The 135,001-nt window shown below is 45.6% G+C and overlaps 5 protein-coding genes and 1 long non-coding RNA gene across 13 annotated transcripts; 2 read left to right on the top strand and 4 right to left on the bottom strand.

The window, feature by feature from the left end:
* Positions 1–8,728: 8,728 nt before the first annotated feature.
* PIP4P1 (phosphatidylinositol-4,5-bisphosphate 4-phosphatase 1) lies at positions 8,729–18,132 on the bottom strand. The gene is made up of 7 exons (XM_066603726.1): positions 17,890–18,132; positions 14,416–14,603; positions 14,187–14,293; positions 13,754–13,859; positions 10,605–10,657; positions 10,415–10,505; positions 8,729–10,332 (listed from the first exon to the last, which is right to left on the bottom strand). Exons 1-7 carry the CDS (start codon positions 18,044–18,046, stop codon positions 10,189–10,191), a joined length of 846 nt encoding a protein of 281 aa, XP_066459823.1. The 5' UTR covers positions 18,047–18,132; the 3' UTR covers positions 8,729–10,188.
* A 7,748-nt stretch (positions 18,133–25,880) lies between these two features.
* Positions 25,881–38,653, top strand: EMC4 (ER membrane protein complex subunit 4). Of its 3 annotated transcripts, XM_066603724.1 has the most exons (6): positions 25,881–25,969; positions 29,603–29,691; positions 33,935–34,046; positions 36,982–37,135; positions 37,531–37,691; positions 38,440–38,653. In XM_066603724.1, the coding sequence occupies exons 2-6, from the start codon at positions 29,612–29,614 to the stop codon at positions 38,473–38,475; spliced, it is 543 nt and encodes a 180-aa protein (XP_066459821.1). In that variant the 5' UTR covers positions 25,881–25,969; positions 29,603–29,611; the 3' UTR covers positions 38,476–38,653. The 3 variants fall into 3 exon arrangements, with proteins under 3 accessions (XP_066459821.1, XP_066459820.1, XP_066459822.1); XM_066603723.1 differs by lacking the exon at positions 25,881–25,969 and having other exon boundaries at positions 29,555–29,691; XM_066603725.1 differs by lacking the exons at positions 25,881–25,969; positions 33,935–34,046 and having other exon boundaries at positions 29,602–29,691.
* On the bottom strand, positions 38,643–70,474 carry SLC12A6 (solute carrier family 12 member 6). 6 transcript variants are annotated; one of them, XM_066603720.1, is made up of 26 exons: positions 70,457–70,474; positions 69,518–69,790; positions 62,005–62,049; positions 61,834–61,922; positions 60,508–60,630; positions 60,249–60,395; positions 60,098–60,152; positions 59,776–59,906; positions 57,726–57,967; positions 57,094–57,308; positions 56,845–57,003; positions 55,706–55,804; positions 53,305–53,362; positions 53,059–53,233; positions 52,768–52,886; positions 49,849–49,947; positions 48,500–48,619; positions 48,309–48,413; positions 48,053–48,221; positions 46,930–47,125; positions 43,464–43,633; positions 43,130–43,261; positions 42,676–42,783; positions 42,009–42,193; positions 41,798–41,931; positions 38,643–39,750 (listed from the first exon to the last, which is right to left on the bottom strand). In XM_066603720.1, exons 2-26 carry the CDS (start codon positions 69,750–69,752, stop codon positions 39,659–39,661), a joined length of 3,402 nt encoding a protein of 1,133 aa, XP_066459817.1. In that variant the 5' UTR covers positions 69,753–69,790; positions 70,457–70,474; the 3' UTR covers positions 38,643–39,658. The 6 variants fall into 6 exon arrangements, with proteins under 6 accessions (XP_066459817.1, XP_066459815.1, XP_066459816.1 ...); XM_066603718.1 differs by lacking the exon at positions 70,457–70,474 and adding an exon at positions 70,231–70,360; XM_066603719.1 differs by lacking the exon at positions 70,457–70,474 and adding an exon at positions 70,016–70,158.
* An 11,032-nt stretch (positions 70,475–81,506) lies between these two features.
* NOP10 (NOP10 ribonucleoprotein) lies at positions 81,507–83,177 on the bottom strand. Its single transcript, XM_066603716.1, has 2 exons — positions 83,023–83,177; positions 81,507–81,821 (listed from the first exon to the last, which is right to left on the bottom strand). Exons 1-2 carry the CDS (start codon positions 83,074–83,076, stop codon positions 81,681–81,683), a joined length of 195 nt encoding a protein of 64 aa, XP_066459813.1. The 5' UTR covers positions 83,077–83,177; the 3' UTR covers positions 81,507–81,680.
* A 9-nt stretch (positions 83,178–83,186) lies between these two features.
* LOC136628091 (uncharacterized) lies at positions 83,187–97,486 on the top strand. The gene is made up of 2 exons (XR_010792850.1): positions 83,187–83,386; positions 97,255–97,486. It is a non-coding gene; the product is annotated as an uncharacterized lncRNA (long non-coding RNA).
* On the bottom strand, positions 90,942–127,390 carry LPCAT4 (lysophosphatidylcholine acyltransferase 4). Its single transcript, XM_066603715.1, has 14 exons — positions 127,200–127,390; positions 107,033–107,175; positions 105,351–105,568; positions 103,710–103,822; positions 103,409–103,469; positions 103,261–103,319; positions 103,074–103,108; positions 101,024–101,078; positions 98,325–98,407; positions 98,086–98,211; positions 97,281–97,422; positions 95,239–95,337; positions 93,421–93,571; positions 90,942–91,663 (listed from the first exon to the last, which is right to left on the bottom strand). The coding sequence occupies exons 1-14, from the start codon at positions 127,311–127,313 to the stop codon at positions 91,503–91,505; spliced, it is 1,560 nt and encodes a 519-aa protein (XP_066459812.1). The 5' UTR covers positions 127,314–127,390; the 3' UTR covers positions 90,942–91,502.
* Positions 127,391–135,001: the final 7,611 nt, after the last annotated feature.

The raw sequence follows: 135,001 nt of genomic DNA, 5'->3' as shown, positions 1-135,001 counted from the left end.
AACAGGCAGCAGCTTAACATGAAGCCAAAAGTCTACCTTCACATTGCCTGGGGCCATTCACATCCTTTCCTCACTTTACATTTTTGATCTTTGGTAGTAGAGGAGCTCGTTATCAGATACTTAGAGGAACCGTTACCACACCTCATATATCTACTTTAGTGAATACATGTGTTCTTCACAAAATAACAATTCTGCAGCATCCATTATTACAACTTTGCGTTGTATCGGTCCTCTGTTATTCCTTTTAAAAATCTTTACATAAAAATGAGTTTTTGTGGTCTGTTTTTTTATGCATGGACAAACAACTTGACCAATCTGCTCCAACTTTGCCACATAGGTAAATCAGAAGCATCCGAAGGTTTTAGACCAGATTTTAGCTTTCTAGGATCTATCGTTCTCGACATCTTCACGCTCTCTGTATACTGTAGTAATAACTCGATGCTGGTTGCTTGGTAACTGCTCAGACCCTGCTGTCCTCCTAACCAGGACACATAGAGGGGCTCTGTGTACTGCAGGAAACCAACACATCTAAATATACACCTCACACATATGTATTTAAGTATTCTTTGAAGAGAATATACCTCACATATACGAGGGGCGTTCATTAAAGGTTTCCCCTGACTCACTTCCTGTGGACTGAAAGCACCACCACTTGGCACAGTTATTAGTCATTCTCTGCGTAGCTGCCACCTAAGGACACACACTTCTCCCATCTCTTTATACAGCTGTAAACACTTCGCTTGTAGAGGTCGACAGGTTGCTCCAAAAGCCACATTGTGACTTTGGAAATCAGAGTCACCTCATCTGGAAAATGCTTGCTCTTCAAATGATTTTACTGTTGGAAAGAGGTGGAAGTCTAATGGGGCAAGGTCAGGCGAATAAGGGGGATGCGGAAGAATTTCATACCCGCAGCAGCACGCTTTCATCTGGGCAACATGCGAGTTGCGAACTGGGACATTGTCTTGAAGAAGGCGGACACCTTTGGTGAGCATGGCACATCTCTTTGTTTTCAAGGCCTCCCGCAATTTCCGCAGCAGTGAAGCATAGTATGCCCCAAAAATCGTGGTACCCTTTGCTAGAAAATTCATCAAGACTTCTCTGTGCTGGTCCCAAAAGACTGTGAGCATGACCTTGTCTGCCGAGGGTTTGGGCACGTGCTTTCTGTCGAGGCGGTGAGTCTGGATGCTTCCATTGCATCGACTGGACTTTAGTCTCCGGATCATAGTGGTGGACCTAGCTTTTATTCTGTGTGATCAGTCTGTTAAAGACCTCCTGGTTTCCATGGTACATCGTCAAAAGAGCCTGGGAGCATTTGACTCATTCCTGCTTCTGGAAAGGTGTGAGCAGCCGGGAAACCCAGCTAGCAGATACCTTATGCATATGAAGATGGTCTTTGATGACTTTTTCAATGGATCCAAATTCTAATCTTGACATTTTGGGCTAGGTTACAAATAGTTATGCAGCAATTTTCCAAAATGGCAGCCTCCACTTGATGGATGATGTGTTCATTGATAGCGGATTGGGGTCACCCTGGAATTGGAGCCATTTCCACCAAAGTCTGACCGCATTTGAACTGACAATGCCAGTTCTTGACTACATCATATGACGGGGAATGCTCCACATAAACCTCTTTCATCTCAGTGAACGTCTCCCTTCGTGTGCGGCCTCTCAAATAAAGGAACTTGATCATGGCTCTTTATTCCACTGGGTCCATTATCAGACCTGGCACCACTTAATCACATGTAAAAGAAAGACCAATATCAGTCCAGAGCTGCAAATTGGCACATAAACTATAAAGTTTTATATCATTACACGCATGCATTTTCAGCATCCTGCGATAAATGGAAATAGTCAGGGGAAATCTTTGATGAACGCCCCTTGTATGTATGTATATATACTAAAGAGAGACTGTATTTCATATATCTGACCTCCAGTGTCACAGAGTCCAACCCCCTGCTCAAGGCAGGATTCACTAAATCATCCCCCAAAAAAATTCTGTCCTCCCTCTGTTTGAAGATTTCCATTGATGGGTAATTCAGCACCTGCCATGGCAACCTGTTCTGCTCACTGATCACCCTCACGGTCAGATTTTTTTTCTAATATCTAATCTTTGTCTCCTCCCCTTCCGTTTCATCCTATTGCTTCTAGTCTTCCCTTGTGCAAATAAGAATAGGGCTGTTCCCTCTGCACTGTGACAGCCATTTAGATATTTGTAGACAGCTATTATGTCTCCTCTTAGCCTCCTTTTTGCAAGCTATACATTCCTAGATCCTTTAACTGTTCTGTTTTGGATGCTAATTTCTCGAGCAGGTTCTGCGGTATTCTGTAGCTTCCTAATTATGTAGTATGGCATGCACACGCCTTGTAATAACCAGTCAGACACAAGCTACTAGTCTCGGATCTAAACTGGATCTGGGCGTACAATGCTTAGACCCTCAGCTCTATTAAAACACATAATACCTGTCCTTTATGACCATATAACCTATTACATCGATAACATATATAGGTTTTCATTCGTTGGGCCATATAGAATACCCCACCCCTCCCCACACCCCTCTCTGGTCCAGTGTACAAGTCAACCTTCGTCTCCTCAACATGTGGTCAGGCAAAAAGCAGCTTCTTTGTCTCAGAAGTTGAAAGTGGGGGTAGGGGGCTGGGGAAACATCCAAAATTCACTTTCAGGGTGCGTTCCCACGAACGTATATCGGCTCGGTTTTCACGCCGAGCCGATATACGTTGTCTTCATGTGCAGGGGGGGTAGGCTGGAAGAGCCCAGGAGCAGAAACTCAGCTCCCGCCCCCTCTCTGCCTCCTCTCCGCCCCTCTGCACTATTTGCAATAGGGAGAGGCGGAACGGGGGCGGGGCTAATTCCCGGAACTTAGCCCCGCCCCCTTCCACCTCCTCTCATTGCAAATAGTGCAGAGGGGCGGAGAGGAGGCAGAGAGGGGGCGGGAGCTGAGTTTCTGCTCCTGGGCTCTTCCAGCCTCCCCCCTCTGCACACGAGGACAACGTATATCGGCTCGGCGTGAAAACCGAGCCGATATACGTTCGTGGGAACGCACCCTGCGTCTTACAGTATAGCAATGTAATTTTAACCCTTAAGAGGCTGCAGAGGAGCTTTACATTAGGCTAACGTTATACCACACATCTTTCACCATGCCATTGTCCAGCAATTACCATAATGAAATTGTGTGGCCATTAGCCTCCACAGAGTTAAATCACTACAGCTGCGTAATACATCTAGTTTATACAAATCAATAGACATTTTACGCTAACTAATCATCATGTCTACTACAGTTCTTCACAAAACATGGCTTGTAGACCACTCACGATCCTGGTAATTCTTCTTTGAATTTGCTCTAGTTTGTTGATGTAAGGAAGAGTAGGAGGGAATAAATTACCTCACATGATCTAGCCTCTATGCTTCTCTTAATTCATCCAAGAATTGTGTTTGCCTTTTTTGCCACTGCATCATACTGTTCTAGTCACCGAAGGGAGCCACTAAATGTAAAACTTAGCTTTTAATAGAAGTAATTAAAATTTAAATTGCGTGATTTGATGATATCTATGCATAAAGGGACAAATCCAGATCTTGCCTCTTTGCTGTACTTACTCAGTTGTATTGTCCCTATGGCTCTGTTATTAATTTACCATAGGACTGAGTTCACACTATTTTAGATTGGTAGTTTATAAATAAACAACCAGAGAGTACCTCTATGAATATCCTCTATTTACTCACATACGATAATGTCTCATGCTCAAATGATCCCAGCCGTCAGAGCTGGTATACCTGTCACCATTATATTCCATCCTGATGACGCAGTATCAGTAATCTAACTGCAGAAACGCGTTGATGGTGAAAGGAGGGAACTGAACAAAAATAAAAATGCAATCCAGTTCCCTAGAGCTTTCAGGGGTAGCTATTTATGACCATACAAGTTAGTATAGGTTAGCTGACCTGATGAGACAGTAAAACTGCTGAATCAAGAGCAGTAAAGAAAGGGATCTAACTGAGTTGGAGTTAAGATTATAGAATTATATGCCTCTCTGCTACCATTTCTATGGAAAAGAATGCAATAAAAAAAAAAAAAAATCAAACGCTTATCATTTCTATAGTATATTTCAATTTAACACATCTCTGAGGAGCGTGCATAAATTTGATGTATCTACCTGTGTGGTCCACAGTAGATGAATTCATGCACGTCTATTTAATTTACTCTGTTGAATATAACCTCTACTTATCTTGAGACATTATCGTATGTGAGTAAATAGAGGATATTCATAGAGGTACTCTCTGGTTGTTTATTTATAAACTACCAATCTAAAATAGTGTGAACTCAGTCCTATGGTAAATTAATAACAGAGCCATAGGGACAATACAACTGAGTAAGTACAGCAAAGAGGCAAGATCCGGATTTGTCCCTTTATGCATAGAGATCATCAAATCACGCAATTTAAATTTTAATTACTTCTAATAAAAGCTAAGTTGTACATTTAGTGGTTCCCTTCGGTGACTAGAATAACTCCCAATAGAGGGAACTTATCTGCCGCGGTGACAATATGCATCATACTATTGACTCATGTTCAGTCTGTGATATTATAGCCATCTTTTTGCACATGTGCTGTTTAGCTCAATTCCTCCCATTCTGTATGTGCTTTTTTCATGCCCAGATGTAGATCTTTGCATTTCTCCTTGTTAGATACTAGTCTATTAGTCACCACCTACTGTTTTAGTTTGTGTGGATCTTTTTTTTTTTTTTTAATCCTCTTTTTAATCCTCTCTTCTCTAGTGTTAGGTTTGTGTCATCTGCAAATGGGATCAGCTTCCCCTCAATTACCTAATCTAGATAATTTATAAAAATGTTGAACACTGGGTGCAGGACAGAGCCTTGTGGTACCCCACTTAAGACATTCTTCCAGTTGGATGTGTAGCCATTTATGACCATTCTTTAAGTACAATCACTCAGCCAGTGGTGAATCCACCTAACAGTTGTCTTGTCAATCCCATATTTGGTCATTTTTTTCAATAAGGATGGTATGAAATGACTTTAGTAAAGCTTTTTATAAAGTAAGATATACTATACTGCATTTCCCTGATCAACCCAGTCCATGATTCTGTCATAGAAGGAAATTCGTCTGGCATGACTTGTTTGTTACAAGCCCATGTTGGCTCTGGTTACTTTATCCATTCTTATTCAAGTACTCGCATACATGCTGTTTACGAATTTGTTCATACTTCTTTCCTAGTATAGAAGTTAGGCTCCCAGGGCTATAGTTCCATGGATCCACCTCTTCCCTTTTTTTGAAGATAGGGACTACATTTGCTCTTCTCCAATCTTCTGGGACTTCTGTTTTCCAGGAATTTTCAAAGATTACAGAGTGGTTCAGCAATTACCTCTGCTGCTTCCTTTAGTATCCTAGGATATAATTCATCTTAACTTGGAGACTTGAATTCATTTAAGTTAGACAAGTGTTCCCTCACCATATATCTGCTTATAGATAACATGCATTTTTTTATTCCCCCAATAGCACAGGGAAGATAGCTGATGTTACATCTAATTTCTGAGAGAAAACATACAAAATAGGAATTTAAAAGTTCAGCCTTCAACAACATTTTTAACCAATTCACTATTTTCATCCTGTAACTTACAACAAGCCTAAATTCATTATTAGCTTTGGCTATTCTGACACTTGCGCTGCACTTGCTACAGACTGCATATTTTTTTTAATCCTCACCCCCATAAACATATTTTTCTTCCTTTTCTAGCATGTGTGTAAGTTCAGCATTCATTCATCCTGATCTCTTTAAAAGCTTCCCATTCTTCCTTTTAAGGATTAGGGATTAACAATTGTGCCTTGAGCATCTCATTTCGCAAAATTTCCCATCCTCCTTGAACATTCCTGTCATTAAGAACATCCAGCCATTGGATCCTTCCTACCCTCTTGGTGTTCATTAAAACCTGCCTTTCTGAAATCCAACCTTGAGGTCTGAGTCCTCTCAGGTCTTCCTCCCCTTGTTGTCCAAAATTAAAGCATGATCACTGCCTCCTAATCTCTCAGCCACTCTTACTTCCTCAACCATTTCCTCCCTATTGGTAAGAATTAGGTCCAAGATGGCAAATCCCCTTGTTTTCTCTTATACCTTTTGGAAGATAAAGTTGTCAGCAAGAGCGGATAAGAATTTGTTGGACCAATTACTTTTACCTGAGAGAGATTCCCAACAAATGTCTAGTTAATATCTCCCAGAACCACTATGTTATAGATTTTGGGGAACTTGGCCATCTGATGTAGAAAGAGTTCATCCATATCTTCTGCTTGTCCAGACGTCTTCTAGTAAACGTCTACAATGGTGTTTTTTCTGTTCTCTGCTCGTATTCCTAACCAGTTTCTAGAGAACTACCATTCTATGCCGTTTGCATCTCTATGGAGCTGTATGCTTCCCTAACATAAGTCTGTTTCTTTTAACTAAGTTATAGGCTTCAATCCCTGTATTCCAATCATGTGCATCATCCCACCAAGGTTCTGTGATCCCTATGACATATTTGTCTTCCTGTGTTAGGTGCGCTAATTTTCCTTGTTTTGTGGCCCATGCTCTGTGCATTTGTGTAGAAACATTTTTGTTTGTAAGCGGTTTCTTCTGCTCATCTACTTCTGAATTTTTGTCCTTTTTTTCTACTTCCAATAGCAAGGTTCTCATTTGCTTTCATTAGCTGTATATTTTTGCCTGGCCTTTTTTCCTTTTCCACATTCTAGTTTAAAGCTCTTCTTGTTTGCTAAGAACTCTGATGGTTGCTTGGTAACTGTTCAGACCCTGCTGTCCTCCTCCTAACCATGACACATACAGGGCCTCAGTAGCCTGCAGTAAACCAACATATCTAAATATACACCTCTTTATATTCATTTTATGTATTTGTTCTTTATGCGTAGCCAGTTGCCTGGAGCAATCGGCACCAAGTTTGCCACGTCGCTAAATCGGGTGCTTCAAAAAGTGTTCAACATAGTTTCAGCTCTCTAGGACCTACTACTTGCAAGATAGTCACAAAAAAAGCAAAATACAAGCTTAAACCCGGTCCAAAACCTTCTGAAGCACCCAATTTGGTGCTGTAAAGACGTTGGCTTCACATCAGCAGCAAACAAAGTTTTTAACCACACACACACAAAAGTTATACGAAATAGACTTGTGCAAAGCCAGGTAATTCTGCTAGTTTACAATTGACAACAGGGTGTTACGAGCTGGTGATGCCCAATCAGTGCTCACATCATACACAAGGGGAAGGTTAACACCCAGTTGTTAATTTATTCAAAAACATTCAGGAATGACAATGCAGAGTAAAGATAAAAAGGTGCTCCAGAATTCTTAGTAAACAGCTTTATTCACCATGAACTTAAATGAACATGTCAGGAGTCGTGACCGCTCCCTTTTGAGGATATACACACACTGGATAATATATTAAGATGCTTAACCTTTTCCCATCATCTCCCTATGGGTGTATTCAAATAGAGAATCTAGGGCTCTTCCAACTTCATTTACCATCTGTAGGCTAAGGGGGTCTATCTAAAGGGTGATTTCATATATAGTGGAATTGCAGCAAATTACAGTCTGTGAATATGGGGATTTAAACCCCATTTACTCACAGTGGAAGAAATTCACAGCAGAAAATGGTCATGCTGTGGATTTTTATTCATTGCAATGTAAATTCTGTGGTGCAAATTCACACCAAAATTTGCAGCAAAGGCACAAAATTTCCACTATATGTGCTCATACCATAAGGGCATTCACCATTAAAAGGGATCCTGTTTGAACCACATGCATCATGAACCTGGGACCAGCTATGCTCTTTACCGCTCTGTGACATTGAGGCGTTTCAGAATAAACACACTTAGAAATTCAACTCATAGTTGAGCTCCGAGTCAAAGAGGCAGGGCTGCACAGCCTCTCCCCACCCCCATCAAGGGAGAAAGCTGTCAATCTACATGCTGCAGGTGGGAAGAAGCAGGCAAGGCCCACCTTTTCTTAATTTAGAACACAACTAACTTTAGTGTTTTTATTCTGGAAAAGACAACTTTTAGAATAAAACATAGATTTGGGTAATGAGCATACCTGTTACGGGTTCATGCTGCCTGTGGTTGGGGGAAGCATAAACCTGGTGACAGAATCCCTTTAAGTGGGTAGGTTGGCATATAAACTGCACTAAAACGTGGCCAAACAGATAAAAGGACTGTCCGCCAACAGACATTTCTGCCAATTTCACCATAAATAGTACAATGGGGGAAGCAGTGTAGCTGCTGTCAGAACTTTATGGCAATGACATTCTCTATGGGAACAAAGAACTGAGCATATTGAAATACATGTGCAGTCCTTCTCGTTATCAGAGGGGGGTCTCCTGACTCTCCCCTGCATTAGATCATCAGCCAATACGCTGCAATCAGCTGATTCATGTCTAATGTGTATGGGCAACAAGTAGGGTTTGGCTTGTTGCCTCATATTTCTGCCAGACCGAGAGCAGCCCCATTATATACAAGGGCCTGGGTCCTCTTTCCCATTTTTACTTGAAATATAAAGTACAACAAGGACTTAAAATATGACTAACGGGAACGTGTCCTAACTTCAGGTCTACTTGGCACTTAAGACCTGTCGAAACTTGACCTACTGTAGCTTGAAGGTACCTGCCAGTAATAGGTCTTCTCCCATGCTCGGATCATACTAATTATCAAGAAAAGCCCTACAAAATGTGTCAGTTTGTTCTTTAATGTTTTAGGAACAACGCTCAGCACAATTCTGGAAATAAGCCAAGACAATTTAAAAAGGAAGAAAAAAAAACAAAAACATTTATATTTTCAAGTGAAATAAAATTTGCAGGAAGCACAGCAGCAACAGAGGGAGAGAATAAAATTATTTACAACTCAGCTGCACAATCATAAAAAACTGGTTGGACCCTACAGACATCACAATGGACTTCATCCTCCTCAGTAAGTTGCACTTCCTTTGTTTCCTACCCATATGCCACCATGTAAATGATCACTCCCCTTTACAAAAAGAAAAGAATGCCCTTAATACAGAGCAGGATCATAAAACCACAAGAGGAGACGTCTGAAGCGCCACGTCTACCGGGGTCCGGAGGTGGCTCTATGTAGTGTCCTAGAGGTAGCAACAAAAAACGTCTAGCCGTGTAAGGCTTTATCTTGGTTTAAAACATAGGGCTGCAAGGTTTAAAAATTCCAGTGTTCTAAGATTTGGCCTAACGATGATTAACAGGTAAAACATGATTAATGTGACAAATCATACGAGGGACATTATATTTGGATTTCATACATAGCCTGCAACAAGGTTGGATTCTATTTTACTAGCTGCTGCCAGTGACTTATGCAACGGAATGGATTCATAGCAGGAAAAAGGACCAGGGGCTTTTTTTTTCTTTTTTACCTTTGTAGATATACCTAAAAATGATAGAAGGATTTCCATTGGTCTGGATTACTCATGCAGCTATGCTACTGGCTGTTTGAAGCAAATAGAAAAGGCCCCCCTTCGTAGTGATATAGTGTTCTGAAGGCCGCTCTGGAAAGGCTAAATGTGAAATGATGTTCCACAGGTAAGTTAAAGCCTTTCTGCTACTTATCCAAATGCATAATTAACCCCCTCCCTCCTGAAAAAGGAAAAAAAAAAAAATTTAAGGTGCAACAAATAGGCTATGACACAATGTGGAGAAACACCCTTCCACGAGGATGCTATCCGGGCCTTACTTTTCATCATGCCATTACTTTTAATAGAGTAACCCTAACTAGTGCTCTTTTCCAGAAGGCCCTGCTCCTCCTTAATGTAAACATTACCCTGCATCTGCTGCTGCAAAAATAAAATGTAGCTTGCAGCCCTTCCCTGTCTCTATATTGCCCCCCTACACTCCTAAGTTTACAGGATTGTTGAAAAGCAAATCAACCCCTTAGCAGCTACAGGGTCCTGCGATATTTAGCAGCCCCTGGCGGATAAGAGGTTAACATTGGGCAGCAGTAAACATTAGCAGGTGGTTTGAAATTAATGGAATCATCATATTCAGTACTGCTTCATAAGGCAGCAAGGATTTCTTCCTTTGATTGATGGCCGTAGCAATGACTCCGTCCTGTGCCTTTAAAAAGGTTACTTGTCATTCTGGCCACCAAGGAGGAAGCTGGAGGAGGCAAGTCTAGGTGGGCTCACGAGAAGCTCTGGATGGGATGACTGACTCGCATACATGCCCAGTAAATGGCCCGGCCTAAACAGATCAGTGCCAACAAAAGCAGCGCTGCCCATGAGGCATAGATTCCACCATATTGATGTGCCAGTGCCCACGTGCCTGCCTGCAAGACACAACATAGTTATGTGAATATACATGCCTTGTTATTGAAGTTTTTAAGATTGTAATGTACTGTATGTACTCACCACAAGTCCTGCTGTAGCTACAGCAAATATAAAGCCCATCAGAAAGCAGCATACACATCTCTTTCTTGGGTACCTCAGCCCAATAGAGGAGCTGTACATGAATAAAAGTCAAAAATGGTGAAAAAAAAAAAAAAAATACAAATACCGGCATCCATCATTCCCCCTTAACTATTTCTCCTCTCACACTTACACTTTTCGGCAGTGCGGGCAGCGTGCCAAGGTCCGGTCGGAAAAATCTGTCCACTATGGAAGAGAAATAAATGTGAGCAGTCATTATCAAAGTTTACCAAACACCATTTTTTCCACCAAATTGGTATAACCGCAGATAACCCAAGATGGAATAAAGGCAAACTGCATTCTTCCCCCCCGATATCAAAGACTTCAGATAATAATTAGGGATGAGCGAGCGTACTCGGAAAAGCACTACTCGCTCGAGTAATTTGCTTTATCCGAGTATCGCTCTGCTCATCCCTGAAGATTCGGGTGCCGGCACGGAGCGGGGAGCTGCAGGGGAGAGCGGGGAGGAACGGAGGTAAGATCTTTTCTCTCCTTCTCTCCCGCCCGCTCTCCCCTGCTCCCCGCTGCGACTCACCTGTCAGCCGCAGCGGCACCCGAATCTTCAGGGACGAGCACAGCGATACTCGGATAAAGCCAATTACTCGAGCGAGTAGTGCTTTTCCGAGTACGCTCACTCATCTCTAATAATAATCCTTCAACTCTATATTCATCATTGGCAAACCTATATATACACCCACATTAGGGAAAGGTATATGACAGGGCAGCCATTAAATTGAATGGCCGTCCATGTATTGGTTGAATTATATCTGCAAGAGCTGCCGCCAATGGGGTCCCCCAACTAAAACATGCGTATTAACATTGAATATGGTCAAGAAATGTTGTCATAGAACAAACTTAAGTAAGGCCACTTTACACGGGCGTATATGTGTGAACAATACGTGGAGAATAGAACCCATCTAATAATTAAAAAAGAAAAAAGCCTACAGGCTTTTTTTTTGCACCACACTTTGACCCTTTGTCCAAACAAAGTAAAGTATGAACAGCACAATTTGGGTGCAGTAATAAAAGTCTACATCCCCACGGATGTCACTTTATTTTTCCATAGGCATAAAAACAGGCGACGTTTCAACTGCACAGCCGCAGCCTTTGTCAAGCTCACATTAATGGTGTACCATCTGCCCTTTTAACATAATCCTCCACCAATCACATAATATCCCATACAAATCATAAATTAAGAACGTGTGTACACCTACCTCCACCATGCAATACTCCAGAATTGCTCTCGCTCCCCCTCCTCCATCTTACCAGCGTCTACTATGTGACACTGCGCATGTGTGGGGATCCCAAGCATCGCGAGGAATCGCCCTGCATCTCACTCCGTGCTCACAGCCCTCACCGTTGTGGTCTCCCTACTGTGCATGCGCGAGGGTACACCAGTGGGGGCTGTGAGCACGGAGTGAGATGGGATCCCCCACACATGCGCCGTGTCACATAGTAGACGCTGGTAAGATGGAGGAGGGGGAGCGAGAGCAATCCTGGAGTATTGCATGGTGGAGGTAGGTGTACACACGTTCTTAATTTATGATTTGTATGGGATATTATGTGATTGGTGGAGGATTATGTTAAAAGGGCAGATGGTACACCATTAATGTGAGCTTGACAAAGGCTGCGGCTGTGCAGTCGAAACGTCGCCTGTTTTTATGCCTATGGAAAAATAAAGTGACATCCGTGGGGATGTAAACTTTTATAACTGCACCCAAATTGTGCTGTTCATACTTTACTTTGTTTGGACTGTTGGTTGGGGGGGTCTGGATCCAACCCCGTTTTGTGAACGCGCACACGATTTGCCGCTATTGGCATATTTTGCCTGAAAATAGCTGCTGTTGAACTCTTTTTCTACACTTTGACCCCTTGGGTTGATGACTTTGGGGGGGGGGGGGTCATTAGATTTGGGACATCCTTGAGTGAACCGTCAGGCAAAGTCAAAGTTCCTATGTTAAATCTAGCGGCGTTGTTGTGCTTCAGCCAACAGTGCCGCTAGGGAGAGTCAAGTGTTGCTAACCGAAGTACATATCAGGCGCTTCCCAGTTAGACTGTAGCCATGTCCCCAAAATGTGAAAAACCAAGCCGCGGATGGCGAACACTTAAAGCAGAATCATTGACTTGACTGTTTAACATTTACGACAATTTTTCCCGAACATTTTTTATGTTCGCATAGCGAACATCGGGTCAATCTAATTAATTTCAATGGGTTTGTGCGCATTTTGGATGCGGGTAAAAAAATTTTTTTTTTAAAGTACCCACATCAAAGGTCCACATAGAAATCATTGGGGGGAGGGGGAATGCGCAAATAAATACACAAAGATGCATGAAACACTGCGTAGTTGCGCAGGTTAAAAAAAAAAAAACACCACACCTCTAACTGATTAGCCATTTCAGTAGGTGAGCGTTTGCCACACGTAGATGGACATGCCTTGCAGGTGCAAACAGTGCAGTAAAATACACCGATGCATGTAAAAGAGAAAAATCGTTGAGGTGAAAGTAGCGTAATAATGTGACACCGCCTAAGGCCTCCTTCACACAGGCAACACGCTATCACTGCAAGATAATAGCGCAACTTTGTTGACCGTGTGAACGAGACCTAAAAGCGGTGCAAACAAAAAATAAAAACTGAGAAAACCTGTCAGTAGACGTACGATACTATTTTTTTTTTTTTTTTACAATAGAAAAGTTTGCATTTGCAGCGTACATCTACTGATCTTTTTTTGTAAGGAACGGCATATAAGCCTTTAGACAAAAAAAAAAAAAATTCTAAAATGGCGCGTAGAAGGTATAGTGCAGAGCAGGCCTGCGCAGTGGTTTGTTCCAACAGTTCTGGTAGTGATACCGAAACTGCATTGGAGGTAGTAAACAGTGATGACTCTAGTTCTACCGTGAGCCCTGCTGTGGTTGAAGCAGTTGTCGAGTCGTCAGGGCTGAGTACTGCAATGCCTCCCACAATGTCGAATTCTGTGGTTTCATTTTCCCCCTAAATTCCCCGATTTGTAGCGCCTCAGGGTATAAATGCGGATGCTGCTAAATTTTGTACGCTTTGATTTTTTAAAAATGTATCACTGATAAAATAGCGGAATTAATTGGCAGCAGACCAACATCTATGTATTATTCACACGGACCATCCATATATGTATAGCCTCATAGGCCCACGTGCGGTCCGTGGATTAACACAGACAGTACACGGCCCTAAATACACGAGTGTGCCAGAGGCCTGTAGCAGATGGAACAAGACAAAAACACTGAGTATACAAGGAGTCCAAACCATACCAGAAAGTTGTTCTTGCAGTGTCCACATATGACTCTGACGCCGACAGGCTGTGGCTCTGGGCTCAAGGGTCCGGCGTGTACAGGGCCCAGGTTAATGATTCTTTTACTGGTAGGAAAAGAGACAGACCAGTGACTTATTGATCAATAGCTTTAAACTATTTTCTGGGACTTTGTTATGGATGACCAATTCTCAAGACAGTCATCAATAATTGATCAAGATTGGCCACCAAAGCGATTGGGAGCCATGGCAAAAATACAGACGGAGTCATCAGCTTCTGGCTCCATCCGCACTGACAGCGAGGCCAAGAACAGCAGATTTTAGAGGTGCTGATCGCTGAATCCCTGCCAATCAGCTATTGATGACCTATAGTTAAGTCCCAGAATACCCCTTTAAGGTCAGCTCTTACATTGTAGCATGTGATCGCTCTCTTACCAGTATGGCCTTGGACAGGCTATCCTCTGGGATGTGACTTTGCAGATCAGCAGGCAGTTGCAGGGACAGCGCACATACTTCTTCCCCTGGGGAGCATTCTTTATGGGCTACAGAAATAAATATCAAGTCAATATTGTCTTCAAGATCAACAATTTCCTAATGGTGGCATCACACAACGGACACCATCAAGCTCAACTGCTCATTTCTCTACATTGTTTGCATTTCTCACCGTGGCCTCGTTGCAGACTCCACACTTGACCACATGTTGGTGCATCTTCCCCTCCACGTTGATGAGTGACTGGCACACCCTGCATGTTATCATGGGGGCAGAACCGCTTTCTGGACTGGTCAGTGGAGAATAGGGTGGGGGGTCTTCGCCAGGTAACACTGCGCCACCTGCTGGGAACACCTGAAAGCCTGGATAGAATGGAAGAAGGATCTGAATGAAAAGCAAAAACCAAAAGGCTGTTTACCCGTAATCCAGCTACCCTGTAAGTGCCACCGACATAAGAAGTGGCATACCCACCTCTGCATCCCCCACCCCCTCTAGTTCTGGAAGGTTGGGACTTTCGGAAACGGCTAAGTAGGCTTTGTTACTCTGTTTCCGTACTGCATGAGCTATGGCAACACCACAAGTCACTGCGCTACATTGTTCGTGCAACTCCCACGGACTTCTATGGAAGTTACATAAACAGCTTAGCAAAGTCCTCTCACTGCTCCTGCAAGTCCCAACCATCGCACTGAGCCTAGCCGGCAGAGGGGTCTGGAGGTGGGACAAGCATCTAGCAGACTTCTGTGGCCTTTCCTGTGGACGTGCCATGAAAGTCTCAGATGGGAATGCCCATTATGGTGCCCACTTTCTGTATTTTAGAACAGATAACTGTAGTTGACTATGTCTATGTGGCCTACAAAATAACACTGATAGGATCCACGACTAATATCCTTGGGGCCTCCTAAATGGGAATACGACTCCTGGACATGTTCCTTCTAGCCAAACTTCTGAAAAAAAAACATTTTGTACCCGTCTTCTTACAACTGCAGGAAATGGCTGTCTACAGCGAGATCCTTACACCGGTCACCCATTACGTGGACTCGATGGCACCGATGATAACAGGACACTTACATTGTTTTTAATTGAAATCGCCATAAAGAGGGCAGATAAGAAGCCCCCGCTGCCTCCCTGAATTCACTATAAAATAACGGATGTCGCCTCCGTTGGATTCAATAGATGACCCGCGTGATTTCAGTGGCAACGGCTAATCTGTCTCCCCATACTTGTCTTTGGGGGGAAACAGCCAACACGTCTGATACTTTGTTCCTAAGACTAGTTTGACACGGGAGACGGCGATATCGGACCGCGGCAGAGTTCTCCCATTGTTTTCAATGGGCCCGACGCTGCTGCCGACGATCTCAGCTAGATACAACATGCCACGATTGAGGGTTTAAGAAAATACATCACTCATGTGTGACCCCGTTCAAAAGAATGGGGTTCATATTTGTTCTTCTCCCAATGCACAAATCTCCGTGTGAAAATGGCCTAAGGCAGATAAGTCCTGCCAGACAAGTATGGCAGCTCCATGGCCTTCCCGTAACCATGGTGGATTATTCTGTGCCCGGTCCAGGCATCCCGCTCATGGCTGTGGACCGGCACACTTCACCGTTTAAATGGATATTCCACTTTCAAAATACAAGAAGTTGTTGCCAGATGTCCTCCAGCTTGGTGCTCAGAGGCTGTCCGTTGATGTGGCCATCATTATGTGATAGGTTCACTGCCATGTATGTATCAGATGTGCCCATGTAGGTCTACTACCACATAAGCTAGGGGTGCCCATACATCAAGGGCAGCCAACTACTTCCAGGTCACGATTGTCTGCCATCGCTCAGCAAAAACGATCATTTGTTGTTAAAGGGCTTCTCCAGGCAAATACTACCGATGACCGATCCGCAGGATAAGCTGATTGGCCGGGGTTCCACTGTTTGTGATCCTGGCCAATCAGCTGATTGGACACCAGCAGTCAGCACCACAACCCACGGGGTATGGAGCGGAAGCAGATCGCTCTGATCCCTTAGTAGCAGCTGGTAATTGTAGGCTCAGTGGTCATTGCACAGGCTCAGAGCGATCTACCCTGCGTGTGGGGGCGCTAATAGCGGGGGCCTGAGAGGTAGACTCCAGCTGATCGACTATTGATGATATATCATAAGGGTCATCAATAGGATTTGTCTGGAAAACCCTTTAAATTTCACCCACTTTAGTTGAAATTGTCCATTTCCACTAATCTTATGGCCTCATGCACAAAGGCGGATTTTTGCTGCGGAATCCGAAACAGGCGTCCACCTCCGGACTCCGCAGCGATAACCATCCGTAGCATGCCATGGAAAAACGATTCTACGTGCACACGAGTGCGGTTTGTTTGTATACACACATACTCGCAGCACGCTTCATATACTGCGGTTCCCGCACAGACAGCTTCCATTGAAGCCAACGGAAGCCGTCCGACCCGTGGCTCACCCGCAATTAATATTGCGGACAGGCTGCAGATTCCGCTGGAAGAGTAGGAGATTTATCTATAGTGTGCCAGTATGATGGCAGAAGGAAGAAGACACGGACAGGTGTGCAGGGTCGCCGGCAGATTCTGTGCGGGATTCTCCAAGCTGCAGACCAGGCCTTTTTTGGGGGGAAAGTTGGCTTCTACCGCGTTGTTTTGCCCACCTCTGGATAAACGCTGGGGGGTAATAGGATGGACATGTGTCTTTCCCCCGCCTTCCATGTTATGCGCACGCTATGGCTGGGCTCCCAAGATCACTGGTGAGCGGCGTTCTGCCAGAGCCGGACACAACCAATGCCATGTAGGTGCCCTGTGTGCAGCAGTTTGACATCTACAGCCGGACAGGAGGCGCAGCATGGAACGGTTTTCTGTTCGGCATTGAAAAACGGACACGTAGCACGCGGCGAGTGATGTCCGAGGACTGCGGGCGCCGCTCTGCATCAGCTTCCCCCCACTAGAATGATGACAGAAGGGAAAGAAAGAGGAACCCTGAAGGCCGGATATACGGGGGCCCCGCCTCAGGCCAGGCTCCCACGGTGTGAGCGTATTAACATGCGTGTATCATACTGTATTTTTGGCGTGTACACGTCCTGCGTACTTGAGCACGACACACCAGCCCGCTGCCGCTGATTTCCATGAACTAAGTTCAATATATTCCATATTGATGTGCAATACGCACAAAGATACGGCATGCTGCGATTTCTCAGTGCGACTGAAATGCACGTGGCCGAGGCCATTGTAATCAGCGGTTCTATTGGCTGCACATTGCGCACGTAATACGCATCACCAACGCATCCGTGTGAATAAGCCCTGAAGGACACACTATTAACACGGTTGGCCCGAGGTGGATACGTCCTGTCACTAGCAGTCTGTACATACGGGACACGATTCACAGGTCGGCCTATACTGCCCCCACTGTACAGTGCAGTCCCAGTACTGCAGCTGAATCACCGGCCGCACTCTTGCACCAGTACTTAGAGCTGCCCAGGAGGACGCCACGCCCCGGGCTGCACGTGAGCACCGCGGGAGTCCCCTGCTCACACTTCCCCCCGCAGCCAATCAGATGCCGGTACACAGGTTCATGCGTGGGCTGATTGTAGAGTGGGCGGGGCTCAAGGTGCCACTAATAAACAAGTCACCGCGGGGCAGAGTCTTACCTTGCGGCTTGTTGCTGGGGGCGGGGCCAGGACCACCGTACGGAGGAACCGAAGGAAGTGCACTACCCGGCGACGGGGCTCCAGGACCTACCGAGGCTCCCATGCCCCCTCCGTCCCCGAGGTCGGAGAGGAGGGGGGACCGCTCTCCATCCGCCATGTCCCTCGCTCCCACCTAGTACCGGCACAAACTGTTCCTGCTGCTGCTTCTCCTGTCTGCTGACGCAGCTGTCACTGCGGCTGCGCGGGACGCATGCGCAGGAGTCGGGGAGGAGGATTACCAAGGCGCATGCGAGCTACTCAGTCACGTGCAAGATAATTGGAAACAAAGGTCTTTTGTTCACGTGACCGTCACCTGATTTGGTTACTCCACCCCCATCTCACCCAACTTTATTGACCCGTCGTCCAATGAAAGCATGTCTTTTTAAGTGTCAGATCTAGTAGTTCTTCACTCCAGTCCTCAAGGGGCCCAACAGCTCGTGTCTTCTGGATGTCCTGAGTGTTGTATCTATAGGATCTCCTGAGGACTAGAGTTGGAGGATGCAGTTCTGGGGCTAATGCACTAGAATGTGCTGTGTGACAGATTAACCCCTTCCGGCTGCAATCACTCTATCGCCCTTGTCTGATATTAGCATAACTTATTAACCCCTTCATGACCACCCTATTTTGTGCCTTAAGGACCAACGATTTTCATTGCTGCATTGCAAGAGCCATAACTCGTTGGTATAAACATATGAGGCCTTGTGCTTCTCTTTGGGCCGAGTTGACGCCGCCCGTGTCGGCCGAATGTGTTGCGCTGCCAGGAAAGGAGCTTAACGCCGCAGTCCTGGCCCTGCTGCCGACCACGCTGTGCGCTTCAACGGAAGAACTTGGAGCTACGCCTGCCTGCAGCGGGGGACGACCTTGCAGCTGGGGTTGGCTGGCTTCCTGCGTTCACAGGCGGACGCTGTATGCCTTTCCCATTAATCGTTAGTGGGCTCCCAGGACCTGCAGCCCATCCACCTGTGCAGCCAATCAGCTGTGGGGGGCATCACCTCCCTGTCAATCTTGACTGCCATGACACCTGCACGGCTTTCCCGATCTCATCGCGGGGGGTCCGATACGGCCCCCAAAAGATTGTTCAGGGGATTAAAATGCCACTGTCAGATTTGACAGCAGCATTTAAAGGGTTAACAGCCCCGATCGGCCGCGCGGCTTGTCTGGGCTGTTTTCCTTTCGGGGGTCAGCTGTAAGAAACAGCTGACACCCGTGATGTATGGAGGGAAATAGCAGCGCTATCTCCCTCCATACAGGTCCTGCAATGGCAGGATATAAAAACACAATAGGGCGGTCACTAAGGGGTTAATGGCACCACATCAGGGGGCACATGTGGTGTAAAACTTGTATTACTACATTTTTTTTATGTTTTGAGGGGGGAGAGGCTGGCAGATGGAAAAATGTCCAGAAATGCCACCATTGTTTGGGTTTGCCTTTACAGCGTTCACCATTAGTTAAAAATAACACAATAATTTTTTTTTCTGTGGATCAGCATGGTTACTGCAGTACCAAGTTTAGATAATAATCTTTATATAGCGCCAGCATATCCCGCAGCGCTTACAAGACAGGGGGAACAGGAACAAAACCATGTTACATGTAGTAATCAGTTGATGGAGTCAGTAGGGGTGAGGGGCTCCAACGAGCTCACATACTACAGCTAGTGGGGGGATACAGAAGGTAAAGAAGCTGCAGATGTGCACGGTATGGCGAGGTGGACTATAGTAATTTTTTTTTTACTACTTTTGCACAATAAAAGCACATTTTTAAAGAAAAACAATTGAATCTGCATCCCCCTATTCTAAGACCCATAATATGTAAATTTTTCCGACAATGTAGCTCTGTGAGGTTTCGTTTTTTGTGGGAATAGTTGTAGTTTTTATTGGTACTATTTTGAGCTACATGTGACTTTTGGATTGCTTTGAATTGCGTTTTTTTCGGCGGTAAACAAAAGGAAAAATAGCAATTCTGGCATTACTTTTTAAAGTTTTTATAGCGTTTGCCAGGCAAGATAAATAAAGTATTTTCATTGTTTCAGTGAACGCAGTAATACCCATGTCCATTTAAAAGTCGTTTGTTTTTTGTTTGTGGAGAAATTTTCTTTTTTTAAAGGGGTTTTCCAGTGAAGTACTATTGATCAGCTGGGATCCGTCGCTCGGGACCCCGATCGATCAGAAGAGCGGGCGCATGCTGTCAGCGCCGCAATAACACAGAGGTCGGAGCTGAAGTCTCCGCGTGTAGTGGCCGGTGCTTGTAACTGCAGGCACAGCTAACGTTGAAATAAACGCGAGCTGTGCCGCGCTGACCTCTGTGTATTTGCGGTGGTGACAGCATACATCAATAGTATTCTCCCTGGAAAACCCCTTTAAACTTTTTTTTTCTTTAAATTAAGCTTTATTGATCTCTTTCTGACATTATGTTTTTAGTCCCTGAAGGGGGCTTGATGTGATTGTTCAATTGCTAGGATAGTACACTGCATTACTTATGTGGTGCATTCTACTAAGCCTATGACATCAGCCTATTAGATTCTGCCAGAGACAGGACCTAATAGGCCAAGTTACATCACAGGCATGCAGGACTTTGGAAGGTCTCCAGCTACACTGGAAACCCATTGGTATGTTGTGAGTACACTGCGGGGTGCTGATGGGTGACAGAACACCCTCCCCCTGTCATCTGATTACATGATGCAATTGGTTTTGATTGTGGCATGTAAGTGGTTAAGTTGCCAGGAATTAAGATTTCTCCATTCCTGACTGTTAGAGCAGGAGCCTGACTTTCAGTAGTTAGTCAAGCTACCGCTTTCAAAATGTGCAGTTTTAAGGCCTCTTTCACATGGGCGACAGCGATAACTCTGCCAGAAAATCGCAGCGATATATTACAGCTGTGTTCCCGCGATTTCTGTGCGATATTGCTGCGTTTTCTCACGACAACATCACGATTTTGTAGCACTTTTAGCCGGAATTTTCGAGGGGCCTTAAAATATAAGCCTGAGCGCTGCATTTAAAAAAAAAACAAAACAATTCATTACCTAACAGGCGCTTTCCGCTCTACCGGACTTCTCCTTCCGAAGCTCTGTCGTACTTCTTTGCAGTCTTCAGCCTCTGCTTCCTGGTTAGAGGGTTCCTAAATCCCGCCTCCAGGAAGCGATGGCTGTGATTGGCTAAGCCGCATCGCTGGAGAACCAATCAATGCAGCTCTCGATGAACCGATCAATGCAACGCTCGATGAACCAATCACAGCCATCGCTTTAAATGGCTGTGATTGGCTCATAGAGCACTGCATAGATTGGCTGAGCCGTGGTGCACGAGACGAGAACCATTTACAGCCAGCGCCTCATGGAGGCAGGATTTATGTACCCTCTAATCAGCAAGCAGCGGCTGAAGACTGTAAACAAGTGTGCCGGAGCTTCGGAAGGAGAGGCGTTGTTTTTTTTAATGCAGCTAGGGCTTATTTTAGGGAAAACAGCAGGACCTCCTACTGTTAGGCTGGGTTTATACGGGTCGGACTTTCTGCACGGAAATTCTGCTGGCAATCTTAAACCTGAGCCTAAGCAGCAAAGTGGACGAAATTGGCAAAGATCTCATCTGCGGACAAGCCGCGCTGAAACTGACAAGCCGCGTGGAATTCAAAGCTGCGGCATGTTAATTGTATTGCTGTTTCCTCTGTGGACTCTTTCTATGGGGAGAGATGGCCGCAGCAGAATACAGGCGGCGAAGCCACTTCAAGCCCGCTGCCTTTCTTCTGTGGAAATCCAGTGAAATTTCCATGCGGTCCCGCTGCGGTCATTCCGTGAAACTTACACCCCGTGGGACCGCAGCCTTAAAGTCGCACCTCATGAAAACCGCAACTGTATGCGATGCAACACAAAGGAAGACTCCATAGGGAAACATGGGCTACAAAACAACACAAATCGCGGCAACATTCAGCATGTCGCAATTTCTTGCTCTTGCAATGTAGCAGCCTACAAAACATCGCTAATGTGAAGGAACCTATAGGAGAGCATGGGCTTCACAGACATGCGATTTGTAGCGCTGTCACAACGTGAGAGAATCATGTGATTTTGTCGCCCGTGTGAAACCGATCTAAAGCTCAATAGTGAGATCAGTAGAAAGGTACATTGTGCTCACGAAGGGGTTAATTTGTCCATCAACATAACTTGTTTTCTATGGGATGAGTGGTATCTTTAATAACACCATTTGATGTACCGTTTATATCATATAACATTTATGTTTTTACAGTGAAATAAGGTAAAAAAAATCTATAATCCCATCATTGGTTTTTGGGTGTTTTTTTTTTAGTGTTCACTCTGCAGTAAAAAATAGGTTAAAGGGTTTTCCAGACAGGATACTATTGATGACCGATCCCAAGAGAGTTCTTCAGTAGTTGATCGTCAAAGGTCTGTGGTCAGCACCAGCATAGATAGGGGGCAGAACAGAAGTGGCTGCTCTAGCGCCTGTGTAGTGGCCAACACTTGTAACTGCAGACGCAGCTCCCAGGACTCTATTATGCCTGGAAAACCCCTGTGACTTTGTTGTGCAGGTTAGTATAAATGGTGTTACTAAATACCCTGTTTCCCTGAAAATAAGACATACCCTGAAATAAGCCCTAGAATGATTTTTCAGAATTTTTGAGGATACAAAATGATTTTTCAGGCTTTTTGAGGATGCTTGAAATATAAGCCCTACTCCAAAATTAAGCCCTGCTAACAGTGAATTAAAAAAGTCAATTTAAATAGTGTCCAGGCAGCTATACATGTAAAAAAGTTAAACCTTTTTGAACAAAAATTAATATAAGACACTGTCCTATTTTCGGGAAAACACGGTATATAGAGATAGTTTTGCTGTACTTCCTTTACAAAATACAAAAATAGATTTGTTGGATTCTCCCCTGCCCGCGAGCAGCAGCCAAAGATTTTTCCGCTCAGCGGGGGAGAATCGCAGCATGTTCAATTCTATGCGGAAAAACGCGCAGACGTCTTTCATTGCAGTCAATGGAAGCCATCCGTCTCGCGATACTTCCGCTGTGAGCACAGCAGAAGTCCTGCGAGAATCCGCAGCACCGCCCAGCACCGGTGCGTCATGCACTGCACTGCGCATGCTCGCCGGGCGAGGCACTTGCAGCGGATCCGGACAGGTGAGTATGGGGTCACTGGGGGGTGCCGGGTCTAATTCCGCTGCGATATTTCGCAGGCGGAAGCCGACCTGGCTGTGGACATGAGCCATTAGGCTGGGCTCATAAGGGGGAATTGAATTGCGGAATCCAGCGGGCGATATGTGGTAATAACCACCCTTTGAAAGACATGAACTTTTGCAGCTTCGCTCAGACATGCGGATAGGAATTGTGGTTCCCACAAGCGGAATAAAATTCACAGCATGTTCTATTTTTGCGTGGACTCCGCATGGAGGATCAATGGATGTGAATGCTTCATCACCCATATGTAATTAACATTGCATATGAGCGTCGGAAACGCTCGCAACTTCAATAGAAAAGCCAGGATACTGGCTGGATCGTATCATCCGCACGGAAAAACGCTTGTATCCGCGATCTTCCATGACTGCTGCAGGTCTTCTGCTGCGGATATCCGCATGTGGAGTTGTGCCACCGGTGTGACCAGACACGGCCGGGGTCATTCTCTTAAATGGGGTCATACACATGAACATTTTTCCACGGCTGAGGATCGCTACTTTCCCAAAGTGATGCCAGACATTTTTGATCCAAAAACGCCTCGCACTCGCAGGGAAATTACACGCTGGTGAGCGCGATATCGAGCCATGAAACACTTTTAAGGTCCTGTCACACATGAACACGGCAAAGCGCCGTGACTTCAAACAATTCTACTTTCGCTTTGAGCCGCAGCTCCCTGCAGACGACAGCATGTTTTAGCGCACCCCATCATTGTGATGAGGTGTGCTAAATGGACAAAGAGTGAGCAGACAGCGCTGGTAAGCGCCGTCCAGCGCCGCGAACACATGTTTGCGAGGGCCCATTGATTTCATTGATTGGTAGCCTTATACCGCGATTAACACGGCGTTCAGAACGCGCGATAATAGCGGTAAAATGCGTCTGTGTGAGAGAGGCCTTATTGTTCTGGCTCCATATGTAAATACCAAATGATTGGTCCAGTGGGTGGGCTGGATTGTCTGGGGAACCCTTGTTAACTCCCCTAACATTGTCCCTCTCTTAGCACGTGACGTGGAGACGGTCAAAATCTTGCGCATGCACTGTGACGTCTAAGACTGGTGCATGCGCAGTAGATCTGTCCCTGTCGTGGCAGGCTCACTCACTCCTACTGCACATCTGCCACACAATAGGCTTTGACTGCCGCTGCGATGGTGTGGAGAACGTCTCCATGTCACTTGCTAATAGAGGGCCAATGTTGGGGGAGTTAGGGTTCCCCAGACTGTCGGCCCGCCCACTGGACCAGCCACTTGTTATTTGCAGCTGGTATGGGAACAATAAGAGTTCCTTTTGCAGATTTGCGTGGAGCACGGAGGACAACAAAGCTACTTTTAGGGTGCTTACCCACTAGCGTTATTTATTTTTCACTGCGTATTCGCTGCGTTTTTTTTTCCCGAATGTCAATGGGACTTTCTCATGTTAAAATAGCAACGCACAAAAATCGCTAAATTGCGATTTATTTTTTTTGTTGTTGTTGTTTTTAAATGACAATCCCTTTAGGGAGAAACAGGAAATGAAACTCAGAATAAAACAAAAGCAAGATGGCGAATGAGAGAACATCATGGCTTCTCTCGCTGCACACCAGCATTTTTGTACCGTTCTCTTTGCACATGCGAGTTGTGTGCAGCTGAACGAGCAGTAAACCCACTGATGCTCAATCAGTTAATGAGTGGGGGATGTGTTTTACATTGCGCAAATGCTCAGGAAAATAGAGCAAACTGCGTATTATTTGCGTGACATAATTTGCACGCCAAATACCCCATGTGAACGAACCCTTTAAAATCAATGGCTTCTATTTTCTGTCTACAGCGTGTACAAATGTTTTGAATCCGGCCTAAGGGTTGCTGCACACTTGCGTTTTTTTGCACTTTTTTTTCCACCCGGTATCGCTGCATCAATGGGACTTTCTAATGTTAAAAACACATCGCACAAAAATCGCAAGTTTAGGGCTATTTCAGACGACCGTATATCGGCTCGGTTTTCACGCCGAGCCGATATACCTTGTCCTTGTCTGCATGGGGGGGGAGGATGGAAGAGCCAGGAGCAGGAACTGAGCTCTTGCCCCTTCCCCGCCCCTCGCCACTATTTGCAGTGTGAGAGGCCGGACAGGGGTGGAGCTAAGCAGGGACTTAGCTCCACCCCATCTCGCCCCCTCCTATTGCAAATAGTGGAGAGGGGGCGGGAGCTCAGTTCCTGCTCCTGGCTCTTCCATCATCCTCCTCCCCCTGCAGACAAGGACACCGTATATCGGCTCGGCGTGAAAACCGAGCCGATATACGGTCGTCTGAAATAGCCCTTATGTTGTGTGATTTTCGTGCGATGTGTTTTTAACATTAGAAAGTCCCATTGATATTTGCGTAAAACAAATGCAGCGATATCGGGTGGGAAAAAAAAGTGCAAAAAAACACAAGTGTGCAGGAGCCCTTGTGGATTTTCAAACCAGCAGCAGCGCCGGCCGTCGCAGAACAGCGGTGAATTTTTATTAATTTATTACAATGGCGTGCGTGAAATCCGTGCCAAGGATCTGCAAGGAGCCTCCGTCCTCGTACCTAAGTGCGACTTGTGGGATCATGGCTCTCATAGTGTCTGTACTCCTCCAGCTTCTGCTATAAGGTCAGGTAGAAGCTGCTCTATGCTCATCTCCAGGGACCCTTGTTCTACCCCGTGTGCCTGACAGCCCGCAGTAACACCACCAGCTGCACGCTGGGGACTGCTGATCCGGTTACACACAGGCTCCAACAACATGGCGGCCGCAGCACTTCCGGCTCACTGTTACCCCCTAGTGCTGGGAGCGTCACTACCAGCCGAAGTTCTTCTGACGTCACCAACCAGCGTCTTCCGGTACCGACAGCTGTGGCGGAGGACGCTGCCGGTAATGACGGGTTACTATGCAGATGAGTGCGGGGAGTCTGCTGCTAGATGACAGCCGCCCTGTGTGAACGCGGCCTTAAAGGGGCCTTCCTCTGCTCGCAGGATAGGTGATGTTGGGTTGCAGAGCCCCCCCGCTGCCCGCTAGTGGGGGCTGCAGGGTGCGGGGGTTACAGGAGTTGTAGGAATTTTCTAAGAAATTGCCAGCCTGCAGAGAATTGTATTACTGGAAGAATCCCAAGTGGTGTCCGTGCTGCGACCGCGGGGGTCCGGCCGGCAGCGGTGCCCGGCTGGCAGCGGTGCCCGGCATCCTCCATGTGCCGCTTGTGTTCTCAGTACCTGCGGGTTATCTGTCCCCTCTTTATATACCGCCTGCCGCGCGTACACCACCGGAATAATATTCTACATGTTTGTGTTGGAGTTCAGGGGTTCTTTACATATATGTATTGGTGATACATTTGGGAAGTTACCATGGTGACAGACGAGCCACAAGTAGCGGTTCTTCTATCCGGTTATCAGACATCCGGGGGGGGGGGGGGGTGTTCTCCCACGTTGTTTGCTGCTCCCGTTAGAGGAACCGGCTGCCTCTAGTCTGGGGGGGGAGATGGCCGGGGTTTGCGCACCTCTAGGGGGTTCACATCTGCACTCGGGGTTCTGCTTTCTTGCTCTGTTTGGGGAACAGCAAAGGGGAATCTCTGCAGCCGAACAGCTCCGTCTCCGGACAGAGCTGAGCACTGCCGGGCGAACCCCGTTGACTGTAATGGGGTCTGTCCACTTTCCGCCCGGTTTCCTGGCCTACAACGCTTTTTCCTCTGGTATTCTGAGCCGGATCTGTGGTGGCGCCTCCGGCCGGGGGTCCCGGGGTGGGTGTGGTGCTGGCATGACAGCCTATGCGATGCTCTGCTGGTGGCCGGGCTCTCCAGAGTGTGGGTCTGGCTAATCGGCTGATTCCCGGGGCCGTGGTCACTGCGCTCCACACAGGAAGCAGAAATACCACAGTGCAGTGGCCCCGGATGAAATCAATGGGAGCGGGTCGGTGGTAGTGCCAACTTAGGTGGCTGCCCTGTAGTCAGCATTTTCTGCTTCCTTCCCTCCCCCTTGACTACAGTGACGGCCATCTTGGGAATCAGCTGATCAGCGGGGATCTGAGCAGCAGGTTCTCGCTGATCGTCTATTGGTTACCTGTTGGTCATCAAGTGCAAAACAATTCCAAAGTAAAGTCCCAAAATCCCCCTTTTAAGGTATGTTCAGACCTGTCACATGCGGATTGTGTTGTGTCAGTGTCATCTGCAATCAAGGAGACATAGAGGGTGTTACCGAAGTGTGCCCCTCTATGCCGACGCGTTTCTGAGCTGTCAGGGCTGCAGACAAGTGAGACGGCCAAGTCCTCTACTGCTGCTGGTGGCCGGACACAGAAGACCACTGGATTCAACCTCCTTCTCTTCAGCTTTCAGGAGGCATTGTCATATGCCAGGACAGCTTCAGGGGGCGCATGTCAATCCTCTCCATAGGCCGTGTTCAGCTGACAACAGCCAAGTGTCCTGCTCACCGCAAAAAATGGAGCATGCTGCGGGTGTTTTCACGCGCGTGTGATCCGCACACCGGGGGGGAAATGATATCTGCAGGTATTTAATTATCTGCGGGTGCCCAATAATTCCCTATGGGCGCGGATCACACGTACGGGAGACCTGCACAGATTTTTTTAGTTTTCCCTGTGGACATGAGGCCTTTGGTGCTGTGTACAATAGCGCCGCACGCTGCACTACTCCATGGTTTTATTTTACGTTTCCCTAATGGCAGTCTATGGACAACAGATACCAAGTCGTATATTGTGATGCTGAGAACAAAGACAGCGGATATAAAACATCAACACACCCTGCTATGCCAGGTTTGAATGAACCATTTTAGATTTATCTCCACCTTCAGAGTGACCCGATATCTGTACAATTACATTGGAAATCTATCAGGGTGGGAAAATAACAAAACTAACAATGTGGTTGCATAAGTGTTCACACCCTCTTATATTTGGGATGTGGTTGTGTTCAGAGTTAGCCGATCACATTTAATCTCATGTTAGTAGTCAGCACTCCGCTGCCATTAATTACAGGGATTCTGATCTACCCCATATAAAGTTCAGCTCTTCTGGGAGGATTTTCATACCATGTTTCCCCCCAAATAAGACGGGTCCCTCGTGCTGGTCTCCGTCGCTGCGGCAGGCTTCCGAGCAAGCAATTGCTCTGATTGGTTCATCAAGCGTCGTGTCAGTCATTCAGCCAATTAATGCCATCATTGAATGCCTGTGATTAGTTAATCAAGCGCCGGCATTGATTGGCTAACACGGCGCTTAATGAACCAATCAGAACAATCGCTTGCTGGAGGCGGGGTATTCAAGCCCCGCTATCAGGAAGAAATGCTCTGTCAGCGTGCAGGATTACACGGAAGCCTGCAGCAGCGCCGCATCCCAGTGCGAGGGACCCGAATGCTGGCTGCTAGGTGAGTATTGCTTTTTTTTCATGTAGTGTAGCTGGTGCTTGTTTTCAGAGAAGAGCTTATATTTCAAGCCCCACAAAAATAAGGGTAGGGCTTATTATCGGGGAACACGGTAGTGGTATTTTTCAGCAAAAGCTGTAAAGAGTTTACAGAACATTAAAGGATTTGATTGCTGAAAGGTACCAAGACCTCCGTCAAGTCTGCCAGAAGTCTGTGGGAGAACGTGTTATGGTCTGATGGGACCAAGGGGGAACATTTTGGCCATAATTCCAAAAGCTATGTTTGGTGCAAAGCCAACACTGCCCATCACCTGAAGACCCCCATACCCGCAGTGAGCATGGTGGGGACAGCATTATGTGTGGGGCTGTTTTTCTGCTGCTGGAACTGGGGCTTTAGTCTAGGTGGAGGGAATTATGAGCAGTTCTAATTATCAGTCCATTTCAGCACAAAACCTTCAGACTTCTGCTGAAAAGCTGAAGATGAAGAGGATTTTCCCCTTTCAGCACAACGGCCCAAAGCAGACCTCCAATCAATATAAGAATGGTTTCACCAGAAAAAGATGAAAGTTATGGAGTGATCTGTACAGAGCCCAGACCTGCATCACATTGAAAATCTGTAGATTGACCTGCAGAGGGCGCTGCAAACGAGATGCTCTTGCAGTCTGACAGACGTGGAGCACTTTTGCAAGGAAGATTTCCTTTTTTTTTCAATAGAATTGTGCAGATAACGGGACACGGTGGAGAAGGAAATACATCTGAAAGGATTCATCTTTGTTGGACAAAAACATGGCATTCTAAGGCCGGCTTCACACTGGCGAGAAAATCACGCGATGCGAGAGTGAGTGAGAACGCAGAATTATGAAACCACAATTTTCAATGGTTTCATTCCCATCTGCAATATCTGCACTCACACAATGTTGCATGTTCTATCTCTGGGATATCGCCTATTGTTCTTAAGGGGGCCAGCCTGCAGCAGCACTGGCCCCATTGAAGGCTAAGGGAGAACTCCGCAATCCTCGGCTGTGGCAGGCTAAATCCCTTTTGACTGTGGGTGGAGGGATTCCCCACAGTGATGCGAGGCTGACTGCGATTCTATCCACTATAAGTTGCCCTTCATGCAGAATAATGTATTTGTACTCTATTATCAGGTCACAGCAATGGCAGCTCCTTCAAATTTGGTTGCGAAAAGTGGACGCCGCTTTAAATGGGCCATTGAGTTCAGTACTGGAGGAACCAGGTATGTACAGATATATCTCCTTAATCCCTTTGCAACATCTGTATTTATGTGTGTGTAATATATATGGATGTGCACAGTGGAACTATGAAATAGACTTAGGGCTAATGCCCACGGACGAAATAGTAAAAGATTCTCCCCTGCCCAGGAGTGGAAATCAACTACAATTTTCCGCTCGCGGGGGGAGAATCGCAGCATGTTCTATTCTATGCGGAAAATCGCACGGAGGGCTTCCATTGCGGTCAATGGAAGCCGTCCGTTCCACAATACTTCCACTGTGAGCATCCACGTCACTGCCCAGTACCAGCGCGTCATGCGCTGCACTGCGCACGCGCGCCAGCTCACTGAGCGAGACATCTGCGGTGGATCCAGAGAGGTGAGTATAGGATCTCTGGGGGGGGAACGCCAGTTCAGATTCCACTGTGATATTTCGCGGATGGAATCCGACCCAGCCGTGGGCATGAGGCCTTAGGAGCCAAACTAACTCCATAGCCAGGGCCGCGATCAGAACCTGCTTTAATTGTGGCTGTCTACTTACGTGCCATGATCAATACTGATCTGTGCTGTGCTAGTTTGTCCAGGAAAATACTGGGGGGACAGAACGGGAGCCATATGGACCCCCTTATAGTTGCTGGTGTCTGTTGGGCGCTGTGCTTTTCTATAATAGGACGGATCCAGGGTTTCTACACTTGATACATACATTATAGACATGTACAGATATCACACACGTGTAAGTAACATGCATATTACACCTTTTTATAGATTGTAAACTCACAAATGTATTATGTAGGATAAGTGGAGTGGGGGTCTACAGGATGTGTAAATTCATCAGCCTCCAATGCTCATACACTGGCGCTGTGCAGCGCAGAGACACTTCTTGCTCCTCCTTATCGGGGCTGTACCAGAATATTAGGTTATTCCCTACCCACAAGATAGGAGATAACTCACTGATCCGTGAGGGTCTCACCACTAAGACCTCCGTGGATCTGGAAAACGGGACTCTCCTGTCACTCTGGGGGTCTCTTCTTACCCGGCAGTGACATCAGTGCTCCATTCATTTTAATGGGCGTGATGGAAATACCGGAGTGGTTGTGCCGCTCAGGTACTCGGCAGTCCCATTAAAAGTGAATGGAGCGCTGATGTGCTTGCATTACCAGTGCTCTATTTAGTCTCCTCCTCACTGCGAGAAATGCAGTAACTCCACAGTGAGGAGTATGGGGGTCATGGGACCCCCATTATTGAGATCCTGCGGATAAGGAATAACTTAATATTATGGTACAACCCTTTAATCAAATGGACTGCTAAGTTATATGAGAGGGAAATTGCAGAATGTAAGTGAAGACAGAAGTATCTTCAGAGGGGAGCTGGGGAGATTTTTGCCTTTTTCTCTCTCTTCCTCCCTTCCCGAGGTTCTCATTGGTCGCAGTGAACAGTGTCAGAGAAGCGTCCATCCTCAGAACTCTGCTGCTGCCAGAAGGGTCTCTTTCACTATGTGCTTCTGCAGCAGAGCACTGAGGAGGAACGTTCTTCAAATATACAGCTGAATGAGCGGGAAGAATACAGAAGCTGCCATACAGCTTTACAGGAGCACTGCCTAGGACCTGGTGGACATGTACAAACTAATGGGGGGAACGAAGGCTACTTCCTGGCACTGCTCCGAGATGTTCATCCACTTGGTAAGACTTTAGCGTGGTTGCTACATGTTAGGACCAGAGCTGTGACCTGTGACTACAGTGGAGGCAATGATGAGGCGGGGTGTGCCGTAGCTAAACTATAGTCACAGATCACAGCTTTGTCCTACTATAGCCGAGCTATAGGCAGCCAAGGAACAAGGTCTGAGGAAAGCAATTAGCAGGACATTTCCCGTAAACACTGACCTGCATATCAGATTGGAGTTCCTGACTGGAGGATTATTTTAGGGGGTTAATGGTAGTATGCTAAAACACACCTGGCGAGTACTATTGCTGCTAGCACACCTGCGCTGGGGATTCCCCTTTCCTGCTTTATTCTGGGAGCAGGAAAGGGGAATCCCCATAGCCGGTCAGAACTGAACAGCACTGGATGGACCCCATTGACTATAATGGGGTCCGCCCACTTTCCACCCCGCTGCCCAAAGCACTTTTTCTTCCAGTATTTGCAGACGGAACCTCTGGACGGATTTTTTGACTCAGATGTGAAACCACCCTTGTATCCTGTAAGCTGCTTAAAGGAAAAAAATATAGTCTCCAACTCCCCTCACCCTTCCTTCATATAACTTTAATTTGCATAATTTTTTTAGATGCCACACCTCTTTTACATGGAACCATTATCGTTCAATCATTGGCTGTGTTCACACTGAGCAATTATCGGTCAAATTTGAACAATCCAACAATTTTCTTCTGAACGCCTAACAATAGTTCGCTAATCGTTTGTTGTTCATTTTATGCAAGCACATCAATGTGTTCGCTTGTTGCGTGTGAGCAGCGATCATTTAGTCGTGCACATTCGCTGGTACAGTGAGAACAATTGAGCGAACCAACCTTTAACCCCTTAACGACCAATGACGTACCTGGTACGTCATGGAGCGTCGGGGTATGTATGAAGAGAGGTTGCGATGCAACCTCTCTTCATACAGTGCGGGCATCAGCTGTTTATAACAGCTGACATCCGCGGGCAATAGCCGCGAGCGGCCGCGCGGCCGATCGCGGCTATTAACCATTTAAATGCCGCTGTCAATTCTGACAGCGGCATTTAAATCCCCGAAACGATGTTCGGGGGTCCCGCACGGCCCCCCCGCGGTGAGATCGGGAGAGCCGTGCATGTGTCATGGCAGCCGGGGGCCTAATGAAAGGCCCCAGGGCTGCCTTAGCAGACTGCCTATCAAGCCGTCCCCGTGGGGTGGCTTCATAGGCTGCCTGTCAAAAAGCAATATGACGTAATGCTATAGCATTACGTCATACTGCAGGAGCGATCAAAGCATCGCATCTTAAAGTCCCCCAGGGGGACTTCAAAGTAAAGTAAAAAAAAAAATCAATAAAGTTTTTTTTTAATTGAAAAAAAAAAAAAGTTGTAAAAGTTTAAATCACCCCCCTTTTGCCATATCTATTATTAAAAAATCTAAATAATAAATTAAAAATATGTATTTGGTATCACCGCGTCCGTAAAAGTCCGAACTATCAAAGTACCACATAATTTTTCCCGCACGGTGAACGTCGTTCGAAAAAAGAAATGAAGAACGCCAGAAATGCATTTTTTTAGTTACCCTGTCTCCCAGAAAAAACGCAATAAAAAGCGATCAAAAAGTCGTATGTATTCCAAAACGGTACTATCAGAAACTACAGGACATCCCGCAAAAAATGAAACCTTGCTCAACTACGTCGACGGAAAAATAAAAAAGTTATTGCGCGCACAAAATGACCGCAGAAAATAATTGAAAAACATTTTATGTCTTTAAAAAAAAAAAAGAGTATAGTAAAAAAAAACCTATACAAGTTTGGCATCGTAGTAATCGGACCGACCCATAGAATAAAGTTATCATGTCGTTTTTGTTGCCATTTGTGCGCCGTAGAAGCAAGACGCACTAAAAGATGGCAAAATGTCGTTTTTTTTTCATTTTACTCCACTTAGAATTTTTTAAAAGTTTTTCAGTACATTATATGGTACATTAAATAGCACCATTGAAAAATACAACTCGTCCCGCAAAAAACAAGCCCTCATACAGCGACGTGGATGGATAAATAAAGGAGTTATGATTTTTTTAAAGGGGGGAGGAAAAAACGAAAATTGAAAAAGAAAAATGCCCGCGTCATTAAGGGGTTAAAGATGTATCGGACTGTGTAAACTGGCCGAACGAGCAAACTCTCTCATTGTTCGCTCATGCGAAGGATTTCTCACTCCTTGTAAAAGGAGTCTAAGAATGACGCAGCACGTATTCCGGGGACTCCTTTCCATATACTTGCATGTGGTTGCTGAGCCACGCGCACACTAATGTCTGCACGCTCCATTAACTTGAATGGAACAGTCGCAGACTTTTTCTGCAGTAAATCTACCCCGTGTGACTAAACCCCAAAGCTTCCCCAGCAAGCGGCTGCTCCCAGGGTCCACCTGATCTGACTTCTTAAGCAGCGGCTGCCACAAGGAATGCCTATCATGGCAAGGCATCTATAGAAAGGAATGGTTATTCTAATCCATTCAGAAAGCATTTCGTGTTCTACTTCTCCATCTCCACTGTTGGTTGTTGCTTCATATAACTCTTCTCCTTCTGTAGGGGTCGGGGTGAGAGGAGCGCCCCACAAGATAGTATGTATCCCGTAGGATATTCTGACAAACAAGTCCCAGACACCAGCGTGCAGGAGTCTGACCACATTCTTGTAGAGAAGGTAAGGAGATGGGCGGGGCTTATATAGAATGCAGGCCATCAATAAGGAACATAAATCAGGCTGATATTTAACCCTTAACAAGCCACGATGTACAGTTACGTCATGGAGGTTCCGGATTAGTATAGAGGGGGAACAGGAGCCGATGCGGGTTCTGGCTGTTTCTTAAGCTGACACTTGCCCACAACAGCTGCGATCCGCACTCCTGCTGATCACAGCAGTTAACCCTTTAAATGCCGCTGGCAATTCTGAGGCTGGGTTCACACCGGGCGGATTTGCCGCGGTTCTGCTGCAGCAGATCCGCCCGTGGCCGCTAATCTTGGGATTAGCCAGCCATGTGGACGAGATTTCTCAGAAACCTCCTCCACACGGGACGGCTAATCCGCTGCGGTAAATCCGGTTGAAGCTGCGGCCGCCGCAGCCGCGGTTTCAAAAGAAGCAGCATGTCTGTTTACATTCGGATTTTTGTTTATTTATGTTACGGCCGCGCTCTCCTCTATGGGAGAGCCGGCCGCAACGGAAAAGCAAGTGGCCGGGCCGCTTCAAAGCCGCCGCGGCGGTTCTCCCGGCGGAAATCTCGCGGTTTTTGCTGCGGCCAAACCGCGAGATTTCCGACGGGAATGCGGCAAGTGTGAACCCAGCCTGACAATGGCATTTAAATGCCCCAATCAGAGTTTGGGTGTCTCAAACGCCCCTCCCACGATGTGATCATTGGGTGCCGTTCGGTTGACATGGCAGCCAGGAGCCTTCTGATTGCTTATTAACACATGCCTTGATTGCCTCTAAGATTGCGATTTAATGTAATATTTTGGTGTTACATCATGTGATAGTTTGATCATTCCTATAGTAGGTTAATCTTACAGGGACTAAAAAAAAATGTAAGTTAATTTAAAAAAAGTTTTATTATAAAAAAAAGTAATAACATTGAAAAAAAATTATTTTATTATTTTAAAAGTACTGCAAAAAACTATAAATTTGGTAGCGTAGTAATTGTACTGATCCATAGAATATGGAATAGAATTCGTCATGTCATTTTTGCTGCAGTGTATACGCCATTGAAACAAGATGGCAGAATTGCATTTTTTTTCCTTTAACTTTGCTTAGAATTTTTTAACGCTTTTTTTAGTTCATTACATAATACCAATGAAAAATACAACTCGTCCCACAATAAATAAGCCCTTAGTTACGTTGATTGATAAATAAGTGGTGATTTTTTTATTATTTTTTTTTTTTAAACATGGGGGTGAAAAACTGAAAATGGAGAGAAATAAAAAAAGAGGGGGGGGGGGGGCTGCATCCTTAAGGCCTCATGTCCACGGGCAAAATATGATTTAAAATCCGCAGTGGATCACCCGCATGCGGATCCGCACCCCATAGGGATGCATTGACCACCCGCGGGTAAATGCCCGCGGATGGTCAATAAAAGTGAATTTAAAAAAAAATGGAGCATGATAAAAACGTGACATGCTCCATTTTTGTGCGGGTCTCCCACGGGGACGCCTCCCGCAGGCTTCTATTGAAGCCTATAGAAGCCGTCCGGATCCGCGGGAGACCTAAAATAAGAATAACCTACCCGCAGCAGACCGGGCAGGTCTTCTCTTCTTCACGGCCAGATCTTCTTTCTTCGGCCTGGCGCATGCGCGCGGCACGCTGCCGGCGTACCGAGTACATCCGCCGGCCGAAGAAAGAAGATCCGGCCGTGAAGAAGAGAAGATCTGCCCGGTCCGCTGCGGGTAGGTTTATTCTTATTTTCAGCGCTGATGTGCACGGCCCAGGAGGGACCCGCTACGGATTCTCCATGGAGAAACCATAGCGGGCCTGATTTTCCCCGTGGACATGAGGCCTTAGGCCCCATTAGCGAACACCCATACACTTTTTTACAGCACTTACTAATGGGGGCTTATTCTGCTGCATGTTCCTTTTTACATGGCTTTTCCGTGGAAGCTGCGGCTTGGCTGATGAGAACCCTCTGATGGACCCATAGCAGCTGGAGACCTAAAAATGGCCTCTGGGTCTGCCAGCTATGGTGGGCTATGAGGCTCAGCAGCATAGACCAATGTTCATTGCAATACTTCTGGATTGTATTGTACTATTTGTCAAAGTTAAGCAGCTAGAAGTAGTTGTTGTTCTGCTGCAAAACCTGGCATGCAGTTACATCTCATGAAGATACGCATAAAAATTAACACTTAATTCACACAGTGGAACCTTGTAAAAAAAAAAAGCTAAAAAATAAAATAAGCGATCTTTGCATATCTTGTCTCACAAAACAGAATAGAAAGTGATCAGAAAGTCATATGGATCACAAAATGGTACCCTAAAAAAGTACAACTTGCATAGCAAAATGCAAAAATAAACATAACACGGCTGACTGGAAAAAAACATTAAGGGTCTTTGAATGTGACAACACAAGAATGAAAATACATTTGTCGGTTCCCAAACAAAACTTGGAATCGTCACTAACCATGATACCGTTCCAGTCTGCAGGCGTCCTGTTCGACATGACTGCAGATGAAGGCGACAGTATTAAAGCGTTACTGGCAGGCCATGTAATTGGGGCAGCGGCACGAAATGGTCCGGGCGGAGGCAAGCTTCTGTCATGGAGGTGCCACCTGTCCCCTGAATGTAGTATGTTGTGGGGGCAGGGCCACTGTATTATTAATACAAAGGAGCAGTGCGGCATTTGGCAAATAGGAGCTATAACTGAGGCTGCTGTATACCATGATAAGTCCGTTGTACTAATGAATGGAAGAGTCCCTGATGACCCGTCACTTTATACAGGACAATGTTGAGGTCACAATTGAGGTGCGCTGTGTTCTTTATTAGGCAAAAGTCACATCGGGGCCTAATTACATAGACCAGCGTTTCATAGTTATAAATATATTTTGCACCCAGCTAGTTCTAACAAATGTATTTCCACTGATTGTGTTTTCTTCCACAGCGCTGCTGGGACATTGCCTTGGGCCCGCTCAAACAGATCCCCATGAACCTGTTCATAATGTATATGGCTGGAAACACCATTTCCATCTTCCCCATTATGATGGTGTGTATGATGGCATGGCGTCCTATACAAGCACTGCTTGCTACACCTGCCAGTAAGTGCGGTTTTTCCCCCTTTCTAATACTGGGATGACCTGGAGATTTCCAGTCTGTGTTAGGAACCTGCAGTATTCCTCACTGTTCATAATTCTTATGGTTACATTTGTGATTGATACAGATCAGTAAGGAAATTGCCCTAATATGTAGTTTCACCCCACGCTGCACACACAGCTAAGTACCACTGCCATCTTGGGGACCATCAGCTTCTCTGTAGACTCCTTCTTCCATGGTTGCTGAATAGTCCCCAACCTGGGGTGTATGAACACTGAACTACATGCATCATCATCATGATTATTATTTTCCTCCACCTTGAAAATAGGGCAGAGTGAAGGTATCCATGTACTCCAAGAAATCACCTCAGTTTACTTAATTTCCCTTCTTCCTTCCTAAGCCTTCAAGCTCCTGGAGAGCTCCGGTCAGCGGTTCCTGCAAGGCCTGGTTTATCTCATTGGAAACCTTCTGGGTCTTGCATTGGCTGTATATAAATGTCAGTCTATGGGACTTCTACCCACGCATGCTTCTGACTGGCTGGCCTTCATTGAACCACCTGAGGTTAGTCTTAATTTTATATAATAGTGACACTGTCATCTTGCTGCATCTCCTGATGAAATGTGCCATTGTTGCATTGAGCAGAGGGGTTGGACCCGATGACCCTGAAGGTCGCATCCAGTTCAACCATTCTATGCGTTATCTGATGGATTAATTAGCTTAGCATGTTGCTATATTGTTTCCTGCGCACCCCATGGCCTCATTATAATTAAACGGCACATAAGACTTAAAAATGGATCCTGGGATAACAAACTTATATAATGTTTTGATCTTCCAGAGTTTTCTCAGACCTCTGCTCACTGTCAGTGAATGGATACAATATTATGTACATCCAGAGGCTGAAAACCTGTCCTAATCATTTCTTACTGACGTAGATGCCTGGCTTGTTACAAGAGCGACCTCTTCTACATGGGCACCTGTGTCAGTGTGACTTGTATAAAACAGTCAATGTAGAATAAATAACCAGCCCCATTGAAAGCAATGGGAGAAATTCCGCAATCCTCTGCCGCGGCTGTGACAGCTGCGCCAGAGGATCCATCATCGAAGTGATGCAAGGCTAGTTTGCCATGAAAACACCTCATATCCATAGGGCTTTCACATGATGGGGAGCGTGATAGGGGAACCCTATATCGTGATCGCCCATGTGAAGTTAGCCGTTGTCTTCTCTAAAATACATACAAGTACGCTATATAAGACATGACCCTTATTCCACACTTGTGACCACTAATTTTTCTTTACATTCTTCTTGTAGAGAATGGAGTACACCGGAGGAGGCATCTTACTATGACGATCCTTCCATAAAGGAACGCATGCAGTGCAGAAGTTGCCATCTACTTTGCAAGCCGGCGGCGGCCTCCCTTCGTACCCTTCTAATGAATTATTAAATGTAACGTCTTGTGCAGATTCTGTTGACTCCTCCCAGTACTGTATCGGCTATAATAAACAACAGCTCACTTTATAGAAAACGTTTATTCCAGCCTTTGTTTGGAACCTCCAATAACAATGAACATAATAGGTGATGCAAACAATGTTGTAGAGAGCGAGGCAGAAGCTGCTGCCTCCTTTAGCCCTAGCGTAATACGCAGGGCTGTAGAGTCGATAGAAATGTACCAAGGCGATGGTACCATTGTACTACAGTAAACTTGTTACTAATTATTATACATCTGAAGGAGTCAGAATTTTGGCTGCCCGACTCCACAGCCCTGGTGATGCCATTGACAACTGCTTCTTCCCACAATACAATGTCCACATTTCATTAACAATTACAGAAACATTTAACACATGGAATGACACATCTACCAATAAATTAAAACTGATAAATTCTTCTGTCCCACTAGACATAAAAATGTGCAATACAAATGAAAGCATGAAACATTTGTGTTTTGCCTTCTGCTCATCTTCTTGGTGGAGGACTCTTTGGGGCAGAAAAACACTTCGACTTAAAAAAAAAAACGTTGTAAAAGTTAGAAGCCTCCTTTTCTAGAATGTTACATTCCCATAGGACGAGGACAAGATTTTGATGCACAATTTGGAAAGGAGTAAAAACAACCTTTTTTAAAAAAATGCATATTGGAGGGTAATATGAGTTGCCATGTTCCCAGCGATGTCAGGAGTTAAGGCGTGCCAACTCATTGTAACCTTAAGTGAATGACCCCTGTGTTCTCAATCACCCTCTACGGAAAAAAAGCTCTCAACCAGCACTCGCTGCTGCATAGAGTTCAATGAGGGATTCCGGGACAAGATAGAAAAAAATATATATATACTGTTCTATAACATCCCTTTATTACCTGCTAAGTGCTTTCGAATCCCAATCAATACCATCATCTTTTTTGGCTTATATGTTTACAAGGGTTTAGGGTTTCACCATTTTATGAATGGTTTACATGTTCAGTGGAACAATATCTCCACGCATAAATTTGTTCTTCCGCTACAGTTGGAGTAATGCACCTTGGATCCTATGGATATGTGTATTAGGAGTAAATGGTAATGACCTCTGTCCCGCCACCTCTCACTAGCAACACGCGTTCCAGGCCTTCAGTCAAGACTTCCAGGAACTCCATATCTGGTGAAAGCTTTGGTTACGGAAAAATATACATCAAGGCTGTAAGGAGTTGGAATGGTTTCACAGTACTTGCCTTAAAAGTTCAAACATAAAAGAAACTCACGCAAGGCCCTCTGATACGTTAATTGTGCCCCGCTTTACTACAGCATATTTATATAGATGCATACCTGTTTACATGGAATCTGTCAATGTCTGCATCAGAGCGGAGGAAACTGGTTGAGACTAAAGCCGCTTCCACACGGATGATTTTGTAGCGATGCGACAGTGCTACAAATCGCATGTATGTAGAGCCCATGCTTTCTGTGGGTTCTTCCACATGAGCGGGGGTTTTTTTTGTAGCCTGCGACATTGCAAGGATTAATCGCCGCATGCTGTGTACAGCCACAATTTGCAATTTTTTTCTTCTAGTTCAGGTTTCCCTATGGAACCTTCCTATCTGTTGCATCGCATGAAAACATGGTTTTCGTGAGATGCAAATTTTACAGTAAGAAATCTTACTGTAAAAGCCCCAAACGAAGCCCTAGCTGCATAAAAAAAAATGAATACATCACCTCTCCAGCGCTGTCATCTTCTCCCTAACAGTTGCTCCTGCAGAGCTTCCTGGTCGGGACTTTAAAAATCCCCACCTTGAGGAAGCTCTGCCTGTGATTGGTTCCCAACTCAGCCAATCATTGAGTGGCTGTGACTGGTTCTCGAGTGCTGGCTCAGCCAATGAGAGGCAGACCTTCCTGTAGGCGGGGATTTTCAAAGTCCCGACCAGGAAGCTCTGCACAAGAACTTCAGGGAAGACATGTGAGGAGATGATGCATTCCTATTTTTTTTAATGCACCTACAGCTTATTTTCAGGAGTAGAGCTTATATTTCAAGCCCCTCCTCGTACAGTGCTATCACACACAACACCAATGCGATACTGCTGCAGTTTTCTTGTGGCGATATCACATCACCTGTGTGGAAACGGCCTAAATGGCTTCCGAAGCACCAGTAAAAGGTAGTAAAGGTGCCAATGCCATCTCTCGTTGTGTTGCAAGAGGGGGTTTTGATGAATAGAAGCAGTGGCTTCTTAATTGAGGGACGCTCGTTACAATTATTTACACAGCGGCCTAGTTCCTACTCATAAGCGAGAGACCCAGCAGTCAAGATGATGATCAGGCCGCTATTAAGGTCTGTGGTGGGAAGCTTATACAAACAGTCATTTTCTTGGTTTGCTGTCCAAGGGGAGTTGTGCCCAAGATATTCTGGTGTAACTTGCAAACGGCTGTCTGAATTCGGCCTAAAGGTAGTTTGTCACCAGACAGAGTCAGGGGCAAAAAAGTATACATTTAATATTTTGGAAAAGAAGGGTGTAACCAAAAACTGATGGACCGTTTGCCCGAACTTCAACGTTTTTCATTTTTGCAAGTTTTTGCAACCAAGCAGGAAGGATGCACTCAATGTGCAGAAGTAGGTCACCGCTGTCTGTTCTTTAAAAGGGGTGTAATAATTTCTTGACTTCTTGTCACAAAATCAACAGAATGAATTAAACAAGGGGTGCCCAAAGTTTTCCATAAAACTAAAAATAGAGAAGTCTACTTCTAAGCCATATTCTACAATGCTATATAGATGTTTCAGAAGACCCCACTAGTGACTCTGTGAGCTTAGCCCCAGCCAATCCCCAACAGCAAAGGGCAGCTCCGCTCAGAGATTTCTATCAGTAATGTTTTCAGAGTTGCTTTGCTTTGAATATTATTGGGCAAATTTATCAAAACTGTCAAAGGAAATACTTTGTTGTCCCTAGTAACCAGTCACAGCACAGCTTGTATTTTACCAGGGCGGTTTATAATGAAAGTTGACCTTAGGTTGGTCGCTATGAGCAGCAAAGTTTTTCTTTTAAACAGTTATGATAAACGAGGCCCATGAGCAACATTTATTAAGAGGGATGGCCATGGGAAGCAGATCGAAAAGACAGACGTTAACCTTATTTGTTCTTATTGTGCAGTCCCATCACTTTGTCTGCAACTGGTTTATATAAAAAGGTCTAAAATGGATAGATTAATATGAGAAAGGATACAGTTTTCATCACCTTGAGGGTTGCGTGGGGGTCCTGGCATATTCAGCAGAACCAGTTTAGCATCATGAGATTTGTTGACAATGACCTCGTTTAGTTTCACAGCCGTGTGCATGCGCCGGACGTTTGATTGATCCCTGGAGGAAATAAAGTTATCAATGCAAATGGAAAAATCAGACCATCCATAAATGCACTTGCGTATTCACACTCTTACGGGCGCATGCTGAGCAAGTCCTGGAAACTGGGCATATGCTTGCTTTGGGCGACACGCACAGCTTGATGCTTATCCTTGGTCCATGTCATATGTACTCTTGCAGCGACAGCATCTGTTTCTTCGTCATCGTCGGAGCCCACGCTAGTCAGACGTAGCATGGAATTTCTGTCCTTTACTAACTGGGCCTAAAAGCACAAGAGAGAAGTCTTAGAGCCTTGTATTAGTAAACTATCAGAACAGCTTGAGCATTTTTTGCCCATAGTTAAGCAACATACTAATCATGTTTTTTCCATTTCATTTCTGCTTATTTTAGGTTTGTACATTTGCTTTGTAACAATACTGAACATACAACCTAAATGCATTATTTTTTACACTGCCCACTATCGGTCCACAGTAATGATAAGTGCTACATTTGCCTCAATGGAATTCGATTACAGTCATAATTTCATTCTCTTTGCTCTTATCTCTCTCAGAGCAGCAGTTCTGAATGTTGGCTGCTGGTTCTGCAGATCTAATTTAACACTTTGTGACTATTGTATTTCATCCTAATTTCATATTTCCGTATCTCCTTCATGATCAGGAGGTATCATTTTAAATTACATTACATAAATCTGGCCAGGAAATCTACAGCAGCAGAAGACCTGATAGGACTAGAAAACATTCCCACCTCTCGTTCTCTATCTGCTTTCGAAAGTCGCATTTGCCGTAACATCTGTGATCTTTGCTCCATCATAAGGGTCCGCTCATATGTATAGGCCGAAATGTCACTGTCATGCTGTGCAATACAGAGGAATCAATCAGATAAGGAGGCATTTTTCAGTTTCCTATCATTGAATATATATTTTTCTTTAGGGAATGATTATTGCTCAAAAGTTGTTCAAACGAACGAAATTGAGCAATGATCGTCCAGTGTACACGCAAAAAAACATTTACTATTAGTTATCGCTGATTTTCAGTTACACTCGTTCCGTGTAAACGCTCAGCACTACACATACGTGAAGCGCTGAGCGAGAAGCCAGCAATCCAGTGGTGTTCTCTGCCTGTCTAAATGCTCTGCATGAGCGCCAATAACCTTAGCGGTGACGTCAGTACTCGTCCAGTCTAAATGAGACATTACTCACCATCTCCACTACCTCCACATCAGCATGAATACGTAGGTGGTAGAGGAACGTGGCCAAATCCTTCTTCATCTGAATGCTGTTATCTTCCATTTGGGCTACAGTGAAAATACGCATCTTGCATTTTCGCCACGCCTGATAAGGTCATATCATAGGAACACAAAGGGGAGAATTGTTCATGTAATGTAAGTTTTGCTAGAGTGAGATAATCCTCTTCTACATCTCGTCATCATGTATTTATTTGCTCTACTGGGAATCATGCGGCACTTGTGTATAGTACAAATACAAAACACAGGTGAATGGTAAAAGTTCGTATTGTGCAGGAGGGTAATCTTACCTTGTGTTGTTTCAAGAGGAAAGGAAGCAGCATCAGCATCCCTCCATCGTGTACCACCCACCACACATCTATATGGCCCTCTGCTAGAGTCTCCCGGGCTCCAGGGAATAAAGAGATGTTCTTAGCCACAAGCAGAGCCTGGCGCCCCGCTGTACAGATACGCACAGTGGCTGAAGGCAAAGACAGAAGATTACAAGGAGGATTAGAGGATTTCACACACATAAATAAGGTATTTTCATTAAATGTACATAACTGCCATTTCATTTATACCGGATAATAGGATTTTTGTTACCGTAACATTTCTCATTACGTTCATTGGGGACATAGCAATACCTTGGGTATAACTCCTGCCACTAGGAGGCGGCACTAAGCACAACTACTTAATCCTTCCTATAAGCTATACCCCTCCTGTGGGCACCAAGCTAAACTAGCTTGTGGAGAAGCAGTAAGAAAAAAAATAAAAAAAAATCCTGTTTTCTCATCCGTGTCATTGACCTTGGGACGTTCTAACGCAGTACCCAAAAAGAGAGAGGGCAGACTAGTGAAGCCCATAGGGGTCTGCGACAGACCCACCAACGACTGCAATGGAAAGATTCTGTAGGACAGTGCAGGCTGGATAACGGCGCTATTACTCGAGGGCCAAAGACGCAGCTGATATCAGGAGAGCAAGATTTAGTAAGATGCAATAGATAAGGTATGGTGATGCCCTTATTCTGAAGGCGATATTCTGGGAGTAAGGAGGACACCGCACAACAAGATGGGAAAAGGGAAGAGATTACCTTGTGCAGGCAGATCTTAAAACAGTAACAGCCCAATAGGAGCAGTAGGTACAAAACAAGTCTTGCCTGCTGGGGATGTCCGATTTCTAATCGGAGATGAAGGAAGGGACAGGACTCCACACTTACCCCATAGTGACAGCCCTGTACTGCTTTTACGTCCTGCTGCTGCAGGTCATGTATGAAGGGAGATCACGTACCAACTGGAAGGATGTCAAAAAGGTTCCTCGGAGTACCCAGAGGAGGCCTTAAAGCCTCATCCAGAGAGCATCTTCCGTGAGAAGGAAAACTTCCGGAAGGTAAGCGAGGTTGAGCTTGCCATCAGGGAAGCTCGCCATGCTGTGGTGCCGCAGCTACTGTGCTACCCAGATCTGACAGAACCTAGCATAGAGGAAGACACTCTATAGAGAGCATAAAAGATCTATGATCAATACAAACAGTAACTGGCAAAGCATCAGCTACCACTTGGAAGCGGAGAGTAGACTGCCAAGGGGAAAGTTCTCCACCTAGGGAGAATGTGATGGCAGAATTGGAAAGTATCTGCTTTATCTGCTGTACAGGAAGCACCCAGAAGGTGACTACTCCCAGTAGAGAAGTATTACGAGGCAGTATGACGGATGTGACATACCGCAAGCAGTACAAGTGTAATAGGCATAGAATAACATTCTGCAGAAGGAAGGAAATAGCTGCCCGATGCCAGTCATGAGAATGTAGATACCGTCTGACGGATACCTCGGATGGGTGGACCACCATGGCGTCCATGGACTGTCCAAATTTAAAGACTTCTTCGGCTGTTTTTCAAAAACCGCAATTCCCAAGTGAGACAGAGTCAAGTGATATAGGATGAGGCCCCTAAAGGAGACAATAATGCAACCTGAGGCTTCTTTAAATGCATACTCCGGTTATATTTGTCCTGTGGAAGGGAGGACTGCAGGTCACCTTGATGCTGCACGGCACAGTATACCTATGGAGGTGGGGAGGGCGCTGCATAAGGCAGGCAGATACAGGGGCCAGAACTGGCATGCTCCTTTCTCCTGAGAGACCGTGAATACAGCTGCACACTGTTATTTACTATATCACCGTATTAAAAACAAAGCCTAGTCGTAATACACTTACCTAATAGGGCGTGATATTATGGCTACATGACTGGGGCATTTGCAATCATGACGAACACTGCATCCTTTGACGACAATGAGACTGACCAAGGAGGGGGCCGGATGCTTGTGGGCCTGGCTAGTTATGATAGAAGCAGAGGTATACCGTACTCATGTGGATGCTGCTACTTATACATTATGGTGTCAGACGAGATACAGTCTCGCACACCCTACCGCTACTTCTGCTATGGAAGGGGTAATGCCAATCGGCACTGCTTGCCATGATTGTGCAGACTCAGTCCACAGTACTCTTCATACAGAGTAATGAGGCGGACAATGACTACTATAATGGTGTAGTAATGTACTCACAGTACTTCAATACTCTTCCCATGAAGGGGGATGATAGGGTGGACAATGGCTATAATAACTGCACTGAATGTATGAGAGAGAGTCACCGCACTACTATACTCCACCTATGAAAGGTGCAATGAGGCTTCGGATGACTACTATAGCTGACTATGGTGGGGAGTAATGAGGCCTACCATAACTGTATAGTTATATCTTATAGAGACTTGCAGTTCTACAATCGCTGCCTCTATAGGAAGAGATAAGGAGAACGAATACTCCTGTCTTAACTGTGTAGTCATGTCCAATGCAGAAACTCACAGTACTACAAGTACTCCTCTTATGGATGGGGGTACTGAGGCTTTAGATACTCGCCAAGAGCCGTAACCATGTTAGGTGCAGTCTCATAGAACAATTACTCATCCTACAGTGGGGAGGATAAAGTACACTCGTAATAGCTACAGGCGTATAGGTGCTGCTGCATCCTAAGTAGTGATAGAGGGGTAGTTATGCGGAAGATCATGGCCTACGTTCTAGGTACTATAGTTGGTAGGTAGCCTGGGACTGTTAGTGGGACGGACCAGGCGGTACAAGAGGGAGACCCTGAAATGTTCCTATGGTGCAAGGGGGCACTAAAAGACTACAAGAGGAAAAATGTTCAAGGGAAGGACTAAGCGCAGAAGTAGGGGCACTGGCCCCAAAATTACCCAATCCAGGTTACTCCCCTTATGTTCATTCTCTTCTCTTCAGCTTCCCCGAGGGACCAGCAGGGTCATCTCCTCAGCAACAATCGCTTAGTGGTAAGAGATTGCTGGAATTGGGGAGAGTGGTGAGGAAGCTTAGGTGACCCTATGGCTAGCGGGATACAGAGTAGTTAGTGCAACTCTGTTCCACTTTGCCTTCTTGGAGGAGGGGGCAACATTGTGTCCTATGCAGCACTGTTCGCCATGCCCACTTGGGGGCAATCAGGGAAGTTAGCGCATCCCTGATGCCCTTCTACAAGGGAAAGAAAAACGGAAAAAAAAAAAACAACCAGCAGAGAAGACCAGCAGAGCAGGAGGTCAGCCTCCTACAGACACTATGCTAAAACTGACCTAGCTCAGTGCCCGCAGGAGGCGTATAGCTGGTGGGAGGGACTAAGTCTCTGTGCTTAGTGTCCGCCTACTAGTAGTAAGAGCTATACCCAAGGTATTGCTGTGTCAGAAAAATGTTACCACTACTAAAAATCAGAGTAACAAACAGGATTCTTACTGATAAATGTTTTCCAGGCCCGAGAGTCATCACTCTGCCTCCAGCCACTTGGCCATCCCATGATCACTGTGTTGTGTCTCATTCCTCCGAGACCACAAGACTGGATGAGGTGAGATAAACCTTCTTTTTTCTTCTGGGCCACCACCACCTGGCAGAAACCTTTAACTCTTTCCTGTTCCATCAGCAGCTTCAACGCCTGTAAAGAAAGATGATACGCGATTAAACTGTATATTATAATTACATATGTACAAACTGTCTCTAAAGTGCTAGATTTTGCATCTTCCCCAATGACTTCCGCTAGATCTGGTATAAAGGATTAACAGTCTAGATCTAAATTTTAAATGTCATAATATGAAGATAAATGATGATTCTAGGAATGTTATTGGTGGCCGAGACCATTATTGGAAAAAAAAATGGGTGTTATAAAAGTCCAGCATTTTTCCAATGGAAGAAGATGAACAATATAATTACAATTGAAAAATTATGAGCCAAAGGAATAGCGGATAGGAAAATAAAGAACACCTATAAAATGGCGTCCTAAATAGGGAATCTTTCCGATTGGCAAGAAAAGAAAAAAATGCTACATTGTGGAGCAAAAATAAGATTTGGAAGAAAAAAAAAAGTTGTTTTTTTTTTTTAAATAAACTGACTTTATTCATTTATCTTTTTTGATTGATGTCATATCGTTTTTCTCACTGTCTTCTGTCAACAAGCGTAAAAAAACCCTGAAGTGAACAGACTTGTAACATCCGTACTCACTGAATTAGTTTATGCCTCCGTAGACTTTCATAGGCTATTTTGGTCCATGCATACGGACCAATATAGGCCATGCTGCAATTTTTTTTTTTTTTTTTTTTAATGCACATCGGTCTATGTAAAATACGCACGTCTGAATACAGCAATTTAACTTGGTGGGTCCATGTGCGGTCTGTATGCAGTCAGTAAAAGTATGGACTGAATACGGACAGAAAGTACGCTTGTGTGAATGGGCCCCAACTGGCCTGTGGACATCTCAGACAAAAAAATTATTTTCCTGTGAATTCTACAGACTATCCCAGGCAACACGTGTACATATGGCGTAAGCACCAAGAGGTATACTATAGTGTCTGGTTGGCCATCATACCTGCTCCGCTGCTAGTGCTTCAGCATAGTTCTCCAAGTAATCACCAAGCAAAACAGATCCAACAATGGTTAAACCTTTCCCAGCCTTCAGCTGAGAGGCGAAAGAGAGCAGACGTGGCTGTGAAACATGGAGGTCGGAGTCTAGCTTAACCAAGACAAGGAGCTGGGGTCTACAGTAAGAAAAAAAATGGAGTTAAAATAAGAGTAATACACACACATGCAGATGTTACTACTACAGAACTAAACCGATATGTCACCTCCAGTTCTTAGTGTGCGGCGGTCCTTCTTCCAGTCGCAGTAAAGCAAAACGTGCTGCACTCAGAGAAAGTCCTCGTATCCCATCTCCCCACTCTTTCTCAGCTCTATAGACGAGGAATAAGAGAATTTAAGTAGGAATTAGTGGATTAGAATAGTCTACAGCAGAGCATAAACCTGGAAATGTACCCACCCATGATACTCGATGTACTTGTAGATCATTCCTGCAATCACCATGGAGATGAGTGCATAATACCAGGAGGAAATGAACATCAGAGCCAGACAAAGCGCCATACCCAGGAAAGATAACGTCCTGCAAAGGCAAAACATTAATAGGATTTCAATACTGAAGATATTTTTAAGTAGTTGCATGAACTCCAATATACATGTCTATTTGTGTGTGTCTACTGTATATCATATATATCCATATCCGGACCCAACGATTCTGGTGGGACTGTAATACTGCATGTACATGGGAGATTCCTGACTCTCCCCCAACAGATGATCGGACACTTTATATCGTTTTGGTCCTCCTGGAGATTAGCCACTACCAAAGGTGCCCTCCCTCTGCCTACTGAAGGTGTTGGCCAACAGCTATTGAGGGTGCATGGGTATCTTAGAGGGGTATTCCGGAGACTGGGCAAAATGTTCAAGATTTCTCTAACATTTCCACTTATTGCCATTATTCCAAACATCCATCTAATCACCAAACTGAACTCCAGTACCTTTTTCTGCTTTCCTGCCAGCTTCAGATTTCCACATTATTTAGAATGGCCACTAGGGAGTGCAAAAACTACATCTCCCACAATGCTCCACTGCCAGTTACCGACACTTGTACAAAAGGTCATCATTACAGAAATTGAAGGCACTGAGCATGCCTGACCATCAAAACAATAGAGCATACAGGTCATAACATTGGATACCATTAGTGAACTATGCAGGGGTAGGATTGACATTAAGGGAAAAGGAATATCTCTGCAGCTTATCGTTATCTCTCCCATCATCTATTTATACCCAGGACTGTGATGGTAACAAGGGGGCGCCCTCTATGTCTAGAGGAAAGAAGGTTTCTACACCAACATAGAAGGGGTTTTTTACTGTAAGAGTAGTGAGACTGTGGAACTCTCTGCCTGACAACGTGCCGATTGTAAACTTCCTAAAAGGGTTCAAGAGGGGCCTGGATGCCTTTGAGTGTTACAGTATTATATATTATAGTTGCCAATTACTTCAGAATGGCTGTTGATCCAGGAATTATTCTGAATGCAGGATTGGAGTCAAGAAGGAATTTTGTCCCTTAAATGACGAAAATTGGCTTCAACCTCATTTGTTTATTTTGCCTTCCTCTGGATCAACATTGGTGGGTAATAGGCTGAACCAGATGGACATTTGTCTTTCTTCAGTCTAACATTCAAGGTTATAACATTATATTGCAAAATGACATTATGGCCTTATGAAGCAGATAACTCGCCCTTTGAATCACTGGAATACTCCTAGGTTGTACATGACAAGTTACATGTAGTTGGTAGAAAGATCAAGACCTACCAGTGGTAATACTGAAAGCGGGGACGCCAGTTTGGAGATCGAAGCAGAGTTTGTAATCCACAAGCCAAGTTTACAAAAAGGTAACACATGAGGAAAAACCTATGATAAAGAGGATTGGACAATGGTACGGTTAGTGCCAACGCTGTAGGCCCTGCAGCAAGCATTACACAAAATCACTGCCATGGAAAAGGTCTGCAGTTGGATTACATTGCTGAAGAGCTACAACTTTGTAACAAGCATTATGTATTACTACATTTAAAAGTTAGAACAGATTGCCTTACATCATAGGACATGATAAAAGCTTCTGCAGTTAACATACTTTGTATGTTTATTCTTCACAATTGTCAAGACCTCTGCTTGTTGTCAATAAATTAACAACATATGAGCAGTTGATATAATCAATCAATGAGAAGGGAATCCACTGTGAGCCGACAGCAGCAGCGATGAATCTATGTGGATAGCTTTCACTTACAAGGATACACTGCAACAAAAGCCTAAGAAAGACTTGGCCAGGGCAGGTTTTCAGCTCAAATGTTCAGTAGCGTAAAGTAGCGGTCTTGGCAAATGGTGAAGAAATGAAACAGAAGGGTATATCAAGTTAGACTGACTCGGCCAATGATTAAGCTTTATCTACATAACCTTCACCTGATTAATGTTAGAAGGACTTGTTGCCGGCACCAACTATTACTGCACTTGTTTTTGACAACATTGTAAAATGAAGAACACGAGAAACTAAAACGAACCACAAAGAACAGTGCTGGAAATTGGCCAAGAATTTAAAATTAATTAAAAAAATACAAAATCAGATATTCACGCACCTTTTTCATGGCAATTGTTTTAAGAGCTTGTAAAAAAAAATGCCAGGAATTTCGTGTATTTTTTACAGGGATATTTTCAGTGTTTTTTTTTTTTTTAAAGAGAGTTTTGTTATGCTTTTTCTTTTTCTATAGAGAAGGCTATAGAAAAAAGAAAACCACACCAGACCTAGGGCTTGCTGTATTTTGGTTAAATAAACACTGATCCCCAAAAAATGCACCATAAGGGCTTATTCCCACAAGCGTATATTGGCCGGCGTTTTCACGGCCGACCGATATACGCTTCCCTCCCCCTCACCGGCTTTCTCCTCGACTCTGGCTGTTTGCAATGGGAGTGGGCGGGGCAGAGCTAAGCTCCGCCCTGCCCACTCCCATTGCTGGTTGTGGACAAGTGAAGGGGAGGGCCTGGAACTTAGCTCCGCCCACTCCCATTACAAACAGCCAGAGGGGAGAGGGGAGGAGAAAGGCAGAGATCCGGTGAGAGGGAAGACCGATATACGCTTGTGGGAATAAGCTCTAAGGGGAAGAAAACGCCACAAAAAAACTGAGCTGTTCGTAGTGCCTTCATATTTTCCTACTGCCATACAACTAACATCTGACCACAGCATTTTTATAATATATGAAAAAAATGCTGGGGGAAAAAAAAAGTGCACATTTCCTAAAAAGGGGTTTCATTAACAATTCAACACCTGTTCATAACCCGTATCGGGGCATATGAACTTCACAAAGCAGAATACCTCGTTCAACACTCCCCTCTATGAGCCAGAATGGAAGCATGGATCTCATTCTGGTGGACTTGGAGCCATCATGGTATTACAGGACGATTATTCATGTGAATGTCTGCCATGTAATACATCATCCCTGCAGGAGCCATGGCTTTCCCCGGCATAATCAGCTATTTGCTGGTAGAAGGACCCGGGTGCTGCACACCCAAAGTCTCATCTGGTGCAGCTAACAAGAACTCTGCTCAATGCCGATGAAGGTCAACAAACTGAAAAACATTTGTACACAGATAAGAGTCTCATGCTTACTACCAAAGTCATGCTCTAGGATTTCTGGAAAGACGCTGATTTATAGGTAGCTACTGTAACTTCAGGGGACACTCAAAAGACATCTTCCTTCATTTTGGAGGAAAAGTTATGCATAGTAAAGGGGTTATTCCATGGAAAATATTTATAGTTAACTCCAGCCCACAATTATAAACATTTTTTACTCCTTTTAAAAAAAATGTTCCTATCCCCAGGTATTCCAGAACTAGTGCTTGAGTAGCGCCACCTGCTGTTTTTATTATGCGTCAACCTCAGTAAATGTTTCAAGGTGGTCAGACATGCTCAGTCCTGCTTCCGTCTGCTTCACTGGGTCAGTGGCGGGAACCCTGGTGTGGTGAGCGGCTGCTTCTGGTGTTGCTGTGTCTTTTCTTACATCAACAGGGATGTTGAGCAAGTTTTAAGAAAGTGACACAACTTTAGGATGCATGTACACGGGCGGGTCGGATTGCGGATGCGAAATCCGGTCCTGGCAGTATCAGTGCCAACGTGTACCTGCTTTTTATTTATTTATTCTTCCTGTACTCGGATGGTCCGCACGGCTCGCCATCTGTACAGTACAGATTTTTTATATATTTTTTTTAAACGCCTGGTTTTCCCGCGGAATCCACAGCCTGTCTGCAATGTTAATTGCAGATAGGCCACGGGTCGGATAGCTTACATCAACTTCAATATAAGCCATCCGTGCAGAATCTGCAGGAAACTGGAGCATGCTGCAAATTTTTCATCCATGAACGGAAACCGCAACTGGTTTCCGCTCGTGTTCATGACGAATTACTTTTGCGTTGCATGATATTGGCAGTATTTGCTGCGGAATCCAGAGGTGGGCGCCCGCTTTGGATTCTGCAATTTAAATCCACCCATGTGCATCACCTTTACGGAGGTGGATACGGGATTAAATGGCACCACCTATGCCGAAATATCTGGGGATAGAAACATTTTTTAAAAAGTGTAACTATGTAAAAGTTTACAATTGGGGGCATTTAAGTACAAAAGTTTTTTTTCGTGGGACCTGCCCTTTAATTAGGTGCTATAAAATCCACTTAGATAATACATACATTGATAAGATTGGTGCTACTAGATCCAAAGAGGCAATGAGGATTCCCAACTCAGCGATCACAGCAGTGAGAAGCAATGCCCAAGTAGGCTCTCCATTACTTTTTCCATGTCCAAACACCTTTTGAATTGAGGAAGAGAGAGCAAAACAATATTTTGGCATATTCAGAGTTTCCTTTGATTTTGTTTTTTTTATCACTTTACTAAAGTCTTGCATTTATCTTGTCGCACAACCACATAAAAAGGCACAGGTATAATTAACATTTGGAATCACGTGCTTCATCAATGCTCACCCGCAGAAAAGGGATAATTCCGTCCTTAGCAATGGCCTGCAACAATCTAGGGGCCCCTGTCAGACTCTGTAGTCCAGCTCCACATGTTGAGAAAAAAGATCCAATGACAATGACCCACGGCGACGGCCAAGAGAGGGCACCGACCACAAGGGTTCCTTTCACCGCATCTCCAAACCTGGGAATAGAAGACCAGACTGCCCACTCTGTATAATCCAGCGTCTTGAACCACTGACTGCACATACTTACTTATCTCTGAGGACCACTCCGTCAATACAGGCTCCAAATAAAATGACGTTACTCAAATCTGAAATCCATTTACAGTTAAAGGAATTACCAGAAAGAGTCGATGTGTTCTATACAGAGTACTATTCCTTTCTGGATGCAGTAATCTCACAGCAACATATCTTGGGTCTTTGCTTCATGCAAACAAGGTACTTCATCATAAATGTCTTTTTATTTCCATCTACTCAGTATTTAGGCCACTCTCACACATGCGCTTTTTACTTTGCTGTAATTGAGGAATAACGCTCCAATTGATCTCAATGGGGCCTCGCAGACGTGATCGCGATATTCCGAGCGCTGTCTGCACTATTTTACCATGTTTAGCGCACCTCATCACGCATCACAATGATGAGGTGCGCCTAAACCCGCTGTCGGACGCAGGAACCTGTGTCCGTAAACGAAAGTAAAATAGCAGCAAACCACTGCAAACTAAGTCGCGCCATTCTGCCGACTGCATGTGTGAGAGCTGCCTTAGGGTGGACACCCACTTGCGTTTTTCTTGCGCATTTTTTTCACGCGATATCGCTGCTTTTTTTAATGCGATTGTCAGTGGGACTTTCTAATGTTAAAAACGCATTGCAAGTTTGTGTTTTGAGATTTTGGTGCGATGGGTTCTTAACATTAGAAAGTCCCATTGACAATCGTGTGAAAAAAACAGCAGCGCTATCGCGTGAAAAAAAACGCTCAAGAAAACACAAGTGGGTGTCCACTAGAGATGAGCGAGCACGCTCAGATAAAGCAGCTATTCAAGCGAGCATCGCTCTTCTTGAGTAACTGCTTACTGGTCCTGGGGGGGAAAGAGAGATCTCTCCCCCCCCCCCCGCTACCCAATGCCACCCCCCGAGCCTACTCGAACCAGTAAGCAGTTACTCAAGAAGAGCGATGCTCGCTCGAATAACTGCTTTATCCGGGCGTGCACGCTCATCTCTAGTGGACACCCTTATGACGTATAGTGATATTTTCAGAAGTATTGACTTTTTTTTATTTATATTTGCAAATGGAATTGAGAAAGGTCTGCACAGGTCTTATCCTTCAATGTGTTGGATTTACAGTATAATTAATAGTTGAACTTTTATTTACTCTCACAGAAGAGAGGCACTACTCTTCTAGGTATTTTAGACTATATTCACACTGCATTTCATGAAGTTTGCCACATGCATCTCTAAATACCCCAACATGTGCAATGAGCAAATCCATAGTGCATAATGGCTCACACATATGCCAAAAGTGTGGCCTTTTTGGCATACATCTGACTGGTACACATAGGCAGAGTGTCTCTCACACTGAAGGACCCAGCACATCTATGCATTAGAAAGACTGCCCATTGAATTTAATGGAAACTGGGCACACTTTTATTTTTTCTGGGATGACTCTGCAGGGAAATATTGTATTTTTTGCCCAATGAGGACTTTACTATACATCTCAATAGGAGCTTTATCTTGTAGACAGAATATCCCAACAATTCAAAAAATTATCTTTCTAAATTTAAAGAACATAATTACCAGGAGTAGTTTTGAGCCTTTATAAGCTGTAAGCTATTGGTAATACTGTTGTCATTCCTACCGCTACATCTGATCAGAGTTAGACCACATGCACAGAGCACTTGACATGCCGCAGTTTGGTGCTGCGTCCAGGACTGTATTCTTCTCCAGCAGCCTCTGTAATAATGTATGACATGAAACATGGTATTTTTTTCTAATGAATTCATGTGGACACTGTAAGCCACGCCATACATGTACACTTATGTTATTTACTGTATGCACCGGGCCATAATGTCTTGTATGTATAATGTTCAGATATTTATACATATTTTTCCTGCTTTATTATATTTAAATAATTTGCTTGTGGTTTTGTTCGTTTTCATTGTACTTCTGTTGGCTATGAACAGCCAAGAAAAATATTACATAGGTCATCTCAAGAGCTAACCAGGATACTATGGTTATAAGAGCAGTAGTTCAAGGGTTGTCCAAGATTTTTTTTTTTAAACCTCTTCCTCTATGCTACAAAATAAGTCATATACTAAAATCTCCCGTGCCAGCAGTTTTGGGTCTTCCCCCATGATGTAATGCTTCCAGGCTGCGGCAGCCTGTGTACGGGATGTCACAGGCTGCTGCAGTAAATGACAGAGCCTGGCACTCGAGCGCTGAGGTCTGTAACTGGCTGCAGCAGGCTGTACACATTGATTGCAGCCTGAAAACAAAGACCGGGCATGGAGGACTTAGCGGCATTGTGAGAGATGCATGAAGCAAGGAGAGAAGAGTATAGGATGGATTGTCATTGTGTGGCAGGTGAAACAGGTTAAAAAAACACATATAGAATAACCCCTTTAACATTACAATATAAATTAATCACCAGTACAGGATACAGACTAAAGAAGTTGTAAGTATCGCAAGAATTGTGCCAATTGGAATGGACTTTTGAGCATCTTTGAGGTCGCCAGAACGATTGGAGCCTGCCATAATTCCTGTAAGAAAGGAAAGCGCAGGAGTTAAGTATAGGACTGAAGCATGAGCAGCTTTAAAAAAAAAAAAATTATATATATATAATTTTCTTTTTCTGGTAGATCTACAATAGAAGAACAAAGCCAAACACAATCCAAACAACTTATTTGTCTTGAAATATAAGCCTTACCCCAAAACTAAGCCCTGGCTGCATATAAAAAGACAATACATTCCATAACAGGCACTGTCTGCTCAGCTGCACTTCTCCTCGCAGGTCCCCGGCACACATGCTTGTAGTTTTCCCCCAGTGCTTCCTGGTCAGAGGTTTAAAAACCCTACCCCCAGGAAGCGCTGGCCTTGATTGGTTCTTGAGTGCCGCAGCTCAGCCAATCACTGCAGCACTTGATGAACCAATCACAGCCATTTAATGGCTGTGACTTGCTCATAACATAATTTTTTACCCAATGTCTTTCTAGTTACCACTTACAAACTACAATATGTCACAAAACAAACAATCTCAGAATCACATCAATAAGTAAAAGCATTCAAACGTTATTACCACATCAAGTGACAGATGTCAGATTTGAAAAATAAGGCTTGGTTCTAAAGGCCAAAATAGGCCATGTCCTTAAGGGGTTAAGCACCCGTAGGCAGCCAATGCATTGTCCACTGTAGGTGGTTAATGCCTTCTATAAAGTATTTCCGATACACACATGACACTGCGGTTCAAAGACTGTTAAATGCCCGCACAACTTCAGAAATGGAATGTCCCATCCGTCTGGCATCCACCATCATGCCTCGTTCCAATCCGATAATTCACATTTGCTTGCCATGAGCCCACTGGCTGGTGTTCAACCTCACTAAGCTAACACCACCTCATAATCGCTTTACGTACTGCTATCCCATGACTTTTGGCAAGAAAACTGAAGAATCTTCATATGATGTAGTATACAGAGTACGTCAATTGAGAACTATTAAGTATCTGAGGGTTTTTGTGCTAGGCTTTACACACGATTCCCACTTTGTGACTGTGCAATGGATAATCAGAAAATACATGAAATACCTGTAACAGATGGGAAAAAGATGCCAACAAGAAGGGTGAAAGATGTTGTAATGTCAGCCAAAACATAAATGCTGGAAGGAGAGCCCACTGCATCCGATGAGCTTAGAGACCCTTTTTCTATAATCTCTCCCTTTTGCAGATAATTACTCCAAAGGTTTTCTGTAAAAACAGGAAGCAGAAGTAAGTCATTATTATAGTAAATGAGTAGCAAAAGGACGCAAATAGGGAAAAAAATCTAAAAAGGAGTACCAGAAATGATGCCGCTGCTCAAGCCTGGAATTCCTTCTACTTCTGTGACATTATTGTGGGCAAAATATTCATCACATGTGCCATTCAAGAACCCGGGTGGGTGACAGAAGCGGTCCCACAATTCAGACGGCGATGTTGTATTTTCCGTCTGTACTATCTTGGCACAAGTGCTAAACTCCAGCCGGGAGAGCGTTCGGTTCCCAAGCAAGCAAACCCTAAAACAAACAAACAAACAAAAAAAAATTATGAAAAGTTGGGACAATTGTTTCTTCTGCACACAAGCTCTGTAGCATATATTCATTAAACCCCAGCAATGCCTGTTGTATAATGAGCACACAAAGTATACTCTTGGATTGTTACAAAACTTTCAGAAACTAGAATTCTCTAACAACTAAATGTTACAATGAAGTAAAAGAATGCTGACATATACAGCAGCCGAGTGAGGCATGCAAACTACACCTATTATTATACTAAAGATATTCAGACAGTCGCAAGGTTGGACTTTGTCTGAGGTCATACTGGGACTGCACATCTGAATCCCAGCCAATGTGTTCACATATGAAATACAATCCTCTCCTTACTTTCTGCCAATCCCAGACTTCTGAGGGGCAAAAATCACACTTAAAACTTACGGAAAATCAGGAGGCGCAAAGGCGGATTTCAGTGCCCCTGCGTAGATTGCCAGTATAGATAGTATGACACAGGTCAGAAACAGGGAGGCCAGCTTGTTCACATAGCGTACGCCAACAAAAACAATGATAGACATCAGAAGGAGGAATCCAGTGCCGTAAACCCGCATGTTATTGAGCATCGCAGCAGAATTCTCTACCCCTCCTTCACTTTGGAAAATGACTGCCTGAGGAGCGATGTACACCTGTACGAAAAAAGGAGAGTCAGAAACTGGACTAAGAAATAATATTACATCAAAGTAACAATATGAAATATCTGCATAGTAACTGGATGCATGACGATGTAGGAGAAAGATCAGACAACCCTACTACATCTCCGACTACTAAGCGCTGCGGAATAAGCCGGCACTATACAAATAAAGATTATCGTCTCCATTTCTGGATCCTGTCTGCAATATTAATCTATCCAAAGAGCAAAATTAATAACAGAATCCCCACCAATCTACAGGTTCTGCCTCAGACCACTGATACCCCCGATACTCTGCTGCTACAGATCTAGTAACATCGGGAGCACTGAAGTGCTTCTGTTTTCGGTCTTTGTTGCAGTCAACATGTTTTCTACTAAATATGGCACCGGAAAACCTTTTACTACTTTACTCTTCCAGAAACCATCCCTGCACTCTATCATGAAACGTAGATCTCTTCGTTAGCTCTAGACTTGAGAGTATTGTATGACAAAAAAATATAAACCGCACAACGCTGTCCATATACAATACACCGCTTATGGGCGACCATATATATGCAACCCCGCTATGAAACAGAGCGAGGAATTTAAAAAAACGTCAAAGGCACACTGCGCATGACCGTGTGCGTTAGATACGTGGTCATGCGCAGTATGCTTGATGCCAAAAGCGGTATCTGCCGGGTCACAGCCTGGTAAAACGCTGCGTGAGCCACACAACGTTTTGCGCACACGGTCAGGTGAGTCAGCCCTGAGACTTGCAATATAAATAGTAATTTAGATTTTCTAACACAAAAATAGCTGATGCTGAGAGAAAAAAAAAAGAAAAGGAAAAAACACTGCAGTCCTTTTTTTTTTTCCTGCAATCAATACTTGTTTTTTGATGTTGCAACTCCAGCTGGGAGCCCAAAATTGATATGAAAGTCAGTATCTATAGAAGAGGATTACCTGCTATTTATTATCCTTAGATCTTGCTTCTTGGCTGCTCTAACTCCGCTCCGTTAGGACACGGCTATGATCTGTGACTATAGTTATAATGCCTAATATGAAGTAGCACCAGACACCCCTCGTGTCATCATAGGCTCCTCCAATGTGGCTAAACTATAAACCAAGCTCTGCCCTAATGAAGATAGGCTAAAAAGTTAGCCATGGTGCAAGATCTAAGGAAAATTACATAACAGGTAATCACCCCCACTAGGTACAGACTTAAGATGGCTTTACACAGGACAACTATTGGCAAAGAAAAAAAAAAAGTTGGTCGAACGAGCGATTTTCAGCGATAGCTGTCCCGTGTAAACATAGGACCTGACAAGTTACAGAGCGAGAAATCACTCAGTAGTCGTGTCATTTTAGCTCACTGGAACTAATTAGCTAGTAAGCACGTTCTTGCTCAGTGTAAAATGGCTCATATTTGAACGACTGCCTGTTCACAGTGATCTCCAGCGCACTCCACCATTCACTGAATGTCTATGAAAGCACAGGAGATCATGCGTTCAACAGTTGTCCTATGTAAAGCCTCCCTTACATACATATTTGAACTCCTCACTGGAGGGCTGCATGGCTCTCAAGCTGTGCCTACAGTTACAAGGTGCCGGCGCTGCTTCAGCTCCGACCTGTGTATTTGCATGCGCCTAACTCAGCTGATCAGTCGGGGTCCCGAGCGGTGGACCCCAGCTAATCAACTATTGAGGACCTATGCGGAGGATAGGTCATCAATAGTATTTTCCATGGAAAACCGCTTTAATGCCCATTTTAACATTACATTCCACAGTTTGAATAGGATTCTCTTAGGCAAATGGCAAGTTCTCTTACCAGAAATATCTCTATGGCTCCAAGTATATACATGGCTGTAGCAAAAGTTGTACCTAGATAGAAGCAGAGACCAACAGCTCCACCAAATTCAGGACCAAGAGCTCGGGAAATCATAAAGTATGAACCTCCCGCTGAAAAAAAAAAAAAAAAAAAAAAGAACACAACATAAGAGGGCACATATGGGCATCATGGTGAAAAAAAGGGCAGAAGTGGCAGAGCAGAGACAGCAGCTAGAAACAGCTATATCAGCTTGTCACATAATATACACCAGTAAAAGAAAGAGTTTTAAAAAAATGACAGCTGTGAATTGAAGACTGGTTACCTGGTACTACCCCATTTGTTGCGATTGCACTCATAGAGATAGCTGTTAGCATTGTCTGAAAAGTGAACACATAAGTGCTGTTACAGTACAGAAGCTGAAATAAATGACCACTCCTAACTGATAAGCGTTACCCCTGTTCTGTAAAACGTACACAGCAGCAGCAGGCAAAGACAATGCAAAAGGCATGTAGGATCCCAGCAGTCCCCACCACCCATGGCAGACGAAGAAATAAGATGACTCCAAATATGTTTTGCAGACAAGGCAGGTAAACACCCATTATTGTGCCCATTCGAGGAGCCTATGGAGATAAAAATGGTGTAGAAGTGTCATTCGTCATTCATACTATTCCAGAACGGTTTTATCTGAATGATATAATGAATCTGATGGTTTCACATTTTCCATTTGCTCACCTTTGTTTGCTTCTTTTTGCCCTCGCTCTCTTCTTCATGTTCTCTAGCACCCTGTGGGAGGTTGGTGTAATTGGCTAAGCGATTAAGTAGAGAAGAAACCTTGGGGCGTGTGTCCATTTCCTCCTGCATACAAAAGGGAATAAAGAACAGTGGTTTATCAAATCAACAGGGCCATGACCGTTATAAGGAAACGTAACAAGTAGGGAGAAAAAAAAAAAGTGTTCATGAAAACTGCAATCCCTTCTGGCTAACCAATGTCTGAGGGAGCTCAACGCACATTTCATTTTTGATTTGCAGCTGGATAACAATTCACCGGCCAAAAGAAAGCATTGAGCAAGTAGATGTGAGATTCCGTTATGGAATATTTTACTGCAAATATGCCATAAACTGATTTTCCCAGTGTACTTTATGGACTGGTGAATCCAAAGTATTCACTATAATTCTATCAGAAAATTATAACAAAGCTGGCCATGAGAGGTTACTGGTTTTCACTGGACTGAAAAGGTTATCTTTATGGGAACAGCCTGATGGTACTTGACATCATCTGTTGGGGAAAACAGACAAGTTGAACTTTTTGTCTAATGACAGGCATACGTAGTACTAGGGAGTCTGGTGTGTTTATTTCATCCCTCGATAGTAAATATTCCTGACGGTTTAATAGTCATATTAATATTAGACCCAGAGAAGACCGCTCTTGGCCAAGAGTGCATATATGTGTTGACCATTTATATACATAAATCTATGTTTTTACCATATACAAATGGTCCAGACATACCTACATATGTATGTCTTAGCCAAGAGCCATCTTCTCTGGGTCTGATATTAATATGACTATTTGGCTTGGCCAAACAGTCTGGAATATTCCTATCGAGCGATGAAATCAACACACCAGACTCTGTTAATACTACTTATCCCTGCCATTATTCAAAAAGTTTAACTTGGCCGTTCTATATAATCTCTATCTTGGCCAGGTGAAGTACAGCTATTTAGAGTCAGATGCATCACTGGCAGTCGCTAATGCCAGGCTGTGAGCCCCCAGAGTACAACTGTTTCCTTTGGTCACAGGAAAGAGACAGACAGATCATGTTCTCTGCTGGGAGATGTGGCAGCATGGCAGAAAAAGCCTACTTTTGTGATATCAACTTATTCTCATCATCAAAAGACTATGTTTTCTTTTCATAGGGGGGACATAAAGTGCCATGTATGTCTCGCTTGACAGTTGATCAAATGTTGCCAGGAAGGTTATTACACCGTCTTGAATGTGGGTACAACCACCTGCTCATGAAGACCGCTATTCTTATTAAAGTCTCCACAGCTCCTTCTCACCTCAAACAATGCCAGATTTCGGTCATACGAGTCTTCCCCCTCCTCACTGTGGTTCTGATAAAGAGTGGAGTTTTTCCTTCGGTCAATGTCTGTAGAACGAAGATAGGGTTGCGTTACAAAAACGGTCATGCACCTCAACAACACATCAGGTTTTAAAAGGTTAAACGCTACCTAACAGCTTGCTGTTCTCCTCTGTTACTGATGTTTGACTTCGATCTTAAGAGAAAAAACATGATAGGATTAGAAATAATAGTTGATAATTTACTGAGTGAGCAGCTATGGTCTGAAAATCCAGAAAGCAAAAGGTTTAATGTCCTGAACACATTATCACCATTTAAGCCATAGCAATACCACGGAAGAACGTAGCTCTCCACCTCGCACAATCCCTACTTGTTAACAGTAAGCAGATCACAAAGTGTCCCCTGCTGGAACCCCCAGAGATCAGCTGTATCTGTGGGGAGACCCGGCAGCACAACTGTAGGGGAAATAACAGGGGGATTCCAGGACGTTTACTATGGATGACCTACCCTCAGGATAGGTCATCAATAGTGGATCAGCAGAGGTCAACTGCTATGAATCACTGCCGTTCAGCTGAGTTCCCCAACAGAATATATGAATATTGGTTTTGTAAACTGGAGTACCCCTTTAACAACTTAAAACTGCTATTTTTTAAAGGGCCATTTACATGGGACGATTATCGCTCAAAATTCGTTCAAACAAAATGAAGCAATAATCGTCCCGTGTAAATGCAAAAAAAAATTGTTTACTATTCGTTCACTTCTCGTTATCGCCGACTTTCACTCAGCATAAATAACAAGGCTAGATCGGGGGATTCTCGCTGCGTGTAAACGCTCTCCACTCACTGTTCCATGTAGAAGGTGCAGTGCTGAGCAAGAATCCAGCGGTGAACTCTGCCTGTCTAAACGCTCTGAACAAGCGCTAACAGCACTCGTGTAGTCGTTCAGACAACTGTTGTCCTGTCCAAATGTGACATGAGCGTTGTACACGTTGTAAAGCCTCGTTCACACGAGCACCGTTTTAGCGCAGTGTAGGTGTGTGAAAAAAAATTGCGGCAATACTGCACTAGAGTATCACGTGAACGGGTGATTTGCAGCTCCCATAGGAGTCTATGGAATGCACGCACCAAAGATAGGTCAGGTCCTATCTTTTCACGCACCACGGACCATAGGTGCAAGTATTGCAGTCACGTGTTCTATCTTTGTTAGGTGCGAGTATTTAGCGTGTGTAAAATTCCGTCATCTGAACGCTTCTATAGGAAACCATTGGTTCTAATAGACGCGCTTTCTTTGCGCGCCTCTAATGCGCTAAAGCAGCGCTCGTGTGAACGACGCCTTAATAAAGAAATGTCATATGTTAATCAGAACCAATTATAGCCCAGATAAAGGGTTCAACTTGGGTGAGGTCTTTTGAATGTGGACACAAGTCTCCCAGCCTGTTAGCTAATCTAATTGAATGTAGTGCAAGGTTCTAAAACAGCTGATAATTGCCAGTGCTGACGACTAATGTTTTGCAGTAACTCGCCTGGTAGGAAGCCGCTTAGGTATAAAGGTTTGCAAATGTTGCAGCTATGAGTTATGGTTCAATGCTCCTCTAACTGACTACTTAACCTCAAGTCTGTAGCGTACACATACAGGCATGGTAATAGTCAGGACATACATCTGGAAAGGTTTCTGTATTTTTGTCCATTTTCCTGGATTTCATGTCAGTAATGGTATGGAAATGGCTTTAGGCTTAATGTCTGTAAGTAATATCCTGTAAGCGGTTATAATTAGCATATCTATAAATATGTCCTAGGAACCATGTTTAAATGAATGTAATGGACGTATCATGGCCCTTCCACAAGCGATCCTGCGGTCATACTGATTTCTGCTGCATACTGTAATTCATCCGCTTGCTTTTCTACACCACAGATTACATAAAAACAGACTGGGAGAAAAGTCTCCAGAACTTACCGGCCTCCCAGAGGTCATCACTTTCAGCTTCTCTAAGGGGCATTGAACTTGCTCCTTCGGCTTCATCCTCAGAATCGGGCACTTTTGTCACAGTGAAATGCGGCATGTTTTCCACTGCTCTTTACTTGTTTGTGCTTTTTACCTTTTCTTGTACTCAGCCCGCTGCTAGCTTAATGGCCCTTATAGTTACTGCTCCTCCATGTTTAACTCTATTACTGCTTCCGTCTCAAACTTTCTCAAACTCTGATACTTTCTTGTAACATTGCACTTTTATACCGTAGCAACTATGTCTCCCCTGTAACTTGCAGCTGATCGTTTTGCTACAAGCCTTCCCTCTCTTTCCACTCCAGCTGCACCTCACTCCCTCCAAGCCGCTTCTCCAGTCCTTATCTCTTTATTGGGTTTTATCCTAATATGGGAAGTGGAATGGTCTTTTTTCCCTTCCGTCCACTATCTTCCTCTTTCTCTTCTGGGACACACTCATTATCAGTGCTTCCCTGTCACATGTTTCACCCACATGGGAGGTGCATGATCTTAAAGGCACAGTTGCGTCAGCAGTACCTAGTCCGACCACACAGGTGTGTTACCTTGCCTTCCTCCGACACCGACATCTAAAGTTGTTGTTACCTAAAGCTGTGTGCGCTGGGTGTTGGGCTGCAGTTATTATTCGTTTCTCAGTGCGGGACAAAAGCGTCTGTGATTAAATGGTTCTCATAAACTGCCTGGGCTGTGACTCACGTACAATAAATACATCTGTTCTAGCAACAACATTACTGGAGTTGGCAAGGGTGTGTCATAACCCCGGGTTACCCGAATAGGAACAGAACTAATGCAGTGGGGATCAGACAATAGTGTGTTTGTACATAATTTACCATGGTAAATAGTGCACGCTATTCATCAGTAGGTTAGTTGGGACTATTACAGTCCTAACATGAATCAGCAGGGCTACAACTCTGCATTGGGACAGAAGTCCTCAATACAACGTATTGGCCGCTAACCTTCTGGCTAGAAATTATCGGTTTGGCTTCACCTATAGAATCTATGCTAGCCGTATAAGCCGTTTACGTGTACATTCATTAGGAAATCTACTATTAGGGAGGATGTGATGTTGTGTTATGTAATGTATGAACAATCAATTTGGATCAGCAATAAAGAAAAGTTTATTGCTGATGTTGTGTTTAACTGGGCAATCATCATTACCATCAATCAGAAATGAATCATTATGATTACTACGGCTTTCAATTTGCGTGTACGCATGCAGTCGATGATGGCTTTCGGACTGCCGTTATTTCATGTACGCTATAAAGCCAAAAAACACACGAACGTTGCTTTCGAGCAGCTGCACACAAGACTAAGGGCTCCTTCACACGGGCGTAAGTGTATTTTGCTCGCTGCTGCGGGTTTCTGTGCAAGAGAATACAGTGCGTATTTGCGCGTGCAAAAAATTACGCAGAAGGGCCCGTGTATTTCCTGCGCTAATACACAGGTTTCCTACGTATTCAAATCGTATTTCTGCCGGCCGATTTACTTCAATGGCGTGCGTGTATTATGCACTAAAGTAGGGCACGCTGCGTATTTTTTCACATGATCAAATATCGTGTGAAAAAATATGCTCATATGAACGAGCCCATTGAAATAACAAATTGGGCACATAATACATGCGTGTGAACGAGCCCTTAGATCATCATATACAATAGTCATGTAGGGAGAGCGCAGACAGCAGAGTGAGAAGAGTTGGATTTTTGTGCGGCACGCAGACTTCAGCGGGTAGTATAAAGAGTACAACATAACTTAGTTTATGGTCATATTGAAGGTGACAGGTTTACTTTACACACATGGTTATAGAATGGGATGTCCAAGAAGCTCGTATAGGAGTGGCGGTCAGCTGTCCACATACTTATCGCCTTCAGTGTCAAACTACACTCAGGCAGAGCAATGCTTTTCACAATTCTTTAATTTATAAGTGGTCGTAACAATCATCATCTAGTCTTATGCCCCATTTAGACACATAGATTATTGCTCAAAATTCGTTATAAGATAAAAGTGAGCGATGGTTTTGCTTTTAAAGACGGACGTTTTTAACCTAACGAAAATCGTTGGGAAATGGACGTAGCGGTTGGTCTTTTCAGTCGTATTATCGTTGTGTAGTGTTTGCATTGAAAACTTCCCTCAAATCGCTGAATGACTGAACGAACGTCATTTTAACCAAACGAGAAGCAAACAACTGAACGATGGATTTTAAGCGGACTGAAAGACAACGATGAGCGAATCGTTAAGGAAAACTGCACGACGGGCGCAAGATAGACGCGATGATTATCGCTCAAACAATGGCTTCTGAGCGATGATAGTTGTGTCTAAATGGGGCATCCGGGTACTTTGACAAAGGACGACTGTCACTCCTGAAGCTCCTCCGGCTGCTCACCTCCATTCAGAGTAAGCAGGCGTTGTTCACAGATGAAGGATTCCTGTTTATACGGGCCGACAGACACTTGGTTTTTAGGTGAGCTAAAAACCAAGCGACTTCAAGTGAGCAACTCTCCCTCACTTGCCCTTTCGGGTCCCGTATTTACACAGGATGACAGCCGCCTATAAACACTCTTTTGCGTGATCACTTGGGGCAACAATCAGCCTCTGTAAAAGTACTCTAATTGTACTTCTACAATAAAGCTTTAGTTGTAACTGTTAGCAGAACTGGTAAATGATGCTCAAACAGACTGATAATACATATTCTGCTGCGACTGGACTTGACTTTGAAAATGGTGGTATATTTATAATGATTGTACTAATGTACAGATGCAGGAAATACTCTGAAAACAACCATTTGAAGAATTGCTACATGTACAGAGGCGTTAAAGGGTATTCCGGTATTGCTGTCAGATGAGTGGTAATCAAATATTATTAAAGTTTGCAATGTGCTTCTGCTTTATAAACCATCGCCTTCTCCTGGCACTTCAGAAGTGTTTATTCCCAGGTTGCCGTGGATACGTCCTGTAGACATTCCAGCGCTACAGATCGGGGTTGCTCAGTATGATTGACCAGGGAAGGCTTTTTTTCTCTTCCGCTCTCGGGACCGGATTGCTTACCAATAGCAGGGCAGGGCTTAGTAGGGAAACACACAGGAAGAAGGTACAGAGCGGGAAAATAGTGCAAAATGTAGTTTCAAGCTGCACATCAGCAGGGATGCAGCAGCCACCTTGGAAAATAGTGAAACTGGATCATGAGAAATGGAGGAAAGGACAAGAAGGTAATGTCAGCTTGATTTATGCCTGTAACCCTGGCGCAAACACTTCTCAGATTGGAATTTTAGAAAATTCACTTCACAGCCGGAATACCCCTTTATGATGGAAACGCATGAAGTATGGCAAATACACAGGCAGAACCTCAAAGTACAGATCCTTCTCTACTCTGGGAGAAAGCCACCAAACATTTACAGCACACTGATAGTCGGACGCACTTGGTACCAACACTCCTTTGGCCATCTTTACCTACAATGTATCATCACTAATCCCCCGCTACAGAAACGTAATGAGGACTACCAGTCATACTAGGAGAAATCACCCAAGGGGAGACGCAAAACCAGCTCAGATTTTTATGAAATGTTGAACTTTTTTTTTTTTACTGGAATGTATATAAAAATTTCAATTTTCAGACCCATCGGGTTAGGAAATACAGGCGGGGTCAACTTTCCAAAGGTCACAGAGGACCATAATTTTTGATAAATCATATCTCGGAAAATAATGGGTGTATGAAGATACACAAGGTGTCATTCTCTTCATAATAACATATAGATTTTTTATTTTTCCGAATTCTGTAATTCCAATACAAGTTAAAGAAAATTGTGGAAACATACAGATATATATATATATATATATATATATAAAATTTTAGGAATGGGTTTGTTTTTTTCTCAAAAACTACTTTCTTGATGGCGACCTGCTCTATACTGACAGACATTTTAGTGGTATCAAATATGACCAAATACACCTGAATATGCTTCATATTATGAATCGGGTGAGAAATCTGCTTTTGGACCTACAATTCATTCAGCCCAACAATCATTGAAGTGACTCTGTCACCTACCTTTAGCCCTATAAGCTTATAGGTAAAAGCAGGTGACCCACTGAGTCCAGGGATGTAAGTGTTAGGCCCAATGTCGACAAGAGGATTTGATTTGTGAATCCACACTGGTCACCCGCGCAGAAGATCCGCAATCCAAAGTACCCATAGGCAAGCATTGGCAACCGCAACTGAATTTAAGCATGTAGATTTGATTTGTGGACCGTTTGGCGCAGAAAACAAATCGCAGCATTCTCCATTTCAGTGCAGATTCCGTGCGGACTGGCTCAATAGAAGTCAATGGGTGCGGACGATCTGCAGTGCATCTACAAATACAATTGCGGATGCACTGCGGATTTGAAGGTTAAGATCAATTAGGGAGGTGGGGAAAAGGCTGGGAGGTGGGGTTGCAGATTTTTTTCCAGGTGGACGATCTGCAGTGCATCCGCACGGGAAAAACCATTACATCCGCGATCTACAGCAAATTGTTTCCGCAGGTTTCCCACTAGGGAATCCGATCCACCCGTGGACATGAGGCCTTATACTTACCTTTCCCATCATTCCCCCGGTGTCAGCGCTGGAAGCCTCCAGTCACTGCATTGAGCAACATGCCAAGTAGTCTACTCATTCTACTTAGTGTGCCGCCCAAGCCACTGAGCGGTGGCTTCCAGAGCTGACACCAGGACAACGACAGAGGAGGTAAGTATAACACTTACACCTCCGGACTCAGAAGGTCACCTACTTTTAGCCCATAAAACTAAAAGTAGGTACAGAGTATCTGTGAGTAATGTAATTTCTTGCTTGCGTATCTCTGGCATTGAGTCTCGGCCAAAGTAAAAATGGTTATCGGAGTAAAATGGGTTTTTTTTTAATGGCTGGGCATGCTGTAAAACAAAAAAGTAGATACACCCCTCTTCTCCTCCTTGGAATCAGCGGAGTGGCTTCTGGTGAATCCCCCACTGTCGGCACATTCACGTCTTCCTACTCCCAATAGTTTCCAAGATAGGAATTATCAAAAATTTTAGTTTTTGGTGATTTTTGGAAAATTGTCCCCCTATATTTCCTGACCCCATGACCCAACAGGTCTGAAAATTCAGATTTTTATATACATTCTTGAAATAAACAAATGTGCAAATTTTGGGAAAAATCTGAGAAAGTTGGGCGTTTTCCCTTCGGTGATTTGTCCTGGAATGACCCCCAAGAAGAAGCTCCTAATGTACAATCTAAGCAGGTCCGTAAGGGTCTATTAATTCCAATGGAGACTACAACCGTAGGGGTATTCAGAGAAACAGCATGGCATAGTATAGTACACTACATCATTCATTATAACGGTACTTCGTTACAAAACCCCTTCTACCATGCAGAACATGTATGTCACAAGCCTCCACTGGAGGTATACGTGAGGAGCTCTTCTTGGTGTAGAGCCCATTAGCATGATGTGAACCGGGTCTTAGGCCGATATATGAGGTACAAAGATATATATTGGCCGGACACCATCACATCTCCGGGGATGTGTTAATGACATCCGACCAATACTCCTTTCATTCCTCGCCATCTCCGTGTGTACGAGATCCTTTGTTATCTGTTAGAACGCAGCCATGCCCCACAATCTGGAGTCAAACAACCCCCCATCCTCTTACAAGGATATCACTTACCTTCTCCGCTGTCCATTGGGTTGGTGGTCCTTTCACTAGTCGGATCCACGGCGGTGGTGGCCAACGAGCTCTCACTGTAAGCTTCACTTCGACTTGCATCTCTGACGCTTTCTCTTGAGCTAAAGCGCACGCGGGAAGAAGAGCTGAGGTCCGGGCTCGTGTCCGATATCGTCCCCAGGTCATCTATCTTGGTCGGGGTCACCGTAAACCGTACGGATGCCATTTTGGGAGGCATTGGTGCCAGCTCCTCGCTTTTCGCGGACACCTTCCCACCTGGCAAAACAAGAGCACAATTAAAATAGCGTTAAAGATCCATTAGAAACTTTCCAGACAAAACAAAAAGAAGACGAAGAACCAGAATGTTAAGACATTAAAACATCATTATTCTAAAAACTCTGCTAATAACGAAGCGGCGACGCCAAACACACAGCGCCCCCAAATCAGAGGGCACCGATGTAATTCGACAGGCCTGCAAGAGGAACATGTGTTTACAGTTACCGGCGTCTGTCCGCGGACAAAGAGAAGCCCTCCTAAAGCAGGCGACCCGCCGTGCCCCCGGGGAGACCAGCAGGGCACACAGCCGGCGCCGGCACAAGTCACAGACGTGACAATGACAGCACAAATATGGCCCGGCCACCAAACACAATGCAAGGGGAAGTTACAAGACAGGAACAGCAAAACCACAGCCTATCCAGGAAAGAGAAAGAAGGAACCTGCAGCGCCGGCACAATCCAGCTTGGAGATGGAGGGAGTCCCAGTGGCTACTGACCCGCTGCCATCCTCAGGGGGCTAGCATGGCACAATAATACAAAGTGACAGGGGGAGGGCATGGCAGCCGATGGGCTAGATGCTGACTGGAACTAGGGGGAGGAGGCGAGGGGGCGTGCAATGGCTAATACCCTCCGGGGAAGGGAGGCTGAGGATGGACTCAGGGCTTACAGGTTAGTAAACGGGGCGGACGGAGAACAGGGTGACACCAACAAATGAATAACAGGACGGACGCAGGAAGGGGGGGGGGGAAGAAAGATGAGAGGAACTGCAGGGCCGGGGGCGCGCACAACCGCTAGTTTGCATAGTGACGGGGACGCGCAGGGAACGGGCGCGGGTTTCGCGCCGGTTGCTTTGGGGCTGCGGGTGCGCGCCTTTAGAATAAAACATGGCGGGAACGCGCGTAACCGTTCTGTGGAAGTCTGTGACACACTGGAGGCCGGTGTCCTTGTGGGCAGCCCTGGGGGAAATGTCACAGAGAGACCGCCTAGTGATGTCTGACAGGACCTGGGGGGAAGACACAACTCAATACATTCATTCACGTGGAGCCCCCAGCAGTGATGGCTGCCAGTAGGGAGAGCTGCCATGTTTCCTCTCACACAGGAGGAGAGCTGGAAAACTCAGCAGCACCAAAACCACACATGTAGCCATGCTGGAAGGAGCGCAGGCCGCCACAGGCAGAGCAAACTGCGAGATGTGTGCACTGTGAGACGCACGACTACCACACAAAGCGCGACACGTATCCTTGTACGCGCGCGGCGCATCTATTGTTTTCAGTGAAGCCGGTGAAAGCATCGCACCACGTAGGAGGTGGACGCCATGCGCTGCGAGGGCACACCATTGAAAACCATGAGATAAACTCCGCCATCCTACGAATGTATGGATTGGCCGTAAGGCTTCCTATACGCGAGCGATATCGCGCTAGGAAACGCACAAGGTACCCGGAGGTGTGAGGCGGTTTTCTGTCACTTCAGCAGTACAGTTGCGATCTTCTGGTGCGGCGATCGGCTAGTGTTTCCCGTTGTTTTCAATGGGCAGCCTTGCATCGCACTTGTGTGCGCATCACACGCCGCGCAAAGTGTTTTCCGGCCCCATTGAAAACGATGGGCGATGCGTTCTGAGGGAACGGCCAAAGATAAGACATGGCACCATTTTTTCCTGCACCCTAATGCGATAAAAAATGGTTCATGTGTATGACCTTATTTAACCCCTTAATGACGCGGCCCCCCTCCCTTTTTTTTTTCCCATTTTTGTTTTTTCCTCCCTCCTTTTAGAATATCATAACTCCTTTATTTATCCATCGACGTCGCTGTAGGAGGGCTTGTTTTTTGCGGGACGAGTTGTATTTTCCAATGGTGCCATTTAATGTACCATATAATGTGCTGAAAAACTTTTAAAAAATCCTAAGTGGAGTAAAATGAAGAAAAAAATGACATTCCGCCATCTTTCAGTGCGTCTTGTTTCTACGGCGCACAAACTGCAACAAACGCGACATGATAACTTTATTCTACGGGTCAGCGGGATTACTACGATACCCAACTTGTATAGTTTGCTGTAGTACTTGTATTTTTTTTCAAAGGCGTTTAATTTTTTCCAATTCTTTTCTGCCTCCCTCTTCTGTGCGCAATAATTTTTTTATTTCTCCGTCTACATCGTTGTGCGAGGGCTCATTGTTTGCGGGATGTCCTGTAGTTTATGTTAGTACCAATTCGAAATACATTCCACTTTTTGATCACTTTTATTGAATTTTGTTTGGGAGACAGGGTGACTGAAAAAGTGCATTTCTGGCATTATTTATTTTTCGGACGACGTTCACCGGACGGGGTGAATAATGTGCTACTTCGATAGATCGGACTTCTACGGATAGGTAGTTTGCTAAGGCAGCCCTGGGGCCTTTCAGAAAGACCCCAGCTGCCATGACACCTGTACGGCTCCCTGCGATCTCACACGGGGGGCCGTACGGGACCCCGCAAAAATGGTTTGGGGGATTTAAATGCCGCTGTCAGAATTGACAGTGGCATTTAAAGGGTCAATAGCCACAATCAACCTCATGCCCAATTGCAGCTATTGCCCACAGGTGTCAGCTGTAATAAACAGCTGACGCCTGCGCTGTATGAAGAGAGGTCGCGCCGTGATCTATCTTCATACATACTCCGACGCTCCAGGACGTAAGTGTACGTCCTGGAGGGGTTAAGGGAATGGAATTCATATTTGTGCAAGTGTTGTGCGTCTTGCAACGCACATGTCGTCGATTTTCTTGGTCGTGTGACAGCTGTGGCCATGGGTTCGTACACATGAACGATTTTTTTACCTGCTTTGCGGCACAGGAAAAAAATCAGGGCAAGTCCTATTTTTTGGCGTTCCCTTGGAATGCATCGCATTGCGCATTGTTTTCAATGGGACCGGCAAAACATCGCACGGCGTGCGAGTGAGATGTGAGGCTTCCCGTTGAAAACAGAAAATACTCCACTACTTCCCTGAAGGGATGAGAGGCGTTTTTCACACAAAATCGTTGCTGTCGAGCGCAATATCGGACTCGCCTGTGTGAAACTAGCCTTAGAGAAGTAAGCAAATCTATGGTAATTTTAGAGCAGGTGCAGTAGTGTTACCGAAGGGCCTTTTTTTCCCCCTAGTGCCGCCCTCGTTAATTACTTGGATCAGACACTGCAACACGGCCACAGTCATGGGAGTGGTACCAGAAACCAGCCCATGCACAGGTCTTACTTAATAGGGCCTGTGCACAGCACTCTTTGGCCATCTGGCAGCTACCATGACAACTGTACTGCCCAGCAGGCAGCAGCTCGTCTCATTGCTTTATGATAGATGGGGTGGGTAATCCCAACTGGAAGCAGGCTTTAACCCCATAGGACATAAGCATATATTACAGGCAGGCAGCTGATCCTGCAAGCTCAAGTGTTTTCCTACAAATAAGGAAGATGGAAGAAAACCTCTGCAGCACCACCCATTAGATAGCATCAATCCTCTCCTTAAGGAGAGCTGATACCCTTCCTGACCCACGTCATAGACCTGTCACTAGCCAAGCCAGAATCCTACTGCACACTGGTGAGGGGCAAAACCCCTGAAACAGCTGTGTATGGATTCTGGCTTGGTTTTCAATTCCCAGTCATTGTTATAAAGATCTGTATAAAGAGTCGGACACTGATTTATGAGAATGCTGCCATCCACTAGGTGGCGCTGCAGAGTTATTGTTCAATCTTCCTTCTTTGCATATATTATCTAGAGGAGCGTGAATGGCCTTATAAAGGCCCATTTACACAAGCAGATAATCGCTCAAACATCCCACAGCTACTTAAATTCCAATTATGTATGTTAATGAAGCCTTCACTGAGCGCAGCTAATAGCCCGAGGCTATTATCTGTGCTCAGATCCTTTGTTCTCCATGGGGGGGAGGTTATCAGCAGATCGTTAAAATCAAGTGAGCTTGATTTTAAAGATCACCAAAAAGTGCTCGAAATGCGGGTGCCCCGCGCCTATTTACACGATTGTCACTAAACCGATCGCCGATTAGCGAATTTTTAGCGATAATCGTCCAGTGTAAATGGGTCTTTAGTAGAGATGAGCGAACGTACTCGGTAAGGGCGATTTCGCAATCGAGCACCGCGATTTTCGAGTACTTCACTACTCGGGTGAAAAGTACTCGGGTGCGTCGGGGGGCGGGGAGAGGCGTGGCGGCGTGGGGGGTAGCAGCGGGGAACAGGGGGGAGCCCTCTCTCTCTCTCCCTCTCCCCCCCACTCCCCGCTGCAACCCCCCGCGCCGCCGCGGCGACCCCCGAATTTTTTCGCCCGAGTACGGAAGTACTCGAAAATCGCGGTATTCGGGCGAAAAAGGGGCGTGGCCGAGCACGTTCGCTCATCTCTAGTCTTTAGTATTCTCACACCTTCTAGGTGCTCTCTTTAAGGAAAAGCGATACCCTTCCTGCACAGTGGGACACCTTTGAATGGCAGCCACACTCCTGCAGTTATGTCCACGATCCCTGCAGTTTCATTCCTTCAGCATGGTGTAGTAGAATAAAAGTTTTGACCACACTTTTGGGCCGTACTCACACAGCCCAGATTCTCGGGCACACTGTGCATTGCACAGCACCCAGACACTCCATCTGTGTGCTGTATGACGTGCCGGACCCCCCACATTACACCTCCTATTCTCAGGTGAGACGCACACAAAAATAGGACATGGTGATTTTTCAGACTCTGCGCCTTAGTCCAAGTGTAAAATCCCTCATGTGAATGAATGGGTTCCTCTTCTGTGCAAGTTCTGTTTTTCTCAGAATTTATGCAGGAATATCAGCTGTATGAATACGGCCTTGTAGAGTTGCATACATAGCAATTCCCTAAAGGGGAAGTCTTAGCAAAAATATCTGACCATGTAATTGCCCGCTATTTTCTCAAGAGACTGAGTATGTACGACCACCTTGGAACATCTATTGAGGTGGACCGAACACAGAAAGGCTCTTCAATACAAACAGCAGGGGGCGCTATTGTAATGCTAGTCTTGGAATTTCTACAGATATTAAAAAAATGTTTCTAAGTGTAAATATAAAAAATATTTCGCATTGTGGGCTGCATTTTCCTATAAACAACCCCTTTAAAGATTAGGCCGGGGTTACACAGCAACTTTGGCCATGACACGTTGTACGAGGGAGGATCAAATTGCTTAGATCCATCAAGGTAGTTTTCTTTGCGATCTTCAGGTTAGCTGACTTCAAAGTCACAACTCAACTGCCTTTAGGCCGCATGCACCCAGGCGGGTTGGATTCTGCATGTGGAATCCGGCTGTGGCAGCAGCGGCGTCCGCGTCTATCTGCTTTCTTGAATCTTCATCTGTACGGCTCACCGGTGGACATACGCAGTACAGGTTGTTTTTTTTTTACTTCTGCTTTTACTGTGTCATCACCGAGCGATGATGCGGAATCCTGAGACCTTTCCGCAATGTCAATTACAGAAGGGCTACGGATTGGATTGCTACCCTTGATTTCAAATGGAGCATGCTGTGATTTTCATCAGCGAGCGGAAACCGCAATTCTTCAGTAAAGCCGCTCTGCTGTTTAATCAGGCGGAGAAGATAAGGTAAGTAACTGCTTATTTTCTATCATGCCAGCCGTTTAAAGAATATTTTTATACTCCGACAACCCCTTTAAGAGGATTATTTGAAACTGATGGTCTATTCTTAGCATAAATAAACCGTATTGGATTGGCGGTGGTCTGATGGTTCGCACCCCTCCTATCCCCAAACAGCTGTTGGAGCTGCAATACCAGGCATAGCTGCTGCTAAAAGTAGAATAGTGTGCGGTAAACTATGATGGGGATGTGATCATCGGAACACAACGGTGTCTTCACTCAGGATAAACTCTAGAATATTTCGACTGTCATGAGACAAAGGCTTATGCCCTGTGGGCACATGACCGCATCCCGCATGGTGTTATGCCGCAGCAGATAGCTTTTTACAAAGACCTTAAAGGGGTTGTCCCGCGGCAGCAAGTGGGTCTATACACTTCTGTATGGCCATATTAATGCACTTTGTAATATACATCGTGCATTAAATATGAGTCATACAGAAGTTATTCACTTACCTGCTCCGTTGCTCGCGTCCTCGTCGCCATGGTGCCGTCTAATTTTTGTGTCTTCTGGCATCTTTAGACGCGCTTGCGCTGTGCGGTCTTCTGCCTGGTGAATGGGGCCGCGCGCCAGAGAGCTGGTCTGCGTGTCGTCATCGAAGCTCCGCCTCCGTCACGTGGTGCCGATCAGCCAATGAGGTGGCTGTATCGGCAGTGGAACGCGGAAGACAGAAGAAACTCCACGGTGCACCATGGGAGAAGACCAGCGGCGCCATCTTTAAATGAAGAAGCTGCAGAACGCTGATGCAGGTAAGTGCAATGTGCTTGTTAAAAACTAACACATGCTTTCTTTTTAACAGGGTATAATGCAGGGGTCCATTTAAAAAAAAAAAAATCTCGCTTTCGCCGCGGGACAACCCCTTTAAGGGTGAATGCACAGCGGCAGATTTGAATTGCGTAATCTGGAGCGGGCAACCTCCTCCCGATACCGCCCATAGCAGGCTATGCAAAAATCATTCTTCATGCACACAAGCCAAAACCAGTTCTGGTTTCCGCTCGCAGATTTAAAAAACAAATTGCAGCATAGTCCATTTTCCTGCGGTTCCCGCACAGACGGCTTCCATTGAAATGAATGGAAGCTGTTGACCCGTGGCCTGTCCGTAATAGACATTGCTGACGGGTTGTGGATTTCGCAGGAAAAGCAGGAGTTTAAAAGGAAACAATTTGTACCGCACATGTCTGACGGCGAGCCATGCGGACCAACCGCAGTACAGAGAAGTAAAGAAATACAGGTACACACAGATACCTGCCAGGCACAGGGTCTGAATCGGTTCTGGGCTCCCGCATGCGGAATCCGACTTGCGCATGTGCATGCTGCCTAAATTATGCAATCAGGCTCGTACGACTGTTTAGAGAAACTAGAACAGACGGTTCCTTAGGACATTTCCACTGAAAGAACATAGAGGGGAAAAAAAAAAACTAAATTGCTTTAGTTTCCACAAAAGCCACATAAAAGAGAAGTTTTGAATAATATTCTTACCTAAAAGCAGTATGTAAGATCAGCGCTGTGTATATAGTGGTCACATGTACAGGACTAGATGGCACCTGCCAGGACAGCTATGGTCATGTAGTGCTAGTGCAGCTTCTTCCCTACTCACAACGGGGATTAGAATGGCGGCTCTTTATCACTCTTCTGACCGGCTTCTGTTACCGTATTTCATTAAAAACTTTTTCTCTCAAAGTTTTGTAGTTGAACACTTTTTTCCTTAAGGCATTTTGATGAAATATGTGAAAACTTACAACATACGTTTTCCATTGTCTGAAGGGGCACATGTGCGTTTTTTTTTTTACACCACACATGTGATACATGGACACGCGCAGCGTACTTGCAGCCATACATGGTCTCTAGCGGTAAAATACTGCGGGGAGACCTGCAGCGTTTTATTCATACACCGTCGGCAGGAGCGCCAAGGCTAACAAACATACAGGTCCACGCTTTTTTTTTTTTTTGCCTGTAAAACAGTAGTGGGCTACGCTTTTCCATTCCACACAAAAAAAAAAGCTCACAAACGCGTGGGAGGTCAAGCAGTGAAAAGCATGCATTTTTGAACCACGTTTGAGCCATTTTAGGCTATAGGTACATGAGGCTATACACTTATACACATTTAATGAATGCTTAGATCCTAATGTGAACTCCCACTAAGGCCTCAAGCAGACGAGCGTGTCGTGTGTGAACCTTTAGCAGCCCCAAAATAAATGCGCCGCTTGCATCTGCTGAGAACGCTTGAATGAGAAATATTTTATATGTACATCACATGAAACATTGCCCGTTCACTGGAGCTGCTGCGGTTGGAGAGGCGCAGCTGCCCCAGGAGGAGAGGAGCCCTGTAGGGCTTCAGGATTTCCCCAAAGCAGGGAGAGCGAGCAGAGCTATGGGGGGGGGGGGGGGGGGGGGGTTTCCTCATAGCACGCAGACACAGTGGGGCGAAGGATTAATCCCCCATAGCTTCGCTCTCTGCCCCATGCCCTGGGGAGATCCCCCATAGCTCCGCTCTCTGCCCCATGCCCTGGGGAGATCCCCCATAGCTCCGCTCTCTGCCCCATGCCCTGGGGAGATCCCCCATAGCTCCGCTCTCTGCCCCATGCCCTGGGGAGATCCCCCATAGCTCCGCTCTCTGCCCCATGCCCTGGGGAGATCCCCCATAGCTCCGCTCTCTGCCCCATGCCCTGGGGAGATCCCCCATAGCTCCGCTCTCTGCCCCATGCCCTGGGGAGATCCCAAGGAATCTCCCCATAGTGGAGAGTAAGTGGACGGAGCTAAAGGGCACTATAGGGATTCTCACAGAAAATAGCTATAGCAAACCATAGGGAGCAGGGCTAGAGAGTGATCCATCTAGCCCCACCCCCTTCTCCAACACACTCTCAAAGGAAACCATGCAACCCCGGCCCCCTTTCTCCTTCCCCCTCAATAGGGAAATCCCTTGCGGAGAGAGGGGAGGGGGGCGGACATTTAAAAAGGTGCTTCTGGCCAGAAGCCATTCCCTGTGCAGGAGTTTCCATTAAGTCCTGCTTTCATAGGAGTCAGTGGAAACTCCTGCCTGTCGTGCACCGTAGTGCATAATCTATCTTTCTTAAGTGGTGCACGGTGTTTTGCACCCCTAATTCCGCGTATATGAATGCTTCTATAGGAACCCATTGGTTCTTTTAGAAGCGTTCATTTTGCACGCACTAAAATCACGCTCGTCTGACTGCGCCCTAAAACTTCACTAGCACAAAATAAAACTGCCTGGATGCTTTTTCTTCCGCATATCTTTGCAGGGACTGTTCTACAGAAATGGTACCTGTAATACTGCACATTGGGATCTGATGAGTGACCGAGAGCCAATTTATTATCAAAAAGGTTAATTATTAAAAGTAGTAAAACTATAGAAAATTGGTAATGACAATGATCTGCAAGATACAAATACGTTGTTTTTAACTGCTTATTAAATCAAAAGACAATAGTGAAATGGTAGGTTTTCTATTCAACTTCATTTAGAAATTTTTCCCAATACATTATATGGTACATTAACCAAAATAGAGAGGCTGTCCCAGAAGAAAGCAGCCATGTGAGGGGAAAATAGTTGGGTTTTCCTCTTTGAAGGCAAGAGATTTAAAAAAAAACCTGCGGCAGGAAGGGGCTAGTTTGATCTTAAGTTTGTGCACATCCACACACTGAGGCTTATTTACTAAGACAGTGCAAACTTAGACTAGTCAGTCTTACAATGTACCAGATGTACCACAAATGATAACTTTTTAATGGCTAACAAAAATACATGATATTACAGCGAGCTTTTGGGGGTATTTTGCCCCCTTCGTCAACTAATGACTAGAGATGAGCGAGCGTACTCGGAAAAGCACTACTCGCTCAAGTAATGTGCTTTATCCGAGTATCGCTGTGCTCGTCCCTGAAGATTCGGGTGCCGCTGCGGCTGACAGGTGAGTCGCAGCGGGGAGCAGGGGAGAGCGGGCGGGAGAGAGGGAGAGAAAGATCTTACCTCCGTCCCTCCCCGCTCTCCCCTGCAGCTCCCCGAATCTTCAGGGACGAGCACAGCGATACTCGGATAAAGCAAATTACTCGAGCGAGTAGTGCTTTTCCGAGTACGCTCACTCATCTCTACTAATGAACTAAACTAGTTTGGATGGCACATAATTAAAAAAATACAGGAAAGCAGGAAAAGGTGATTTAAAAAAAAAAAAAACAACTCCCCTGTGCATGCACGACAGAGCGCCCACCCATATCTGCAATGGAGAAGATGGAGGGACTCGCACAGGTAAGTACTGTCCTGTTGCCGTGGGCAGGGTGGGATTCCGCTGCAGTCGCCGATCTGCCCCGTGGACATGAAATACTGTGGATCCACATTTGATGAGATGGAATCTGCACTGTAAATACATACCGTATATACCGGCGTATAAGACGACTTTTGAACCCCGAAAAATCTGCTCTGCAGTCGGGGGTCGTCTTATGCGCCGGTAATACAAAAAAAAAAAAAGTGTAAAAAAAAAAAATTCATTACTCACCTCCCCCGGCGTTCTGTCGCGCTCCGGCAGGATGTCGCTCGCTCCGACAGGCTGTCGCTCGCTCCTCGTCCCCGGCGCAGCATAGCTTTCTGAATGCGGGGCTTGAAATCCCCGCTTCCAGAAAGCTAATACACACGCCGGTAGCCATGACAGCATTGAATGGCTGTGATTGGCTGAAGGCGCACGTGTTAGCAATCACACCCATTCAATGATGTCATTGAATAGTGTGATTGGCTGAAGCCACGTGTGCTTTAGCCAATCACAGCCATTCAATGATGTCATGGCTGCCGGCGTGTGTATTAGCTTTCTGGAAGCGGGGATTTCAAGCCCCGCATTCAGAAAGCTATGCTGCGCCGGGGACGAGGAGCGAGCGACAGCCTGCCGGGGACGAGGAGCGAGCGACAGCCTGCCGGGGACGAGGAGCGAGCGACAGCCTGCCGGAGCGAGCGACATCCTGCCGGAGCGCGACAGAACGCCGGGGGAGGTGAGTAATGAATTTTTTTTTTTTTCTCCTCTGTATACCGGCGTATAAGGTGACAGTTGGGGGGTCGTCTTATACGCCCCGTCGCCTTATACGCCGGTATATACGGTACAATAAATGGACACGCTGCAGACTTAAGACCCGCATCACACCTCCCCACTGCTGGGGATGTCTCAGGGTACGTTCACACGGTGGAATCACTGAAGAACTTTCCATATGAACTCCACCTCTAAAAACTGAATGCAGAATTCCAATGCGGAAAATTGTGTCAAGAAAATAACTTCTGGACATGGAAGCTCACGGAAATGCAGTTTTTCAGGGCTAAATCCATGCACGGATCTGCGCCAAAAACGGATTCAAACAGTTTTTAGAGGCGGAACGTATGCGGAAAATTCCACTGTGTGAATATACCCTTACATCTCATCCTCGTGGCATGTACTGTATAGGCCGCCTTCACACACACTGGAGATGCTGCGGAATTTCTGCACCACATTTTACTGCAGAAATTACGCAGTATTTATAGTATAAACTATGTGGACATTTTTTTAAACTCTCCTTCACGTGGAGGAAACTTTCTGCGCCAAATGTGTAGCGTTTATAAAAAACGCTACAGATTCAAAATTCTCAGCATGTCTATTTATCCTGTGGATCGCGCCGCACGAACGCCACGTTTTTGTGCGATGCAACAGAAAGGAAGGCTCCATAGGGAAACATGGACTACAAGACAGCAAATGGCGGCTGTATAGAGCATGCCACAGGCTACAAAACATGTGAAGGAACCCATTGGAAAGCATGGGGTTCACATACATGCCATTTGTAGTGCTATCCCATCGCGAGAGGGGGGAGAGAGAAAAAACCCTGCACAATTCTGTCGCCTGTGAGAGCGGCCTTACAGGACGGCTACTAAACTCAAGTGCCAATCGGGCTCGGAAAAGAAAGCATTTCTCGCTCCTGTGCGATCACACAATCCCTCTCAGCAGCTCGGGGGGGAAAAAAAAAAAAGTTTGCAGTGTTGCCAAAAAAATGAAAAGCTCTTTGCTTCCGCCATCTTGCCTTCAGTCCTGCGAAGTTGGCCGTCTCCAAGATATCAGGGAACTGAGACTACTTGGTTTCTGACAAGACATTTATTGTGTTTGTTGAACTCATGTATCAAAACTAATGTAAACCCCCCCGGCAGACTAAGCTGTGACCCAGCAGGCCGTGGTAAGTGATAAATGTCCGACCGCTGAGGTCCTCAGTCATTCCTCCCCTCAACGCCGTGCATCCATTCCCCGCGGTCTCATAAGACAGGTCTTGGTTGCTGAGTGAGCAGCAGGCCAAATCTCTTCTTGATGGAGATGCGGTGCCGGGAATACTTGTCGTCTGGAGAGAAGCGCGCCGGATGAGCCGAGGAGGTTGGCTGCCCGCTGGGGGACACTTTCTGAAAAACACAATGAATTAGCAGATGCTGTATTTTTCGGACTATAAGACGCCCCCCAGGTTTACACGACAGGAAAAAATATTTCATTGTAATACGTGTCTGGTGGAGGGGCTATCGTCATTAACTGGAGTTCTAGTATGGAAAAGGGGTCTAACAGCGAACCACCAGCTCCTATTCCATCTGGTGTGTCCATTCAAACAATGGCGCAAGTGCGTGAATTCGCATTATACGCATACACTGCTGCACGCACATTGTACACAACACATACAGCTCTACAATTGGCAGGTTATGCTGGTTTATTAGCCCCTTGCAATCCACCTTAGGATTCAGGGTTTCCTAGGGGGCTTGCAGTTTCTGATATACAACGATGCCACCTGCTTGCTAAAGGCAGTAACTACATGCTGGGACGCACCGGGCAGCCAGCAGAACACCAAGTATACTCTGTTGGATGTCCTCTGACATCAGATCTCTACAGGCTTCAATGATTATGTTGGAAAATATCCAACAGTGGACCTGAAAGGGTTAACATTAAATGCCCACATACATGTGTAGTAATAGATGAACGCCTCTAGCTGCTTCCTGGTCACATGGTTCTGACATCAGAGGTCCTTTGCGGTTGTCTGTCCCTGTGTGTACAGAGGAGGACCTGCACCCCACGGTACATATAGCTGCAGAGTTCTCACAATGATCAATCAGTGCACTGCCGGATCATTGAGGCAGTCAGGGGTCTCTGGATCTATCAGACACACACACACACACACAATAAGGCACAGACGCTGGACAAGGTTTTATCTTGCTGATGACTGGATCTTCTATTCTGATAAATACGGTACATAATACACCGAGTCCTGCAGGCCTTACAGCACGTTACCTGCGCTGTACTACACTACGTGCTGCACTGACTGCACACTCCCCATACAACACGCAGTCTCCTGCGGGAGCACTTCTACAAGACCCCACAAGTGCTTTCGCTTCCTCAAAGGGGCATACCACTTACTGGAGGGTGGTGCGACCGCCGGGACCACCACCAATCTAATGCAGGTGCCTTTCTATTCCTGCAGTCCGCCGGGCACATGTGTGGTCCCACTCACTTCCACAGGGCAGGGGTAGCTCAGTGGTGGTGCCATAATGGGAGCTTCCCACCTGCCCGGCGGAGACGGGACGTCTCCCTGCTGTAGCTCCCAGCTCTCCCCGTCCTCACCTTCATGGTGTAGACGCGCTCCCCCTGCTCGCTCAGGTAGTACTGCAGGAACATGTCCGCGCCGGGCCGCTCAGCTCACCACACTCGTGCTCTTCAGCTGCACACGTTGCCGCAACACAACTTCCGCTTCCACCAGCATGTCACTTCCGGCCGGGGCCGCTGGGATTTAGCCCCCTGCAGGCGGAAGGTGTCGCTACAGCTGGCCTGTAATGATCTGTGCAGGTCCAGGGTTGTAGTGGCGAGAGGGCACAACCAGCTGTCCCCATCCGTAGTGCCCCGCTAATGATGGAAGGCTGTGTTCACATAGGCCATTTTCGAATGCAATTTCTTTTTAGTGCTGTTCACAATGAAGCAGAACCGCCACGTGAGCACGCCGCCCTAGGGCCCATTCATGCGGTGCTTGTGTGCATATATGAGGTCTTTACATCCGGGTCTTGTTTTTCACATGTACATGTGCGTGTGTACACACCATAACCAGGACCCCCTCCAGCCTGGTGACCTGCAGCAACTCGGTGTGGCAAAGATCGCCACAAGAAGATAGAAGACATCTGGATAGCCCCCCCTAATCCATGCCATGAGAACACCCCACACCAGTATGAAACCACCACCAGTCTGCACAGTGCCCTGCTGGGGTCCATGGCTTCATAGGGTCTTTAGCACACATGACCCCATCTGCCCAAACCAGTTGGTACACAGATTCCTCAGGCCACGCCACGTTTGCAGTCTTCTACTGTCGAGTCCGCAAACTCACACTGTCCGGTGTATTAACAGAGGCACGCTGGTGGACTTTCTATTCCCAACTCCCATGGAAGCTAACGAATCCTGCACTGACCTGCGGGATGTGTGTGCGGGGTCTCCTGCGCTGACCTGCGGGGTGTGTGTGTGTGTGGGGTCTCCTGCGCTGACCTGCGGGATGTGTGTGTGTGGGGTCTCCTGCACTGACCTGCGGGATGTGTGTGTGTGGGGTCTCCTGCACTGACCTGCGGGATGTGTGTGTGTAGGGTCTCCTGCGCTGACCTGCGGGATGTGTGTGCGGGGTCTCCTGCGCTGACCTGCGGGATGTGTGTGCGGGGTCTCCTGCGCTGACCTGCGGGATGTGTGTGCGGGGTCTCCTGCGCTGACCTGCGGGATGTGTGTGCGGGGTCTCCTGCGCTGACCTGCGGGATGTGTGTGCGGGGTCTCCTGCGCTGACCTGCGGGATGTGTGTGTGGGGTCTCCTGCGCTGACCTGCGGGATGTGTGTGTAGGGTCTCCTGCGCTGACCTGCGGGATGTGTGTGTGGGGTCTCCTGCGCTGACCTGCGGGGTGTGTGTGTGTGGGGTCTCCTGCACTGACCTGCGGGATGTGTGTGTGTGGGGTCTCCTGCGCTGACCTGCGGGATGTGTGTGTGGGGTCTCCTGGAGTCACTTGTCCATTCATACGGACAATTCTAGCAATTCGCACTTATTAAGCACCTCTGGGTGGCCATGACTTCTAGGGTATATCCCTGGTACATACATGACACTGTAGAGCAAGGAGTGTTACATTCCCCCACCACCTCAGAAAGAGAATGTTTCATCTGACTCGTTCGAACTCTAATTCACATCCCGTTGCCATGAGCCTGCTAACCAGTGTTCAATCTCCCACCTTGTACAAGCAATCACCTGGGCTAACACCACTTTATAATCAACATCTAGATCTTTGTCCTTGCTCTGGTGGGTCTACCCCATCTGCATATTGAATGGAGGGGCACCGAATTGATTGGATGCCAACCATAACTACGTTTACTGTACAGCAAAATTTAGGGCATAAAGCAACGCACCCCCAGAGGAGAGGTCCAGTGTCATGCGGATCAGATGATAAATATGGTGATGAGGCAACCGCTTTAAAGCGATTGTCCAGCCCCGCTCTTGTGCCTCATCCACCACTGGGCATGGAGACACAGCTGTCCATTAGGGTGGATAGTTGATGGACATTAGTTGGCTCAGCAGGTATCATACACATCTTCTAATTAATAGGATTGGGTGCTAACAATTCACCTTGGGAACTATCGTACCTGGTGTGCCACAGTGTCTCTTTATGCCGAATGTCAGGTAGGAAAGAGCAAGTAGACAAATGGGGCTAAAGGCCCATTTACACGTAATGAATATCGCTCAAACGAGCAATAATCATTACGTGTAAACGCTGCCATTATGCACTTTTAGTCTGAACGATGATTTTAAGGTGAACTTAAAATCCATCCTTTCAGAGAAATGAAAGATACTTTACCAGACTGCATGCAGTGTTCTCCACAGGAGTCAGGAGATTACATTGTATTCTAGCAGCAGCCCTGAGAAGAACAATGCAGCTGTTTACACAGCTGGGCATGTGATTAGGCATTTGCAGAGTTCTGCAAAACAGCTCCTGAAGGCCCTTTTACATGCAAAGGAAGATTACTGTCCATTAACACTTTTTGCAAAAACATCGCTAAACCTTCCAAATCGTTTGAAAGATTATCTTTGCATGTAAATGGGCTTTTAAGAGTCATATACAATATATACTTGGACAATAAAAGTTGATTCATGTGGTTGGGTCAGATCTGATGTCTGGAAGGCATGTATCCATTGTTCGTCCTACCCTAACAAGGCAACAGAAGAGACACTTAGGCCACCCATCACACATGCATTTAGTCAAACAGCGCTCAAAACTACATTTTACTGTGATTTAAAGCATGTTAGAATTCTATAGCGCTTTAACCCTTTCCAATCCAATTATACAACGGCGCTACCTGCTGGCTAAAGCCAGTACTGCAGGTAACACGGTGAATAGGCTCCGACAGCAGAGAGGCCGGCAATATCCAGTAAGAGAACCCCGACGGGTGTCTTCCAACATCGGAGCTGTACAGCCTTAAATCATAATGTCTTTAGACGTCAGACAGTGGATTGGAAAGGGTTAACGCATCCCATCATTGTGATGGGTGATAAGGTGCATTAAAAATGCTTGAAAATAGAACAGATAACACTAGAAAATCAAGTTCTACAAGCCCCATTGAACAAAAATGCGGTAAAATGCCACGTACAGTGTGGGAGTGGCCTAAAGAATGGTGTTTGCATACAAGTAATCCATACAAAGTAATGCCGTGTTCTGTGTAAACACGGCCGACAAGCAGGTGTTTGAGCAAGAAGGAGTTCACTTGTTGCTTAGTTTCAGTTCACCTAAGGCCATATTCACCCAGGCAAGAAAATCGTGCAAGATTTGTTTGTTGCGAGACACCTGAATATGAACCCCATTGTTTTGGATGGGGTCATACACATGAGAGATTTCCTGCACTGCGATGCAGGAAACAAAATCGCGGCACGTTCTATTTTGTGCATGCTCTCACATCACATCTCCCATTGTTTGCAATGGGGCCGGCGGCAGCATTGCGCCACGTTGAAAATAATGGGAGAAACTCAGCGATCCTCCGCCACCGCTACCCCTGTAGTGATGCAAGGCAGTTTTGAAACAACAACTCCTCGCCTCCACAGGTAAACTGCATTTTGGCAAGCGCAAAATCAGCCTATCGTGCTCGCCCGTGTGAAGTTAGCCTAAAAGTAGTCATTGGTCGACCAGTGTCTGGTGTAGACAAGCAATAGCTCACCTTTCAATGACTTTTCAGGAAGGTGTGCGTCTCAGCGACTGCGAATTTGAACAAGTAAAGAATAGCTCTGTGTAAAAACACACCAACAGTTAGTATGCTTTTCAGAAACTCTTCAGACGATAGTTGCCCCTGTAAAGCCACGCCAAAAGAGAAAATCTGTATCTTATTTATTAAAGGGTCACTCCAGTGTAAAACACATTTTTTCTTCCCTCCAGCCCTCAACTGATTGGATATTGCAGTCACTTCCATGCAGTGCTGCCTTGTCTGATGCTTATCAGGCACCATCTTTATGCTGAAACGCCTCCAGCTAGAGGCTGTAGTATCTGTGTGATTATCACTATGTTTATTCTTCTAAATAAGCTACAGACCATAAGGATACAGTCAGGAAGCTGAACCATCATCTCCATTATAGTGTGAGAGACGTTTGTGTCCCCCCATCTAAAGAGCTTTGTGGTAGGTTCATCACACAGGTCTGACTGACTGAAACACTGACTAATTTTAGAACACACAAACCCAAGTAAATCCAAGCTGGTCAGAATAAGATCACATGAGGCGGCTGAGGAGAAAGAATCCAGGAAGTTTCAGATAAAAAGCAATAACTATATGATATGACAGTTGTCCCCAACGGGTGGATGAGATCCGCTTATGTGAAAAGATTTGGGCTATTATCTCAGATACTAAAGACCTCTGATAGATTATGGACGCCTTGTTAGCTGCCATGCATCCCCCAAATTTCACGTACTACTTATCCCTCTAACTACTCCTTCACTAGCAAAAGAGTATAAGCTTGGTGCAATGGTAAATGTACATCCAGTCTAGTCTTTACATCTCCAATGGAGCAGCAGAAGCTTTTGTTTGGAAGTTGTGTATATGGATACTACCATGTTTCCCCAAAAATAAGACCTGGTCTTATAAAGTTTTTGCCAAAAGGAGAAGCAAGGTCTTTCAGGCGATTTCTTATTGTACTTACCTAGCAGGCTCAGTCCAGGCAGCTCCCATTGCTATCCAGAGCTACCACTTACTTCTTGCAGTCCTCGACCGCCCACAGAAGATCACTTCTTGGTTATGGGATTCATAGATCCCGCCTCCAGAAAGCAATGGCTCCGATTGGTTTATCGAGCTCTGCTTAGCTAAGCAATGCAGCACTCGAGAATCAAGGCCATGGCTGTGATTGGTTCTTCAACCGCTGCACAATCACAGCTATTGCGTTGTGGAGGCGGGATCTATGAATTGGCTGAGCCACGGCATTGGTTGGCCTATTCCCAAATCAGACTCATTGCTTCCTGGAGGTGGGATTCATGAATCCTGTAACCAGGAAGGGATCTTCTGTGGGCGGCCGAGGACTGAAAGTAGTGTGTCAAACCCAAGAGCAGCGGGAGAAACCTGAATCAAGCCTGCTAGGCAATATAAAAGAAAAAAAAAAAAAAAAGTATACATGTAATGCAGCTAGGGCTTACTTTTAGGGCAGGGCCTCTATTTCAAGCCTCCCTGAAAATCCTGGTAGGTCTTATTTTCAGGGAAACAGGGTAGCTATACAATATTAACCCCAAGAAGTTTAGGATGAGCTCTGTTTGTTCTAAGGAAACAGACAGTTTACAACAGACAGACCTTGTTCTACTTTAAATGGCCGTAGCTCCGGTTCTATCAGGGCTATAAACCTGCTTTTGGTGTCATTTAAAGCCAAGAATATTAGCTTTAAAGTTACACCAAAAGCAGGTTTATAACTCCGGTTTAGTAACGGCTTTTACTATTTGAAGTGGAGTTGGAATTACTAAATTTACAGTTGTAATTTTTTAGTGTGTGTGTGCAGAGGAGAGAGGGGGGGGGGGGGGGGAGGGGGGAGACCAGCCGCAGCAGCAAAGATCAGTGATCCTTCTCTATATCTTCCTGTCCCGAGAGAGGGCAACATGCATTTTTATTCATATTATCAGCCCCTCACCAATCACAAAGCATATTTGCTTTTTGTCACATATGGGGTATTTCCCCCAAAAAGAAGTGAAATGATGAAGACCTGCTCATCTAATTATTCCTCTACACCAATTAACCCTGCAGTCATTACTGACAGCGGCATCTAGAGGGGGGGAAAAAAAAAAAAAAAAAAAAAAAATTCTCCCCTTACACAAGGCTTTTAATTTTGAAGGAGGAAAAAAACCCTACACAAAAATTGGTGCCACCACACCAATTGTGGCGACTGGGCATATAAGACGACCCCCCAACTGTCGCCTTATACGCCGGGAATATAGTGTAGAGAGAAAAAAAAACAAAACAAAACACTGCTCACCTCCCGTGGCGCTGTCGTTCCCTCCTCCTCGCCAACAGAGCATTGCTTTCTGGAGGCGGGGCTTGAAATCCCCGCCTCCAGAAAGCTAATGCTGTGATTGGTTAACTCAGCGGCGTCAGCCAATGAAAGCTGGCGCTGCTTTGAACAATCACAGCCAACGATGTCATACAGGTATTTTTTTTAAATAAATTGTAGAAAAATTAAAAAAACCACACACAAACACGAGATGCTGTTTTAGCCTGAAGCATAAAATCTTAGAATAACATACATACCATTAGACATGTGAACTGACGATGCTAGCAATATTTAAACCAATTTCAAATAAAAAAATGAATTTAGAGCATCACTATCCAGGACTTCTCCATCCTCTGTGACTCATTATTTAAACTTTGCACATGACTTAGTAACCTTGCTGACAGAAATTCTTGTATTCAAGCTTGCATTAACCCTTTCCTAGTGGATAGACTTTGTTTCTTTATTATGTTTTACAACTTATAAACTCCTATTTGTTTGCCATATATGGCAAAAATGATATGATATTGGGTGAGGGAGGTTTTTACATGACCAAAAGAAAATAACATCAGAAAACTAACATATAGGCAAAAGTTCATGAAATGCAACATCAGGAAAATGAAAACAAACCACAGCTTGCTCTTAAAGGGGTTGTCCCGCGCCGAAACGGGGTTTTTATTTTATTCAATAGGCCCCCCGTTTGGCGCGAGACAAACCCAATGCATGTGTTAAAAAAAAAACAAAAAAAAAAAAAAAACGTTTAGTACTTATTCGAATCCCCGCGCTGCGGCGACTTCTTCCTTACCTTACCAAGATCGCCGCCGGGATCTTCACCCACGATGCACCGCGGGTCTTCTCCCATGGTGCACCGTGGGCTCTGTGCGGTCCATTGCCGATTCCAGCCTCCTGATTGGCTGGAATCAGCACACGTGACGGGGCGGAGCTACGAGGACCAGCTCTCCAGCACGAGCGGCCCCATTCACCAGGGAGAAGACTGGACTGCGCAAACGCGTCTAATCGGGCGATTAGACGCTGAAATTAGACGGCACCATGGAGACGAGGACGCTAGCAACGGAACAGGTAAGTGAATAACTTCTGTATGGCTCATAATTAATGCACGATGTACATTACAAAGTGCATTAATATGGCCATACAGAAGTGTATAACCCCACTTGCTTTCGCGGGACAACCCCTTTAAGGCTAAAATTAGTTATGCCACTAAGGGGTTAAAAATGCACTTTAGATTGAGTGTCTCATGTAAATATATTTGATACAGAACGGTCATCTTAAGTAAAAGGTAACATTTTCGGGAGGGTTTTTCCAATTTTAACGTGACTATTGGGAGGTTAATGCCTTATATATTACTATTGCTTCCTCTGTATTTTCCTTTGCACAGCTTATGTACTTCTTGCATATGAAGAGGTGCAGATGTCTTAGCTTTTTCCATTCTTCATCTATTTTGTTACAATTCAATACATTTGTTAAAACTAAGGAACAACAACTGACATACCACTTGGGGGATAGTTACAGAATGAATGGAAAAACCATCACTGGAGTGGCTCTTTAACCCTTTGCAATCCAATTTTGGATTCAGGGTTTCCTAGGGGGCTCTCTCTTTCTGCCATTATACAATGGCACTATCTGCTGGCTAGAGCCAGTACTGCGGTATGTAACATGCTGAAGAGGCCCCGTCAACAGAGCGGCCAGTAATCTACAGTAAGAATACCCTGCTGGACGTCTTCCGACATCGGAGCTGTGCAGCCTTTAATCAGAATGTCTTCAGATGTCAGACAGTGGATTGGAAAGGGTTAAAGAATATCAAACCTCAACACGTTTGGTCCATGCATACTGTAAAGAACAAAAAGCCTTTCATAGAATGTTTAACTCTTTAAATGCTGGAGATCTGTTTGTGTTGGGGTACCTTTAGGCTAATAAACGTGATAGGAGGTTATAGGTGAAGATGAATAAAATCTAATACAATAACTCCTCAGACCCTCTGAAATATGCAATAACCACAAAACACAGGTTTTTTATGAAAAATAATTATATCATTCAGAAACATGACAATAGCAGTAATACATGGGGACCATCAGAGATAAAATGTTGAAATAAAGGTACAAATTTAAAATTCTTTGGGGGAAGGGAGGCTGTTTCCCTGAGAGCTGAGATATTTGGGATGCAAATGTCACCCCCAATCTGCACCCGCACCTATCCAGGCTACAAACATGCAGAATATTGCTCCTTCAGCATAGCTTCAAGTTCTGTCCCACCCCACTTCAGTGCATGCCTCTCAACTGAATGCTTCTTCCTAAAGCCAGGCTTAATGCGCCTGGTTACCACACTCACACTTCCCATTAAATTGTTGCACCCAGCCTTCAGCTAAATGATTTAATGGAAATGAGAATATCTTCTTCCCATTATGCAATTAAGCATTTCTTATTGCATGTTCTCCATCTTCTGGTGATAGAGCAGCTGGGCATGCTTACAGCAACCATAAAATGACCATAAAACCCCTAACTTGCCAAGAAACCTTTGGAGTGAAACCCTCCCCACCTCCCCAACCCCCAATAAAACCCCAACCCTTAATGTGTCAGTCTGACTTGGGCCTGTTCTCAGGATTATTCTTCCTGGCACAGTACCCATTCTGCTGGACACGTAATGGCTTCCTACGTCCTGAAGCTGGGGGGCGCAGATAGAACAAGAAGAGATGGCGGTAACAAGGATGGCTTATAGCAAATTTCAGAAATCCATCTGGAAAAAAAAATAAATAAAAACACATTTATGAATTCTGTAAAATGATTTTCTGAATTGTTTGCAGTCTTAAAACTGGAATACTTTTTGCCTTCTAGTTTTAAACAATTATGTTACATACCACAGTACTGAATAGGAGTCAGAGTCTTAGGCCTCCCTCACACAGGGCATTTGCAGAAACGCAGCGTTTTCCAACGCTGCATTACTTCAGATTCCGTCCCGTTTCAGCAGCGCTGGCATACTTTATGCCAGCGTTTTGGCTGCGTTTTCAGCTCGGCTGAAAACGCAGCCAAGAATGCTGAAGAAAAACAAAAAAGCAATACTCACCTAGCCGCTGCAGTCCGGGTCGCGGCCGCTGGTCTCTGCCGCTGATCCGGGCTTCCTCGGCACTTTCAAGTCTATTGCCAGAGGCCAGGTTTGAGAACCCCGCCTCCGGCAATAGAGTGCTGTGATTGGTTGTCGGTGCTTGCTCGATGCCCAATCACAGCCCTTCATTGACTGTCTCAGCCAATCAGAGCTTGCCGGCGCTGATTGGCTGAGACAGTCAATGAAGGGCTGTGATTGGGCATCGAGCGTGCCGACAACCAATCACAGCACTCTATTGCCGGAGGCGGGGTTCTCAAACCTGGCCTACGGCAATAGACTTGTGAATGCAGGGGAAGCCCGAATCAGCGGCCGCGACCTGGACTGCAGCGGCTAGGTGAGTATCATTTTCTTTTTTTTCCTCTAGCCAGCTGGGACTATTTTTCGGGGTAGGGCTTCTATTGCAAGCCCTCCCCCCGAAAATCGGCGAGCGGTTAACGCTGCCAAAAACGCGGCACCAAGTGTTGCCGCGTTTTCAGCAGTGCTAAAACCGCTGCCCATTCATTTCAATGGGCGACGCAGGGCTGAAAACGCCCCAAAATAGAACATGCATCGCTGTCAAAGCGCAGTGTTGGAAGGCGCTGCGTTTTCAGCCCTGTGTGAGCAGCCCCATTGAAATGAATGGGAGTGTTGTACAGCGTTTAGCGCTGGGCTGAAAAGGCAGCGCTAAAAGCTGTATAAAACGCCCTGTGTGAGGGAGGCCTTAATAGACATCATGTCGATTACTGACTGCGACTGCAGGCAGAACTGCGTTTTCTTCACATATACGGCCAGATTACAATATAAATAGGCAAGGTGCCCACTGAGATTTGTATACACACCACTTTTATAGCCTACAATGACGTAGTCCCTACTTGCAGACAGAGTCCTTATAGCCTAAGCTGGTGGTTACTACATATAGTGTGCACTTTATGTACCTCAATGGATTAAAACCATAAAGCCTTGATTGCTTACTGAAAAGGATTCTGGCAGTTCAAATATATTATCCAAACTGTAAGCAGCACGTTACAGAGCAGGAGGAGCAGCGCAGAATTTTAGGGAAAGCTTCAGTCGAACATTTATTTAAACCTCTGCTCATTCTGAGCTGAAAAGTCCAATGGGCGGTCCTATGAGTGATTGACAGCTATCTATGACTGTACATACAGGGAAAGCAAGCAATCACTGATGGGACCGCCCACTGGACTGTTCAGCTCAGAATGAGCAGAGGTTTAAATTAATCATTCCCCATAAGACTACATAACAATCTGCTCTGCTCCTCCTCCTTTATAACAGGTCTGCAATTTGGACAGCATGCTCAAGCTGACAGGTTCCCTTTCAGTGTATTAGCCAATAGCTGTGAAAAATGTTTAGCAACAGACAGTTCTGTAAAAACAGTTATGTGGCAAGATTCTCACCTCGGGTAAGGCCCCTAGTCTCATGTGGGCACAGCTCCGAATATACTTTGCCACTTTCTGCAGGAGGGGATCCCACAAGTGAACGAAGAATGGATGAAAATCCATCAGCGGAGAGCAAGAAGCAGCCATCAGAATCACGAGTAGAAAAGAGCTGGAAGGGAATGAAGCATAAGAGAGATCTAATAAATGCTAACACAGATGTGATGAACATACAGACTCAAGGACGTAACTATAGGGTATGCAGGGGAAGCGGCTGCAAGAGCCCAGGGGGGCCCATAAGGACCATCTTCTCCCTACAAGGATCCCAGTACTATGAATAAAAGCATTATATTTGGGGACTCCCCATTACAGATTTTGCATTGGGGCCCAGAAGCTTCAAGGTGTTAGTGTATCTTGACGCCACCAGGAAGCTAGGGGTTTGACAGGAAGAACACCCCTGTCACACCCCTGACTCCCGATAGGGTCAAATATGGAAGGTTGTAGTGTGCATTGCTTGTAGCCAGGCCAGCCTGCTGGCTTAGGGTGACAGTTCCTTTTGCTGTTGGCCGTACATTATCAGCTGCAAATGTTGGCAGTTTACAGGTAATAATGTACGGCTAATAATAAAAGAAACCGTGACCTTAAGCCAGCAAGCCGGCTGCAAGCTATGGAGAGGCGGCAGATGTCACGCACCGCTTGGTCCTGCGCGGCTTCTGTGCCCTGGCTCCTAGCCCAGCAGAGGATGGGGCCCTCAGTCCCGGCCCCCCCGAGCTGTACTTTGTGTGGTCCGGAGGCTAGCTGCTCCCTGCAGCCCAGCGGCTCTGAGGTCCGTGACAGCCGGTCCCCGGCGCACACTTCCTGCCGATGTGCCGGCGGCTGTGTGGCATCCCAGGACTGCTGCAGTACTGTTCAGGCAGCGGGTAAGACTGTTTGTCTGGCCGCCGCTGGTGCCTCCCTCCTGAGGGCACCGAACATCACATTACATGTGTTGGAAAGGGGGCCCGCGTTTCCTCTGCTGTCGCCCAATTGTCCCCCTGCCGCTCCCTGCTGAGGCAGCCGAGCTGCACATGACATGGTAGGGAGGGGGGCATGCTTCCCTCTGCTGCTGGCTCCAATGTTAACATTTAATCAGAGGAAGGAAGGGGGGGGGGGGAATTCTGCTCTAAGCCGGTCACTGGGAAAAAAGCCCCAAAGCTCGGTCTGCTGGGGCCGCTGTATGTTGCCCTGTAGGTCCTTGCTTAGTGGGCTGCCAGGTCCTACAGGGCAAGCCCATGTGCAGCCAATCACGTTGGGGGGGGGAGTCACCCCCTGTCAATCTTGGCTCCACCAGGGCTTCCTGGTGGCATCCAGATACACTAATACCGCTTCAACATACGACCTATGCATACTGTCCAATCTGCAGGCAGCTTGTTAGAGAGCTGGAGGTGATAAGCAAGCCAATGTACAGTTAATGGGAAGATATTCAGAAGAATTTGTCATCTATGCATTTAAGTCTCTGCTTAGAAGTCCAGTTGGCACTGCTACACTGGTCCCTGTACGAGTGTGTATACAGAAATGTCAGTTACTGAACAGGACCGCCCACTGGACTCCTTAAGTCTAGAAAGGGCAAGTTTAAGATCAAGAAGTTACAAGTTATAGTGAATCTTTTCCCACATAACTATATATTGATACGCTCAGCTCCTCCTACTCGATAAGATGCCGCTTGCAAGTCAAACTATATTTGCAATGTGACAGGTTCACTTTAACATCAAATTCAACAGTGTGCACCATAAACCAGATTTGGGGGGGAAATTGTACGAGGACAATACTTAAAAGTCCAGCAGAATATCAACAACTTACATCAAAAGCAAGCTTTGCCAACTCCTCTGCAGAGCGTGTGGCATCCTGAGCTGCTAAAACTAATGAGACTTCTCGAAAATCAATCATTCCACTAGCATCCTGGAGGAGAGAATGTACATTGAAAATGAATAACTGGCATTGATGCATTCATTAAAATGTATATTTTATTGCAGTATCAAATTTATCCTGCCCAATAAAGACTATTAGAACGGACCCCACCCGCAATGCCAGCATAAACTTTTTAGCCACCCAGTCTCCAAGAAAAAGCCATATGTACACCAACAGTGAATCAAAAACTACAGCCTCCATAAGGCTGCCTGTCCACGGCCGTGACGGAATATCACTAGCGATATTCCGCCACGGGGGAAGAGAACTGACAGGTCTCCGCGATGAGCCCACCTAATAGGTAGGTTCACCGTAGAAGATCGCGGCATGGCGCAATTTCAATCCCACAAGCGGAGAACCGCTATAAATTCTCCACTCGTCGACCTCAGGCTGTGCTTTCACTAGTTAGCCTATGGAAAGCATGTCATGCAAGGTCCGCAGGGTGATTTATCGCCATGGATCTTGCAATGAAAACTCGCCTGTGGACAGGCAGCCTAAAGTAAAATTAAAATGTGGTACCACCATAAATTACACTAATCCACAGATTAGTACATTCCTTTTACTGCACCATGAACACCTTAAAAACAACCTCCAGCCCCCAACAAAAAAGTGAAATAGCATTTTTTTCCATGTCATCCTGCTTACAAATTTTTAACGTTTTTCTGGTTCATTATATGGTACCACTGAAAGATACAACTTGTCCCGCAAAATGACAGCCCTCGCATGGTTAGGTTACCAGAACAATAAAGATTGAAAAAAAAAAAAAAGTTATGGTTTTTTGAGATTAGGAGGGGAAGGGCGACTGCAGCGTGAAAACGTGTATAGCACTGGAGTTAAGAACATAACTCCTATTGTGGTTATTCCAATGTTATACAGTTTCAGGAGCCAAATTAGCAGTAGAACAAGGTTGAAAGTCCTCAAACAGTAGTAAACATACCGGGCACATCAACATTATAATCAGCAGCTTCTCAATTACATGGCAGATAGGTTAGGCTGGGCTCACACCAGTCAATGGCAGATATATTGTAGTTAAATACTTACCTCAATCTAGGTTTGGATTCATCTAAAAGGAAGTAAGAATTAATCCAATTCTCTATAGATGCTAATTGTATACTTTAAGTATTTTTGTTGTTTTTTTCCCTTAAAGGGGTTGTCCCGCGAAACAAAGTTGGGGTATACACTTCTGTATGGCCATATTAATGCACTTTGTAATGTACATTGTGCATTAATTATGAGCCATACAGAAGTTATTCACTTACCTGTTCCGTTGCTAGCGTCCCCGTCTCCATGGTGCCGTCTAATTTTCAGCGTCTAATCGCCCGATTAGACGCGCTTGCGCAGTTCGGTCTTCTTTCTTCTGAATGGGGCCGCTCGTGCCGGAGAGCGGCTCCTCATAGCTCCGCCCCGTCACGTGTGCCGATTCCAGCCAATCAGGAGGCTGGAATCGGCAATGGCCCGCACAGAAGACCTGCGGGCCACCGAGGGTGAAGATCCCGGCGGCCATCTTCGCAAGGTAAGTAAGAAGTCACCGGAGCGCGAGGATTCGGGTAAGTACTATCCGGTTGTTTGTTTTTTTTTTAAACACATGCATCGGGTTTGTCTCGCGCCGAACGGGGGGGGCCATTGAAAAAAAAAAAAAAAAAAAACCTTTCTGCGCGGGACAACCCCTTTAACATACACCTTAAAAAAGGAATATTCCCATCTCCGTGTTGTGTCTAAGATGGGAAACCTGTGCAGCTTTTCCGACCACCTCACCGAGTGTTATGGAAACAGCCACGCAGCACTAGGATTACATCACACCTTCAAAGTTTTGTCCAAAAATGTGATATGTATGGAGTTTTATACAGCTAAATGTATGTCTAAATATGCACAAAGTCAACAGTAGCTGAAGTAGCTCACTTCACTTCACAGTGCCACCATAAGCACCAAATCCTCACCTTGTGGAAGTAACTGAAGACTCTGGAAATTACATCTGTCTGTGTGAGACCCAACTTCTCTGCCAGCTCATCCAATCCCACACGTGAACAAACCCCATCCAAGCACAGATCAATTAGCCCCTGAACACTGTCAAATGAGAACCTGTGAAACAAAGGAACATAACACCCATCAGTAATGTAATAAAATAAAAAATGGTTGTGCCAAATTTCATGTTTGTACGACAATCGGGAAGTTAGAGAATTAGATTAGGTACATTACATAGGGGTGCCAATACTTTTGCACTTAGCATTGAATAATCATGCTGTGACCCCTTTGTGTTTCCCATTTGGGACCTAAAGAATGCTCCTGCAAAATTCCATGTTTGTACGACATCAGGAAGCTAGAGAATTAGTGGCAAGTCAGTCAGTGAAGGCGTATGTATGCATGTATGTACATATGATTGCTTTCATGACAAAAATTTGCCTGATAGGAGACATTGCATGGGAGGGTTGCATCATAACCCATACTATTTGCTTTAAATCCTCCTGGTCACCTTTGGCCATGTAGGTTTTAATGAAGGCGGATGACGAATCAGAGTATTGCCTCACGGATGTTCCTTTGGAACATAATCCAGTTTTTTCCCAGCTTTCCTGTTGTGATGTGACTGCAATTATCCCGATGCTACTATAGTCAGACGCTGTACCACTACTCATACAGCAAATGATTTGTTTAATTATTCTTTAACAGTTTTTTTGTATCTTACTGAGCCTTGTATAAACATACTATTGCATCCAATGAGTCATGGGCTAAGAAAACTTCACTCACCCAGCCTTCTTAAGAATTTTTCCAATTTCCCAAATTTTGGGGTCCAGTGGAACCTTCAGGTGTCCAACAGGTGATACTGGGGTATCTCCAATCAGCTCAAACTCAGTAGCTGGTTTTCCCAGTGCCCTAAAACCAATAGACAGGAAAGTTCCATTGAAGTCTACGAATACATCAAAGTGCTCAAATAGTCTTTTCTATTATCAGCCATAATTGTAGCACTTTCCTCATAGCTCACATACTTTGCCATAACTTTCTGTATATTGTTGGCATACAACACTGGATCGGCTCGCTCTTCTGGACTAGGATTATAAACTGGCAAAAACTACAAAACAAAAACCATTATATAAAAGTTAACCAGGGAATGTCTAAGGGAAGGGAGAAAAGAAAAAAAAAGCACAATCGTGCACAAAAAAAGCACTATTTAGTACATTGGTTACACACAATACTCAGTTTATAGAATCTAAATCCTAAAAGGCCCCACCCATACACATTACTAAAAAGCTGTTCAAGCCCACCAATTCCAAATAAATTGGCCAATCAATGCCGTAGCTCAACCAATTCATAAATCCTGCCTCCACAACGTGATTGGTTCTTCAAACTCTGCTCAGCCAATCAATGCAGAGCTGGATAAACCAACAGCCCTCGCATTGCTTTATCAAGAGCTGTATTGATTAGCTGAGTAGCACTGGAAGAACCAAAACAGAGTCATCGGGATTTTTCAATCCCGCAACCAGAAAGTGATCTTCTGTGGCTGAACGCAGACTGCAGGATGCACGGCGGAGCTCCTCGTAGCAGCAGGAGGACCTGGACCGAGCCTGCTTGGTAAGTGTTCCTTTTTTCTGGGAATGCAGCTAGGGTTTATTTTAGGGGTAGGGCTTAACCTTCTCACGATTTTATGGGTGGCAGAAGCGATGTACAGTTTTTCACAAGAAAAATACATTTCAGTTGCTACAAACTCACGAAAAACACTGCTGTGATATTGCCGCGATATTGCTTTCGCCCCTGTGAAAAAGGCCTTACACTTATTAAAAAAAAAGTTTATATCCCCATATATTCCAGGACTAAAATGTTAGAATAGCACCGCCTGTTTCTAGTAGAGAGCCTTTCCGGGTCTGATCATCTCAGTAATTGTTCCAAGGTGGTCATATATGCTCAGTCTTCTCTGCAGTAATAGTTTTTTAGTATGAGTGTAAGGCTAACTTCAGAGGCGAGTGCGATACAGGGCCGTTAATCCCACCCCAATAGCATGCTTGCCATCCACAGGAAATCCCTATGGATGCGAGGAGTTTTAGTAGCAAAACAGCCTCGCATCACTTCAGGGATGCAGGAATCCTCCAGCTGCAGCAGAGGATTGCGGAGTTTCTTCCATTGTTTTCAATGGGGCTGGTGGCAGCATTGCTGGCCCATTGAAAGCAATGGGTGCTCCGATGCGAGTGCACGCAGCAAGCTAAAACATTCAGTGACTTGTTTCCCACATAGCAACGCATCGCAGTCCATGCAGGAAAACAATCACTTATGTGCATGACCCCATTCAAAAGAATGCAGTTCATATTTGTGCGTTTTACAACGCACACATTTTGTGTGATTTGGCTGCCCGTGTGAAACCAGCCTTAGGGTTCCTACACACTGGCGAGTGCAATATCACAGCCAGATATCGTGCTCCCCACCATGTGAAAGCCCTTTGGATGTAAGGCGTTTTACTGCGTGGATGAAGGGCAGTGAATCACGTTTCTCCCATTCCTTTCAATGGATGATCTCGCGGAAAGATAGGACATGCTGCGATGTTTTTCCCGCATCGCAGAGCCACGCAGGAAAACATTGCTAACGTGAATGAACCTATTCAAAAGAATGTAGTTCACAAATCACGCACGATTTTTATGGCAGTGTGAAAGAGTAAAGGCAGCCTGAGGTGGTGAAATTATTTACCATTAGGGCTTATTCCGAAGTGCGTATATCGGCCGGGTTTTTTTATGCCCGGCCGTTATACGCTGTCCCTCTCTGCAGAGGGAGGAGGCGAGCCGGGCTGGGAGCTAGTGCACTGAGCTCCCGCCACCTCTCCGCCCCTCGCCACTGTTTGCAATGGGAGGGCAGGATGGGGTGGAGCTAACCCACCTCAACAAACCTGTTCCCTCTACCAAATCGCTGTCATACCAAGACCTGATAACCCTAAACTGGACATGTTATGCATCAAAATTTATGGTAGACTATGACAAACACTAATACAAAGTCTATTATAGGGCAATTTAGTTCAAAATGTAAAAAAAGAAATTAAAAAAATACACACACAGAGAAAGTTATAGCCATTATGCTAGCCCATACTACAACAAAAAAAAAAAAAAAAAAGGGGGGGGGGGGGGCGGGAGAGAGAGATAAACAGTGTCTGGTCCTAAGGGTGCATTGAGACGACCGTATAATCGGCTGCGTTTTCAAGCCCAGCCGATATACGGCGTCTGTCTCTGCAGGGGGAGGAGGCTGGAAGAGCTCAAGCAGTGCTCTGAGCTCCCGCCCCCTCTCCACCCACCTGCACTATTTTCAATGAGGAGAGGCGGGATGGGGCGGAGCAAATTCCCAGAATTTAGCCCCGCCCCGTTCCGTCCTGCCTCCTCTCATTGCAAATAGTGCAGAGGGGCGGAGAGGGGGTGGAGAGGAGGCAGAGGGGGCAGGAGCTCAGAGCACTGCTCCCGGATCTTCCAGCCTCCTCCCCCTGCAGAGAGTGACGCCGTACATCGGCTGGGCGTGGAAACCCGGCCGATATACGGTCGTCTGAATGCACCCTAAGGGCCAAGAATACTCCAGAACTGAACCAGTTAATTGATTTCTGATGCAATCATGTTTATTGCGTAATCCAAATATCAGCAAATCTACAAAAAAAGTGTTAATAGTTCCAGGCTTAGAAATCTTAAATCCAAAAAGCAGAATAAAAGTTACAGTTTCTCACCTCAATCTCGAGGTTGATGTAAAACTGAGACATTGTGAGCCAGAGGACCTTAAGCCTGTAAAAAGATAAGTAAAAAAACTCAAAACAGATTGATCTCCACGTGGACAAATAACTTGAGTGAAAGAAGGGAAAAGTTTTCAAATTGCAGTCTTATTTTTGTTACAAAGTACCCTCTAAACTTCAACATGTGGGGGGGGGGGGGGAATGTGGAAAAATGTAGTCAAAGTCCTAAGAAAGCACTACATGTTTCAAAAGCACAGAGCTACTATTTCAGACTTTTACATTTGATTTATTTTCATGACCGAGCAATTCCAGGACTTCTACAAGAAAACCCACAGAGCTAAACTGCTGACAGTCCTTATGGTGCAGACAAACAAGCGCAGATGTAAGACTGATAAAGGCCGGCTTCACACGAGCGTGACGGGCTCCGCTGCGGAATATTCCGCAGTGAAGCCCGTCACGGCGCCCCCCAGAGACCCCATACTTACCAGTGGAAGATAGCGTGAAGACGCTTCCCCGCCCACCGCCGGCCGTGTCACGTGACGCGCCGGCCGCGTCATATGACACGGCGGCGGTAGGTGGGGAAGCGTTTTCACGCTATCTTCCGCTGTTTACAGCGGGAGATAGCGTGAACGGACGGCTTCCATTGACTGCAATGGAAGCCGTCAGCGCGTACACCCGCGGCAAATAGAGCATGCTGCGGGTGAGGACGGGAGATTTCACGGTGCGAAATTCCGCGGTGGAATTCCGCATCGTGAGCATTGTGCTATTAGGTTCAATAGAACCTAATAGCAGGGGGCAACGCAGCGGATTTTTGCCGCGAATTTACGCGGCGTAAATCCGTTCGTGGGAAGGAGGCCTAAGGGTGCCTGCACACGAACGGAATTTCCAGCGCGTTATTTTATGCACATTATCTGCCCCAGACCGCAGCCAATATACTCCTATGAGGATCCGCAGTTGTCCCCAGACGGACGGACTTGTATCGCGTTTTTTCACACGCGTGAAAAAATCTGCGACTTGTTCTAATTTGGGTCGGATTCTGCGCGTGAAGCCTCCAATACAAGTGAATGGGTGCGTTTTTTCACGCAGTACATCCGCAGTGCAGCTGCGGATGGAGTCACTGGTTGCTATGACTACAGGAAGTAGGCATGGTAGGAGGCGTCCCAACACACAGCACAGAGCTTCACAGGCAAATTTGTAGAGGGAGATAGGTAGTATTTCTTGCCAATGCAGGATCTAAGAATGCAAAATCTGTAGTAATGAATTCGGCTGCCTGCAGACCAGCGGGTCGGATCCGGCGGCGAGAATTCTCGCCGCGGGACCCGACCCGAGAGCCTGCAGTGACGAGCGCGTACTCACCCGCGCCTGGCGGCCCCGGCTCTTTCCTGTGCCGGCTGCCGCGCAGCCGGCGCATGCGCAGACCGTAGCCGGCGGCCAGGTGAGTGCGAGCCCTGCACACAAATAGGACATGCCGCGGTTTGTTTGCCGCGCGAGATTTCGCACGGCCAAACCGCGGCCGTCTGCATAGGAGTGCGTATTGTAATGCACTCCTATGCAAACTTTCAGCGGCGGAAATCCCGCGGGAAATACCGCCGCGGGATTTCCGCCTGTGTGCAGGCGGCCTTCCCTTTGTGAATTTTTTTGCAGTGACTGAAATAAAGTCACGCTGGAGAAGCGCCTGAAAAAAGTTACATGGATCAACCATGCCCACAAAGACATCTGCTCACCGGGTGAAAGCATGTTGCCAGAATAATTTACCGGTGCTCGCACAAGCAAGAGGGACAAAACGGAGTCTAGGTGTTGGTTTTTCAGCTGTTTTCCAAGGAATGGGCAGTTCTCTAGGGGTTGGGTTTACAATAAGGGGCGTCTGCTGGTTTTTCTGCGCGTTTTTTTCCGCAACACATCCGCGTATATCCGCGCGTGATTTTTCACGCATCCGCACCTATCCGCAAGCACATTTAGGTACCATACGCGCGTGAAAATCCGCTAGCGGAATCCGGAACGCTCGTGTGCAGGCGGCCTAATAAAGAGAAATTGAAATATTACTTACACTCCATTCCCTTTCCAAGTCCAAATGGTAGCCGGCTGCAGAGAAACAAGGACTGATTACAAGGTTAGAGAAAGTGAACCACTCAACGTCTGAAACTAAATACAGCAATATGGATAGGCCCCATCTTTTATTAATTAGTTAGCTTTTAACCAGCCTCAAGTCTCCATATTCTCTTTACATAACTTACCAGTCTGTTAGGATATCTCATCAACACCGGCTGTACCGGCACTCCAGCCACAAAGGCACCTGGAATAGTTAGAAAACAGGCAGAGTATGCATGCATTAACACATTTTGCTCATTTACAACCAAGTTAACATTTGTAGTATTTACTCACCAGGTTTAAATTTCAACAAAACTTCTCCATTACCATTTGTGCCCTCTGGGAAGAACAAAACCTGCAGAAAACATGCATCGAGTCAGGTATAGGAAACCCAGTAGCATACAGAAGGAAAGGTGATGTTACGATCAAAAACCCTGATTAAATTTAAAAAAACTTTAGGAGCAAAGTTTTAGTCATTGACACCCAAGTGTTTTTTTTGTTGTTTTGTTTTTTGTTTTTTTGGGGGGTGGGGTGGAGGGTGGCGGTTGCCTGGAGCCCTAAGAATGTGCTAACAAACAGGAACTAAAACTCCAACCTGTGGCCACTCTCCATGTGAGGTCGCTCGTCTCTTCACCTCCTCCACCACTTTTTTCCGTGATGCCGGGTCATGACGAGATACCATGATAGATTGATTAAATCGAAGGAGAGCTGAGAAAGATACAACAAGGTTCAGTTCAAATGATAATTTCTTAATAACTCAAGAAGTCATACTGCCGAAAGAATTACAGAGTCTTAAATAAGAAGGATTACACGTGGCTTCTGCAGGACACAAAAGGGAGTGCCCAAGTTAGGGACTAACCACACTGCCTTTTGTTGCATCCGTTTAGCATACGGCCTTCAGAAGCGTGTCCCTCCCTGACCACACGTCTTCAGGAGCAGAAAGATGGAACCTGCACCCATCTGACCTTTATGGCACATCCTGCAGGTATGCCATAGAAGTATAGTTTTGATTACCCATTGCATCTTTAGGTCCATTTACACGGGACGAATGTCAGGCAAACGATGCTAGAAACTCGTCCCTGTGTCTCCTCGCTCCCATGCACCTGGACAGTAGCTAGTAGTGCTGGCTCGTTCACAGAGCGGCGAGCATGGGGGCGGGGCAGCTGCAGGAGATTTCTCTCCTCTTGCTTCCCCGTCCCTCTCCATTGACATAACACAGCGGCTGTTCAATACTGAACGGCCGCTATTTACACTGAACGATGAGCGATCAGCTGATGCAGCACAAACTATGGACTATCAGCTGATCGCTCATCATTCAGTGTAAATGGCAGCCATTCAGTATTGAACAGTCGCTGTGTTTAGGTCAATGGAGAGGGGCGGGGGAGCGAGAGGAGAGAAATCTCCTGCAGCCTCCCCACTGAGAGCCAACGGCAACAGCACAAGAGCGAGTATATGCGGGGACGAGTGTCGGGCATAGTTTACCCAACAGTCATACCATCTAAAAGGGGCCATTAGGTAAATAGCCATTCTGTCCATATGGAAACATTTTCTCAGGCATTCTCACCACATGTTGGCCAAAGCAAGGATGACTTAATGTTCCTACAAATCTACTAGTTTTTCAGGAGTAGCTCATGGATGTAAGACAGATCAAGAGGACACAGGAAAAATGGAACCCATGTACCCTTAGAAAGGCCTTCGCCTATTCACTGAAAACGAATCCTTTTTATCAAATTCTCCTAGCCAGCAGGCCTAGCGCAGAGAGGCTACAAAACAGCAGCACAATTTAAATGATTGAATATAGGCGCTTATTGGGGAAATCCGATGTGAGCCTCTTTAGCATGTGTCTCTCCATAATTGTGCTAAGTGGAGAAAGGGTGCTAGGTTTCAGTTGGATTACTCAAAAAATGTGCAGTACAATTTGCGCAATGGTATGCATTTGGCACATATTACATTAAGGTCCGTGTAGAAATCCAGCTACACAAATAAGGAAGATGGAACAATACCTCTGCAGCGCCACCTATTGGACAGCAGCATTCCTTCAAATCAATGTCAAACCCTTTATACAGGTCTTGATAACAATGATTGGGAATGGGAATAGGAAACAAAGCCAGAAAACCATACACAGCTACAAATGATCTTAGACCAGCCAAGATCTCCAGAACAGATTGGAATGAGGCTTTCTGCGGTGTGCCTGAACCATTCTGACCCCAAAATACAATAGAATTATTCTACTCACCTCCAATCACAGGAATGTTGAGATTCTCCACTCTGGACACAACGGATGGGAGGTCACAAACCACAGTAACTATGGGGTCAAAGAAGGTAGAGTGAGGGGCCACAACCAGAAGTGGTGCCTCAGAGCTGGAGGCACGTCGTCCACGGATGGTGATCCAGTGGAATCCACACATGAAGAACATAGTGCGGCTCAGAAGGTAAATCAGGTGATGTAGAATGCTGTGTGCATAAGGAGACACATGGAATGGAAAAGAGATGGGAATAAGTGAACATGTTTCACTGCATAATGTGGACATATAACTACCGTATATACTCAAGTATAAGCAGACTTTCTCAGCAAATTTTTTATGCTGAAAAAGCCCCCCCCACGGTTTATACTCGAGGGAGGGTCCCATGCACCATTGCTTTCAATGGGGCCGCTGCTGGCGGCCCTATTGAAAGCAATGGTCTGCCGGCAACCACTGCAGTGATTTTCGGGGATGGGCTTTAAATATAAGCCCTTCCCTGTAAATCATCCCTAGTTTTGGTAAAAAAAATAAAAATAAAAAAATATAATATAATATAATACGCCTGCTGAACTTCATTACAGTGACAGGACCCAAGCGGTTAGCTGCGCCTGAGCCCTGGCAGCAGAGGAGAGGCAAGACAAAAAAAAAAAAATATATATATATATATATATATATATATATATATATATATATATATATATTTTTTTTTTTTTTTCTTGCCTCTCCTCTGCTGCCAGGGCTCAGGCGCAGCTAACCGCTTGGGTCCTGTCACTGTAATGAAGTTCAGCAGGCGGGATTTAAAGTCCCCTCCTGCTGAATGGGCTGCATCTGATTGGCTGAGCGCTCAGCCAGTCACAGGCAGCGCTCGACCATTTATTGAATGACAGCTGAGCGCTGCCTTTGATTGCTCACAGCGCTCAGCCAACCACAGGCAATGCTCGACCATTCATTAAATGAAAGCTGAGCGCTGCCTTTGATTGCTCACAGCGCTCAGCCAACCACAGGCAACGCTCGGCCGTTCATTGAATGGCCGAGCGCTGCCCGTGATTGGTCACAGTGCTGTGACCAATCACAGACAGTCATTCATTGAATGACAGCTGAACGCAGAGTGCTGCCTGTGATGGGTTGAGCACTCAGCCAATAAGACGCAGCCCTTTAAAATCCCCACCTGCTGAAAGGACTTCATTACAGTCCCGGGATGACAACAGTCTTGATGCGCCTGAGCCCCAGCAGCGATGGACAGGTGAGTATATTTTTTTTTTTTTACTACAGCTAGGGATGATTTTCAGAGAAGGGCTTATATTAAAAGCCCTTCCCCGAAAATCACTGCGGAGATGCTGACATCCTAGTGCTTTCAATGGGGCCACCGGCATCCCCATTGAAATCAATGGGAAAGCTTTGTAATCCTCTACCACAGCTGTGATAGGGAATTCTTTGCTCCCCGCAGGGAGTCCACTTGTCACTGAAGACTGACAGTGTTCAGTGGCAAGGGGACTCCCTGCGGGGAATATTACTGCGTATGCAGTAACAGTAGCTGCTGCATTTCCCACCCTAGGCTTATACGCGAGTCACTAAGTTTTTCCAGTTTTTTGTTGTAAACTTAGGTGCCACGGCTTGTATTTGGGTTAGCTTATACTCGAGTATATACTTCCACAATAACTGGCTTTGGACTTACATTCGTCGGTATCTTATTGGTCGGCTGAGTTCTTCCTCCTTCATCCCAGCTACCCGAAGAGCGGCAATTGGCCACATCAGAAAGAGGAAGACGGCAGCCAGTAAGAAACGCAAGGGGAAGAGTATTGGACCCAGGACATAAAACTGCATGGAAAAAAATACAAAGCGAGGACACAGTAAATAAACATGGAATGACTAACCCAATTATACTAATCAAACCTAAAATCCTTGGCCTACAAAAGTTCCCACTAAAAGTTTGTATTTGTTTTTTTCCCCCTCATAGGTAGGCAAGTATCAGAAGTTGGCGCTAGAGCAGGGCCATAACCTGCATTTACTGACCAGTGGTTGGCACTACTTCTGCCCCATCGAACAGGATACTAGAGTTTATCTGGTATGGGCCATGTGAATCCCAGCTTTGATAAAGCCTATGGAGCATGTGGTAAGCTGGTATAATGCCCCTTTTACACTAGGCTATTGTCGTTTGAACAAGCGTATGAGCGAGTGACTTCACCGCTAATTCGTTCGCAGTTCGCGCAGAATGTTTCAACAGGAAGATCGTGGCTGAGAATTGTTCACTTCTCGCTCAGCGCTTCACATTCCTACATGAAACACTGAGGGGGGAGCGTTTAAACATAGCGAGAAGTAAGCGAGACGGTGAGGATTTTTATGCTGGCTGAAACTGAGCGACAAACAAAAAGCGAACGAAAAGTGCACGATGTCTCACATTTAGACATGATTATTATTGCGCACCTTCTCATTTGAGCGACAATCGTTATGTGTAAATAGGCCTTAAAAGTTCCCCAAAAGCTAGCAGACTATCTATATCCCAATATTTAAAGAAAAAGGGGGGAAAAAAAAACAAAACGAAGAGGAGGAAACTGTAAAACAAGGAAAGAATTCACCTAAAGCCGCCCATACACTAGATAAGTAGAATAGACCCTGAATGGTCAAGCATCAGGAGGTCATCCGTTTGCTGGGAAGAGATCAGTGTAAACATTCCATTAATAGGCCTGAAGCCAGAACTAAAACTGAAGATTTCAAGAATAGGGATGAGACCATTTCATACCCAGCTCATCAGATACCCCATGTGACAGAAAGCTTTGGGTAAGTGACATGAACACCAAAACCCATACCATTTTTGAAAAAAACTACAAAGCCCACATTATGGGCACAGGTCTATACCCCTATAGTGGCTACAATCTGCAGAAAGGAAGCACTCCAGCTAAACATTTTTCCATCCCAGTCCCTCACCCGATTGCCTGTCACACTCCAAACGCCTTCTCCGTGTGTGGCCGGGCTCACGCGGCCGTAAGTGTGAAACACCACCGGGCTCCCGCAGCGCTTTACAGCTATGAAGCTGGCCATGTATGATGGCGAAATTGTACTGCACTTTGCCTCGTCTTCACGCATGTAGTCACGCACAGTACACCTGTTTATATTTCCCGCGCCGTCGCTTAGCATAATTGCGTATGGGCTGTGTGTATATATGTGACAATAGAGAACAATGGGCTCCATCTCACGTATATGCACAGTAAGATAGAACACGCGGCGTTCTATTTTGTGTCCGCAGATTACACGATGCCGACACGTTAATGTGAGTAGAACTGTGTATGGTAGCTTATTTGATTGCCTGCGAATTCCCACGTATCACACCGGCGTACAGAGCCTGCTTAATACGCAATGCCAATATGGTCATGTGAGCCCGGCCTATTGCAGTCACTTCCATGCAGTGCAGGCCCATGTCTGATGCTTATCAGGCACCATCTTTATTTTTAGATTTCTACCTGCTTTCTCCTTCTCTATGCTTAGTACGGCACGTGTAATTTGTATATTTATACTCCCTCCTATTTCCCCTGCTGTGCTCCTGCAAACTGCCCCTTGACTGTATAGAGATTACTACTAGACAGACACAATAGAGGCCTAGCATGCAGCAGTGACCGGGTTGTGGGTGCACAGCGGGGGAATGGGAGAGCGTGCAAGTATATAATTACAGATTTGAACTCCGTGTCCTTTATATTACACGTTACTTTAGGTTATGGGACTGGTCCAAACTGATAGTCTCTAATGTTATTGGACCCGTTTCCTAACATGAAAATGACCCAAGCAACATCTGTATACTAAAGGGAATAAGTCATCAGAAAAATGGCCTATAATTTTGGTTTTTTTTTGGGGGGGGGGGTTTTTTGTTGTTTTTTTTTAAACTTCCAATTACAGTATATTATTTGAATGGAATCTGTCACCTACTTTTACAACTATAAACGTAGCTTATGGGCTGAAAGTAGGTGAGCCATGGAGTCCAGGGAATGTAAGTGTTATACTTACCTCCCCTGTCGTTAGCGATGGAAGCCACTAAGTAGTCTCATAAAAATAGGATGACGAGATTAGCCATTTTTCAAGTCCAACAGGCATAGCGCTCGGCTAGCAGTCTGCCCCACTAAAATAATTGGAGCCACAGCAGCGCATGTGCAACCAGCAGAGCATTTACTTCAGCTTTAGGGATCTTGTATTAAGCCATCCGGCACTGGGAAGTAGGTGGGACATGGGTGTCCCAGAGGGCTATCAGTTTTCACCCACCAAGTGGAAGACCTGTTTGGAGGTCACCAAACAGCATGCGGCCGACTCTCCAAAGACATGGAAGGTTCTCTGGTCAGAGGAGACTAAAACTGAACTTTCTGGCCATCGCAGGAAACGCTATGTGTGGTGCAAACCCAATACGTCCCAGTCCCTGGATCAACATTTCCTACCTGACTCCAAGACCCGGATGAACAAACCCACTGGTTATTTAGTGCCTATATCCTGTAATATCATAGAGCTCTAAGAAGGCATCTAGTCCCCTCTTAATCTCCTCTTTGGATTTTGCCATCACCACATCCTCAGGAAGAGTTCCAGTGTCTCACTGCTCTTACAGTAAAGAACCCCTTTCTATGTTGGTGATGAAACCTTCGTTCCTCTAGACATAGAGGATGCCCTCTTGTTACCATCACAGTCCTGGGTATAAACAGATCCTTGTATTGTCCCCTAATGTATTTATACATAGTTATTTGGTTGCCGCTTAGCAGTCTTTTTTCCAGGGTGAAGAAGCCCAATTTTGATAGCCTCTCTGGGTATCCCAGTCCTTCCATTCCGTTCATTAATTTAGTTGCCCTTGTTTGGCCCCCTCAAGCACTGCAACATCTTTCCTGAGCAGCGGTGTCCAGAACTGTACACAGTATTCCATGTGGGGCCTGACAAGTGCTTATATAGTGGAAGAAGAATGTTCTCGTCCCTCGCCCCCATACCTCTTAATGCACCCCAAGACTTTATTTGCTTTTGCAGCAGCTGACTGGCATTTATTGCTCCATAACCCCAAGATAACCATTCCCACATTGAAGTACAGCATAACTTGAAGCTGCTGGGCCCAATGTAAGATCTGGAACAGGGCCTCCAACTATAATATTTCATTCATTGTAGTGGTCTCTTTTTATAGGAAAGACCCCTTGTGGGCTCCAAGGCGCAGGCGCAACTGCACCCTCTGCAGCCCCTGTAGTTACAGCCCTGGGTAGCAGCATTATGCTGTGGGGAGGCTATTCATCTGCGGGGACTGGAAAACTGGTAAGGATTTAAGGAAAAATGAATGGCAATAAATGCTGGGCAATTCTTGAAGAAAACCCTTTTCAGTCTGTAGGAGATTTGAGAAGAGGCCAGAGGTTCAACATGTAGACTGACAGCCAGGCTACTACTTAACTCATTCCCGCTGCAGGGCGTAAGTTTACGTCCTGCCAGCAGGGTACTTCCCGCAACAGGGCGTAAACTTACGTCCTGGGGATAGCGCGGGATCACATATGATCCCGCGCTATCCCGCAGCGGAAGCCGGCTGTCAGTCACAGCCGGCGTCCCGCTGTAACAGTGGGGGGGCATCGGAGATGCGCCCCCCGCTGTTAACCCCTTCCCTGCTGCGATCTAGGTAGATCGCAGCAGGGAAAGATCACAGAGGGAGAGCCCGGCCTGTCACCATGGCAACAGGATGCCAGACACTGGCGTCCTGTGTTACCAGTTCCTGAGATCCCTGTATAAGCGATAAGGCATGGCAGAGCAGTAGCTCTGCCATGTCTTATGACAGCGATCATCAGGGCTGTCGTCAAAGTCCCTCAGGGGGACACAAACAGTGTAAAAAAAAAGAAAGATTAAAAAAATGAATTAAAAAACCAAGTTAAAAAAAAAAAAAAAGTAAAAAAAACAATTTTTTATGCTTTTTCTCAGATTAGCATTAAAAAAAAAAAAAAAAAGTAAAAAAAAAATAAACCCCCACATATTTGGTATTGTCTTGTCCGTAACGACGCGTAGAATAAGTTGCACATGCTTTTGACTGTGCACGGAAAAAAAATTGTTTCAAAAAACGCTAAAAAACTGAGGCAAAATGCTAATTTTTAGCATTTTGCCTCAGTAAAAACGCAATAAAAAAGTGATCAAAAAAGCCGTATGTACCCCAAAATGGTACCAATAAAAACTACGGCTTGTCTCGCAAAAAATAAGCCCACATAGAGCTCCGTACATCAAAAAATAAAATAAAAAAGTTGCAGGATTTTGAATGCAGCGATTTAGAAAAAAGAAAAAAAAAAAAAAAAGATTTCCAAACAAAAAGAGTTTAATTGCAGAAAAGTGGAAAAACCTAAAAAAAGTAAGAGTTTTGGTATCGTAACCATACCGACCTGCAGAAAAAATGGAATATCTTATTTATGCTGCATGATTAACGCTGTAAAAAATAAAAAAATAAAAATCTATGGCAGGATTGATGCGTTTTCTCTCCCTGCTATCATAAAAAAAAAAAAAAAAAGTTTTACAATATAATGTACCCAAAAATGATGCCGATAAAAACTACAGTTCGCCACGCAAAAAACAAGCCCTTACACGGCCACGTCGACGGAAAAATAAAAAACGTTACGGCTTTTGATAAATGGAGAAGAAAATCCGCCAAAAATTGTTGCGTCCCCAAGCCCAAAATAGGCCATGTCCTTAAGGGGTTAAAAGCCAGGATGAGAAATAATGCTAATCCTGGCTGTTTACTGACCACAGCATAGAGGGTCAGTGATTGTGGCATCGAGAAGGCTGACACAGAGGGGGAGGGTACCCTCTATCTCCTGACTACGGCTAATTTCACATGGTTGAGTGCGATTTTGGGATGTGAAACGTGGCCCGATATCCGCTCGCCAACATGCGATGTCCCCGTGGATGCAAGGTGTTTTTTGTGTTGTGTTAAAACAGTCTTGCACCACTTCAGGGATGCAGCGATCCTCCACTGCGGCTTTTAGCCGTGGAGGAGGATCGCGGAGTGTTTCCAATCGTTTTCAAATGGTAAACCTCGCATGTGCCTCACACGCAGTGCAATGCTTTGCCGGCCCTATTGAAAACAATGGCCAAGGCATTTTGAGGGAATGCCGAAAGATAGGACATGCCAAAATTCCTCCCCTCCTCCCCCCCCCCCCCCCCCCAAAAAAAATAAAGCTGAAAGAATTTAAAAAAAAAAACTGCTCGTTTATGACCCCGTTCAAACAGATAGGGTTCATACTCGTTCAAGATTTCTGTGTCTTGCAACGCACAAATCTCGTGATTTTGTCGGCCGTGTGAAAGCAGCCTGGATAATGTGGTGATGGTTGTTTTCATGGTAGCTAGAGGCCTACTGAAGGTCCCTAGGTGACACCTGCTTTAAAAGAATGAAGCCACAGGCACCATACCCTCTAGTACATCAATATAATCACATGTCACAGTCTGACTAATAGACATTAACTCCTTGATGCTCCATGACGTACAGACTGGTCATGGACATTAGGGGTTTGTATGGAGCAGCATGGATGGTCACTCACTCCATACAATGCAGGTGTCGGCTTCTTTCACAGCCGACACCCGCCCACAACAAACAGGATCAGCACTCACATTGATCGCAGCTGGTAACCCTTTAAATGTCGTTAATTCTGATTACAGGATGTCATTCAGTTGCCATGGCAGCCAGGGGCCTTCTGAAGGCTCCCACAGCTGCCACTGCAGATTGTCTATGTAGCCATGTCTGTGGCCTGACTTGATAGATTGCATGTCAGATCATGGTATAATGCAATACTATGGTATTACATTCTACTGCAGGGGCGATCGCATGATCACAAATAAGTTCCAAAAAACATATTTGGTATCGCTGCATCGGTAAAAGTCTGATCTAGCAAAGTAACTCAATTATCCTGCAGTCTGATCACATTTTTTTTTTTTTTGATGAACAAGAAGCGATTAAAACGTTGCATGTCCTCCAAAACGGTACCAATAAAAACTACATGACGAACCGCAAACAAAGAGCTCTCATAACGGTCGACTGAAAAATAAAAGTTATGGCTGTCAGAAGATGGTAGCAAAAATACAATTTTGCCTTATCTACACTATACAAGTTTTGTATTATCACAATCATATTGACCCATAGAATAAAGTGTAATTTTTGTTGCAGTGTGTACACAGTAGAAACAAGATTTCCTCTCCTCCCCCAAAAGTATGGTTTGGTAGATGCGCAATAGTTAAGATGAATATCCTGGCCAGAATATTGTACAGCCTTCAAAAGCCTTGCCTATTCACATCCCCGGGTTATTTTTCGGACATTTACATTCCCTACTCTCAAGCCTTCCCGCGTAACCCATTGCGCCTTGTTGAGGCCCAAAGAGAGGAGGGGGGGGGGGGGGGGGGGGAGATTAGGCCTACCAGACATGGTGGCCTATCATCAAGCCTCCCATTTACTGCATGTGGTTGACTGGTATAGGCAGAGTTTAAGCAGCGGGTCACGTTAGAACAGATGTCCTCCTCCGTACCCCTGACCACCTTACCCTGGATACAGGGGGACATTTTCCCCGGAGGCCAGTTCACACCCTACGTCAGGTCCAACTTTAGGCCCTCTCCCGAGTTTTACCAAATCAGAGCATTTCACCCAGGCCTTCTCCACCATTTCCTATTTTGGGGAACTCAGCCTTTCAGTCTAGCGTAGAGGGAGACAGGCTCCACCTTTGGATTCGGAGCAGAAGATGTAGAGCAAGCCACTTTCTATCAGAAGGACATTGGTTATCTGTAGATGTGCTAGCAAATATCACAGAAGCCACGTCACTGACATATAGGGAAATCCTTCAGACACTTTCTCCTCTCTCTACTCCCCCACTTGGGATTCTCAAGAGCAAAAATGCCATTTGAGTAACTCTGTGGTGGGATGGGCCCCTCTTGTCATACCCTTTCACATGTTTAGAAGATGTTAACTGCAGAAACTGAGGCTCCACTACCATTGTATGTTCTTGCCTGACAAAGGGACTTGACAGTATCGTTTACACCAGAACCGCTAAATAAAATTTACACATAAATCCTCCATTTCAAGGAAGACTCAGAAAACGGGTTTCACGATCCTCTTGCGTTGGTACAGGGTGCCCTCCTGACTTCATAAAATGATACTCGCTGTTTCCCCCCTCCGTTGGAGGTGTAGCACATGCCAAGGGACCATATTACGTATATTTTGGGAATGCCCAATACTAGCAGGTATGGTGTATTTCCTCCAAATTTACACAGAATGCAGGTGAATTTGGGAGTTCATACTTTCTCCTACATCTCAGCGAGATTCCCTCGTACTCCCATAAGTGCTCTTGTGAGACATGTGGTTGATACAGCAAGGACATGCATTCCGAAACTTTGGTGACAATAGTCACCTCCCTCTATTTCAATGTGGTTCCGTAAGGTCCATGAGATTATGGAGATGAAAGAGCTTACAGCATCCAAAGACCTACAGGACAAGTTCTCAAAACTCGGAGTATAAGAACCTATGCGCTCAATGAGCTCGTTGGACCCTGCATCCGGCGCCCAAATCTGAGCCCTAATCCAGTCGTTCCCAGGTCTTTGTTACCTCAGATAAGGATATAAAATATAGGGTAGTGGCTTGGGATTGTGGGGGTTTTTTTTGGCTCCCTACTTGTCTCCCACCCTTCCCTTTACCCCATTTTCTCCCCTTCCCACCCCCGACTTCCACCCACCCCTTTCCCACCTGTTGTATCCTATCCCTCTTTCTTCTGGCTTCTGGGAGCCAGTGGACAACTCCCAAGTGACTAGGATAGTTCGCTGAAATAATTAATTCAGCTTGTGTTCTAAATTTGCTCAAATTTCACAATGATTAAGTAAATAACCTGCTACAGCTCCTGTCAGCTGGCAGAGTTTATGAAAGTTTGGAAGCATGATCTTTGTGCTGCCTCTGACAATGTTTAACTGGATTTCTATTCTGAAAATTAAAAAAAAAAAAAAAGAAAAAATAAAACTGCACACAGTCTCTAAGGGTGCATTCACACGTCACTTGTGTGTCAGCTATAATTCTGAGTCAGTTTCATTTTTTGGAGCAAAGAGATTGAATTAAAACAGAAATAAAAACAAAACCGCTTTTTTTTAAAAACCCAACTGAAATTTTTAAAAAAGCAAGTTTTCAGTTTGCTATTGCTCTGTTTCTGGGTTTTAACTGCAGAAATAGCGCTGCGGGCTGTGCTACTAGTTTAGTTTAAAAAAAAAAAAAAACGGAAACAAACTGAAAGCTTTGTTTTTTTTTTTTTACCCCATTGAAATCAAACAGAAAGAAAGCAAACAAAGCAGGTTTTTTCCGTGTTTTTTTGTTTTTGTTTTTTAAAGTGAACTAGCTAGTAGCACAGCCTGCAGCGCTATTCATTCAGATCGTCACCGAGACAGAAAAGTTCCCTGAGGAACCAAAATAGAATCACCGAGGGAACCACTAAATAATAAATAAAATTTAACCTTTATTGATATAAATTTAAAAATATGTATACATAGGGCGTGATCAATCCTTAATAGGTATAGTGCCTGTCAAAACCGATCGGCACCGTCCATAAAATATGATGCCTAGGACAGGTAAGGTGTATTAATCTCCATTCACTTATATAATTATCACGGAAGGGATTTTCCACACTACCGATGCTCTCTAGGTGTGGATTCACCATGCACAAATATCCACTATTAGTCTGATGGTCTTATTTAGAACCACTATAGGATTACTCGTGGTACATATGAATAAAATGACCAATCCAAAATGTGATCAAGATGAGATAAACCGTATAATCACAGAGTGGTTGAGTACTGGATAAAGGCATTCATAGGGCACTTTGCGATTTTTACCTATCTCGGCTATATGCATAAACAGATGAATAATGATGCATATGCTCCAATAGAGATATTAGTGACCCTGTCGCTCTATCCCTATTTTGGTAAATATCCGTGACTATAGTATGGATGAAGAAATTCCTTATGGTGGAGTAGTGTTATGGATACGCGCATTAATGTAGTGCACGAAATCCTCCACTACAGATATAACTGCCTTGATAGCAGAAAAGTATATAACAATTGTCCCAGGCGTCAATCTATATAGTGTATACTGTTAGTTGCGATGTACTTCTAACAGTGTGTATACACCATGCTGCATAAGTGCTTATTCTTATTTCAATTTTATTGAACAAGCACCAAGTACCAACAACAGTGGTTACTGAGAGTAATGTTCAGAGCCAAGTAACTCTAACTGTTAGTGGATTATAGAATATCAAAGGAGGATCTAGTATGAAAGGCAGGACTGATAAAATAGTCCAGCAGTAGCCTAACACCTGATCCTCCACTAAGGCCCGTTTAAACGGCATACGTAGACCAGCATCAAAGGCAGAACTGGTGATGCAATTCAGAAATGCCTGATAGTTGGTTTACTAATAGCCAGTATCACTCACTTAGCACAGTAGTGAACTACCACAGGCAATTAGCCTATGAGGAGTCTTACTACTAATTGCTAAATCAAATAGAACCATCAATAAAACCATCTACGCGTTTCAACAGCTTAGTTTAACAAGCTGTATCATCAGGATGGTATAGTATTATGCAATCAAGATAAAGAGATTGCATACACAATTCAGCCATGTCCTGCACCAGTCATAGATATATAACTAAGTGCAACACAAGCTAAGTTTTGAGATGGTATACTAAGGTGCAATCAGATGGAACAATTGCATCTAAGATTCAGCTAAGTAAGGCATTAGTCATAGATATGACAGACTGTGCCATAGACATAGCTGATGTTGAGCAAGTAGCGAGGTGAACAGCCTAACGGGCTGTGTTAAACTGAGCAGATCAGAACGCAGAAAGCTTTCAGGTTTTTTTTTAACTAAACTAGGAGCACAGCCTGCACCGCTACTTAAAACGCACAAACAGAACAAAAGCAAACTGAAAGTTTACTGGGGGTTTTTTGGTTTGTTTTTGTTTTTTTAAACCCTGTTGAAATCAATGTAAAAAAAAACAAAAAAAAAAACAAAACAAAAAAAAACACACACACCACATTTCCATTTTTAATTCAATTTCTCTTCTCCAAAAAACGGCACCGTATTGGACTTCTAACGGACAGCCAAATGGAGGTGTGAATGCAGGAGCACATCGGTTACGCCGATCGGTGAATAGCATACGTTGTAGAATACAAAACAACAACGTCTATATAGCTGTTATTTTTTTTTAACCCCCCCAAACAAGGCAATCCATAAGTACCCCATATTTAGATATTTTTTGTTAAAAAATATAACTTAGGCTAAATGCCCACAGACAGATTTCTGCCGCATTTCACGTGGAGTAATCCGCAGCTATTAGGTTCTAATGAACCGAATAGCTTTTTGCCTTGCAGTGTTCTGCTGTGGAATTCCGCAGCTTGAAAGAAATTGTGGCATGTCCCATTTGCCGCAGAAAAATGAGCGTCCGGTTTACATTGTAGTCAATGGAAGCTGACCGTCACGCGATACTTCGGCTTTGAACACAGCAAAGTATCGCGTGATTACCCATCACCGCCGGCGCGTCATGCGCTGCACTGTGCATGTGTGGCAGATGGGACTCTTGTGGAGGATCCGGCAAGGAGAGTATGGGATCTTTTTGGGCGCTGTGTCAGACTCTGCTGCGATATTCCGCTGGCGGAGTCTGAAACGGCCGTGGGTATGAGGCCTTACAAATAAATAAATGCAAACCACCAGCATACGGCCCCACATATGGCTACACGGACGTACAGAGATAGAACGGGTGGGACGGAGTTCTGGCTCTCTGCAGCAGCACAAGTTTCTTTTTTCTATGAGATGTACTACTTGCACGGTAGTAGCCCAATAGGGACAAAACTATGCAAATTTGGTATTGCCGTAAGTGTATTGATCCACAGAATAAATGTAACACGCTGCACAGAGCGAAATGTAAGCCGCAAAATGACGGTGGAATTTCAATTAACCCCTGCATCCCTCAAGAAAGATTAAAAGAAATCAAAAGTTATTAAGTTATATGTAACCCAAAATGGTGCCAAAGTAAAATACACTTCATCCCACAGAAAACAAGCCCTCATACAGGTCTAACTAGTCTTTTACAGCTGAAGAGGCGATTACTAAAGGGACGTAAATCCAACAAATACCATCTTCTACAAAACATGACTTTCTAAAGTCTGATTTACAGACAACGATTATCGCTCAAAATTCGTTCAGATGTCTGCTCGAGTGATAGCCGTAGCGTGTAAATGTGTGCCCATCGTGCACTCTTCGTCCATCACAGAGTCTAGCTCAGCATAAAGTCCTCGTCCCTGATGACAGGGACCGCATGCTGTGTTCTCTGCGGGCAGCGCTGATAACATTGTTTCAGCTGCTGTCCCACCTCAGAACAATTATAATTTAGAGAACAGACCACCTGTTCTCTAAATACACAAAATTAAGCTAGTTAGCTACTAATGGGCTGATTAGTACCGAATGCAAAATAATCGCTCAAAACGGTCAGTTTCTGACGAATTTTGAGCAATCATCTATGCATGTAAATGGACCTTAACTTTGGAGTAAATGGTGATCCTTGCAGTGAATGTTAAAATTTGAGTGATTTGGGCTCCAAAGTGTTGCTAATGATACAGTAGGCATCATGAAAAATACATAACCACTTGTCTCAGTTTCCTTACCTATCACATAGCTCGGTGTTATCAGCCACTTATCATATTTTACAGCTTCACCTTAAGGTGTGAAGATAACATTCTAATCCATTAAACTATCCTGCAGTGTTTACCGTGTAAAGGGGCCCTTCCTTGTCGCAATTTTTAACCACGGGGGAGGGGGGAAAAAAATACACACCAAAACCGCAATTAGTGAATGCATTTATGAAACCACATAATTTTTACATGCAGTTTCTCCCTGCGGTTCAAAACGGGGCAGGCACAGCCAATTGCTCACGGAAAGGGTTTTCTGAGACATTTAACAGAAAACTGCCCGCTGCTTGGAAGCCAGAAGTGGAGGACGGTCATGTGCCATTGCTTGTGCCCGTAACCACCCAACCAGTCACAGCCTTCGGCTGGGATTCTTTCCTGGCTGCTGAAGTCTGTGACTGGCTGGTTGGTCGTGCGCACAAGGAACATGACCGTCCACAGGGAGCCGCCGCGATAGGAGATTGTTCAGTTTTTCTTCATTTTAAAGGGGTTGTCCCGTGCCGAAACGGGTTATTTTTTTGTCAATAGGCCCCCCCGTTCGGCGCAAGACAAACCCAATGCATGTGTTAAAAAAAAAACCCGTTTAGTACTTACCCGAATCCCCGCGCTCCGGTGACTTCTTACTTACCTTAGTAAGATGGCCGCCGGTATCTTCACCCACGATGCACCGCGGGTCTTCTCCCATGGTGCACCGTGGGCTCTGTGCGGTCCATTGAAGATTCCAGCCTCCTGATTGGCTGGAATCGGCACACGTGACGGGGCGGAGCTACGAGGAGCAGCTCTCCGGCACGAGCGGCCCCATTCACCAGGGAGAAGACCGGACTGCGCAAGTGCGTCTAATCGGGCGATTAGACGCTGAAATTAGACGGCACCATGGAGACGAGGACGCTAGCAACGGAAAAGGTAAGCGAATAACTTCTGTATGGCTCATAATGTACATTACAAAGTGCATTAATATGGCCATGCAGAAGTGTATAACCTCATTTTCTTTCGCGGGACAACCCCTTTAAGCCCTTCTAAAACTTTTTGTTTTGTTTTTCTTTATGTCCTGGAAATCCCCTTTAACACACTAATTACCAGAGACATGCTTCAGAAACTCCATAAAAGTGCAAGCTCAAATATTGCAATGGCTAACATTACACGGTTTGCTCCATTTTCAGGCAAGCAAAAAAATATAGTCAAAACCAAAAAAAAAAAAAAATACAGTAAAAGCAGTCCGAGGGGTCTCACACCCACTTCCAGGGACATCTCCCAACTCACTGACCCCCTGCTGCGCCAACCATACAACCAGGCTCTGATATTTAGTAATTGTTATATGCTATACTTAATTATACAAATTATTAGACTGAAATATTGCAGCGTTCATTGCTGGGATAGGCCAGAGTTACCAAAAACAAGTATACCCCACAAACTAATGCCGCTTTCTTTGGCGCATGGACAGGCTGAAGGATTCGGGTCATATGCCGCTGTCCTATGCTCTGAGTGCAAATGGCAGTTTGGGCATCTTAAAGAAGACCTGTCATATCCTCAAGCAAGCAGGGCCACCTTCATAGTTCTGCAGCCGTGGCCCTGCTGTGAGTCCAATTACGTTTTTTTTGCTCCCCCCTATTCCCCTGTAGAGGCTATTCTTCGATTTGGCTCCCATCGCTTTAGCTGACCCACTGACATGGCAGGTCCACTTTCAAGGGGTTGTCACAGAACTAACCTGTCAATAAGTGAAAATCTGATCGGTGGGGGTCTCAAGGCTAAAACCCACACAATCCTGAGAATGGGAAACCTGTGTCCCCCCTCTTTTCACTGCAGGGTCACTCCTCCCACCCAGATTAAATGGATCGATGACGGCGCATCCCCATCTCCCACAAGCCCACTGAAAATGAATTGAGCGGCTCTGTGCATGTACAGTAAGGAGGATGGGGGGGGGGGGGAACGAGACCCCCACTTAGCAGACTTTTAGCATATTGACAATTAATCATAAGTGCAAGAAAAAAAAAAGTTCCAAAAAGTGGGAGAAAATATCAAATTAGAGGTGTCCGAGCACAACACAGATCCGCTGCCAGTGAGGGAATCCACTGGATTGAGCTTTGATGTTCTACTTGTGTTTCTATGGGATTACATAAAGAGCAGCTCAGTTGGAGAAAAAAAACGAAAAAAAAAAACACAACACAAATGGACATATAATAAAAGTTTGCAGATAAATCGCTGCCATATTACAGTTGTTAAACTACCGGCGTGTCAGCAAGTTCTACTGATAAACTGGCACCCGAAGAATATGCAGCGACTTGCTATGAAGCGAATGAGAAAGCGATACCAAATATGGCTCTTACTTGTCAATTACTAATAGAGGATGGCGTCCAGGTTGTGGATGGAGATGCAGCATGATAGAAACAAAGAAGACTGATGGCATAAACCACCGCCAGGTCCATCTAGTCTGCCCTATGTCTTCCTTAGGATAGATACCCATTTATCACAAGCTCTTTTACTCCTGGTATTTTGTGCCGGATCTGCAACGGAACAACCGGAGGCTCCGGCGCCGATGTGAAGGCGGCCTAATCAAGTTATCTGAACAGAGCCTCCAGCACAGATGTGAACATACAGTGGCCTTACATATAGAGGGAGGGGGGGAAAGAGTTCTAAAACTGTCACACAAAAACTTCCTCGCAGCGCTCTGGAAAAGTGAAAGCTGTTGTGTGATTTGTTGCCATGCTCTACATTTTCTTATAAAACCCCTCTTGCTAGGTGACGGGGCTGAGAAATTGGTCTTCACCTTGCTTAGAACAGTAGAGGGCGCTCCAGGTGTGTCTGCCCCTGTTCTCTTCCAGTATTACAATGTATTAATAAAGGTCACCATTATATGTCATTTACTTAACCCTTTGCCCCTTGTGTGCCTCCCTTCCCCGTGTTTTACAATTCACATCCCTCTCATATGCCGCTGTGAAGGAGAAGCGGTCTGATGAGGGCGTTCCTGTCATAGCCCGATGCACTGAGCCCCCATCAGTAAATTGGGTCCAGGGGAAGGAGCGGGTGCTGTAAGGAGAGAAGCTGTTAGGCTGGGTTCACACAGGGCAGAACCCAGCAGCAGTAAAGCTTCAAAAGCCGTAACAAAACTATTTGAGGATTAGGTTGCGGATTTGGCGTTTTCCCATTTAGGTCTATGGAGAAAATATGCAGCAAAATCCGTTCCCCGCAGTAATTTTCAAATTTCTTTTTTTTTTTTCCACAGCAGAAAAAAAATTGCAATGTGTAAATGAGATTTGTCAAATCTAATTCGCTTGCCTTTGTACTGTAAATGCTGCAGTGTTTAATCATACACCCGACTATAAGGCTGCGTTCACATAGGCATTAACCAACTATACCAAACAGCTGATAGTGATCATCATAACCATAACCATAACTCCTAGACAACATGCCCGCTGCCTTTGAGTCATATTTGACTCTGATCTCTCTTTTGCCCCCTACATCCAATCTCTGGCCCGAACATGTCAGCTGCACCTCAAGAACATCGCAAGAATCCGCTCTTTTCTCACTGTGGAGACGTTAAAAACGCTTACTGTTGCCCTCATCCACTCTCGGCTCGATTATTGCAACTCGTTGCTAATCGGCCTCCCCTGCACCAGACTCTACCCTCTCCAATCCATCCTGAATGCGGCAGCCAGGCTCATCTTCCTGTCCAGCTGCTACTCGGACGCCTCTGCCCTGTGCCAGTCACTGCACTGGCTGCCCGTTAAAGGGGTTGTCCCGAGGCAGCAAGTGGGTCTGTACACTTCTGCATGGCCATAATAATGCACTTTGTAATGTACATTGTGCATTAATTATGAGCCATGCAGAAGTTATAAAAAGTTTTATACTTACCTGTTCCGTTGCTGGCGTCCTCGTCTCCATGGTGCCGACTAATTTTCGCCCTCCGATGGCCAAATTAGCCGCGCTTGCGCAGTCCGGGTCTTCTGCAGTCTTCTATGGGGCTCCGTGTAGCTCCGTGTAGCTCCGCCCCGTCACGTGCCGATTCCAGCCAATCAGGAGGCTGGAATCGGCAGTGGACCGCACAGAAGAGCTGCGGTCCACGGAGGAAGAGGCCATCTTCAGCGGTGAGTAGAGAAGTCACCGGAGCGCGGGGATTCAGGTAAGCGCTCCGGTGAGCTTTCTTTACCTCCCTGCATCGGGGTTGTCTCGCGCCGAACGGGGGGGGGGTTGAAAAAAAAAAAAAACCGTTTCGGCGCGGGACAACCCCTTTAAATACAGAATTCAATTTAAACTCGCTACCTTCATCCACAAAGCCCTCCACAGCGCAGCGCCCCCCTATATCGCCTCCCTCATCTCAATCCATCAACCAGCCCGGGCTCTCCGCTCTGCTAACGAAACCAGACTGAGCGCCCCTTTCATTCGAAATTCTCATTCCCGCCTCCAAGACTTCTCCAGAGCAGCACCGATCCTCTGGAACGCACTACCAAAGGCTACCCGAGCAATCCAGGACTCGCAGAACTTCAGGCATGCTCTAAAAACGCACATCAGGGAGGCATACCGCATTCCCTAAACAAACCTCTCTCTACTCCGCCTGATAACATGCTCCCTGACCTACTGACTGCAATCCCTGCTAGCCATCATAAACCACTCCTGCGTTCATACCGTTTCTGCCGTCACACGGCTAAATGTCTGACCATTGTCTATGTGTAGAGCATCGCTCACTCTCCACCTCGCCATACCGTGCACATCTCCAGCCCCTTTACCCTCTGTATCACCCCATTACTTGTAGTATGTAAGCTCGTTGGAGCAGGACCCTCACCCCTATTGTTTCCATCAACTGATTACTATATGTAACCGTGGTTCTGTAATGTTTGTATTTTGTCTTTCTGTATTCCCCCCTGTCTATGTAAGCGCTGCGGAATATGTTGGCGCTATACAAATAAAGTTTATTACTATACAAATAAAGTTTATTATTTACATGTGTCATTAGCTGAAACAAAGTGAGGAGCAGTCAAAGTCTACTACAAAGGGGAGGTTGTGGAAGACAGTAACAGATCACCAATCATATACCAATGGCAAGACTGAGCAAGGCAACAAAACACAAGGTAATTATACTGCTTCAGCAAGGCCTCTCCCAAGCAAAGATTTCAAAGCAGATTTTAAGATGTCCTGTTCCAGAATAAAGAAAAGGCCAACGTAGAAGCAGTAGTCGGCCAAGGAAACTTAGTGCAGCAAATAAAAGACACATCATGCTTACGCCTCTTCAAAATCAGAATATGTCCAGCAATACCATCAGATCAGAAAAGGCAAAAACCAGTGGGACACAGGTACACCGATCTACTGTTCAGAGAAGTCTGGCCAGAAGCGGTTATTATGGGATAATTGCGCCCAAAAAGCCATTACTTCAACATAAAAACAAAGTCCAACGACTCAACGACGTGCGGAAACATAGGAACTGGGGTGCAGAAAAATGGCAGTAGGTACTCTGGACTGATGAGTCAAAATTTGGCTGTAACAAAAGGCAGTTTGTTCTCCAAAGGGCTGTAGGGCAGTATGATATTGAGTGTCTGCAGGCAACAGTGACGCATGGTGTAGCGCAGTATAATAATGTGTCTGCAGGCAGAAGAGAAGCATGGTGGGGAGCAGGACAATACTGAGTGTCTTCAGCCAGCAGTAATGCATAGTGGAGAGAGGCACAATGAGTGTCTGCAGGCAGCAGTAAAGCTATTGTGGAGAGAGGCACGATACTGAGTGTCTGAAGGCAGTAGTGAAGCAAAGTGGAGCGCAGTATAATGAGTGCCTGGAGACAGAAGAGAAGCATGGCGGAGCCCAGCATAATAATGAGTGTCTGCAGGCAGAAGAGAAGCATGGTGGGGAGCAGGACAATACTGAGTGTCTGCAGGCAGCAGTGAAGCATAGTGGAGAGAGGCACAATACTGAGTGTCTGCAGGCAGCAGTGAAGCATAGTGGAGAGAGGCACAATACTGAGTGTCTGCAGGCAGCAGTGAAGCATAGTGGAGAGAGGCACAATACTGAGTGTCTGCAGGCAGCAGTGAAGCATAGTGGAGAGAGGCACAATACTGAGTGTCTGCAGGCAGCAGTGAAGCATAGTGGAGAGAGGCACAATACTGAGTGTCTGCAGGCAGCAGTGAAGCATAGTGGAGAGAGGCACAATACTGAGTGTCTGCAGGCAGCAGTGAAGCATAGTGGAGAGAGGCACAATACTGAGTGTCTGCAGGCAGCAGTGAAGCATAGTGGAGAGAGGCACAATACTGAGTGTCTGCAGGCAGCAGTGAAGCATAGTGGAGAGAGGCACAATACTGAGTGTCTGCAGGCAGCAGTGAAACATAGTGGAGAGAGGCACAATACTGAGTGTCTGCAGGCAGCAGTGAAGCATAGTGGAGAGAGGCACAATACTGAGTGTCTGCAGGCAGCAGTGAAGCAAGGTGGAGCACAGTATAACGAATGCCTGCAGGCAGAAGAGAAGCATGGCTGAGCGCAGCATAATAATGAGTGTCTGCAGGCAGAAGAGAAGCATGGGGGGGGGGGGGGGCAGGACAATACTGAGTGTCTGCAGGCAGAAGAGAAGCATGGTGGGGAGCAGGACAATGAGTGTCTGCAGGCAGCAGTAAAGCATGTAGGGATAGCGGCACAATACTGAGTGTCTGCAGGCAGCAGTGAAGCAAGGTGGAGGTTCTTTGCTAGTTTGGGCTGCATTTTAGCAAACAGAAGTTGGCGATTGGTCAGAATGAAATGGGTGTTCCAAGTGTGTGTGTGTGTGTGTGTGTGTGTGTGTGTGTGTGTGTGTGTGTGTGTGTGTATTTTTTTTTAAGTAAAAGTCTCTTTTGTATACAGTAAAATAAACCAGCTCACATTTACAGGTTTGCCCAGCCGGTTTACGGGACGTGACAGCTGCCGCAGCCAATAACAAAACTCAGCACTCTTATTGGCTGCAGCGCCTGTGACGTCCCGTAGGCCAGGTGGGATTGCAGCCTGTAAACAAACAAAAGTATCGGAGGCACCGGACACATCGGGAACGGGGAGACGGAAGCATATGTGGCTTTTACTGCATGCAGATCAGCCTGGCACTGCCGTAGGGCCGTTGTATACAGCCCCACCATACATTACAGCGGTGCTACAGACAACAATGGTATCCGGGAGGCAAAGTTCTGACAATCCGCCATAACTCATTCCCAAACGACCTGTCGGAGACGACTATAAATAGCGCAATTGTGATGTGAACAAGTGGCGATATTAATAATGTACAGGAGGATATACGATGCCAATACTACACTACTTCTCAGGGCCCACACGCACTTCTTTTATAAATGGGGCATAGATCCAGAGCATCCTGCTGGCACAGCGCTGTATACCATAAATGATGGATGAGCCCGGGACGCCCGTCTAAATATATAGATCTCACTTCTGTAAACATGTGGTCAGCCCTCGGCCTGTATACACAGCTATTTGTATAAGCGGAGATGTCACGCGCGGCCATGTTTCCGTGGTTACTAATTAGCAGCTAGCGTGGATGGGCTATTACAGTCACCAGCGCTGCCTCCTCTTGTCAGGTTTAATTACAGGGACACCCAGGTTATATCCCGTCACCCATTAACAGGAGCCTCTGACAGATCACCGCTGGCAACTTTATAGATTCGGCTGACCTAAATAGGTTACAAGTGAACACAGCAAAGACACACACAGGCCCATTGTATACTAGGTGAGAGATGGAGGCCGCGTGACCTTGTACGAAGAGTTGCACATTTACGTATCTATGGTAACAGCATAAAAATACCGAGGGGCCCATGTACAAAAAAAAAACACTATAAAAAGGCAGGAGAGAGCGGTTGTCCTTAGCAACCAATCAGCTTGCAGCTAACAACTTGGCAGGGCAGGTTTCTGGATGAAAGCAGGGATCTGATTGGTTGCTAGGAGAAGCGTCACCCCCAGCTCCGCGGCAGTACAGGTCACATCTCAGCCCTAATTACAGCAATATGGCCCATTGTAAGTTGCCTGCAGCCGCAGACTTGTGTGCAGGTAGTGCGGCACTGCGCTCACACCGCCGGGCTGCTGCTGCTGCTGCACAGGTTGCCCCGCTCTCTGCATTGCTGCCCCCCCACCCACTGCTGCAGAACTTTCTCCCCCCCAGTAGTGGCACTCAGTGCCCCCTCCCCTGTATCCTGTCAGACCCTCTTCTACTGCAGCTCACCCTCAATTTCTGCCAGAACCCCTCCGGGTGAAACTCGTGCAGGAAGGGGTTAAACGGTGCGCCCCCTTCATCGCCGTCCTCCAGCCTGTCCGCGGGCGCCGCAGCATCGTCCATCCTTGGGGCTGCTCGGACGAGGACAGCAGTACAGCCTGGGCCCGGGTGGGAGCGGCTCCTGGATGGGGGAGGAGCCGCATCTACCGCCTTTTAACCCTGTAGTTACCGGAGCCCTGTGACTGCTGTCATCTCCGGGCGGGGAGACGAGATGAACCCGTTCTGCTCCATGAATGTCTATGAGTGCCGGGAGCAGATTAGTGGCTGTCATCCCAGGGTGTGCGGGGGCTGCCCCGTCATCAGGCCGGGGGGGACTGACCCGCACTGGCACTGCAGAACTTTTAGAGTTGATGAACTTTTTCCCATTCTAGTCTATGTGTTAGAAAGGAGGTACATTTATGCCCACCGCAGTACTGCATACCCTCTGTGCCATCAGGGTTACCAACTGGACGGAAATTCCGGGATGGTTCGTAAAAATGAGGCTACATTCGCACGTTAAAAAAAAAGGAATCCGTTTATGTTCCGTTTTTTGTTTTTTTTTGAAAAGCGCAGCGGTCTGTGCTCCAGTATAAGGCCGCTGCACACAAACTTGATTTTTTCTGCGGAATTCGCGGTGGACATCCATACAAAGGATCCGCAGCTCATACCCTTCAAAGCATGTTATGCAAACTTGCTTTTTCCTTGCAATGTCAATTTCCTTGCAATTTCTGCGAGCGGAGGAAATCGCAGCATACTCTGCATACTCTGCGAAGTCAATGGAAGCCGTCCAGCTCACAGCCCATCCATAATTGACATTACGGATGGGCCACAATTACCCGCATCTTTGCCTAGCAACGGTGCGGCAAAACAAACATTTTAAGAGACAAACCTGTACTGCACATGGCCGACGGCAAGCGGCCTCGGCATCCGCAGTATAGACGAAACAGGTACACGGGGTCGCTGGCTGGGGTCAGAGACGAAATCCGCTGCAGGATTCCACAGTAGAATAACCGCATTGATTCAACAAGAATTCCGTGGCGGCCAAATCTACCCTTAAGGGACCTTTCATGCGGGACGGAATATTCTACGACAGCGTTATGGAATACACCGTACCTGAATTCAGCGCTAAAATCTGCACAGCTATCTATGGATTTTGAAGCGGAATTGCGAGCAGGATTCTTCTATTTCCAAATCCGCACGTTAGCAGTGTACATTTTGGGGATGAATATTCCGCAGGGGGTGGATTCCGTAACACACTTGTGGAATATTCCGTCCCGTCTGAAAGGTCCCTCAGGGTGGCTTCACACACAGAAGTTTTTGGAAAATGCACTTTTAGTTTTTGATGCAGTTTTTTTAGCCAAAGCCAGAAGTGGATTAAGAAAGAATGAGAAATATGCAGGAAGGACTTCTCCTTTCTGGCGGATCAACTTCTTCTGGCTTTGGGTAAAAAAATTGCATCAAAAAATGCTATGTGTGAAGCCACGCAGATTGTGTGGATTTGGCCGCTTTTATACTTGTCGATCAGCTGTGGAATTTAACACTTGTATTTCAAGGGTTGAATTCCACAGCATAAATAGACATGAATCCGAAGTGTTTTTGAAAAACGTTGTGGGTTTGTCATGGAAAATATCAGGTCTTCTTTTGCCACTGATGTCTCCAAGCATTATAGATTTTTCTACTGACTCTGATAACATTACATGGAAAAATCAATGAGCCTAAGCTGGGCCATCTTGTCCACTGTGATCCTGAACCTAGCCATCCTGTCCTTCGTGAATCTGAGCTGGGCTCTCCTGTACTCCATGAGCCTGAGCCCGGCCATCCTGTCCTACGTGAGGCTAAGCCTAGTCATCCTGTCCTCCATGAGCCTGAGCCTCGCCATCTTGTCCTCCGTGAGCCTGAGCCGGGCCATCCTGTCCTTCGTAAGCCTGAGCCCGGCCACCCTGTCCTCCGTGAGTCTCAGCTGGGATATCTTGTTCTCCATGAACCTGAGCCTGGCCATCCTGTCCCACGTGAGGCTGAGCCTAGCTATCCTTCCTCCGTGAGACTGAGCCTCACTATCCTGTTCTCTGTGAGCCTCAGCCTGGCCATCCTGTCCTCCGTGAGCCTGAGCCCTGACATCCTGTCCTCCATGAGCCTGAGCCCAGCCATCCTGTCCTACGTGAGGCTGAGCCTAGTCATCCTGTCCTCCATGAGCCTGAGCCTCGCCATCTTGTCCTCCGTGAGCCTGAGCCGGGCCATCCTGTCCTTCGTAAGCCTGAGCCCGGCCACCCTGTCCTCCGTGAGTCTCAGCTGGGATATCTTGTTCTCCATGAACCTGAGCCTGGCCATCCTGTCCCACGTGAGGCTGAGCCTAGCTATCCTTCCTCCGTGAGACTGAGCCTCACCATCCTGTCCTCCCTGAGCCTGAGCCCTGCCATCCTATCCTCCCTGAGCCTGAGCCCTGACATCCTGTCATCTGGGAACCTGCACCCGGCCATCTTCCCCTCCAGTGATATATTAGGTGTTATACGATTCAGGACTTCTCTGTTTGTTACTCTCCCCATCCAGGATGTACGCAGCAGATTTCGCCAGCACCACAGCTCAAACGCATTAATCAGCTTTTTCACAGTCCAGCCCATACACGGCTATGGGGAATACTCTGGTTTGCACTATCCTGTGTTTAGTTGCTATGCCGATATGCCTACTTTCCCAGATTTTGCCCATGTTTAGCATTGCACTTCTCCTCAATGCTACCCTACGTTTTATCTCTGGCATAGATTCTCCAGCCTGGTCAATTTTCGAACCAAGGAAGATGAAGTCTTGCAAGTATTCTACGGCCTCATTGTCGATTTTGATTTGAATTTGGCCATTTTTTGCAGTCATCATAAATTTTGTCTTCTGTAAATTCAGGTAGAGGCCCATTTTTTTCAGTTTTAATCTTACACATCAGTCGCTTTAGAGCAGTTTCTGTTTTTGCAAGCAGAGTTGTGTCATCCATATAACGGAGATTGTTGATGTTTCTGCCAGCTATTTTCACTCCAGTTTCCAATTCGTCTAGTTCCATTTTCCGCATGATCAATTCCCCCATAGGTTAAACAAGAAGGGTGAGAGGATGCAGCTCTGTCAGACGGCTTTGCCAATCCCAAACCAATCTGTGTCCCTGTACTGTGTTCTCACAGTGGCATCTTCATTGATATAAAGTGATTTTATCACCTTGACTAGATGTGCCGATACACCCAACTCTTGTAGAGCGTGCCATAGCTTGTAATGGCTGACACATTCAAAAGGCTTCATGTAGTCGATGAGCCATCCCCTATTATCACACTATAATAAAACCCTACCTGCAGCAGAGACGCTCTGACAAGGGTGGTCGTGTTCCAAAACCTCAAAATACCCAGAATAATCATTTGCATTGCATGAGCTAGTTAAAGAAGTATTCTCATGACAGCAGGTTATCTCCTATCTACAAGATAAGGGTTAACTTGCTGATTGGTGGTTGTCCCATGATTTGATTTATCCCAAAGTGTGGGCAATGGAGGACATCCATCTGTGCCTCCACTCCATTCACCTCAACAGGGCTGCCGGACCTAACCCAGTTAAAGTGCTCGGCTGTGTCAAGCAGTCCCATGAAGTGGGATGCACTGGGACTGCAATCTCTGGATCGGTGGGGTCTCAGTAGTCAGACCACCACTGATCAGCAATTTATCATCTTCCTGTGGATAGGAGATAACTTGTTGTGGTGGGAATATCACCTTTAAACCATTGCAATCCAATTTTGAATTTAGGGTTTCCTAAGGCGTTTTCTCTTTCTGCCATTATACAATGGCGCCGTCTGCTGGCTAGAGCTAGTACTGCGGTATGGGACATGCTGAAGAGGGGCCAGTAATATACTCACATCCCACCGCATGCACCTAGCACTCGGTGCAATGCTGCCGCCTTCCTCATTGAGGATAATGGGATATGCGATGCGAGAGCATGCACAAAGATAAAACATGCCGCATTGTGTTTCCAGCATCGCAATGCGGGAACAAATCGCTCGTGGGATTCATATTCGTGCGAGATTTCTGCATCTCGCAACGCACAAGTCTTGCACAATTTTCTCACCCCTGTTTGAAGCCAGGCTGACAGTGAAATTCATTATCCATGGTGATTCAGATTGGTGATGAGTTAATATCTGAACTCCTTGGAGGTCCCGACCTCTTCATATACATACATACTCCACTCGCCTTTTAAAACACTAGTTATTTCCTTTACATATCCCATATATGCCAGCTCATATCCATATCCTTCAAGATCATATTCTTCCAGGAAGTCAGCAGGCCCTGTACAAATCAATGAAGAATGCCAAATGTTCAAAAGTCACTGATATTTCCTTGTCATTTGTCCCAGACCTGTTTTTCCCTCTAGTCATATGGATTTCAAGAAGAGAGGGGGGGCCAAAATCCTCCAACCCATTAGTGCTTCATCTGCATGAGCTGACAATTTATGACCCACCAAATATACAATACTAGAGCAAGAAGTAGGCAGGAGAAGGGAGTCAGTATCAAGCGTCTCTCTTGCTTAAAGCGAACCTGTTCTCCTATTTTTACCCCTGATTTATTGTGCTACAGAGAAGGAGCAAAATCCTCTATTTTCGCCATGTGTTGTGTATGGCAGACATCATAACAGCAGTCTCCACCCACCAGCTCAGAGAAAACTGAACATTAGATATACACCCTGCAAAGGGGGAAAACTAGTGAAAAAATACAGGATATAAGTCATACAGTGGCCAAACGTTCAGTGCGCTGCCAAAAAACATTCGTGGGCGAGTCTATAAGGACATATTCATATATAGCAGATTTGTTGCAGAAATTTCTATGACTGAGGGCGGATTTAGATGAGCGTGGAAAGGGACGAAACAAAACCACTGATATCAATAGGATTTTAAATGCTTTCGTTTTCACCAGCTCTTTTCTCGGAGCGTGAATACCACACCCGAGAAAAGATAGGACCTGAATACCATGTGTGGGAAAGATTGGGCAGACCTATCATCCTGCTGTTATTTTCAAACTCCTGCGCTCTGGCATGGAGTTTGAGAAGCCAGCAAAGAGGAAGGGACTCCACTTGTTCAGGCGCAACTGCACTCCGTGCCGCCGAGCGTAGTTGTGCCTATGGTCATCTGAATAAGCCCTGGAAATCCGTTCCATACATCTGAATGGGTTTGTTTTGGTGGCAAACACATAGGTTTCTGTAAGCTCTATGGAGCAATCACAGAAATTCCTGCAACAAATCAGCTGCATGTGAACTCACCCTATGTATTCACATGACCATGTACATCACACTAAGGTCAACCAAAGCCACCAATTTCAGCAGGCTGGCTAACCATCAAATACACTATGTTGACAAAGTATTGGGACACATACATAGAAAGTGATGAAATTGGATTTTATTCACATTTTTCAGTACCCTGTTGGGCCACCTTTGGCCTCAATGACTGCAGTAACCCTCCTGGGCCGCTCTCCACCAAATTCCGATAGATGTGTGGAGGGATTTGCCTTCATTCCTCGAGGGGAGCTTCAGATAGAGATGCGGGGGATGATGAGGGTGTTTGGCGTGCGCGGATACAGCGTTCTAGTTCATCCCAAAGCTGTTCCATGGGATTGAGATCCGGACTTTGGGCTGCTCCTCAAACCAAGCTCCAACACTGCAGCTGTAAGACATGGTGCTCGGTCATGTTGGTAGAGACACAGAGCTTTACCAAAGTATTGCCACAGGGTAGGTAATGCCACATTGTCCAGATGTCTCTGTGCCCATTGGCATTGAGTGTGGACTTCACTATAATCACTATAGTCCTTCTCAGCAAAAACCGCCCCCCACCATAACACCATCCAAACTTCACGGTTATCACGATGCAGTCGCATAGAAACCGCTCTCTAGACCACCGCGACACACAAGTGCGGCCATCCGATCGGAAGATGATGTACCGTGATTCATCTGTCCACAACACTTGCATCCACTGATTTACAGTCTAAGGCCTCATTCTCACAGGCGATGCATTTTTACGCCAGCCGCATTGCGGCCAAAAGTCGCATATAGGCTGAATAGCCGCAATCGAGTCCCGAGATTAGCTTTTTCTCGTCCAGTCACACGGGCGTATCGCGGAACGGAAATGCGATTAAATGAATCATTAATGTAAAAGAGCCTATTGACATCAATGGGTAGCATTCTATGCATATTGCGCAAACAATTTTTTTCGTCTGCAAAATCACACTTAAATACATCCGCGTGTCGCCACCCGGATTGACACGAGCGTATGCATATTTACCTGCGCATTTGCATTACGTTTTTACACATTGGGCTTTGCATATTTGCGCATGCAACTGAGTTTTTTACTGTACTTTTTGCGTGCGCAAAAAATCCACAGCCACGTTCCCGTACATTGAAATGGCTAATTAACCTAATTAGTTTCATATGTTCTCTTTCTCTGTGCAAATGTGCAGGAAAATAGAACATGCTGCATAGTTTTTCTGCGCAACGGAATTGCGCATGCAAAATAAGCGCTTGTGAACTAACCCATTGAAATCTGTGGGTTCTATTCACTGCGTATTGCACGCTCAAATACGGTTGGATGAATCTGGTCTTAGAATATGCTTACACATAGCAGAAATGCTGTGGAATTTCCACATCGGCAAATTCTGCAGCAAACTCTTTGACTCGAAGGGTTCCTGCACACTCCGCCTCCTGAAGCGCTGCCTCTGATTGGCTGAGCGCTGTGACCAATCAGAGGCAGTGCTCAGCTGTCTTTCAATGCTGAGCACTGCCTCTGATTGGTCACAGCGCTCAGCGAATCAGAGGCAGTGCTTCAGGAGATGGGGATTTTCAATTCCTGGCCAGAAAAGCAGCAGAAGAAGAGTGCCATTTATAATTTTGCGTTTTCTGGCAGCCTCGCAGCGCTGGGAAATCGTGCGATTGGATCACAAGGGTGAAGCCACCCTGAGTCAGTTGTGTATCCGTAGCTGATTTCAGAAGATATGGCGTTCCCCCCCACCTACGAAGTCAAAGGTTGTCAGCGCTTCCCGGCAGCCTATAGGGAGCACAGCGCCGCTGGTCAGGTCATGCCACTTCTGTATTACCTGACCGGCGGTGCTGCGCTTATTACAGGCCCCCAGGTGCAGAGAGGGTGCTGACAGCGAAAGACTTTAGAGGTGAGGGGGAGCGCCTTATCTTCCCAAATAAGTTGCATGCATTTTTTTGGTAGCAAAACTTTTCTGCAACTTGATGTCATGTGATCAAAGTTGCTAAAGCCTAAAAGACTGTTTAGAAAACATGCTGACGAGCCACTTGAAAATGTTTGACTTCCGTGCCTGCATAGACTAGCGGAAGTTTCTAATAGCTCTTCTAATGCTGTAATGGATATTAATACTAACTGGATCATGTATAAGTAATGTCAAGTTAATATTCACCACTCTGCCTTACCTAGCATACATATTTACAATCCAATGGCCTGCCAAGCTGTGGCAGCTATAGTGTTAACTATTAAACTTTCCCTCCCATCTCAGCCCATGGTCACATGCCCAGATTGTATTCCTTCCATGGGCTGCGCTCTCCAGTGAGGTTACTGCGGGACACATAGTAGCTACTCCCTCACTTCACTCCTGAAGAGTTGGATGGGAGTGCAGCAACTCTCTTAATAAGCTTTACTTTGGTTGAGGGTCTTACAACATAGTAAATATGGATGCAGGTTTTTTTCTTGACCTGTTCTAGAATCATAGAATCTACCACTAATGCAATAAAGTGAAAGGGAATCTGTCATG

The sequence above is a fragment of the Eleutherodactylus coqui genome, chromosome 5 (genome assembly GCF_035609145.1).
Source record: "Eleutherodactylus coqui strain aEleCoq1 chromosome 5, aEleCoq1.hap1, whole genome shotgun sequence".
NCBI lineage: Eukaryota > Metazoa > Chordata > Amphibia > Anura > Eleutherodactylidae > Eleutherodactylus > Eleutherodactylus coqui.
The sequence above is the reverse complement of the archived record's forward strand: the minus strand, read 5'-3'. Positions and strand labels throughout refer to the sequence as shown.

Bases quoted from the DNA above. Each gene is read 5' to 3' on its own strand.
- PIP4P1 (XM_066603726.1), bottom strand. From the start codon at position 18,046: ATGGCGGATGGAGAGCGGTCCCCCCTCCTCTCCGACCTCGGGGACGGA. The intron at 10,658-13,753 runs GTATGGTTTGGA...TCTCTTCCATAG, and splicing joins ACTGCAAGAACAACTTTCTG to TGGACAGATTTTTCCGACCG. The intron at 10,506-10,604 runs GTAAGTGTGAGA...ATTCATGTACAG, and splicing joins TGCCCGCACTGCCGAAAAGT to CTCCTCTATTGGGCTGAGGT.
- EMC4 (XM_066603723.1), top strand. From the start codon at position 29,570: ATGCAGAATAATGTATTTGTACTCTATTATCAGGTCACAGCAATGGCA. The intron at 29,692-33,934 runs GTATGTACAGAT...CTCCTTCTGTAG, and splicing joins TTCAGTACTGGAGGAACCAG to GGGTCGGGGTGAGAGGAGCG. The intron at 37,692-38,439 runs GTTAGTCTTAAT...TTCTTCTTGTAG, and splicing joins CCTTCATTGAACCACCTGAG to AGAATGGAGTACACCGGAGG.
- SLC12A6 (XM_066603720.1), bottom strand. From the start codon at position 69,752: ATGCCTCCCAAAATGGCATCCGTACGGTTTACGGTGACCCCGACCAAG. The intron at 61,923-62,004 runs GTAGCGTTTAAC...TTCGTTCTACAG, and splicing joins GGAGAACAGCAAGCTGTTAG to ACATTGACCGAAGGAAAAAC. The intron at 49,948-52,767 runs GTATGTATTATC...TCTTTATCATAG, and splicing joins GTAGCACCAATCTTATCAAT to GTTTTTCCTCATGTGTTACC.
- NOP10 (XM_066603716.1), bottom strand. From the start codon at position 83,076: ATGTTCCTGCAGTACTACCTGAGCGAGCAGGGGGAGCGCGTCTACACC. The intron at 81,822-83,022 runs GTGAGGACGGGG...TGTGTTTTTCAG, and splicing joins AGCGCGTCTACACCATGAAG to AAAGTGTCCCCCAGCGGGCA.
- LPCAT4 (XM_066603715.1), bottom strand. From the start codon at position 127,313: ATGGACGATGCTGCGGCGCCCGCGGACAGGCTGGAGGACGGCGATGAA. The intron at 105,569-107,032 runs GTAAGTCCAAAG...TTATGCACACAG, and splicing joins CCAATAAGATACCGACGAAT to CATTCTACATCACCTGATTT. The intron at 101,079-103,073 runs GTAAGTAATATT...ATCTTTTTACAG, and splicing joins ACTTGGAAAGGGAATGGAGT to GCTTAAGGTCCTCTGGCTCA.